Source organism: Hippoglossus stenolepis, chromosome 11 (genome assembly GCF_022539355.2).
Source record: "Hippoglossus stenolepis isolate QCI-W04-F060 chromosome 11, HSTE1.2, whole genome shotgun sequence".
NCBI lineage: Eukaryota > Metazoa > Chordata > Actinopteri > Pleuronectiformes > Pleuronectidae > Hippoglossus > Hippoglossus stenolepis.
Window position 1 is genome coordinate 18,022,193 of NC_061493.1, and position 109,861 is coordinate 18,132,053.

General features: G+C 41.8%; 3 protein-coding genes across 5 annotated transcripts; 1 reads left to right on the plus strand and 2 right to left on the minus strand.

Moving 5' to 3' along the window:
* Window positions 1–66,098: 66,098 nt before the first annotated feature.
* Window positions 66,099–72,455, minus strand: adcyap1b (adenylate cyclase activating polypeptide 1b). Of its 2 annotated transcripts, XM_035169304.2 has the most exons (5): window positions 72,125–72,455; window positions 71,610–71,714; window positions 70,516–70,650; window positions 70,032–70,136; window positions 66,099–69,312 (listed from the first exon to the last, which is right to left on the minus strand). In XM_035169304.2, exons 2-5 carry the CDS (start codon window positions 71,711–71,713, stop codon window positions 69,129–69,131), a joined length of 528 nt encoding a protein of 175 aa, XP_035025195.1. In that variant the 5' UTR covers window position 71,714; window positions 72,125–72,455; the 3' UTR covers window positions 66,099–69,128. The 2 variants fall into 2 exon arrangements, with proteins under 2 accessions (XP_035025195.1, XP_035025196.1); XM_035169305.2 differs by lacking the exon at window positions 70,032–70,136 and having other exon boundaries at window positions 72,125–72,452.
* Window positions 72,456–76,879: 4,424 nt separating this feature from the next.
* Window positions 76,880–102,571, plus strand: yes1 (YES proto-oncogene 1, Src family tyrosine kinase). 2 transcript variants are annotated; one of them, XM_035170072.2, is made up of 12 exons: window positions 76,880–77,307; window positions 86,667–86,957; window positions 88,174–88,273; window positions 89,822–89,920; window positions 90,901–91,004; window positions 91,501–91,650; window positions 93,629–93,784; window positions 96,414–96,593; window positions 96,915–96,991; window positions 97,790–97,943; window positions 98,540–98,671; window positions 100,633–102,571. In XM_035170072.2, the coding sequence occupies exons 2-12, from the start codon at window positions 86,675–86,677 to the stop codon at window positions 100,839–100,841; spliced, it is 1,644 nt and encodes a 547-aa protein (XP_035025963.1). In that variant the 5' UTR covers window positions 76,880–77,307; window positions 86,667–86,674; the 3' UTR covers window positions 100,842–102,571. The 2 variants fall into 2 exon arrangements, with proteins under 2 accessions (XP_035025963.1, XP_035025964.1); XM_035170073.2 differs by having other exon boundaries at window positions 76,880–77,126.
* Window positions 102,572–102,683: 112 nt separating this feature from the next.
* clul1 (clusterin-like 1 (retinal)) lies at window positions 102,684–107,257 on the minus strand. Its single transcript, XM_035170711.1, has 9 exons — window positions 107,108–107,257; window positions 105,696–105,839; window positions 105,386–105,534; window positions 105,130–105,300; window positions 104,351–104,786; window positions 104,034–104,156; window positions 103,728–103,942; window positions 103,029–103,207; window positions 102,684–102,900 (listed from the first exon to the last, which is right to left on the minus strand). The coding sequence occupies exons 2-9, from the start codon at window positions 105,799–105,801 to the stop codon at window positions 102,885–102,887; spliced, it is 1,395 nt and encodes a 464-aa protein (XP_035026602.1). The 5' UTR covers window positions 105,802–105,839; window positions 107,108–107,257; the 3' UTR covers window positions 102,684–102,884.
* Between the last annotated feature and the right edge of the window lie 2,604 nt (window positions 107,258–109,861).

Below are 109,861 nucleotides of genomic sequence, written 5' to 3' on the forward strand. Positions count from 1 at the left end.
GCAAGATGCCAGAAGCAATCTAGCACAATGGGGGGTTGAGGGTTGAGGGTGGTGGGGTGTGGTGGGTTAAAATATGCAGACAGAGAGAGGTGTCACAGATACTACGCACTTCTGCTTTCTCCAACGTCACGACTATTTTGTGACTCACCTTTTGATTAGAGATGAAAAGCACATTGACACCAGCACACTCCTATCACCTTGAAATCCTCTCAGTGGGCCAGATCGTGATGAGTCCCACTGCCAGGATCAGTCCCTGTTTTAAAAAAATGTGGTTTCAGGTTGGTTCCTCAGAATCACAGTTGGGGTACGACACATTATTTTTGTAAAGCGGTATGTGGTGCGCTTACTGATTTTCCAGGATATTAAGTGAAAAATGCCCTAATTTTTAGGCCACAGCTGTGTTGTCTCAATTACTTTTCTGGACACAATATGTGAGAATTATGTATTCTCACAAATGCATTAAGCAGCCTGGATGAGATATCTAAAAATAGAATATAATATAAGTAAATTGGATGTGGGTTTTTTTTACCCATTAAATGATAAAATATTCACTTCTAGCTGAAGAAAGACGAGGACTTGTTGCACGTTGGAATTAATGTGAGTATATTTTGTGTCGTATCAGTTTATTTTTAAAGCAGTTTCTTTTTCAAATGAATGATGAATCCCACCATATGAATAACATGATTAAGAAAATCCTCCTCATCGGTCTGGTTTCGGCACAAGTTGAGACGACTGGACGAGTATGAGGTTTGAAAATGTCAAAGTTTATTGTGATGATTAAATCACGTTAAATTCATAACTTTACTGAGAAATGATTTCTAACACATTACTGCTTATGACAAACTAAAAAAGTCTTCATCAAAATGAAACATTATAAAAAGCATCAATCTTTTGGATATTGGGACTGATGGTGTCAGGGTACATTGCACAGTTTGAGCACTGGCTTTAAAATGGACCATATGCACAGTATATTACTACAGTGCAAGATCATCCGGATCTAGAAATCCTCCAGAAATATAGATTTAGTAAAAAATTTAGAGAAAATAACAGGTCACTCATTTGTATCAGCTATTCTTTCATTTTAGAAATTTTTAAAAATCCACCTGTTGTTTGGAACTGAAACGACATGCGTTGGTCAAAATTAATCAGTAAATATTATGATCATTAGTTTATCATTAAAAGGGAAAAATGCCAAACATTGCCAAAACCTAATTATCACCTTATCCAAAACATAATCAGTGGATTAATTGACAATGAAAATAACTGATAGTTGTAATCCTGTACTGCTGATAAAGTTGAATCTATCTATAATCTCCTACACTTAAATGTTGGTATATGGTGGCAAAGACATTTCAGTTAAATGAATGTCAGTATGGACACTGTGTGCTGTCTCCCTCTTGGTGGAGAACAGTCCCTCTGGTGTCTATGCTTTGCAAAACCATTAAAAGTGAATGTAAATTATTGTATTTTATTTTAATGGACACAATCAAACATGCCATTGTGGTTTTGTTTATTTGTGCACAGTGCATTGTTTGTTTTGTCTTTGTTCCACAGATCTTGGCATTTCTTCTCTTCTGATATGAGTCTGTATTATCAATGTGCTCTTATTAGCATATAAATTTACTTGTCTGTTGTTGCTTCAACAAAAGACCAGAGCTTCTTATTAAGCTCATAAATAAAGCAAGTTGTTTAGGGTTACTTTCCCGGGTAAAGGCATCTCCCCACACGGCAGCAGTGTTGATGCAGATGGAACAAGAGAAAAAATAAATACCAACTGAAACGTACACTCTGTTCGATTTGAGGCAATTCTGGACTTTTCTGAGATGCGTTTTTAGAGTCGGACTGAATTTCAGCTTCATCGTGTGTCGCGTGTCGTGGAGTGTTCAGCGGGTAGCGAGAAGCGATCAGGTGCTCCGGACCAGCCGTTGAATGATAGGATGAATATCTAACTTGGCAATAATTTTGGTCGGCTGCCTTAAACTGGCCATTAGTCGATCCCCAAAGCTCAGTACCTTTTTATTTTCTGCACCTGCTACAAATGGCAAAACACAGTGAAAATAAAGCCGGACATGATGACACAACCCATCACATGGAATCCAGGCTGGTCAAGCAGCTGCAACAACCACAAACCTGCATGATCAGTGTTTCCTCCTTCTTTTGTCAAGACAACATACCAGAGAGAAGCACTTCTTTTTCGACTTTTTGGCAGCATGTCATTGTGAAAGCAAACTAACTTTGACATTCGCCAGACTTGTCCACAGGGGCCGACAGGTGCTAACAGTGTGAGCAGCCAGGTCTTGGTTTCAATCCAAGAAACACCAAGTACTTCAATCTGTATGAATCTGATATGTTAGATAAACCCCATTACAAGGCAGATGTATGGATTAGCAGAGGGATGCCCTGAAATGTGATCTACTGTGGTGATGGACTTGTGGCTGGTCTCGGGTCTACCCTTCCCCTCCCATGCTGGGATCGCCTCCTGCCCCTTTTCTTCTCTAGATAAGTGGGCACAGAGAGTCAATGGAGGAATGGAGGGCTACGTCCTTCTAAAAATGTCATTAGTTTGCAGTTTTGTGTGTCGATTTCACATGAACACTGTAGAGGTCGAGTGTATTTTTGGGGGAAAACAGACGGCGGCATACAAGACCCCCTGTGATTCATAGAATAATAAAGGTAGTTTTAAGAGTGGGTTGGAAATCAATGGATAAACACTGGAAAAAGTTGAGAATGCTGAAACTTCCTGTAAAATTCCACCGCACAGCTTGTGTTTTGATCTCATTAAGTTCCAGTAACTGTAACTTTTTGTTTTGTTGTCTGCTATAGGCTCTATAGGAACTGATAGAAAATACACATATGGAATATTTTCTGTTTTCACAGCCTTTCCGGCTTATTATTTAGTCCATAACGTTCATTGCCATCAAGGTGATTCTTTTGAAGCCATGTTTACGCATTAATTGTCTGAATCAATCAAAACAAGACGTGGGTGAAGACTTAAATTCCTCTCTCAAAAGGTTTATAATCATCCCTGGCTGTGAATTTCAGTTAAAAGTCATTACAGTTTACGAAACTGCTGAAGGCCGCGGTACAGAAGAATGGGGCGTCCTTGGTGTTGCCTGACAACCGGAGCCGTTTTGTGCTAATTGAATTGCTTTTCATTGGTGAAGCTCGCAGCTTTTATGGCTCACTCAGCCAAAGGTGTCAAGGCATGCAGGTCTGACTGCGAAACTCTCAAAGCACACACTTTTGTTCAAAATACTTATTAAACTGATTTATTTATCTCTTTCAAGCTAATCATTTGTCAAGAGATGAGCACCCAAACCTGGTATTAAACGGACCCCGTGGCTTAATCATTCAAGAAAGTAACATTAATAAGTTCTGACGTTGTCACTTCTGCTCTTGGTACTGGAGAAATGTAAAGAACACTTTTACTATGTACTACTGTCACATTAAAGTATGCTGCAATGGTGGAGAACTAAAAATAAGCTCATAGGTCCAGTGTATAAGATTTAGGTGAAAAAAACTAACTACCCAAAGTCTTTTTTCCCTTCCCAAATTCAAATGTATACACAGATATATGAGCAATAAGTTCAGCAGTGAATGTCATAATGGAATGCTTCATATACTGTACAGTGCTGCTATTATCAGCAATCTGACCTGCCCCTATAAATACGTTTCTATTTCCATGCTTAGCCCACTCACAGTCTTGGCAACATACTGAAGCAGAGGCTATGAGATATCACATATCGCATCACTCCAGTCTGCTGTGACACCAACACACTGCTGCATCATTCAGAGGCGAACGCCGGACGGTTCCAGAATATTCTCACAGTGAGAGTGTGAGTCCTCACTGCCACAAATTGACCGGCAGAACTGGATTCAAATTACAACACATCCCAACCACAAACCACATTTATTTCCCCTTTTATACAGATCTGAAACATGAATCAGAACAAAATGTACAAGCAAAACCATGTTCGTGGCTTCCCCCCCCCGATCCTTTATCCTACTGACCTCCCTGTATAGGGATATTTGTCAAACATACAACAATCAGCAAAGATAACACATTTAAAAAGACTCACAAATATATAGCTTCCTGACATTGATATTGAAACTGATCCCTGGTGATTGACATTCCCGAGCGTGGCATCAACTCTGCGCTGTCTTTGAATAAATAAGAGAAAAGGACGTATGCACTGTAGCTGGTGATAAAACGAATGTGGTCTTCTCCTGCTTATGAGATCCGCCAGTGGCTCCCAGGAGGAATCTCACCTCGCCTGCTTGCAAAACGTCTAAACCCGGCTGGTATCTGCGTGTTCGTCACATGGATTTGTTTCCATGGCGTTCGATTGCCCCGTGTGGATGTGTTTCCATGGTTTTTGTTTTCCCAGTGTGAGTCTGCTGCTGTGGATCTCCACTAGTGTATTTTAACTTGTCCCCACCGGGCTCAGTAGCATCACATGGATTCCTAAGAAATGAAGCTTGAATAGTGGTTTCAGTATGGTGGATGATAGGTGACCATATAGTAGCAGGGGAGGATAGATTTATAGGTGTATTATATACATATAAAATGTTGATTAAAAATAAATCGTAGACTAAATGAATGATCCATCAATGGGTTGATTTATGGAGATCATCAATAATATCAGCATTATATTTCAGCCATATATGTATTGTACACTCATACGTATGCACAAGTTACACATATTGCCACCACTTAGTTAGTGTAAGTGCCAGTCTGTGTGTAGGAAATTACATATATGCATTATTTAATACGTATACATTCCTTACACATCCTGTCCTTTACCTGTCGGATGGGAGATCATAATATTGAATTTATAATCTGAACAACAGTAAAGTCCATATTATAAAATGTTTCGATGTGAGAGCAGAAGACAAGCTTCCTCTGATATTAAATATTTTTGGATAATACAAAAATCAAGCAGTGAAAGTCCATGTCTGTGTCCACATGTGTGAGTGCACCAGTAGTTGCATACTTCAGCACACAGTAATTGTCTTTGTGCTCTGGTTGTTTTTGTTCTTCAGTTACATAACTGGGGCAGCACCTTGCATTGTTAGTGCCACCCCAACTGTAACAACACCACACAGCCCAATTACACGGAAACTCTTTTTTGCTGCTAAATATGCTTCAAACCTCTGGCTCTGCTCCCAGGTTAATTCACTCTCATGTTTTATTAATAAGTTGTTGTTATTTTTTTCTCTCTCGCTGGTTCCCCCTACGTCTCTGGTGAGCATGACACACTCCCTCCGCAACAAACTCCAAACAAAACAACTGCTCCTGTACACAGAGGCCAGATGAGGGCAGACTGGAACGACAAAACCAAACAAATCGGAATGATTATTAATAGAATTGTCATTATTCTAAATAATTGATAAAACCTGTGTGGTTAGATAAGCTCTCCATACATTTTAGAAATTCCCAGTGGCTTAATGGGTTGTGCTCATCCTGGCTGACAATGGCAATGATGTCAAAGCCTGCACTGGAACGGAGGAGATACTGACACTATGTTGACCTCTGCCAAGGAAGTTATGTTTTCACCCCTGTCCATTTGTCAGTCTGTTGGTTTGTTTATGTGAAAGCAGGATTACGCAAAAACTACTGAAAGGATGTATATGAAACTTGAAGAATGGGACATGGGCCAAGAAAGAACCCATCAGATTTTGGCGCTGATCTCTGGTTCAGCATATTTAGGAGACTGATATCTAAGCATGTGTGGATCTGGTTTGGATCAAGATAGAAATCCAGATCTAGCTGATTGAAATGGAGCTTCATAGGGGGCCGGATGCAGGAATCCTTTGTCACTTTATCTAAAATTGCGAGAAATTGAAAACCTAAGATATAAATAAGATGATTTTAATCATTTTAAAGCTACAGAGAAACATTCGTGGTTTGTCACTAAAGGGTAGCATCCTAATACAAAAATCAGCGAAGACCGAGGAGAGGAGAAAGAAGATTGGACAAAGGCTCTTTGAAAGACAATCTGAAGATCATGGTGGTGATGGAGGTGGTGACAGTTGCTCAGCCTTTCAGCCTCAACGATAGACTGACGGATTACATAAGTGCTCTTTAAACATTAACGTCCAACAACCGATTTGTTTGTAGAGCGTGGGCAGATAGTTGATTGGGCAGATATGGTGACGTATGAAATTTGCGAATGCAAGGAGCTTTTAGTGTGGGGGAAAATGGGAAATGATTCTAAATTGAATTTGGTTGCAAATGGGCTGGAAATTGAATAAAGAGAGCGAGAGAAAGAGACGGCAAAGATTTAACTGCAGAAGACTGGAAGAGGAAATGAGAAAAATCCCGTCTTCCACACACTGAACTGTTACCAAACCTTTCATTATTAACACACTGTGATGAGGATTTTTTTTCTGGTTTTCTAAGGGGTTGATTTAGAGAAACAGCTGCTTCCCCAGAGCGACTTTTTTTTTCACAACTTCAGTCTGGTCCTTCTCACTGCTGGAGTTCCAATACACAGCACACTTCTCTCTTCACATTTTAGAGAAAGACGGAAAGAGATGTCAACTTGGCTTTTAGCGTCATGTTCAATTTCATGTTTTTCAGTTTGTTGATTGTCAAATAAATTCAATCAGGATGCGAGTCCCCTAATACACAGTTGCGTGATGTTGCAAAATCGCCCTAATCAATTAACATAAAAGTTCTATACAACCATTTTTAAAGAATGATTATCAGGCAAAAATATCAAACATTCAGCATCAGTTTCTTGTGGTTTAGTTGAAATTTACTTTTGAATGGTTTCCACAGGATCTTAAAAAGCCCAAAATTCAATCATTTTTATTGCATTTAAATTAAAAAGTCTCTTAAACTGTTGGTTGGACAAAACAAGCACAAGGCGTCACCTTAGGAGTCTAGAGAATTGTGTCGGCTATTTGTTTCTCTATTGTCTGACATTTTTTGGACTGAAAATAAATAAATAATTCAAAGAATTCTCAAAAGCGGCCCTACTTACTTTGCATAATGATTATGTTTACCAGTGACTGTTGAAGAAAATAGTCAGCCTTTTTTTTCTTGTTACTAGAGCATATGCATAATACATAATCTGATTCCCCTGAAACCACATGTTGTGTGTTTGGATTCCGTCTTGGTGGGTAACACATTATCCCTCAAGTGTCTATTCTGGTGCCTGGCTGGTAACATTCAACCTCTGTGTTACAGTAAGCTGAGCCAAGGTGTGACAGCAGAGTGACACGAGAAGTTAATTGGTCCAACTGATGTGTCAGTGTGGTGTTTGGCTCAGTTTCTACCTGCACTGCTGGACCAATAATGGGAACCACCATGACCAGGAGTCAAATGCAGTTCATTGACAAATTAGGGCGTATGTGGCACGGCAGTGGAGTATCTGGAAATTATGTCTATAGCTGCTGAGAGCTTATAGACGTATAAAAATGCACCTCAGGAGTCCTGGTTTCAGAACTTTTCTGTTTTGAAAAAGTTTGCAGAAAAGTCCTGCTTCACATTCTGCATGCGCCTGTGTTTCACTCTTGTTCTTGGCGATGGAAGAAAACACTGTGATGTCCAAAGGTCTGAGACGACTTATCCATGGGAAACTCACATCACAGAAACAAAGCTATTTCAAAGCAGTTCTAAACCCAAAAGCAGAACAGGGCCTTTTGACATTTTGACAATGGTCAATTAGAAAATTGTAAACTATGTAATTGTCCCAGTGGCTATAAAAGCCCAAGGTTCAGTGTGTGTTGTAATCTGGTAATTTGAATTATTGTAACATCATTACCTAACCATGTGACCCTGTCTTGAAGTGGGACACTAAATCAAACTTTAACACCTGAATACGTTTAGTTCACATTGTGCTTACATAGTTCCTATCTTGACAAATTACCACAAAAGAAATGAGGCCCTTTACTACGTGGTCCCTGGTTGAGGAAATAGCCGCTTTATTATAGTCCACTCACTCTGCCGTGTATTCTGTACCGAATAGCAATCTTAAGCGATGGGCTGTGAGCTTGATAACTGCAAAGAAAACACTGCGGGGTTTGGAAGTAAAAGCAGAAAAGAAATATTGACTTAATTTGTATATTGGTGTACACGGACACATCCCCCAAAAAAGTGATTATGAAACAGGTTTTAGTGCCGAACTAAACTTCAACGATTCATTAATTTTTTCATAAAGACTAATGATTGTATATAAAGATGGACAAAGCGTCTCCACTCCCTCCCACTGTACAATAATCAAAACATCAAATAACCAAATCAAAGTGGCCAAAAAAGAATACTTTGACTGTTTAATTTGGCCCATGTACCATTCACTAACATGGAGGAGGCAGGGGTTATGATCAAGATGTTTCGGCTTCACTTTTGGAGAGCAATCATGGCCGGTCCGTCTTTATGTACAATCTATGATTATTCAACTGACAGATTTTTTTAACAGGGTTCAGGGGCACGCTCAGCACAACAGCTAAATTCATGTAATAAAGTCAAGTTAGCTGTCTGAGGTAGTGCGTGCTACTTTTGCTAACAATAGATCTGAGATGTGCAGCATATGTTACTGACAGAGTGACAGGTACACAGGCACACACAGATGTGAGAGAAATAACTGCATGTCATGTCAGAACTGCAGCTGGAAACTGAGCTCTAAATCTCTCTGTAGCGCGACAGCTCAATCGCGCACGTGTTGTATAGTGCTGCATACACCAATTTGAGATTTCTTATGGTATTATGAGAGGTATAAAAAAACTGTGGAAGGACAAATTAGAATATGGCGGGCCGCCACACTCTAGATAATTAATGGGAAAAGCTATGTGAGCTGTAGAACCAGACAGCGGCCGCAGTCTCAGTCAGACTCACCCGGGGTTTGGGTCTGCAGCCGCCTGTGCCCTTTGCCGACTTCTTCACCAAGAGGACAGGACGATTTGAGGTAGTGGAATGATTTTTACTCCGCAGAGCTGCATGAAAGCAACAGCGTTTATTCTGCAGGTACAGCTGCGGGGGTCTGAGACTGATGATTCAAATCCTCGACTTTCAAGGAGCAGCCCCTACGTGTTTGACTGCTGCTGTTTGCCACTGAGCAGCAGCTGGAAGTTAAGTCTGGCTCAAGGACTTGAACAGCGAGTCAGAGGATTTGAACAGACACCAACCACTTCACAAGCCCTTTTCTCCAACCTTCACATGTAACCCAAAGTCTGGAGTTATGAATCACTGTGTACAAAGGAATGTTAAAGTTCTGTTAAAGTTTGTCGTAATTTGTGCTTACTCTAAATATCTCATATTCAAACCAGATTTCAGAGCATGTCTGATCTGCTGGATCAATTCAGACGAAGCCATGTCTCTCAAAAGATTCTATGTCTGTCATTATGCGCTCCGGAATCAGATTAACTTTGCTTCAGCCTTGAAGTTCCCTTTGTCTTACTAAAGTTTCCTTTTCTATGAATTTGTTGAATGATCTCAGGAGGCATGAATTTGAAGTGATGGATATTTTTCTCCTCGGACTCAACTGGATGTAATGATTCAGTCACAAGACAATACATATCTTCAAAGGGCATGAGAATGAAATGCAAATAGAGACATATCTTCCCCGCACTTCACACTTCCTCATACTAAACAGATGACCCTTAATTTTTCCAGCCTCCTCCACCACATATGTTTATTTATAACAACGCCTCTTTTGCAAACAAGCTTTTGGCGAGTCCAACGCTGAGTAGTTGAGAAGCACGTTCAGAGACTTTAGTCACAGCAAAGGCTGAGAAAAACAATACAGTTTGCCACAGCACGTTTGATCCCACCCAGCCACTGGAAGGCCTGGGTAATATAGCACTGCCCAGCGGAGGCCTCTGGGGATGGACAGATGTCTGTGTGACTCATCCTCCCAAGCTGATCTCTTCTGAACTATAGTCTCTAATAGCTTCACACACTCTACTCGGCCCAGAATGAAAAGCATCTATGCTTAAATGCTGTTCTCAAGCCCAGAGGCAGGAGAGAGAAGTCACCCTCTCTTTACAGCTTTATGCAAATTTCGAGAGCATTTATTATACATATACCATGCGCTGGTGTCAGAACTCATTGTCTCTCGCTGTCAGCTCAAGTTGTGAAACATGACAGATGTTCTGCATCAATAGCAAAATGGTTTTCATCAACAAAAATGATAAAATGCTTTGTGTTTTGGGGAAAATTACAGTATTTGCATGATACATAAGATGCAGTATCTGATACACATATTTTACAGGGCAGGACATAATATATAGAGTGGCTGATATGTGTCATAAATATGTATTCAACATTCTTGTAAAGCCTGGAAAAAAGCTACAGGGGTATGACAAGTAAAACCCTTTGTTAACATGGTAAGGTTTAAAGAAAAAGCCTCTTTGGATCATCATGAAATATCTGTTGTTTTTCTTTTTTTCTTGTCTTGGTAAGTAAGCATTGCTCTGCTGCCAATGTGAAACTGCAGGAAAGAAGGATTCCCACGTTCGGTGACGACGTTTGTGATGTCTATTCATGTCTTTGTGTGGGCAAAGTAGTTGTTTCCTGGTGTGGGGAAATGTGTTGGTGCTAATGAAATATTACCAGTGTTACAGTTTTCAATCCCATCGGACACACTTATGTAAGCTTTAGATGTTTGATTAAACTGAATGTGCACAGGGAGCTTTTGGCAGGTCTGGTCACAGAGAAAGTGAAAGGTTCAAAGATGTCAACACATTCTGGAAAGCCATGACTTTTCTCCTTAGATGCAAATATAGACATATTATTATTATTATTACGTTTAACTGGTTGAATTGGAAACCCTTGGTTGGCTGTGTTGCATGGTTTGATTTCCCACATGGCTGCTGTCAGATAATCCATCACAAACTGAAGTGAGCTTTTTTAACATAATTGATTTAGTACTTAACATACTGGTAGTTTTGACAAGGCGGAGCAGACAGACCACATTTTCAGCTTCTTCCAGCCGCTTGAGTCTTTCTTTCTTTTATTTCTACATACATACAGTAAAGAAAACCATAGTTTCAATCGAAGTGAAGACAGTCAATTAATTGCTAATAGGCCGTGCAGTGTTTTGAGTTGTGGTTTAATGTTTATTTCTGACCTTGTTGATAGCAAACTGTGAACTAGGTGGTGGCCGTCCCCTCATGCACAATAAGTCTAGATAATCCTGATCTGGTGAAAGATGACATGTATCTCTCTTTACACCCATAATGGAGTATGTTTACACTGTCAGTCTGCTCCTGTCGTGCCTCTAGTGTTACTTCAGGGCAGGTATCTAACAATTCTTGAGCTCTCTGTGAGGAGAGGCCCAGCAGGACTGTGAAGGAGATAAAATCCACTTCTGCAAAGGAAATCGCTGTCTCCAGCGGCTCAGTGACAAGACCAGAGCATGGACCTCATGAGGCTGTGTGCACGTGGAGGGGAACCTTTGCACACTCTTTTAGTTTCTTCCCTCAACTCGCTCTGCTGCTGGGGAATGACTAACAACATTTCTCAAAGTCCCAGTGGAGGCCACAACAACTAACAGGGAGGAAGATGCACTTTGTAAAAGCAAAGTCTGCCGAGGTCCCTTAAGTTCTCTAATATTTCTGTCAATACTGACCCTGTGAGAGAAGATGAAGCTTCGAAATGCTAATGACTGCTCAGTAAGCACAGCTTTGTGCAAATACATCTGGGCATGTCTGAATTGTTCTTTATTTGACGTGCTGTTATTGATTAAAGTGGCCTCTTGTGTGAGGAGGGCGTCGCGCCTCTGAGGATGAAAGCTGATTTTCCTGGAAGTTCATCTAGAGCTGGTTTCAACTTTTAATTTGATTTATTAGCATTAATTCAGAAGTCAATATGTTACACAGGTAGTTGCACATTACTCTCCATTATCTCACCTGGCTGATAGACACAGGGAAATATAGTGTTTGTCAGTCTAATATCATTCTCGCTACCTTGAGGGATCACAATTACAGGGTTGAAGTGTCAGGAAGAATAACAGACGAGATGTATCAAAGAAACATGAAAATCCGCATTAGTGAGGAGCACACCATCGGTCTCACTAATGAATTCCGTTCCCTGCTCGTAGATTGGTTTAATAGACACGTGTGTGTGTGTGTGTGTGTGGGGATGTGTGCGAATGCGTGGGCGGGTGTTTGTCGTGGATGGACTAGCAGCTGCCATGGTGTTTTCTCTTTGATGCCGGATAGTAAATGAGCTGCAGCAGATGATGCTGCCACAAGTCATCACAGCAGGGTCACCGGCAGGGACAATGTCCAGCAGAGGCCACGGCCTTGACTTGACACTTCGTATCCAAACAGCCCGGAAACACAGCACCAACGAGGAAGACTGTGGCATTCTGAGTACGAAGATTAGAATGGGTTTGTTACAGAATAAATTAAAGGCAGTAATTCGTTCAAAAAATCATTAGTTGTCTGGGAGGCCCCCATTTGCATCAAGGAAACCCCAACAGAGCTTTAGATCTCTCTGAGAGGAAGCCTACTTGCGTGTAACGGATTGTATGGAAGGAGGAATGTTTTCATCATGGTTCTTCAATGATTGCATCTGTCTAAAAACAGGAATAAACGCAGGGGCTAAAAATAGATACACTTTCACTTATGCTCTCTCCCTCACACGCCCGAATCCTCATTATCTAGTACGTACACATCCGCAGCTCGGGGGATCCAGACCCTTTTTCTCGGTTACTTCAGAAGTCGTTTGTATAGTCGGCAAAGCCCCGATGCACAAAAGATCTGCATTTCACATGAACACGCTTGAATGGCCTGACAAAATCCGCATGAACTGTTGATTTCCACAAGAGATGACTTGCAGTTAAAGATGGGGAATTCTAAGAAGTCTTTTGAGGAAATCTTTTGCATTTTGCAGTGTCCCCCCCATGAGAGAAAATTGCAGTGTCTCGCTCGAGCTGTATAGATTTGCATACATCAGTCTCCTCTGGTACAATAGTAAAAAAACGATTTCTTTCCTCCTGTACGGGTTGACAGCTGTTTCCTCGAGTCCCGTATACAAAAAAATCTTGCATTTCACTTTTACAAGAACTGAACCATAAGTGGTTAAATGACTCATTCACACAATCCACCAGCCAGCTGTCATTATGTTATGTTTTATATTCTCATATCTCGTCTTGCCACTGTAGATGACATTGAAATGATATTTCATATGCAGTTGTTTGATAAAGGGGACTGAAAGGTATAAACCCTTCGAAACTCAACAGTGTGATAGCATGTCGTAGCATCGTGGTGTAACTGTCAGTGAGACAAACAGCTGCTGGGTTTATTTTTGGAACAGAATAAAAAAAACGGTTACTAACAACTGGAAACAAAACTTTGGTTCTAATCAGGCAAAATGAAGAAAACAGGGGGAACATTTCTGGGTTTTATTAAAACATTTGGATCAGTAAAGAGATGAATGCTGAAGAACACGTTGGACTTGACTTCACATAAAACTACGTAAACAAAAATAACCAAAGAATAGGAAAGACGATGTGTGTGAGCGTGTGTCGCCTGAGCAGCGACAACCCGCCGACTTTACAACTCACTTTTGCAAAGTTAAAACAGACGATCTTCTCCGACCTCCACACTCATTGCTCTGAAGCTACTTGTCACTTCTGTTGTTGCAGCTTGTTGTGGTTGGGGAGCGAGACGAGTTGTGGCTCCGTCTTCACGTATCGCAAATTTGGATTGCACCGCGATTTCGGTTTTGGTTCGAGAATCGTTACACCCCCTGTACTTGTACCCTTTAATATATACCATGGTTTAAAGCAAGTTGCTGTGCGCATGCCTGTCACTCTACCCCGATGTTCTGCAGTAAAGCACAACAGAAACACTATAAATAGGTTTTCTGCTGCATGTCCTGCTCCTCCTATATACACCTTTTACACCACAGCATTTGTGTCAGGAAAAAAAGGCAATTAAATGACAGCTTCACTGGCAAGAAAAGACACGGCTGTGAGTTGGTTGTGTGGAACGGCAAACACAAAGGGAAAGTCAACTCGGAGAAAACATTTTATAAAAGCAAGTTTCACACAAGGAAGGGAAAACATTGGTGAGGAGAACCCGGAGTAATGAGCACCTATTAGCTCGTGGAGCGCGTCAGTGCTCCCTTGTCTGAAGATGGTGGTTATGTCCACTATTATATTATATAATATTACATAATCTCAACTCTGAAAAGAAATAGTATTAGATGATAGGATTGATTCAGTTACCGTCCTTCTCTTTTACTAAAAATGAGGAAGGCATAACTCAATTTCAGCTGCCATAGAATTGTCTTTATATTATTACCACAGACAAATGCCCGGTATCAAGCAGGAGGAAAATGTCGGCCAAAACTGAGAGACAATGTGATTATGGTGGAGTGATTGACCATTCAAAATAATGCTACTCTAGGTATGGCAAGTCTTGAAGGCTAAATGCACGGCTGTGACAGGAGATCCATATTACATCTTGCATCTGTGTAATGAAAATGTGAAATTGGAGACATAAAGCTCATGTAATTGACAGTTGTGTTTAATGAAATCACAGGAAACAATGCTGCCGCAACAAAGACATAACACAGCTCAGAGTAAAAACCATCATTTTCTCAGGGTAACATATTGTTGACGAGATTTCATTAGCTTTCGCACCTGCACACCAGCGGAACCGGCGACACGTTGACATTCATTAGTACAGAATGCTGCAGGAATTCATTAGTTGCCAGCTGACAAGACATAAACTGCACACATAGTCTAAATTACTACTTTTTAACAGTTTCAGCACAACTTTCATGACTCACCACGGCCGCCGCCCAAGTCCAAAGATTTCTGACTTATGAGGATTTCAATCCATGCTGACATTTTGCACCACTTTATGTTCACTGGAGGAATAACTGGAGGCGTCATTTGAATGTATAAGCAGCCGTCATGACTTCCCTAAATGAATTTATGCATGGTGAGTCAGTTAATACCTTTTACCCTCTGTGTAAAAAAAAAAAGAAAGAGAAAATCCATATAGGTATTGATCACCCTCATAAATGCGTCAGTCTGTGTTTAAGGCTGTCATCATTTTATGTCTAAATGATTTTTACCACACGAAAAGAAAGTATAGCAGGGTATTTAACGATTAATTTAATAATTATATACTAGCATTTAAAAACCCTTTAGTCGTGGCATCAGTTTGAAATCGATGCTCCAGTGAGTAGCAATACCACCAGTAAAGTCGGTTGAATGATCAAAAATCTGTTCTAATCCTCATTTTCCATTGCTCTAAAGATAATAAACCCGAGTTTGATGTTTTCTATATTAAGAATAAGAAGTTCTTGGATGCGACACAGCTGCTTGTTAGTGTTGCTTGTCAAGACAAAGTAAGCTGCGGAGGGGAAAATGGACAGAATATGAAGCTGCACTAATGAGCTTCATTATCAGTCAATGATTTTAAGAGGCTTTGTGAAGAGATCCACAAGGGAAAATGAATTTGCAAAAATTTAGATTAGGACACACTCGTGATTAATATCAAACACTCTTTGATGCCACAGATTATGTATCAGAAGAAACAAAGAAAGAGTGTGATGACTGAGGATAACACAGTAGGGAACAATATGGTAAATCATTTTCCTGAGCCGATAATAAAAAACTCATCCTCAGCCTCTCACACAAACATTTACATTAAAGCAGATCATTGTCTGTCAGTTTGAAAGTTAGTAAAAAATTATTCCATAATCTATTACCATCTGTTTTTTTAATTAAAGTTTTAATGGGAAGAGACAAAACTGATTTCAAAGTATTTAATCTTTTTAAAACAACTTGATGGGAATAACATTGAAAATACAGAACAAACAGATATTGCATTTATTAGAACCAAGAGAGAAAATATGAATAAACACTGAGCGTACGATCATTCAAAAGAAAATGTAAGATCTTTTTTTTACCTGCAGTGACCATGGGGGGCACTAAAACATCACAGCTAATGTGGGAACCAACCATTTGAAATCACTTAAATTTAACTCAACAGATCATATGGCCTCGCCTGAACCCAAACCTCATATATTCTGCTCATACTCACGGTTTCATAACTAATTTGGATTATGACTTTCTCTAATGTGCAGAAAAAGTATTACTTTCCTCAAACTGTCCATTGCTGTAGCTCCTCTTTTCAGGCTCTGTCTGAAATGCTTTGTTTTAGCTTTAAAGGGATAGTTCACCCAAAAATGAAAATCCCCCCATTATCTACTCACCACTATGCTGATGGAGGGGTGTGTGAAGTGTTTGAGTCCAAGAAACTGATTGAATGTAGGGGCACTTGGATCAGCTGCAGGAGCAGTATGGAGGCATTTTAGAAGCACTTTTTTTGTAGAAGTGAATTTACTTCAATTGTATTGGATTTGGCTGCAACGCTGTTTATCCCTGAAACAAAACTGTCTTGTGGAGACAAACCGCGCAAGTATTGGACAGATCGGTGTTGAGATGTTTTTTTTTTATATGCACAAAAAACCTCTATAACACTCGAGAGGAAAGAAAGAACTGGAAAAATGTCTTCTTTAAACTGGCTGCTTATATCACTCACAGGTATCTAGAGAGAATTGCTGATGAGACTATTGTTATTAGGTTTGTATCTTTGCGTCAGACACATATTTAGATTTGGTTTCGAAGGCTGAAAACACGCCCTGCTGCCACGTCGGAGCCTGCAGTTACCAGGTCCACTTCAGCAAGAGTTTTGATTTCTGCGAACATTTCTCTTCGTGAAACTTCGGACCCTCAACTTCCATGAAATTTTTATGAAAGCAAGGCTATGTAGCAATATAGCCTCACAATATGATAGCTATAGCCAGTGAGACCACAAGTTTGTGCATTTGAGGTCAATAAAGACATCGGCAATAGTCAACCAACATGCACTCAAGCCACTGACTGGACAGGAGCGTGTACTACAGGAGGTCTATGTGTAGCTATTGACATTACCTTACATTACGGTAGATCAGCCTCAGTGCTTCAATCTATCAGAAATGTTGTGAAGCCGGAAGGGGGCGGCCCCTCACGTCAACTAGCAACAGAAAACAGTTTCTGGAAGTGGCTGTGTTGATCAGTGAGTCATAGTCATGTTTCTGTGATCCTCCCCCCTCTACTGCCTCTGAGATTCCCTGGCTCTCCCTTCCCAGACACCCTTTCCCCCTCCCTCCGTTTCTCACCACCGCAGTAGGTAGGGAGAGCGTTGGATCCCCGCTGCATTACCAGAGCCTTCTGATCTAATTGTTTTGTAATGCAGGGATTCTGCTCGGGATGACTCATAACTTTGAGAAAAAAAAGTGCAGAAGTCACAAAAATTGGAATGAGTGCAAAATAGAAAGCCAACCAACTCAACATAAATTAGAATCCCCACTTCGTCGCTGTCTCTTCTAACTGATAGTCCTTTCTTCAATTTCCCTCTTTCCTCTGTGCTCTTGTCCCCTTTTCATCAGTATAATTTACTCCAGATTTAACGAGTTTATTTTGTTTTTAACTTTCTAACAGGCTGCTCAGCAAAATTGTCGTCGTTAATTCTAAGAGTCTTAAAATATGCAGTTCTAGTCCATCCAGTCATAGTTAATTAAACACCTTTATCCATGATAAAACATTCATTACGGCTCAGCAGACAAACACTGGTCAATTTATGTAACTGTTACAGAAAAAAACAGCTCAGGAGAAATGGCTGTGCCACTCAAATTGCCCAAAAAAACCCCACAGAAGTTATAATGGGTTTCTAAGTCGTTTAATTGGTCTTAATTCAGTTTTATGTTTTGCTGTTGCAGAGAAACAACTTTAGGAATTACAGGCAACATTAAAAGTGGTACAAAGTCAACACATTGTCTTAATTGGTTTCAACGGAAGCTAAAACAGAATCCACTGGACTAGAAGTGTCGGCAAAAAGAGCGGGGTCTTTACTTGAACGTCGTACAAGGCAGAGAATCCTTTACAAAGTGCAGGCAAATGCCCAGAAACAGGTAATCAAACAAACAACATTAGGAAAAACCAAAGAGTGCACGAACACGGAGGTATCAGTGATGTTGTGGCAAAGCAAAATAGTCTGGGCTCATGATATGAAGGGTCTAATGGTAGGAAACACAGGAAATGGGCCGGAACAGGTGAGCTGCAATTAAGCATGAATCCCAAGAACAGATTTCAAAATAAAAGAGCAAGTGCTGACTGCATGGGAATTAGACTGTTCAGGATACAAGAACCATTTGATAGTGTCTTCTTATCAAAACTACTCTGAAGATTTATTGTACATTTTGGTTATGTGGTGAATTCAGAACAACCAGTGCTGGGTGTGGTCAGTGGTGCAACATAAAAAACTGAAAGAGAGAACAGAGCAGCACTGTTTCAAATAAACCTTTATAGTTTTATAGTTTATAGATCATTATAGTGACGATGTTTGCGGGTGGGTGTGGTCAAAGTTTCAAGTGCCTTTTCTTTTCAACCAATAGAGGTCAGTGTCTCTCGATATCTGGCGTGGGGTTTGTCTTTAATAGTTTCATTTGGGCTTTGAGGTATTGAAAATATCCATTGGAGAATTAATCTAATAGTTTGTACTTGTTGTGAATGTAGGTCTGTTTTTCCGCAAGAAAATAAACTGAAGAGCTAAAAGAAGAAGCTGATCAGTGAATCAATCAATCAATAAATCAATAAATCAATCGATCAGTGATGGAACTTCTTGTGATAGTAGGGTAGATTAGGACAAGACATTTGCAGATATCATCGAAGACTCTGGGTAAGTGCTGTTGGTCTTTTCACTATTGTCTAACAATAAGTGACAGTTAATTAATTAACGGAAACTAATAAGCCAATAGTAAATTATTGAGAATATAATTTACAAGTTTTAGAGCTTAATCATTCAGCTTAACACAGCTATTAAGGATGCAAGGCTACAAGGAATTTAATACATGAATGCCTCTAATTTGGAGACTGCCAGACCTTATACATTACCCAATGCAATGATGTGTGAAATTAAATTATAATACAGACAAAATAAAATATTAAATATCTCTCTCTAATATTTGATATTTCCCGCTAATGATTACAGCCCTCATTCCCTTCCACAATAATATGATGACACACTCACGAGCTGACGTTCTCCCAACAATGAACCCTTTGTCTGAGCACTTCTCTTCCCCGGACATCTAATTATGCTAAATGGCTCTCTTAGTGTGTGAGTGGTCCTTTCACAGGCTCCTCTGCTAATCAGGATGTGGGCTGCTGGCTACTTGTTAGCTGACCTGCTCATTATTCCTTGGCGCTAACTTGTCTCATGTTGAGATGCGCCTAATTGTTTGCAGCTAGCTGGGGACCCGCCCACCATGCAAGTCCACGTTAACACGTCTCTTAATGGAGCATTCGCCTGTCAGGTTTTTATTTCAGGAATATTACACACAGATAAATTAAAATTAGTCTCATTAGGAAGTATTTCACTTTGAGTATCTGCACTGTTATCCGAGCTGTATAAAGTACATTCATTATGCTTTTGAAGGGTTTCATTTGGAAGACTTTTGTCTTATTGCCAATAAAACGGATCATGGATCAAATCCTGTCCGCAGAGCTCGCCAGTTCAATAAAAAAAGACTTAATCCTACCTGTTGATCATTTAAGCTCTTCAAGTAGATGAAAGAAGATTGAACATTTTTTTTTAATATCTCTGCATTCCACCACCTTCGACGGTGTCTGCGTGCGCGTCTGGGTGTTAGTTCAGTGCAGCTACTTCTCCTCTCCTTCCATTACATGACAAATGCCACAGTATACACCTGCATCCTGAACCAGAGATTAATCTTGCTTAGAACATTTCACTGAGTGACAAGCCAGATTGAGAAAAATGTCTGTAAGCAAGGAGGCACGCACACGACCGCAGCCCGGCTAAACGCCTTGCCTCCACCTCTCCGCCTGCCTCCTCACCCCCCATCCTCAGTTCGCCCCGTGGGCTTGTCGTATTCATCCTCAAGACCAGATCCTAGGGAAGACCATGATTTATAGGCCCACGCTCGGCTGTGAGGTATGTGGGTATTTGTGAGCATGATTGAGAAGAGGAGTTTTATTGGGTGTGCAGAGGGTGGAGGGATGGCTGTGTGCGTGTGCCGAGGGTCACACACAAGGAGATTGAAATGTGCGAGCTGTCTTAGCGAGTGTGTCATTGCTCCTGCCTCCAATTAAATAACTAGCCCGCACCTCATTTAGCTGTGTAAATGAAGGACTGCGTAGGTCCCAGCTGATGAAGCTGCATTGAGAGGATGAATGTGTGTTTGCAGCCAAACCCCTGGACAAAGAAATTGCGAGAGAAATGGATTTCCTGCAGCAAATTTCTCATAATAGTCTTTTTTGATCCAATTGTTTGGCATGTAGACAAACACAGCGGCATCTGATTATGTGCAAACATGGCCACAAATTTTGAATAATTCAAGTAGAATATGAATGTATGCGTACACAAACATTCACATGCATTTGTTCAGACAGAAATACAAATAACTACACACACATTACATTTAACACCCTGCTAATTTATGTTTACCAGCACTGTCTGGATTTCAAAGCCCCACAGATCTTTTATTCAGATTTGTCAAGTCAAAGTCACCACCCATGCATGCTCACTGATGACTAATTACACTACATATGAAAGGGAGCGGAGATGCTCTCTGACATCCACGCACCACAGAGCGACCAGCAGGAAACCGGAGCCTGTTAGTGAGTCCACGATTATCTCGGGTCTCGATCCGTGCAGCGTGCGTCGTACCTTTTCCGAGCTGAGAGATCCCACGGTTATGTCTCATGTTGTACTCACACTGTGTTCTCAGGTTTGTGAGGATGCAAAAGTAGCATCTGTCGGGCACAAACTGAAAAAGAATTAGGAACACATATACTAGTGTATGGATACGTGTGCATGTGTATATACGCTCACACACAAGCTTCGGGGTCTTTGATCAGCTTAACTTCAAACTTCAATAAAACTAGAGATCAAGTAGTTAGATCATGGTTTCAGTCTTACGCCCACGTCTCTTAGTTTTCCTTGGAATCTGTGATAGTGAAGACACAGGTGCCTTAATGGTTTCAGATTGTCATCAAAGGGACCCGTGTGATCTCAACCAGTTCCGTTATTCTGACAGTCGGGCTGCTGTAATGAATGTTTAAGGTATGTTCATTCCTTCACACTCACGACGAAAGAACCATCGCAAGTGCCATGAAGTGCTAAACACCGGGAGCACTCAGTTAAAATGTCACCACCGCAGACTTTGCACAACACACAAACATTGCATATTTCTAAAGTATTTATGGAAATTTCTCTCTTTGATGTAACAACATTCCCTTGTGATGCGGTGTCAAATCAAATTTCCCCTGCTTGGGATCGATAAAGACACATCTTATCTCTGGCTTGAAAAGGTTGTTGATAATAATAATATCAGAGCAGTCTATTATATGTTGTGGGGAGTTAAAAGTTTCTGTCTCTAAAAGTGGCAAATGTGGTCAGTATGTTCTACTGATCAGTTCAGTGCGTTCATCCATCTACTAATTCCAGAAATCTCTGTCTGTCTGTCTGTAGCTCGCATATTGAGAACCGTTCATCTCATCAGCTTCACACTTGGCATGTGTTTTGTTACCGCGCACTTGTCCACCATGTCAGTTCAACACAAAGAGGATAGCTCTAACAATTAATCAGAAAAATGCCCCTTTAGCTTCAGCTGTACTTTGAGATCAATAAGGACACTGCAGGCTAAGCAACATGCAGACACAGGTCTTTGGTGAACCAGTCCCAGCGCCTGCAAGACACCATCACAGCACATGGCAGATCCCTGGGTGTCAGACCCATTTACCCACAGTGTCTGAAGCAGAGATATCACAGGTCTTCTCCTCCGTCAGACTAAACAACCAGTTCTGCTCCCATTCGACCCTATGCACCAGATATCTGAGAATAGTGCTCCTACTTCACTCAGATGTGATTTCATTTAAACTGGGCAATACAAATTTGTACAATTTTAATACCTGTAATCCGGTTCACTTGATATTTTTTAAGGGCTATTTTTAAATTTTTTCTCATATATTTCTCTTTTGTTGTCCCTATTATTCAATTTATATTGCTCCTATAATATTTTACATTTCCTTATGTTTAAATACGTGTACATGTAGTTAATAAATACATTTGTACTTATTAACTATGTTTCTTATTTTGATCTCCTCTGCTGCTGGAACATGGTATATTTCCCTGTTGTGGAATTAATAAAGGATTATGTTATCTAATCTAAATGTTAAACCAGAAAGAGTAACAAAGGGGGTTAAAATTCATTAAATTAACATCTAGCTCATTAACCAGAGGACCAAATCCCCTGTATTAATGACTCTTGGTGTTTTCCTTAGCCCCTTATTCAGTATTTTCAGCTATTTAATGTTGTTCTTCTACCAGCAATTATATTTATTTGACCTTTTCTGGCTTAATTAATCATGTTGTTCTATGAGTTAAGCTTAAAACCAGCTTTTATTATGAAAACAGGCTCTGAGCCTCTGGTCTGGACGGACTTGTTCTTATTAGAGCTCCAGAAAGAAGTGGGAAAGAGAAGAAAGCGACATTGAGATTGTTTTTAATACTTAAAACCCCAAATTCCTCTTCCAACAGAATAGTGAGAGCTTTGGGAAACTCCCATGCAAGCACTTTTACCATAAATAAACAGACCTCTAATTGGAAAAGTCCTGTCTCTCTCCTTTTGGCTCCTGCATCATTTGGCTGCAGTGATCTGCAGCCACTGCTGGTTTCTGGACCAGGTGGGACTAGCTGGGATGTAGGGCCAGTGACCGAGACAAGGTCGGCCAGAACATTACGTAACCGCGCCAAAATCAGGCCAAAGCTCTGCCCACACGAGTTATTAACACTGATTGTAGAGCTACATTGACTGCAGCTCGGGTTATGCAGTGTAAAAGTAATCAGAAGCCCAGAGCCTAACGCCTGGTGATTAATTGGAAAGCTTAATTAGATTTGGAGATTTGTAACAGAATCCTCAGTAGAACATATCTAATAAGAATTTGAAATTGACTAATGCTTTGTTGATATGAATATCTGAGCTGAATGCACACAAGAGCAGCCTAGTGAAGCCGTGGCTTTTAAGCTGTTGCTTTATGATTCAAATGTGTGTTCATTCCAAAACACTTGAGGAACTCGGTTGGAAAACACACGCCGACACTGCATAATAACATCTTTCACATTCATGCTGGCTCTCTCCTGGACCCCTGACATTTCTCTTTCTTCTGTCTCAAACAGACAGCCGCAAGCCAGACACGCAGGCATACATGCACATCAGGAAGGCCAACATCCGTAATGTGACCGCAGACCTTGAAACGGAAGAAGAAACATCATTCAAGAAAGATGACAAATTACACCTGAAGAACACAAGTGTAATCCAGAGGAAACCGAGGGTCGGCAGGTCAGCTTGTTTCTGTTTCAGTGAGTAAATACAGATGAGTAACAAGGGTGAAAAACTAAGTGTTAAACTTTCAGTGAAGCCCCTCAAGCCCAAACTGAATTGTGAGCAAGGTTAACTGAAAGTGAGAGTAGAACTGATGATGAGGATGGGAATTTTATTAGTTATATATTATATAAGTGTATTATGATCTGAACAGCATACAGAGTATTACATCTTCCTGGTGGAGAAACATAACAAAACATTATATAGTTGGGAACAGTGTATTCTGTGTACCGTATCTTTATGGCTAGACAGAAGTATGTTGTGTGTGTCTATCTTATCATTTCCACAAACCTATGCATTTTCCATTGGGTAGGATGACTCTGCTCCAGGATACATATAAAAAAGATCACTGTGATGTGAGGGCTGTTGGATCCATCACTGACTGAATCAGTATGGAGCACACTCCTCTGACCTTTTCATGTCTGATCCCGGCAACAGGGCCTATACATATCGATATCTCCTAACGGCTTCCTCCCAGGCGCAGTGCATTCTGCCGTGTGACACACACACACACACACAGCGACAGATCTTGGAAATAATCATGTGTGTGTGGTTCAGCATTAAGTACGGACAGAGTCCACGCCTTCCACAGACTTTAGCCCCTGAAGTTGTCCTGTTAGAGATTCTGGGAGCGCGCCGAGATGTTTGATGTGCAGGTTTCCAGCAAACACTACGCTGAGCTTAGAGCTGGTGACCTTCAGACTCAACCATGTACCTGCATGGCTGAGTTGTCATACATGAGTCGCTCGTATAGATTATAAATGGAAAGTGTTCATCATAAGAAAACCACACATTTCTATTTTCCGTCAAGTATAGGATAAAATAGCCTTTAATACTTCTTGTCCAAGGCAAGGATTTCATTCAAACTTTGCCCTGATAAAGGTCCAGTAACCTTCTTCTTCCTGTTCTTCTTCTTCTGCCTTCGTGTCCGCTCCGCCTACGCATCTGTCACAAAGAACATAAAGGTGTGCAAGAGAATTTTTAATGAAAAGTCTAGTGACCGAAAGCTCGGCTTCAATTTTATATATAGTTCTTGGATTGGAAAAAAAGAGAGCACAGCGCTTTGATTTCTCCATATTTGACTTTTTGACTTTCCTGTTTTTTGCTGTCGTATCATGACTGCATTTCATTTTAATAGAAGTGAGTACGCAGGGGAGACCACTGTACTGAAATACATTCCAGTGTTAGTCTTATCAGAGCCGGATTCTGATGCTGTCATAAGCAATGAGCTTACCGAAGACAATATATTTTCTTTAGAGAGAAACAACCTTGGTTATAGAAGAATTCATGAATATATGCGTTAGAATATGTTTATCATACGTATAAGGACTTGGGCTTGGGTCATACAGGAAAATAAGTTATTTGTGTGATGTGTTGTCTTGTCACACTGGTCTAAACGAACTGTTTATGGTTCTTCCATATGGGAGAAAAGCTGGCCACAAGACGCACTAGTCTCTCCTGGAAGCACTAGCTTGTAAAAGTGGAAAATGGCAGATTTTTAGGTAAAGAAGGATAACGAGAGCTGGAGAGAGAAATTAAAATCCTAGCACCTTCTCACCTCTGCATAGCCAAATCCAGCGTGAAGCAGGTGTGAATGTCGACTGTTGGATATCAGAAAGTTGACTTTGTTGGATGCACATTTTTATTTCAGCTAAAGGCAAAAGAAATCCAAGTGCGGTGTTAATATTAAACTCAACATTTATTACGTCCCATTTTTCCATTTAGCAAATGAGCAAAGTAATGAGGAAGCACATTAATTAGCTAATGGAAACCTGCCCTTTCTCATGTTTACTCTGGCATTAGTGCTGAATTATCATGTTCATTTGATTAGTGTAGCTGATGAGCTCGGTGGATTAGATTGGAGATGGTGTCTGCACGTGCAAAACATCAAGATGAAGAATGGATTCCACGATGGGCAGATGTACGTCCTCTACTGTTCTGAGGGCTCAGTCTGACGGCTGTCGGCTGCAGGTACAGCTATGAGTCACAGGCGCTCCTCTGCAGTGCACAATCACACAGCTTTGCAGCGCAGTCATCTCGGTGTGTGTTCAGCTCGTAGCAGACCACAGTCACATTAGCCAGTTTTATAAAAACACAGGACAAGTGACTTTAGGTCTCAGTCTTTCATTTATTTGCGGGAAATGTTCGTCAACTGTTAGAGAATAATATAAAAATCTGATTTACATTTTATAACACTGGATCATTTTCAATTAAAACAAAAAAGACATAATTCAATGTAAGTAAAAAAAAAAATTATTGAGTTCTTTTACAAAACAAGACCTTGCATGTAGGTCTGTTATTTTCCTCACATTTCTACCATTAATGTTCCAGCCAGGAGTTCATTTCTTTTTACTCTGGAGGTTGCTGTGACATATACGACCCACTGGCACTAGCTCAGACACTCACTCTACACATACTGTATATAACACTTTCCCAGGCCGATTGCCTACTGAGAAATGATAAATTCAGTCTAATAACTTCAACATACAGCTGAAAATTGGCACTCTGGAAATTCAATTCTGCTCCCACGAAACAAAAGGACTCTGCTTTTTCTTCCTCTGCACCTTTCAGACGTCTCACTCATGAGAGATGGAAGTTAATGTGTTAAATCGAGGGACTTCCTTCACATTTTTCTTTAATTGAATTATTGCCTCTCTGGTTTCTACAACAGTTCAGTCTACATACAGCACGAGGGCTGTAACTAATAATAATTATTCTCATCAATGATTCATCTGCTGCTTGATCATATAAATAATTTAATAAATAGAAAAGCATCAAATCTTCATCATTTTGAGAGGCTGGAATCTGAACATTTGGAAATATAATCATTAATAGAATATCAAAATAGTCGCATGTGAATTAATTAAAGATCAGAAAAGAGTTTTGATTTACGCTTCATTAATGTGCATGTTACTGAAACCTAAGAGGCAGAAACTGATAAAGAGCTATGAAGGAAATTACAATGTATATATACCTTAGGCCATTTCCTCATTAAAACTTCATTGATATCTGGATTATGTATTCTTCATACATTGCAGATAGACCTGATGTCACCCATGAATTCCAGCTTAGGCGTAACTCTAAATGAGTCATAGCTCTGTGCTGTGATAAGAACGGCAGGGTTACACTACTACAGTCACTATTCTCTATATATATCTCACATGCTTTAATGCACAAATCATGTATATAGTTATAAAGGTAAGTAAATATGAAAGAAAAAAAGCATACAGCAGTGTTATATACACTCTGACCACTGTTTAGCCACGCCTATATAAAATAATGCAGTTCAAAACTACAGATCCATCACAAATTCTTCTTTTATGAAGATTATAATGCTCCTTTAATTGTTAGAACTTCCCATGAGACGGGCCATTCAGTTTTTTTATTTGTTTGTCATGTATATATTTATTACAGAGGTTGCATTTAACGGTGGTGTTGAACTGGACTGCATTGTACTGAAATGTGCTTACAATATTGTTTCGCAAATGGAGTCAATAAAATATTAGTAACCACTCAATATACTTCGATATAATACACTCCAGTTCAACACCCCTGCAAATTACAACCTCGATAAACACACACTCAAATCAATACCTAAATCAAAACTGACCATTATTGTGTTTGTTTAGGCAGAGTTTAGAGAGCTGGTATTTGATTGCTTTAGATTTTACAGGTACCTAATAAAGGGATCTCTGGTTATTGGTTATTTGATTACATGATTCATAATTCCAGCCCAGTAAGTTACACAATTTGCACAAACACACATTATGTTTATTGCTTGAGACAATATTGCTGGCATATTTAATATACACTACAATGAACAGATGTTTCTACAGAAGCGCACATCAGACTGTCGTGTGAAAGAGCTAAAGCACCTGCTCAAATCTGTCACAGTGAGACAATGAAGCAGAAGCTGCTGCTCTCAGGGGCCGATGGGAAATGGGAAAAGCCCTCCATCATGTCATCAGCACAGTTAGAGGGAACGCACAGCCCACAGTCATGATTCCACCGGCCGTGAGACCTGCAACAAGACTTCCCTTTTACCAGCTCCTCCCAGGAGGGAGGCAGCCACCGTGACCTTTTCCCAGCACCAGTTCAGGTCGGCTCTTCCAGACACAATCAGTGCTTGAGACAACCTTTCAATGAAGACAGGTCTGTCTTCCTGTCTCACTGTACACAAAATTGTCCATTGTGTCCCCCCCCTCTTTTATGTTTCAATATTGCCATTCTCTCAAAACAGGTTAGCTTCTATCAAAGACTATGCACTTTGATTGCCTGTGGGCGATTGGTTGAAAATGTACCAGGAGATGGAGTGCTGTGTGAGAGAGTGTGCTGTGTGTAGTTGTTCATATTAGGGTGCCCTTCATCAATTTTTCAAAGCAGGTGCATATCACCTCCTCTGTCTCACCTCGGTTTGACCCCCTGTTCACATCTGAATAACAATAGGCGGAAGGGACTTTATCACATGCTAATGTAAACTGAGGTAATCTCATACTTCCGCAGCTTTGCAGGTGTTGCCTCTAAAAACTGTTGGAAAGACTTTAGATTTAACTGCAAACAAAGCTGTGACATCGCTAACGATAGAACTCTCTCACATTTTATCACCACTGAATGAGTCTGTGTGCTGAAACAAAAGAAATGAGAACTGTGTATACATCATTTCCATTTTAATGGTGCCAGTTGACAGTTTTTTTTAATGCTCTATACAACAAAGTAACGATGTATCCGCAATGGCTGTGCAGCGCTGTGATCAACGTCAGTGACTCAGTAAGTGTTTACTGGTTGTAATACGTAGTTTTGCCTTTATTTGCTTTTAGGTTTTGGACGTTGTTTAATTGTTGGTTTTCCCAGAATGTGTTTCTGACACGTGAGGCATCATGACGTTTGAAAAACACTCCAGTCCAACGCTGTTTTCAGTTCTGTGCACAAGTAACTGATGACTCCATCTTGTTGATGTCATTTTCATTTCAGCACCAAAAATGGCTCGGAGTAACCAGAAGCAGTAAAGGTACCCTGTGGGCCTTTTTTCATTTTTTTTTTTCAACCAATGACCATATAATAAAGATGAATGACATGGCAGCCCCACAAAGGTGAAGCTCTAACATCTCCATGGCCCCTAATAGCTAATAAACCCTGCTCCCTCCATAAGTACTATAAGAACATATCAAATAGACTTTCCCAAATATGGTTTTGGTCATTTTAGGTTCTTCTTTCACACCAATATTTGTGTTCCTTTTTAGTAGGTTTTAATTTATCATTTAATGCCATAAATTAACGTGGTGAAACATCGTGATTGATAACTCATCAGCTCATGGTTTATCGGATACTGTGGCTCCACTCAATACTGTCCTCACTGTTACAGTGGGAGGAAGTGGAGATAAGATGTTGGTGCAATGGAACAATGTTTTCATGAGTGTTAGAGCGGGACTGTGCCCCAGCAGCAAGGTTGATGGTTAAATCCAGTGTGGCCCTGACAGCTCCAACAGTAATCTCTATAAAATACTTAATCTGTGCCCACTGGTCTTATGTCGTCTTGTAAATTGTGTTGTGTACTTGAAAAGATAAATATCCACAATATGAAATATAAAAAATGTTTTCTCTGTCCTGCATTGCTCATCTCCAATAAATATTTTTTTAAAGAGGGAGAACTTTTCAGTTCTTGTGTGTCACTGGAGGGGTTTTGTGAGGGCAGCGCCAGTTTCAACTGAACCCGTCAAAACAGCCGAGGCTGCCAATGCCTGTGCTTTCCCTCCTGTAACATGTTGAGATGTGACAAAGACCAGTTGTATTCTGTACGCCACACGTTCTTGTCAAAAAATCTGCTGCCTACATAAACCACAATGCAACTGCCCGCCAGCAGTTCAATCAGAACTGGGATTTGAGTGTGTTATAGTAGCCGCTCCCCTCGAGCAGAGACGAGTTAAGGTCTGGTAAACTCTCTTCTTTTTAACTCCACAGCGCAGTAGCACACCACGAGGACCTGTGGTCAGACTTTGATATTTAAAATCTGAGCAGTTCTCCCTTTAATGCATAATGATCTAAGAAATATTCCCATATGAGATGTGTAATCACACAACACACTCAGCCATGTCAATGTTATTCATGCCATTTTCCTGTAGCTGTTTTTGGTATCATATGATAATATCCTCATTCTTCATCCCACCAGCAAAGCTCTGATTTGATAATTTTTTGTTTCCGATGAGAAAGTTCTGGGGAAAGGTCAGGTGACCTGCACAAAACAGACAAGGTTATTAAAACTAACAGTGCAGGTTAATCTTATCTTAATCTATATTATGTAATAATCGTATAATTATTACTTTTTCCCCCTTTGGGAATCTTGATATTTACACCTTGAGAAACACCTGGAGAAAAATTAGAACATCCGTGTATAGTACATTCTTCCTGCTCGTTTACACAAGGTGGGGCTGGGATGTGTACGTTCATATTTGTGACGGGTAGAAAGCCGGAGACGTGTCACTGTCGGGCAACGGCTGTCATCCATTGATTAGTCACTGTGTGAAGCGACATGCTGCTCAGATTAGATGCTTTGTCCGTGTCAGCTCAGCTCATGGGCGAGGGAGCAGTAGCACGTATGACCTTTGGACACGCCATCACTATTGCTCCTTCATATTAAATCTCACAACATCTTGGCGAGATGTTACACGCTGGTCCTCTGCTTAGATGTCACTCCACGCTTGTGAATTTTCTGGGGGTTTTCTTGGAAAAGCCGGCATCCAGTTCCTCGGGTTGATGTGTCAGTCTGCCGCCAAGACACGCACTCAAACACTGAAGTGGTGTCATTAAGACATAAGTTTGCAGAATGCGCAAACAATTCAGAAACCTTGTGATCCTCACATCCGGCTCCATATGCCTCTGCCGCAACCAGTCCAGAGGAACAGCTGGTGAATGAGTGGGATGACACCTGGGTCCTCATCTGTCCCTGCTGTTTGGCTGGGACTTTATGCACCACTCTACAAAGTGATTCTCTCTCTTTAATATTTAGTACGCTCATTTTCAAACCCTTGCTGCGGCACGTAGTGACCCCGAGTAACCACACCATGAAACACAAAGATGTCAGCATAATTTACACCTGTGCTGTTTTTTACAAATAAAGAATATGTAAATGTGAGGTGTGACTTATACAGTATCCCCAAGTTGCAGAATTTCTCAAAATCCACGCCCTTTCCCAGAGAGGTCACCCGTTACAAGGCTCTCATGTATTTTTCATGTCCACCATTGCTTGATTCATCGCACCACAAGCCTGGCATCAAACACGATCACAGCACTGAGGCTTCTGGGGATATAACAAATTCATGTGCCCTGTTGACTTTGGTCGCTACACAGAGCAACCACCTGCAGACACAGCAGCGCGGCGAGTTCACAAGCTCAACTCCATTAATGAGACAATGGGGAGTTTTGGCACTTTGGCTCACACAGTGCGGACGATGATGACGACGACAGTGGCGGTTAATGGCTGCGATGTCAGAATGTCATGAGAAATAATAAGCACCTTCATTACCTGCAAAAAATATGGGGGCTTTCTCTGGAAAAGGCAAATGCCAAGAAATGCATATGTGAGAGTTTGCTGATAATTACAAGTGGGTGTATGGGGCAATGTGTGGGACTGAATGCTTGTGTACAAGTATATGTGTGAGTTCATGTGGCATCCCTGTCTCCTAGAAAACACTTTTGTATACAGCTTATTTGTTTTGCCATATAAGTTTTGTTGGAAACATAACTTCTGCATTGATTATGTTCACTGGCAGCCTCGTCTGTGTCCTCAGCACTTTAAGTCCTGTATGTGCACAGACTGCCGGCCACTGTGGTGGTCTGTGCAACAAGATTAGTGTAGTGTTCGTTTATGCAAAGCAGAAGGGCTTTGCACTGTGTGGAAATATTAGATATCTAGATATAAATATTGGTTTTTGCACTGGGTAAATATTTTATTATTTGGGCCATAAAAAAGACAAATGTGGGATTGTCAAACCACTTTTATAGATATAATGTTCTTCTGAATAATGTAGAACGAATTATGATCATGCTTTTCTTGCTGCAAACAGATATTATATTGCAAGAATACATTTTGGAAGTAAAACGAATTGAATATATTTCCTGTATCAACATTTTACAACTTGAGTGGCACCCGGTGAAGTGCATAGCTCCATTAAGGCAAAACTCTCAAAACTTTGGCTGCCAAAACAATAACAAAAGACTTGGACGATGATGTTGCGAAGCAGCGCGGGATCATGGGAGTTGTTGTCTTCATCACCTTCACGCAGCAAATGGCAATGAAAAATCATGATCCGTTGAGAGTGACCAATACAAACAGCTGAAGGAAAAACAGTCGACCAATATTGAAGCTGATAAGAAGGCGACTAAAATGAATCAATAAAATTGGGGATTTCTCTGGGTTTGAACAATGTTGGAAACATTTTGGACAATGCAAGCACACAAGTCAACAAACTATATAGGTCTAATTGCTTTTAGACATTTTAATCAAGAATTGTTGCATATTATACGTTGAAATTCAATCAAGCCCCCCCAAATTGCACTTACAAATATCAGTCCTCTATTATGCCTGAATATCATCACGATTCATGTATTATTCCCTGGGAAATTGGTGGAAATGTCAAATAATGTTTTACCTCACAATGTTGAAGAAAGTGATTGTAAACCATTTTCTCTCTCTTTTTCTTTAAATCTCTTTCAATCTTTGGCCCACGTCGAAATCCATCAAGTTGTTGTTGGAAATGACAAACTTGCATCATACTTTAGCTTATTTGCTCATAAATATCATTTCTCGAAGAAAAGGTTCCTGGAGATCCACATCCATGATTAGGACTGTGATATTATTGGTATGATTCATCGTCCGTTGAAGCAGCTCTGCATAGTCACGCTCAAGACAGAATTTTCCATGTAATCAATAGAACATGGGAATCCATTATACAAAAAAACCAAAGTCTACCATCTCCTCTGCTGATTAAAATGCCAGAGTGTCTCCAGCTAGAGCCATCTGATAGACATAACCTTTAAGTGGGCCATTAGGAATATATTAAAAAAGACTAATTTCCTGGGGACATGTCACTGATGAATTATTAAAACAGCTAAAACAGGGCAAACCATTCCCCTCCTTCTCCCTAAAAAAAGATCACCATTGATGAGGAGTTAACCCTTTAAACGACACACGCAAATGAAATAAAACCCACATTTCCACTTGTAGGATACGGACACACCCAGGAGCCTGCCCACAAATCACCAGGCAGGACCTCTGATATCATTTTCGTATCGATTCAGGGTCCAGGCCCTGCAGACTTTGCCGGAGTGAACCTCTGCCCCTGCCAATCAGTATGCATTTAAAATCAATGGGCTGAGCAAACAGGCAAGGGCAAAGCCGAACCTTTTACAGTGCAACTGCAGAAGACACTCGGGTTAGGAAGGTTAAGAAGGAATCAAATGCTGCTGCCTGATTCAAATTTAAGTCAACAAGAAATCCATTTTTTGCATCTGTGAAAAGTAACTCAGAAATGAAAACTTGACAGTGAATTACAAGGTGAAATAAAATGTAAATACGCAGTGAGTTATAAGTCATGACAGTCAACAGGCGTGAGGTCCCATGTAGGAAAGGAAACATTATGCAGACGAAATGCAATGTCACTGTCAGGTTTGATGATTCATCGCGGCTCCATAATTTGCCTTTTCTGACTCTAGCTCCAGTAAGAATACGGAAAACTTTGTCCCTGTTTAACTGAATTAAACTAATAACAAAGTTTGAATGGAAATGCATCTGTATGACTTTCTGCTGCCCTGAGGAGATACAAAAATTAATACAACTTTCAAAAAATGTGACTGGACATTTTAAACAGTTTTTAAAATGCTGACCTTACTCATTTACTCACTTACTCATCGCCAACATAATCACACTGTGTGTGATTATGTTGGCGATGGATAAGATTTCCGAGCTGGAAGCCTTCTGGTTTCCTGTTAAAATTTGACCAGTCCCGTTTGACCAGGCTTTTTGTTCCAACAGTCCGTTGGCCCAGATATCCACTGTCTACACTGGGAGGCCCAAGATATTGGCCGTTACTCCCAGAGGCTAATTCATTGTCAGACGGTTGCCAGTGGGCTCCGAGACTGTCACTGTACAAACTATGAAATGGAGACTTTGTCAATCACAAGACAGATCTTTGTCATTTCTTTGTTGCAAAACTATAGTTCGTTAAACACATAAACATCCATACAGATACAGATATATCTGTAAAAAGCTAAAATGGGCCACAATATGGTCTCTGTTTTATATTCTATTTGGTTTGCACATGTGAAGCTAACAAAGTGATTTATGGTCGACTACAATTGCAACTTGCTTTTTAAAAGATGCCGGTCCAGGCTTATTTTTAGCCCCTATGAATACACAACCTTATGCAATGCCGCAGTATGTTCACATTACATAGCGTGATAGGTGCAGAGCTCTTTTTCTCAATTACCAGCTTGTAGCAGAAGGCCATATTCTCAGCACACACTGCTTTTATTCCCTTCACCTCCCATTTCACACTGTCATTCACATGCTCTGAGGTGCACAGAGTCAGATCGGTGCGTGTTGTTCTCCAAATGTTTGCGCTGCTGGAGCTGGGTCCGTGTGGGCTCGCCATGGCGTTAACTCATGTCTGTCCATAGCTGGGTTTCTGGGACGCAGGCATGCAGGGAGTCAGGCAAACAGGCGGAGAGGGGTAGAACTCCAGAGAGAGAGAGAGGGGAAGACGGCTGCCCGACTGAGCTGGCAGGGGAAGGATCATGACCGGCGGATCGTGCCTGAGCAGCTCGGGCTGAGGGAGCGTGAGAGAGGCCAGCCGTTGGCCCAAGGGGGCCACAGATGGAGCCTCTGGATGGGGAGTGGAGAAACGTGGTCAGGCATTTCAGATGGACATGTGGATGACTCATGAGCCCTCAGTATCCCATACACCTACTCAGACACATGAGGTCGACCGTTTCTGTCCTTGTGGTTCTGTTACTGATGCAGGAAACCGAGAAACTGAAGTCATATTATCAAAGGCTGACAGATGGCTGCTTTGTCAGAGTATCAATCAACAGTCTCTCCTTGTATCAAAAATATTTTTCATTTCTTTTCCAAAAATCTGATAATTACATTCTTAATATTTATCCAAGTGATAAAAAGAAGTCAACCATGGAGTGCACATGTATGAAAAACAGACACAGACTGCTTGAGAGGCCCAAGTGTGACAAAAACACTGGGAATATTAATACACGCTGTAGGTGGGTGTGAACTAACTGCACACAGAAAGGAGTTATTATCGCTGAGAAAGTGAGAAAAGCTTTAGAGCGAGTGGAAATCTGGGAGATGTTGGATTGATTTTAGCATCACGAGTGGTGGTAAGTGGTCATCGCTGGGCCGTTTTTGCACCACACTGGGAGCACATCACCTAGCAAACCATTGTGACCTATGCTGTGAAAGGTAAAACGAGGGTAAACCACAGTGGAGTTGTCTGTTTTTTCTAATACTAAAAGCTGTAGCTGTTGGTTTTTATCCTTTTTCTTTGTCTTTTTAGCTATTTTTTTATATTAATGCATATTGTTTATTGTGCTAACAAGCCCATTTTCATTCTTGTATTAATCATTTTGCTTCTGGGACAGCTTTTAAATTAAAAATGCATAACTTCCCGTGTGGCAGATATTTCACCTTGTTTTATAAAACACTGGCTAATAAAAGAGTCACGGGAGTAATGTTGTTTATTACAGACAGGAAAACTCTCAAATAGCATGACAACTTCTCTCTAATGGTTTGGGGAAATAACCTATAAAGCTGAAATAACTTCATAGGCTGCTTTTATGTGCTACATTTGTTTTTCGCTACATTATGAGATTTTAAAACATTGCTTTGCCCTTTTAAAAGCCATGTTAGGAAAGTAATCAAACTAACATAAATATTGTTTCTGGAATAGTGTCACGGCAGAAAAAACTGTTTTGGGGAGAAATACATTTCATTGCACCACCAGGGAACAGCAACAGCAGAAATGAAAAGTAGGTATAGGCTCAATCAGTATTGTTTTATTAATTTGTGGGTTATATCATGTATACTACACTGAAAAGAAAAAGAAAAAACTTCTACATCCTAAGTATTCTATTTGTAAAGTATGATAATGCATCAAGAAGAAAAATAAATAATCTCATAAACGCCTCTTCTTTGGAGTGAGTGATAATACTCAGAGGTGCACCGTGCTCTGCCCCCTTTTATAGAATTTAGTTTGCCACTGCATTAAAATACCCACATCTCAGAAAATACTCGAATCCCCACAGATAGTCCTCCCACTCTGTGCTGAACCTCCCAACATCATGTGCCTGCGTCTCCCAGCTGGTTCACCTCAGGTTTCGTGTGCAGCTCCCAAGGTTTCAGAACATCATGTCTGCAGCATTAGCACCATCAGCACCCACGTGTCACGCAAGCCAAAAAAACGCTTCCTCCAGAAATAAGCTAAGACCCTGACACACAGACCTCACTCTTCTCCTGTGCTATTTGTGTGTCTTCTTGCCCATAGTGGCACCTGACTCTGCCACTCAAACATATGGGAGGAAACATTGAATCCTTTATAGATACATCATGTATATTTGAAGACAGAGCATTTGGCCCATAAATAGCGCTGGGGCTAAATAATTGATGAAGCATTGGCTGAAAATATATGAATAAAGATGTGCATTCAGCGTCGCGGCCAGATGTCTCCTGTTCAGGATTTGGTGCATGTGGTGTGGCTGGACATGATGTACAAGCATTTATGCAGATGTTTGTGTCTGGGTCTCAGTCTGAAATTATGTTGTATTGGTTTCATAAACACAGCAGCTCTGACATTATACTGGAGCAAATGGGAATATTTATGTGCTCACAAATTACCTTTGCTGTGACATGATGCAGCAAAGAAGCAGGAAAAAAAAAAACTCTGGACATAAGATGCTGAATTTAGTCTTGAGTCTTTGTTGACACGTTTGTGAACAAAGACTCAAGACTTCTATCAATGGGCATCTCATAAAAGATGCCCATTGATAGAGTATCAACAGGAGGATTATAATTGAACATTTTCATAAAATAAATTGAAATTGAATCGATCAAATATTAAATAAATTGGACAATAATATTGGTAATCAAGTAATTGGATAAAGTATGTCTCCTGATTGTGATTATGATGACATGAAGCCGTTCTACTCATTTATTCTCCCCAATAGAACCACTGGTAGAATTCTACAGCGTTAATATCCTCATCCTGCCTCTATTGTCTCCTGTTTAAATATTTATCCAGCATATTCAGTATTAGGTATTTATGTTTAATAATTTAGAATAGGTTTTATGGGTTTACACAATCTCAGGAGTTTCCACAGTATCATATACTGCAGCGTTGACACACAGCACTAAAGCACATCCGAGTTTCTTGCCACCAAGAGTTGACAGATGTGTTTGTTCGCTAAACCAATTCAGTCAGTTTGTCACTTCAAGGGACCAAATCACATTATCAAGTGTTTAGATCAAAATACTGAATAATGCAGCTTTAATATTTCAATAAGGCAACATTTGTGGTTGAAGCAATTTGACATAAAGTGAATTGTTAGCAGGTCATAGTTTGACACAGTTACATTAATGTAGCAAATAATCTAGTCACCAGACATCAGGCAATGCCACCTTGTAAAATAACTTTCTCAAGAACACAAGGGAGGTAATAAGTGAGAAATGAAAAGCACTAACCCTCCCACTGCGTGAAGGATTCAAACTAGCACATTCTGGTCAAATACTCGCTTCTCTAAACCTTGAAGCAGCAGCCAGCCCGGTGTGCGATTTGACATTTTCTATTCCCACCCCCCTCAGCCAGTCGTTTGAAATCCTGAGGAAGACGGAACATGTTCACGGTGGAAAGCAGAGTGCTGTTGCAGAGGGCATGGTTTTCTAGCAGCGTGTTTCAAGACACAGGGTCCAGATGAGGTCCAAGTTTTCTTCTCATACATGGAGGGGAAAAAATCCAACAGTGCAAGGATTTTATTTTAACCACAAATGCATGGCCGAGAATGGAAATACAACCTTCATGTACTCTCACCTTTCAATTTCCCACATTTTCTTTCATTCCTAGTTTGCCACACAAACACACAAACATTCTGCATCTGCACACAGCGGTTTACACACATGCAAGCAAAGATGCACACATATGGATTCAGCTGACAGCACTGAATAATTGAGAGGTTGCAATAAAACGAACGGCGCACATTAGAGTGAGAGATGGTGGTGGAAATGGAGGGGAGGCTCAGGGATTGCCTGCAGGTGAGCGTTAACATGTGAATCATCTTGTATGGATGTAAGGAGGGGAACGGCACACATTAGCGGTCTCATGTGACAGCTGGATTCATGATTGTCTTTTCTTCTTTTTCTCCCTCCATTTCTTTACGACTCTTTGGCGCACGCACGCACACTCTCACCAGAGTTCAGTGTGCAGCGAGCAAGTCGAGTGAACTGGAACAAATTTAACTTGAGGGCCTTTTTTCGCTGCATCCAAGATTACGATGTTATAAAATATGGATATGCAAATATTGAATTAAAATGTAACCCACAATATCATATGGTGGAAATGATTCTGAGATTATGCAACAAAGGTAATAGGATCATGAAGTGTTGACATGTCACTGAAGTGGAGCGTGTTGTTGACCGTGTTTAAAACAGGTCAATATATTTATTCTCTTTATACATGGGTGTGTGTTACACTGTAATCCATATCAGGCTGTGTTAGTTTACACTGTATCACACAAAACACTGCCAGACTGTTTTTAAATAGCCAGTTTTTTGCTATCAACTTCTATATCCTAAAAAAACAGCAGTGACTCTCGTTGCTGCAGCCCTCTGTGAAATATCAGGAATATCCTCTTTTTTTATAGTTCAGCAGGTCAGTCATGTCCCCCACAGTTTGGTCACTGTGGAGGCCAAAGTTACCTGAAGGCCATGCTCACAACAACAGTAATGGTTCTACACCAGAGACAGCAGCCTCCTCTTTCGCTTCAGTAAGACCAATGTCACGGCACCTCACACCTGGGATCCCTAATTTGAGGAGGCTGGCAACAAAACACACCAGCAATAACAAGATCAACCTGCCTCAATGCACCAACCTAAGCTGAAGGGTCAGCTATCAGCCACGTGTCACTGATCTGTATTAAAGGAGGTGTTATACTCTTTTAAGATGAAGCCCAGTCTGCTCTGATTGGCCAGAAGGCTCCACACTCTGTAATTGGTCAACCGCTTCCAGCACATGTAGGAAATGTCGGCCTCGGCTCTCGCCTTACGTAGCTTTAATAAACTAGATGCTAGGTGTGTATTAGTATCAGCAGGACTACTAATGATTAATATTGTTAGTTACCAGTAACAGTACCATTTGTGGTTAGTGAACATTAATACATATGGACTGATTTAGTTTTTCTACAAGTGTCTTTTTTGTTCAGGCACATTTTTTTTAACAGGTGAGGTTTCGCTTATGGGCGAAAAGGAGAGACAGTCATGCACATGTGAAGTGTTTGGATGGAGACCTGCAGAAACATGTAATGAAGCTGAACAACACCTTTCGCCTCAGGTGTGGACACACAGGTTAGCAGGTCCGGCACCGGCTCTGATCACAGCAGCTCCGTGTTATTTGTTAGATGTGATTCTCCTCACAACACCAGCAACAGAAGAGGAAAAGTCTGATCAGTGAATGAGTGAATGAAACGTCCACTAGCAGCACTCTGCACTTGCCGATCATACACATGCAAGTACACGCTACTGGTTGTAATATGACTTTGGCTGTTTACCTTCCACTCATAAAGCCATAGAACACAATGGTTGCTGATAGAATACATTTCCAGAGTTGTGAAATCTTGTCTCATTGTAATTAACAGTTCTGAAGTGTTTCTGCTGTTTATAGATCGACTGTATCTCTCCAACATCAGCGCAGCCCTTTAGATGTTTCCCACACCACGCTGAACATGTCCTAAATGTTAACACACTGTCTGTATCCATTTATCGGCTAACTTTTATTTTCTCTCACCCCTCAGAGTGATACTAGATTGAACACACACCTCATGCTATACATCGCAGGTGTTATATGGTTGTTGTGCCTCTGGTACGCTGGAGCAACCTGCGTCATAACCAGGATTCTATACACAGAGGTGGAAAAAGAAACTCCCTGCATGTATTGGAATTCAATTCAAACGGAGAGCCAAGTGAGAGCAGAACGGGCCCTAAAGTAATCTGAAGGTTGATGTTTGCACTAATTATTTCCCCGTAGAGGTTTTCAGCTGGGGGGGGGGGGCACGCTCCAACTCAAACCTCCCCACATCTTGTTTATTCAATCAGATAAATGATCATCTTCATAAAGAGGAAGCAAATAACACATTAATGATAAACTCTGGAATGTCAGGAAAAGAAACGGCTAATTAAAAGTTTTTTCAAAAGTTGAATTATGATTTATTAGCCCATATAGGAATACATCTTTCAGGTTGTGCATCATTATCTAGTCACATAGTTATGAAGCAAGAATCGCCATGGCAATGTAAGATACTTTATTATCAACTTTACCAGCTTGCCACATTTGATCCTTGCTGCCATGACAATAGGTTGTGATGTTCAGCTATTTATAAGCAGCCGTATCTGTGAATAATGAATAGGACCAGAATAGGACTGCAGCGTGGGTCACCTTGGTGCTCGTTTGGTCAAGATCTACAGGATTTCAATTAAAGTCTGCAGAAGGTATTTCCGTCAAGGGAAGATCAGTGAAATGTGGATTTGTGACACTTGGGCTGACCTTTGAGTAAAGTGGCTTTCACTGCACATCCATCTGATGCACGACAAATGTCTCGTGTTAATCAAAAGAGTCAAAAACTCAGCATGATGTCAGAAAAACTTTATAGGCATTTTAAAGGGAAGAAGAGGCGAGTGGCTGAAAACAACAAATGGACACAACATAATCATACTTTGTGAAAGAGGATTTGTGGTTTCAACTTAAACATCTTAGTGCAGACTGGCCGGTGTTATCTTTGCCAAGGTGGTTCTCTTCACCCCTGTCTCCCTGTGTTTGTTTGTTTAGTTGCTTTGTGTAATCACGCTGACAAATAGAAAGATTTCTGGGGAACTTGGTGGAGGGATGCGGAAGAAGGTCAGAGAAGAAGGTAGATCCAGCGTTTTTTCATTCCAACATTTTTATAGTTTTCACTGGGAAATTGTGCATTTCTTTTACATCTTCACCAATTTCCCAGGGAATAATAATTGGATATCGATGCAACTTGCTTGAATTTAATGGGACTGTTAGGTCTAGACAGAGGTATACGCTCTGCTGAGTGCTATTGTAGTTTTCAAATGTTGGTTATATTGTATGGATGTGGCTAGAAAGTAAAATAAGCCATGTTTCAGGTGCATAGATTGAAGGGATAGTTCACCAAAAAATGAAAATTCACTCATTAATTACTCACCACGATGCAGATGGAGGGGTGAGTGAAGTGCTTGAGTCCACAAAACACTTTTGGAGTCTCAGGGGTAAACAGCGTTGCAGCCAAATCCAATACAATTGAAGTAAATGGGTCCCCGGATCAATGTTGATCGTGAAAATAAAGCTAAATTACGTGGTAATTTGATCAGTTAGATGAGTTTCTGTAAATTGCTCTTTAAAGAGAGCATTTAAAATCATGTGTCATGAAACTTATCACCTAATTAATGCTTTCCTCTGCGTTTTATTCGTCACGGATGATTTAGGCTTCACTGGACTGAGGATTTTCAACACGTTCCAATTACCTAATGAACTCCTGCACTTGAAATAGTGTTCCCCCACTGGTTTCTCTGGGAGTGTGACACATGTGAAACCTGCACAAATGCACAAATTCTCTCTCGCCAGTTCTGTAACACCCTTCTTACTGACAAAGCTGCAGGTCATGTGTTATGAGCTGCGCTGTCAATGCACCGGTTTAACGTTCCTCACTGTCTCCATCGCTGACAATAATGTGACCAACAGACTGAAAAATTTATGCCATTGAAAATGAGTCGCGCTAAAGTGAGTACAATGTGCTCCTGGCGTTCACACAGTATCTGTTACCTACTTCGCCTGGTTGCCTCTGAGAAAGTGTGATTAGCGGCAAGTTGTGCTTTCACATCCTTAAAGCGCGAAGCTTGACAAGGTTGAGGGGGAAATGTCTCTCCTGTTTGAAGAGAGTAATGTCATTATACCTGGAGGCGAGAGTGATGAAAAACATTAATTAGAGCTCTGATAGATTTTCTTCCCCAAGAGCTTCGGGTCTTCAGTTAAGTACTTGGACATGACTGGTGAAAAAACATAGGTGTGTACCTGAAGAAAATAATAAAACTCAAACTCACCCCTGAATGTTAAAAACAATCCTGCATCGGGAGAAATGTGCTCGATCACAAAAGGATTAAAAAGTTGATAACGAGTAACATTTTAATGACATGAATCTAACAGAGTGTTGATGCGTCACGCGTTTGCCGTTCCTAAAAAATGTGCAACGTTAATGAAGGCGTGGGACATGGTGCATGTCAAATGAAACAAGAGCTGATGAAAGTGGTGCACAAACGAGGAGCAAACCGAGCCTCAGTGGTTTCAGGAGAAGCCTTGGTTACAAGGTTGCAGGCGCATGAAGCACACGTGCATTGGTTCTATTTAGAGAGAGAGAGAGAGAGAGAGAGAGAGATACTTAAACTTTCTTTTGAGTTCTTCTTGCAGTTTAATTAATTTCTTATAGACTAAATGCCAAAAGGTATAAAGCGATGCAACCCGTGATTGATACAAATGATTAGTTGCCTCCACCAGAAAAAAATTGTAGAGGGGTGGTGCATGACTCGAGAAACGACCAATTAAATTTTGGTGTGGATCAGGATAAATTTCTTTAATATTGCGAGCTGGGGCTTTTCTTTAAATCATTTTTTCAAACAGGGGACTGTTGAGCCTTTGTGGAGGTTTGGATTCTAAATTTGAATAAATCCAGAAATAAGAACAGGATTGATATGAAACAGAACGTTGGTTGCCTGGTTGCACAGATTCGTGAAGATGTCTGTTGCATACTTGCATCTGTTTAATAACTCTTTAATAACACTAACTGAGCTGTTGTGGTGTCTCTGCTCCTCATTGGCTGATAAAAACAGCGGCAGCCTCTTTGTCCCCATCGTGAGGAGAACCACTCCCAAACTCTTTGTTCCTGAATACGATGCCACTGGGGCACCACACCCGCCTCTGGCATGTGCACACACACCCTGCAGATCACTCCAGGTGTGTGCATTGGCACAGAGGTGGAGAACAGTGCCAGCACAGGAACACATAAGCAACCCCCCCCCTTAAACCTATAGACCAGGTACAAAGACAAACTCATAAATACTTTCCATACATCTCTCACACTCTAAATATAGGAAGCCACTGGGACTGTGAAAGCGCTTATATTTAGCTGCCACACTCCTTTTTTGGCGTCGTGACGTCTCTCACGGCCTCCCCCAGCTGTTTTTATCAAGTCATTCTGTCAGGCAGGCAACCCCGCACTACTGCATTATTCATACCCTGCTATGGAGACGGGGGAATCGGAAGTTCCGACCACCACTTTGATGACATGCAAAGAAGGGAGGAAAGACTTTCTGCACCGCTTACATCTGCTGTCGCCGGTGCTTCCCCAGCTGCTGTGATGATCAGGGCGAACGCAGGAATCATGAATCGAGAATGTACAAGTGTGTGTGAGGGGCTGTTGTGCCCCGGTGGTGAGATTTGTGTGGGTAAACTTGTATTTTGTGTGCAAAAAAAAATCATGCATGTGCATCATGTGCGTGGTAAATATTCTGTTCACATGCGCATGTGTGTCTGTGTGTGTGGATGATCAAATTTAGCTCAATGTTATTTTCACCCAGTCTTCCCTGCGGTATTGCATTTATGCAATGTGTTCATTAAAGCCATTCATCATCCTCATAGCTTTGGGTTTCCCTCGTACAGGCAACAAAAAAAAACACAACTCCCCTCTGTACTATAAATATCTTTCATGGTGAAACACCCTCCTAAGGCTTTGTCAGGGACAAATCTAACCACCAGCTTGGATAAAACATGTCTGGTGCATCATTGGGTAATTACATAATCTGAACATTCTGACAAGGTAACGGATGTGATGGAAAAATGGAAAACGTGTGTCCCTCATACATCACAGCTCTCAGAGTCTGGGGCGCCGCTTAGGATTGATAGAGATTGTGGCTGTAAGGAATATGGCCGATCTTCCATCATAGAGATTTTGCCTGTCAGTCTAACGTCATAATAAAAATACACCGAAGCCAGATGGAATCCCAGTCACACACATACACAACAGAGGTATGAAGGCGTGCACGGAGCCCTGATGCAAAAAGTAGGCAGGTAACACACAGCGTGACTGCGTATGCTGATGTTTGCAGATTTGCGGCTGTTTACATAAATGGCTGCGGCTGATTGACAGCGTGAGTTCCTCTGTTGACTCAGTGTGATTGAGTTGGAGATGTGAGTGCACTCTGCTGGCAGCATTCTTCATTTGTCACCTTCTTGAGCCGGCAGGCACCCATCGGACCAGAAAGCTCCTGTCTGCCTCCCCGTAATCCCGCTCTTAGCATGTACAGGCACGTCCACGGCCCCCAAGAACACCCATCTCATGGAAACTAATCCATTGATCCCCCTCCGTGTGTCAGTCACAGAAGCAGTTAGCGCTATGAGCTGCGGAGCGATGCTATGTCAAGTGTGGCCCTCAAACCTCAGGAATCAATAGTGTGAAAGTAATTTGGGATGCAAATGGTCAAATGATGGCTTTGTGTATGTGGAGCGCAGAGGCTGTGCACCTTTCTCATTTAAAATGTAACTATTTTCACCCACTTTGTAAAAAAACATACGAGTCACGACTGCGGCACATTTCTGTTAATAATATTTGTCCATTACAAAAGATGAGAAATCCATGAAATACCTCCTGGAAGCACCTTTCATCACCCTCATTATGTTTCTCCCATCTCTTAGTACAGTATGGATTGTGTCTAGGAATAAAACCCAAATCTAAAACGATATATAAAATGATTTATGAAAGAGGCTCATTGCAGAGCAGGGCAACGAAAATGCCATCTGCCTGAAAATCTAATAAGCATCCTCCCTGAATCAGCGAATGAGGCGGTAGCATGTACAGGAAGCCTTTCACAGGGTGATCATGTATTAAACAGCCTCCCCCTCCTCAAATATTCATGGCCAGAGATTTACTCATTAATCTTTCATTATCTTCTATCTCTGTATTTTGCATACATCAGAAGCTTGGAGTTGTTATTGGTTACAATCACCTTCATTTCACATTTTCCTGCGCGAGGCTCCTCGCAGTGTCGGGCTGATTATTTTCCCGACGTGCGACAGATAATGAGTCGACTCTGTATTTGAGTTTGTTATTTCCGCCGCCACTTTTCCCGTCTGTGTTGGAAGTCAGATTTTACGTTTTCTTTTGCCTGATCCAAGTGTCAGAAACAGTGAGCTCTCTGGATTTCTAGCTCAAAAGCTTAAAGCGAGAGAAGAGTGAGAGGAATTTGAGCGACCACACATCACCGGGCTTAGAAGTTTGAATCGCAGAAACGGACACATTTCCACTTGCCAATACGGCTGCAGATGCACAAACAAATTTGAACAAACAGACAGTGGTGGAAGAAGTACTCGGATCGTTTACTTAGGTAAAAGTGCCAGCTCCACACTGTGAATATAGTCAATAGAAAATCATCCATTTCAAATATTATCATCTTAAGAAGTAGATGCTAAATGTACTTAAAATAAAGTAGGACTGCTCCCTCTGACTGATATATTACTTGACAGTATAACTTTATAAGCTTTTTAATACTGATGCATCAGGGTATAAGTACATAAGTTTAAATTAAATTATTTACTGTCGTCCACAGTTTCCAACCTATAATATTGTTTCCTCCAAAAGATCATGAGATGACTAATGGGAAAGAGAGAAACTTTCTTCAAAAATGTGGATTCACTTTTTGGAATATCCTCTTTTTTTTTATCGAATATTTTATTTTCCGTGAAACATTGACACTTATCTAAACTAGAGAGGTGCTGGAAGAGTGCATACCTCCTCCAAGGTAACTGGATCTGCCAGTTTATCTGGATCCACTCCAACAATTTAATGGGTTCTTCCTAAATTTCATGATAATCGATTCAGTGGTTTTTTGAGAATCCTCTGCTGACGGAGAAGCAGACAAATGAGAACATAACCTCCTTGGTGGAGGTAGTTGATCCATGTGAGAAGTTTAGAGGGTAAACTGTCGCTCTGGTCTAACTCCTGAAATGTGACAAGGAGCCTAACGGAACTGGATTTTGAAAGAGGTCACAAACCAAAAAGAATCAGGAAAAGAAGAAATATCCAAACATTTTACTACCAAATTACCTTCCATCACCTCCAAACAAATCAAACAAATAAAATGCTGACCTGAAAAGTAATTAGTAATTCTCAGATGGCAGTTAAATGTAAACAAGTAACAAAGAACAGTATTTTCCATTGAAGTTTAATTAAAATATAACGTCACTGAAAATAGAGGTGGTGAAATACAACCTTGAAAAGCACTTAAAATACTAAATGTATTTCCAGGGCAAACGGGCACATTGTACAATTAAAGCCTTCAGCCGTATCATGAAAAGGGAATAAAAGAACAGGATTTGTGTTCGCTTTAAAGTTTCTCTTATAGGATTCACTTTCACATCAGCAGCCGGTTCTTTGAAATGCACTCATGTCTGTGCTGCTGTGACGTGAGCGATGTGTTCCAAATAAGACTTTTAGGGCAGAAAAAGTACAAACTGCGAGATGAAAGAAGTTGGTAGTCCGCAGAGGTCAGCGGTTCACTGGCTGCGTGCTCGTCTTCCCAGAACCACCCCCAGCATGATTAAGGATGTGCTGTGATGTGATCCCAGTGATTACCATAGATGACTATAGGAAGGCAAAGCTGGGAGATGGTGTGTAGGACTTCAGGGGGACACTGGTGGGCAGCGGCTTTATCGACCTGCTCCCTTGGATTCCTGTTAATAATATACAGGGACTTAACACGCCTACACATGTGGACAGTGTGCAGACGGAAATGCACAGACACAAGCCGAGGTGGTAGATGAACAAACAAGGCGTTGTGCTATAAATATCACACATGCACAATCAAACAGAGACATTCACATGAACCTCAGTAACGTTCACTGATCAGCACAGAAATACAGTTTCCTGCATGTGACGGAAAAAAGCACTTTTAAATGAGGCAGAATTTAAATGTTGCTGCTGATAACGACCGCTCTCACTGCCGTTCATCCCCAGCCATCGTCATCACCAGGCTCCTCAGTGCAGACCTTGTTATCCTGTCCACTCGCTCCCTTCATGCTCGGACTTACTGATAACAATGCAATTAATCAGAAACTCTAGGTAGACCAACTTTCTGGCAGAACAGAAAATCTTCCACAGAGAAGTTATAGATAATACCTTAACTACAGCACCAGGGGTGGGGGGGATATGCTTGTGCCTTTTTCGAAGTCTGACAGATGCTGCTCAACAATATTTGGAGCCTTTTTGTGATTCTTCCAGTCCACTGATATGACTAATGTAAGAGTGAATCAGTGTTGTGCAGAACCCAGTGAGGCACACGCTGTTCCCACTGGTCACCCGGCTTTGAAGAGGTATGCATGTCGGCCATCTGTTGTTATTCGGACACCTGCTGGCACCATAAAGGATTCCGTGATTCATATCTATTGACAGGTTGTTAGACTTTTTATTCAGCCCGGCCGCCTCAAGTCAAAAAAACAAATGAGCAAAACCAAAATAAATACTTTAATGAACAAACAGAGCTGGACGAGGGGAGGAGGATGTTGTATCTTCAGGCTACAAATTGGTTATTTTTAGAATGCTTCTAAACTTAACCATTAAGTGTAGAGTCTGACAAATATCCACCAATATTACTGTCGCTTATCCTTATAAATGGAATATAAAGAAGGACGACGTATCTCCACTTCCTCCCACTATCCAGAAATGAAGCCAAAATACCCTGAATACGAACGCTGTCTTCTTCCACATTTGGAGTCAGATAGTGCACAGTAGTGATTGGAGGATGGCGCCGTCGTGGCGAGGTGGCTCTGAAATACATGCTTGATCAATCGTGAGTCAGTCTGAGCTGTCAATCGTGAGGTCCCCCCCCCCTGTTTTTATAGCATCATATAACGAAATAAAACTTTTTAGAAACATGAACACTTGAACAAACATCAGATTGATGTGAAATGACAGAAATCAACTTGGACAAATTACTTGGTGTTTTATGTGTACTTTTTTGTTTGGCCCATGTCCCATCTACTAACATTGAGGAGGCAGAATTTAGGACCTGTACTGCAGCCAGCCACCAAGTGCTGATCAATACGCTTGGGCTTCACTTTTAGGGAGCTGTTATGTTGTTCATCTTTATATACCGTCTATGCGTATCACAGACATATCGTTATTACCTTTGCAAAGGAGTTTAAGTTTGAGATTTTCTTTTTTATAATTTTAAATATTTCTAGGCTTACATGTTAATTGATTAATTCAGGAAATGATCTGAAGAGATGAATAAATAATGTAAATAACTGGCAGTTTAAGCTGTTTATTTATCAGCTGTTTTCAATATTTAATATCCTACATATTGATTTTGGTGTTGGCCTCAAATATGTCCATCGATATGTGCATCGATATGTGCATCGATTGGGATCTAATAAATACAAGAACAGGAAACACGCAAGAATAAAGAATAAGTCCAGTGTAGATTGCAGAGTGGCGGGGGTGGGGTGTGTTTATGTCATGTGAAACACAGGATATAGTAATAAAACATGTGTCTTTGACCTGAGTTCAACTCCCAGTGGCCCTTGAAACCAGAATTGCACCATGTCATTTTTGATCACATCTGACACACCCCTCATTGTGCCTCCCCACCCCACTCCAGTGCCGTTCACAGTGAATCTGCAAAAAAAAATCTTTGTGTGCAATGAAAATATCAATTCACCGCCACTAATCCCCGTGCGGCATTCACGCCATATGCTGTCACGCAACCGTGGCCTCACTTCTCCCCACGGCGTTTAATCATCAATGACCTGTTCGATGTGGCGCTGAGTCGCTGAAGTATTTCTTCAAAGACAGAATGACAGAGGACACACAGAGATCCTACAGGTTTGATTTGCCAGTGCCGGCCGGATGCATTCAGGCGATCCTTGGAAATAATGACAAGTCCCAGGATTCATAGAGAGAACAATGAATGTGATTGGAACAGCACTACACGGCGCTGTGAGTAGTTCAGTGCCAGCTGAGACAGATGGGCACATGAAACAGCTGTGGGTGTAAATGAACAGGGTGTGCAGCATCAAGCTTACAGCATCGTCCCAGTGTTTTAGTTACTGATAAATCCTTTAATCAGATTACAAACATTTTTGGGGAGTGATTTTGTATTAATCAAAACCACGTAAAGAGAAAAATCAGGAAGGTAACATTTATGTTTCATGGTTTTTCCCATTGACAGTGATACAGTCTGCTCAGTGGTGTGTTTAAGAGCCGTTCACCTGTCTGTACATTTCTTCTTCTTCTTAGTACTAGACACTTTCCTACAATCGTTTCAATTGATTTGTCATCTGTCCCATGTATCATATCGTCGGTTTCACTTCTCCTAATTTAAAGTGATTTCCCTAATGACAGTTTGTGCACGTGTGTGTGTGTGTGTGTGTGTGTGTGTATAGACACTTTTAAAGACAAATAGGAAGTAGTGTTACAAAACCTGTCTCTATAAATCGGGAGACCAATTTAACAAACTTGTCCTGACTGAAATGAGCAGCACAGAAAAGAAACAATCCTCTCCAGCAAAATAACTAATCTTTTGGGAAAGACCTGTCAATTTATATTTGCACTCCACAAGCAAATTAGTGGAGAAGAAGAAGCTCCTGAGAGAACGTTACAGGTTGCAACAGCAAGTCGGATGGTTTAGACTGACTTGGCCCACCACTTATACAGCAAAGCTACGAATATCTCACATGATAATTGAATACTGGTGCTGGCAGGGATCTGGACAAAGTGGCGGATGTGGGATCTTTTCTTTTATTCCATTCTTTAGCATTGCGAACTGATATCTATGAGTATGTGCAATTTAACGACCATAACAAACGTTGCCCTTTTACAATACCCTTCATCTCACGGCATCATCTTTTCTAATAAAGGTTGTATACTTATAATGATATAAAATCACGTGGGTAATGCTGCATTTATACATTTCTTTCCTGTCCGTCAGTATCATCTCAGACTGCTTTGTACCTGCCGCCATGCAATGCCTGCAGCTGTGTGACCTTCCTCCCTTCTCGTCTCGCCTGTTTTTCTTTCCTGTAGGACCGCAGACGCTCTGTGAGATTCACAAACCCGGCATTATTTTATAACATCCCTTTTTTTTTCCAAGCTTGTATGATGTGAGATTTATAAACGGCATCTTTGAAAAGAGACTCTGGAGAAAGAGAGTTTGTCCTTTATTTTGCATTGAGGCTATCGGCTGTTTCATCTCTAGGACGAGTTTTATCGCAAAGTTTTCAGTGGGGTTTTGAAACTCTGCCTCATGGATTACTGGTCCATGAACGGGGAGGATGGGGACAGGATGTGTCACCAGGTTGATGACGTGTTGCCACTGGGAAATGTCTCTGAAGACATCTGACATGTGGCTTTGATACTGTCTAATGGTTTTTGATGAGACTGAAATCATCCTGAGACAAAACTTTTCAAGTCTATTCTTAGGAGAGAGGAATTAAAAACAAAAAATCTAGTCTTTTAAGCTTCAGCTCTTCAAACGAAATTATCAAACAAGAAATGATTAGAGAAAATATGAGTTGATTTTCTTATCAGCGAAAAGCCGATCTTAAATATGCTTGAGTCACTTTAATTAGTAATCTATAGACTACAAATTCTCCCAATAGCAAAGCATAGCATGTAGTCTGTATATAATTAGCTCCACCCCTGTACACGACTAAAGTTTTTTCATCCTTGCAAAGGTAGAAACACAGAAGTGTCCGATCTGTAGGTCATCTGGAATGGACTCTGATGTCCAGACTCAACATGCCCTAAAGGTCACCCCTGCGAAACACAAGAATGCAGTTTGCTTTGACAGTTATATCCTATTAAAGCCTGGAAAATCATGTAGATCTGAGCTGTATCTGCCAAACGGACTCCTCCCTACAGGAAGGGATTCAGGCTTTTGAGGAGCGTCACATGTTTACCTTAAATGAGGTTGTTTCAAACTCTTTCTCTTTTAATGTAGACAAATCTCTGGTGTATTCAAACCTATTAGAGGTTTTACTTTCTCCACTCACTCTGGCTCCCATTCAGTTTTATTTTAGTCATTTCTCGTTTCACTGTGAGCTCCAGCTGCTCTGACAGACTTACACTTAACACTAGACTGTTTCCAGTCAATAATCCCTCCGCTCAGTATTTCACTGAGGCCTACATCGCGTTGTGTGTTTGTTTTCTGGATGCTGAATCTGAGGCAATTTTGTTGCAGTGGAGACAAATATGAATTTCTCCAGTTCTGTGCCTTCTCCACGTGTGGCATTGTTATAGAGACTGTGTCCATGTGTGGGCATGTGCAAATAGACAGGTATTTGCATATTCACATATACCTCCTCTCCTCCCAAATGATTCATCGGTCTGCCATACTTGCAGGAAATAAAAAGAGAACTGAGGAATCCCACCCTGTGTTTATTTTTAGATGAAAGAGAAAATAACACAATAATAAATGGGTCTTTTTGAAAACTCAGCATCAACACCAGCAATCAGCGGCTATATTCTTCCTCTAGGTTTGTCTGTCTCCTGTTTGGATCTATTTATGAACCCACCAGGGAAATGATATATCAGCTCTGATCTGTCCCACTAACTGAGAGAACCTGCTGCAGAGCTGCAGCATCACAGGAGGCTCGAATGTTCCTGCACCAGCTTCGGCCAAATCAACAAATCTGCTCTTTGATAGAAACTCTGGTTGCAAAACAGTCAATCTGGGGAACCGCTGTGCCTGCCAATATAATTATGTATTCACTCGTTCTGTCATGTTGTTGAGCTCCTGAAAAGGTTAAAGTCGCTCAACACTTGATATCTAAAAGGCTGTTTATTTTTACAGTTCCATTTCTGCACTAGAAAAAAGATGAATCCATTTACAATCTATATCCATTGAGGGTCACAGGGGGGAGCTAGAGCCAATCCAAACTGACATTGGGTGAGAAGCGGGGGGTAAACCCTGGACAGGTTGCTTTCGTATCACAGGGCAGACATATAGAGACAAGCTTCTATTCACACTCACATTCTCACCTACAGTAGATTTAGAGTCTCCAATTAACCTAACCCCAATCTGCATGAAGCCTGAGTACCCAGCAAAAACCCACACAAACACGCGGAGAACATGCAAACTTCACATACTGTTTTTAAAGCTTTTGTATTTCCTTATTTAGTCAATACTTACTATACTGTTTCGACAAATTTTTCCAAGATTACCTTGATCAAAATATTGTATTATATTCTGGTTGGGAGGAGCCAGTCACTAGTGGCCAAGAGATGTACTGCAGCACATTTGAGCATTTGCTAAGCTAGCTTGTCAACCGAGTGTGAATTCAATTTAACTTTCATTTTCTATGCTATTTATTTAAAGTCTGTGCTTCATAAGTAATGAATTCAAAGTTAAAAAACAACAACCATCGAAATCAAGCCTTTTGCTCAGTGATGAATTTCTAAGACTTAAAGGCATCAACAATATGAGGAACGTTGTAAATTCCACCTTCAAAGTAAAGACTTGTATATAGTTTGTTTTAGGCTATGAGCTGATAGGCGTGAATGCAACAAAGGTAATCCCAGAATCCACAACATATAAGCTACACATGCACATACGCATGCGCAGAATGTAAATTAATAAGGAAATGGGGTAGCCCACAAACCACCATCACCATAGGTTTGAATTTAGCAGCATATATATAGATAGATATATTTTCATTTACCAGTCAATCATTAGCATTCACAGCCTTGTGCACAGACAGCCGCAGCCTGTTCAGTGCACAGTGCTAAGTCATACCCAACACCGAGGGCAATCAAATATTTACCAACCCAAATAAAGAGGAGAAATCAGACATCTTGCCATCTGAATAACAAAAGACTTCACCCTGCTTTTAATAAACCTCAGATTCCCAAATCAATCTGAATTAAAGTATTTGATTACCAGTTTCCTAGCAACCCGAGACCAAGGCCATCTGTTGCTTCTGCAGACAGACGAGTCGGCCTGTGCTGCAGCCAGCAGGGAGGAATTCCACCACGCTCTCCATCTCTCAAGCTCATGCTAGGTCTTTCTAACACACAAAAAAAAGAGACCCAAAAGGAAAGAAATTGCAGTTTCTACTGAGCACCTCACAATTACCGTTTCCCAGAGTGCATTCTGTTCAATAATTTAGCACTGGACTGAAGGAAAAAATGTAATATTCATACAGACAAATGTCCCACTCTATTCCATTCAAGCCCTCGGAGGACGGAGAGGATGTCACAAACTTCCTCTGACACAGCGGACACAGTGGGAGGCTTAAACGTGGATACACTAAGACAGGGTATCAGATAGAGTTCAGCCAGTGACCACAGACCACCAGGGGGAAAAGGTAAACTCACACCCAGCATTTTTGAAGGGGTTCATTCAAACTCTTAGTCGTGAGTATCGGCTTTTAAAGGTCTCTCCAAGACCAACATAGATGTAAGAAATATCCTAAAATATAAGGAAATTATCTTAAATCCCCTTGGCCACCTTAATTCAAATAAATATGTCTTTACATTTCGGTTCTCCATCAAAATGTTGAAATTAGATGAATTTGGATAATGTTTTTATCAGTCAGGGGAATGGAGGATTGTGATTGGATAGTTTATAGTTGGAAGTTAATGAGCAGACAAATGAACAAAGTGATGAGCAAAGACAAAATGCAAAAAGACCATGATACAAACAAAAGACATTTCATGTAAAATAGAGATTATTGTTGCAATTTTCTCTCTTGTTTGTTGTGTTCCTGTTTTTTATTTACCTTAAGGCAATAGCTTGTATCCCCCTTTTGTTGTTGTTGCCTTACTGAGCTATGTAAAAATTAATAAATCTAGTGGTTAGACAGAAAGGAACGTTTTTAAAACCTTATTGCAGTAATGTAGTAATTTAATTCCAAGAGTTGAAGGACATGTGAGAGACAGATTAAAAGAAATGACATAATTAAGGCAGCAAAGGTCAAGATGATCTGGATTTCCCTTCCGAGCATCCGTCTGAGACTCAAATCCCTCTAATCCTACATTTCTCATAATCCCTGTAATATTTTTCATTAAACCAATCCTGCCTGGTAAACACCCCCGAGTTTGTGACTCGGGCTTACTGCTATAAATTTATCGTCTTCGAGCCCAAGTTTATGTAACCTAACTGGCATCACTCTGACTGGGTTATGTTCGGATACTTGACTTGACTTCCAGAGCCACAATTGTCATCATATAACTTTTCACTGGGCCATTAAAGCACAGTTTAAAACCTGAGACAGCCTGGATGACTTTTCCAGTGGAGATGAGGCCCAATCACCCATTTACTGCAACCTTGAGTCTGACAAATCCTCTTCTGTTGTTTGCTAAAACAACGAAGGCTGTCACTGGGTAGAAAGATCTCTTCTTGAATGATGGATGGAAAGAGGAGTTTCAATAATAGGAACTCCTGTAACAGAATTGAAAATAAGAAAACTTTCCTGAAACTCACCAATAAATGAATAAAAGCAAAATATCAGAGCAAAAAAATAGTTGTTATTACTTCCACCACAGTTTCATATTTATTGACAAGTGAAAACAAATGTAGACTGAGTTAATTTGCAGATATGTAAGAGAGAGAAAACACTGAAAATGAGACATGTCTGTCCAGGGTGCTATTAGTGAGAGACGTATATAAGGGCCTGTGTCCACAGGAAGCAGTTTTTATGCTCCGCGCATTTCTTTTCTGTACAAATCAGGTTTGACAGCTCTCAACGTTCTCTGTTTAGAAATGCAGTTTTTCCCCCCAGAGGCACTCACAGTGCTTTCAGTTGAAAATAGTTCAACAGTTGGAACACCGCCGCACTCTGGGACTGTCACTGTCTTTTTAGTTTTGGTGACCAATCAGAACCAGTTAGGGGCGGGCTTACCATACGAACAATGTCGGCAACAGCCCTAGGGAAACTGATCTGACTTATTTGAAATCAAGTAGGGATGTCAGGTGAGACTCGACGTTCACGACAAACAAATGGAGATGGTTTTTGTAACCCAGCAACGATAGGCACTTAAGAGAAGTGCTCTGAAAATCAGGTCAATGACACTTTGGAGTGCAAAAACATCTGCCTGTGGACACACTTGGATCAATTCCTACACTGGAGGTATCAACGCTTTGCCTCTGGTACGCTGTGACTCACTGGAACAGATCTGGCTTATCTCCTAATACATCTTAGGCATTCATATTTATCCATAAACAATGATGAACAGATTTTTTTTTTGTGTGTGTAAGTCAGAGGCTTTAAATATGAAAACACCTGAAGTGTATAAAAAACGATGGCCTTTGGAAAAAGATAAGCTCCTGAACCTGCATAAACAGTTTTACGTTTGCGATGGGGGGAATGTCAACTTCACATCACGTATGCGTACAACAGTCTGTGCTCATTTGACATAAAAAAGAAAAACTCCATCAGCTGTTGGCAGCGTCTCAGTATTGAACTTCATTCGTCCCAGATGGAGCAGCCAGCATAGAAAGTTATTCAGTGCAGCTTTTATTTGTTTCCCTTATGTTCTTCTGAGACAGTTTATGGTTGTTTAATTTTGGCATCGTGACTTTTTTTTTACCCGAATTGTAAAAATACCCTTTTCTGACTAAGAGTTAGTTGCAGTCGATTTGGCACGGGGACACCTTAGCTGTTTAAAAGCTCGTCCTCGTCCTCTCTAGCACTCTATCTTCCCCTCCGTCTCTTCCTCTGCCTCACAGACGAGGTGATTCGACTCCGGGCTTTGTTTCCTATATACACTGAAGCATCACCGAGACATTCAATAATGTTTTTCTATAATTAGAAACTGGAGTAGCGCATTCATTTCCCCTCTCTACTCTCTGGCTGTAGTTGTCTCTGGCTTGATGATGGGAGCTATATTTTACCACCATATGGATACCTGAGCTATAAGTAAACTCTTTAATATCCCTTGTTTTATCACAGCGTCGTTTCCCTCCTGATTTACTGAGATAAAACCCAGAGGTGAATAGTAACTCATGTTCACAACTTCATAAGTGGCTTTGTTTTGGTTACTTCCACAGTGTCGCCTTTCAAGAAGTCAAAAGAAAAACCACTGAAACATCCACCCAGAAAATCTTTGTTTGCATTCGCTGTTGTTGGTTTATTCATAGGAGCCTCCCCCTTTCCCTCCCGTGGCCACCGCTTGCATCATTACACCACTCTGGCCCTGTGCTGGTGTTAAGGGGGTAAACCAACCCCTTTGGAATCTTTCAATGGCCATTATTAGTATTCTGTGGGGAAATAAAAGGACCCATCTGTGGAGGTGGTGATGAGGGGGTGACAGGAGGACAGGGGGAGGCGGAGGGGAGGGCGTCCCCTGAGAGACCAAGGGATTAACCACTGACACATGGAGCCTGCTAATAAGGCGGCTTGGAGAACCCCATCTATAGGATCAGTACATGCATGTGTATATCACGCCAGGCACACACACACACACACACACACACACACACACACACACACACACACACACACACACACACACACACACACACACACACACACACACACACACACACACATGCAGAGACACTCGTATAGTTTCATATATGCATACTACATTAACAGTGTTTCTTAAAGCCTCTGTCACTGTCTACAAGTCTGTCACACACACACACACACACACACACACACACACACATAGGCAAACACCCACAGTTGCATCTCCACGTCTTTATTAAATTTGTAGTAGGGCCACATCTGGTCACATACACCCAGAGAACAAAAGGGAGAAGCAGAGGGGGTGAGGAAAGCCCGGTGTCAGATATGGAGATTTCATTCCATGCGGCAGAGTATTAATGTGCGTGTGCACGCGCCAAGCATCTGTTACATATAATTGGAGGGTGTCAGGTGCGGACACTGGGCCAGATTCAGTCCACCCACAACATGAATTGTCTGCTCCCGTGACTGGTTGAATCTGTATGTCAACATCTATATTTATTACGGGGCTGACCCAGAGGTTTGGGAACGACGACTGCCTGATGGGGGATGAATGACTCTCGAGATTGTCATGAATCATGCCGCATCAGCCCGCGGACCACGAGCGTCTCATTTGCAGCGGCCTCCTTGCTGCAGTTGTCGATTTAATCAGAATTCATTGATCGTTCTGCGCGTTTTCTCCAGAGAGGAGTTTTTGTTGGCTTGAGTAAAATCATTCCCCTCAATGTTGAAGGTAGATCCGTGTACACTTGAGTTAATAGATGATCTTTGTTAAAGGAGTAAAGCAGGATGTGTTTGTTTCGCTGTCCGAATTAAATTGAGCAGCACACACACACACACACAAAGACACACACAGGATCCAAGTCCATGAACATGAGACCTTTCCTCTCATGAGACTTACCTGTCACTGCCACTGCTCACTAACCCCCAAGAGTCTCCGAGCCTGCTTGACGGGAGAAACCACTGAAGCACCAGCTTTGGGCGGAAGGCTCTGACACTTCCCTTGCAGTCGTTTTGTTTGTGACGGCGGTTTCTGCTTTATCGGAACGCTCATGGATGTCTGCTGACATGAGGAAAAGTATTGCTCATTACCTTCAGGTTTCATTCACGCTGGGTAGGTAATGTGTCACATGGGTTGATGAGACTGCTTGTGGGGGGAATTTACCCAAGAGGCGAGGTAATTAACTGGCATAGCAGCCTCCACAACAATATAAATGGGAGGTGGGAGAGTTGGGGGGTGTTGCTTCTATCAGTCTCTCAATCTAACCTAAATTTAACTTAAATGACAACATGGTTTGGATTGCTGGGATAGAAATAGATCACTGGGACCAGATGGGAGACAAGGTAATGTAATGTCATTCACTGCAAATCAGGTCCCGTTGGCTTCCTGAGATACGGTGCATCCAGAAATAGAATTTTGCTGACAGAGGAAGTTGTTGCGACCAAAGATCGATACACTCTCACTCGCCCCGTGCTTTGAACCAAAGGCGTTTTCTAAGCTCTGCATTTTGCTTTTCCTGTTCCAGTCTAGCCGTGCCCTGACGCTGGGTTTGAGTCCAACAAAGTTTACTCCTGAAAGACTGAAGTGGCCGCAGAGTCCGCTTACTTTGGAAATGTGCCGACTGCGTCTGCAGTTACTTAGGACACAGTTATTTTTACACATTAAGGGCTGCTAATAATGACTGTTTTTCATTTAAGATCAGTCTGACAAGGAAATATCTAACAACAGGGGAAAATTACACTCATAAAGTCTCAGAGATAAAGGGGACTTCTTCGAATTAGCTTTTGTTGCCCAATTAAAAGTCCAAAACCCAAAGATATGCAATTTACTATCATAATCGACAAAAAAAGCAGCGAAATCCACACATTTGAGAAGTTGAAACGAGCAAAACTTTGGTAATTTTCTTGAAAAAAATACATTCATACCTTGCAGACCACCATTATAAAAGAAACATCTGTGAAACAGTTGATGGAACACCTTGTACTCAGGGGTAAGTTGCCTCTGCAGTAGCTACTGAAGATGAAGGTCTTAAGTGAACAGATAAATGGCATCTGTCTGACAGAGGGCAGATTTTTACACTCGCGTTTAATCACGCTGATGATTTTGCCTGGTGCCAACGTGCGGCAGTCAATCTTTCTCCATATGGCTTTGAACATGCTCACAAGCTGCTGTCAGTCAGTGACTAGATACCTCCCACACCAAACAGTGGAAGTGATACGGGCCTGCGCTGCACGTTCAGCAAAACAGCAGCAGATGGTGAATATTCTGGATCCATGAGCCATGATGGACACGTCTGAGACTCACTGAGTGACAGCTGCTTCTCCGTACGTGCACGCAGTTAGGGAACAGGGATCTGACCTGGAGGGTGGATTGGTTTCTCCAAGAGAAGCTTAATCACAGGTGTGATGCACCTTGAGGTGTGTCATTAACTGAACAGATGTGGTCAGAGTCAGCCAGGACTAAAAAACTGGAGAATGTGTCATTCATTAAAGGGTATGTATGTGTAGATATGATTTTATTTGTCATTCCACATCACACCTTGCAGACTGATCAAATTGGCTCGTCGTGTCAGTGTCTGAGCCTCCTGTGTGAGACACTGGGCAGTAAATGTGTCTTAAAGGTCTGCACTGTCTCAACAAGTATGCTGCTAGCTGCTAGCTAGCATGACTGCCATTGTTAGCATAGCAGTGTGATCACGCATTTAGCCGCAGTGTTTCTGGTTGAACAGCAGGTGACAGGTGTAATGTTTATATTACTGCCAATCGGAGGTGGCGATTTTGGTATGTGTCCTTTCACTAGTTCCAAAACAAATGCACATGATGTCTGGACCCAGGTTTTCACTACAGGTGACATTGGCAACACTACTGCTTTCCTCCACAGAGGCGCCAAAATCAACGAAAATGAACAGTTCCTCGTAGGAGCTTTAAAAATAGACCAATTCATATTCAAAGCACAGTCATTAAAAATAAACTCATTAATGTTTCTGTGGCCGACTTTCATTATTGTTTCTCAAAACAAGGTAGAATCACAGTTTGTAGTTACAGCTACAAAGGCGAGGTATCTCATAGGATTTCAAATTGTATTGATGGGACTTTGTTTGGTGCATAATGATTTTCACAAAAGGTTTCTCATCAATTCACGTGCACATAGATGAGATAAAATCATATTCTTTTAGTTACAAATGCACTTATAACATTTGAGAAAGCCCTATTAAAGTACAAGAGTTCTCTTAAACCCTTGTTTGACTATTGCTTAGTAAAATGTGATAATCCACTCAAAGATTATGCAGGGTTGACGGGGCTGTGGCCTTGTCTTATGGTTATAAACCCAAGTTTAATCCATGTTTCATCAGAAATTATATATAGCTCAGGAAAAGAGCTTTGAATAAGATCCACTAAAGGGATGTTCAGGTACTTCATCTTTGTTACTGAGCTTAAGCTAACTACTGAGCCTAATCAGCTTTGAGTGATAATTATGAGTGTGTTTGTTTTTATTTAGAGACATCTTTGGTGATTAGCATTTTCTTCACTGCGTTTCTCAGTAGTAAATGTGCCAGAATAGTGATGTCACTGGACTGTCAGCAGCTGCCAAACCCCAAAACAAACAGGCATGAGCTGTTCTAACGAGACTACAAATAACAGAATGGCAGAAATTAACACTGAGCCTCGATGACCATTTCTGAAGAAACAAGAAAATCTGTTGCATTTTCAAGCTCTTTTTTGAGATATGATGAGACAGAGATGTTGATTCTTAAATCTGTTTATTATAAATTATACAAGCAAACAAATTAAGAATTAATGAAAAGGATCACTTTATTTTCCTCACAGATTTTCAGTTAATCTTGCAAAGTAGACAGAAATAAACAAGTTTCAATTACAGTGGAATCTTATTTGTAAAGTTACGAGCTAGACGTCTTGAAACAGCTTTTTCCTGCAATAAGATGAAATTAGGCCTAATGCCTCTCAGATCATGGTCAGGGTGAATCTGAACAAAAGTAATAGAAACGTTTGCAAGAATGTGGTGGCAGTGATGAAAGAGGTCAATCTCAAGCGTCAAGTCCAGTTGCATTGAAAAAAGCACTTGGATGAGGTGAATGCACTTCGAGTTCGGGTGTCCAACTACCAGCTTTCAGGTGAGAAAATGTTATGAAGGCAAGGTTGGCCGTGAGTGAGCTGATAGCTAAGAAGCGGAAACCTGAGTCAAGTAAAAGAAAAAGTAAAGTTGTTCCAAAATGTCAGTTTGTCTCGAAAAAACATCACAGAGATGATTCTGATGGGGCGCTGAAGCCTATGATGAAACAACAACGAGTCATTTGACTACATGTGATAACATTCATGTTTGATATGAGGGAGGAGTTATGTCTTTTCAAGCCAGGCATGTTATTACCAAAGACGAGGATTCGTTTCATCAAGTTGTTTTTGCTAAAATCAGCTGTATGCCTTATCATCAATACCATCTGACATCAGACGTCTCGTCGAAGAGACATTTCAGCCATTGTATGACAGAGGTTAGTGGGATATACTCTATTTCTTTAATGGTTTAGAAATAGAGTATATCCAGATGACAGATGGAATATGTGTTTTCTACACAAAAGCTGGATAATTCAAACTTGCAACTCTGCTATTGAATGCATCACAAAGACAATTTGAATATTCCCCGAAAATTAATTGTCTCACAAAAGGTCAACTTTCAGTTGAGAGAAATGCACGGATACAATTTTGGACCTCACCAAGTTTGCTTCAGCAAGTGCATTTTATAGTAGAGTGTAGTTTGAATCTCCATAGCGTTAAGCGAGTCAGTTCAGGAGCAATATTGTTTCGGCAACCTGTCAATCAATTTAACAAAGGATCCATGATGGGGAGAATCATGTAGGAGGGGAGCCCTCCACCGCTGGGGAGGAGAGAAAAAAGGGGAAATTGGCGGGGAGACACAGACAGCGCCTGCTTGTCTGGCTCAGCGATCCGGATGCTGTACCGCAGGGAGCACAGGATGTCGCTCACAGGTGTGAATGAAAAGCCTGGCTGGTTGCCTCGCCTCCTTGTGTTTCCCAGTCACACCTCTCTCTTTATCACACAGCTTCACTTTTTAAAGACTTGCCACAGACAATTCCCGAAGAGTTGCGTGTTGCTCGGTGCCGGCAGTACCTTTTGATTTATGTGTGTATGAAAAGACGGGGAAGTCTCACGTCTGCTTTGTGGCGCCTGCCTCTCAAAGCGAATGCTTACCTTGTTGTTGAGCGTGTGAGGTTTGGGATAAAGCGATCTCTAGGATCTCTGTATGTGAAAACTAGTGTGAGAAGTTTATGAGAACGGAGATAATGCATTTTAGAAATGGTGATAGAAGAATCTTAAAACAAGAAACAGATTTCATTATGAACATTGTGGTGTGAATTATTTTGAAATTGGCAAACCTAAGAGAAGTGTCTTTGCAGTTTCTCCCAACAACTTTTTCTCCAGACACTTGTCCTCTTGCGTGTCATCGTCCACAGAACTTATTATGTCTGGAGCTGCGCCCTTAGAAGCAGCACTATTACATCTCCCTTTATTATTCTGTCTTTGCCAATATTTTGTCAGCATATTAAACCCTTCCCCACCACACATGCACCCACACACACACTCACACACGTTCATTAAAAGGGAAGATAACCACAAGCTGTGTCAGCGCATGAATTTGACTCACGTGTGCATCACCCATGAATCCTGTACCTGAGAAAGTGTCTGTATCTACTCTTGACTGTCTTCCATTCATTAACCACCATCTCATTCAGGAAATCTGTCACAGCTGTAGAGACGTGAGGGTGAATGATGGGGAAAGAGATGCAATGGAGGATTTCTGCGTGGGGAAGGAGTGATAGGCTGTCTCTCTCCATCATTGGGAGGCAGGTGAGTGAGAAAGGAAGCGGAATAAAAAAAGAGCAAGAACATGTTTCTTCTCACTCTTGAGTTTTCACACCAAACTGCTCCAGCAGTGATACATTATTCAGTGTTCGCACAGCCTCGCCTGATCCAGAATGGGCTCCAGGAGTGTACGAGCTACTCGCAAAATAATAGGAGAAGTGAAGCTGTAAGGTGTTCGTCTGTTCGTCTCTTACTGAACTAGGGAGGCCAGCATGCGTGCCGTCTGGGCCCTGTAGTCCACGACCTGCTTTTTTTTTTTAAAAACAACAATGTAGTGAAGGGGAGACAACTTTTGAGAGAGGTACAACAACATAGCTTAACTTCCTAGTGGTATCAAGTCACAACGCTCCAGTAAGTTCAAAAGCCAGCAAGCCCGCCTGCTGCTGCACCACCCCCACTGCCACTGTTATCGACAGAAATTTTCAGAAGCACGCGGGACACAGCGGTTCTCTGTTCGTGTCTTTTTGGAGAACCGCGGTTGGGAGAAGACAGCTCTAAAGACGTGTGTTTGATGTTAAACAACACAGTCACGAGCTTCGGGGGATTTTTCTCCCTGTTAAAAGTGCCCCTGACTGCAGGGAATGGGAGCTCTGAGGATAAGCCAGTTAAAAATATGTGTTCACAAATTAGGGTTTGCACTCTCATCCTCAGTCATAATGGACTGAGATCGGAGGGAAATGGTGCAAATACTATTAAACTCTGGGTCATATTTGCAAACTATCCTTAGTGCTCATGTTTGAGTTTGTACTGAGATCAGATTTGACGACACAGGACAAGTCAGTCGGTGTCAGTGAAGTTGTGGCATTTGGATTATTTTCTGTGGGCATCAACTAAACCTGCACCTCTGTAAATTATATAAAAAATGAGAGTTGAAGAATCTAGGGAAGACTTTGACTGATAGTGCTATTTGTTTCTTGCACAAAATTTATTAAAGCTGCTCAAGTCATTTCTTTGCAATTTACTGCATGTGATGTAAAATAGGTTATTTCTGGGTTTGTTTTAGACCCTTTCAGCCCATTGTTCTGGTTGTACAGCCCATAACTTCAATGTATTGTTTCTATCTTATCTTTACCTTTCTTGTCTTGTCTTGTCTTGTCACTGTAGTATATGAAACAATAACCATTTACTTTGTTAATTGTTGAAATCAACACTACCCTTGATATTTTAAGAATCTTTAGAAAGGGTGTTGTTTATTTTAGGGTGTTGTTATTTTGCATCATATTTAAACTTGGAGAAACACATACAGAAGCTCGTAGGTGGTTATTTTCCTGCCTGGCCGTTTAGCCTCATAAAGAATGATGGATAGTTCTGGTTACCCATGACTACTCAAGCAGCACAGGTAAAGTGTTTCCCTCTAAGCCACAAGCAACTCTTGATCAGTGGTCCATGTCTGCAAAAACCCCTCGCCCACGTCTCCTTTTTCCTCCTCCCTGTCTCCTCTGTCTCTCTCCCCCTCTCGCTGCTCCCACGGGGACCGCTGTTCACCGCAGAGTGCCTCCCGCTTAATGCTAGATGTGACAGAGCCCACCAAAGGATGGAATTTAAGGGAGAGGGGAGAGGGGGACCAGAGGGGCTGCAGGGCTGCCACAGTCAGGGGTTTCATTGCAGGCATCATCAGACACCCCCCCACCCACTACCCTCCCCTCCTCAAAACTTGACCAGTGAATGATTCATGAGGTGAAGGGATAGGGGGTGAGGTGTGCATGATTGCATCATAGCCGTGTCTGGGCCTCCCTTGTCAGCGCTGTATTCTTAACCCCCCGACACACAAGAGAAATGACGGGGGAGAGGAAGGGGGCAGTGTTTGTTTTGGAGGTAAATAGATGCGCACACACACACACACACACACACACACACACACACACACACACACACACACACACACACACACACACACACACACAACAGGAAAGGCATGAATATTAATCATACAAGCGATAAATCTGTATTATACATGCATACACACTTCTGGCTTCACACGCTCATCAGACCCATGGTGACAAAGAGAACTGGGCGTGGCTGTGGCGCTGTGGGAGGCAGTGTGGGTATCCCCGCTGGAAAAGCCCTGAACACAACCCCCCCATTCCCCCCTCCGACACCTTATACATGATTAAGATGTGTCTGGAGGAATACTAGGGCAGAGGCGCGATGATCAAAAGCGCTGTTAATTCTGTTTAGTGAGAGCCAGGCTGTTTTTGCAGCTCTAAATTTAGGAGGTCTTCCAATTTTCCCTCGAAGAAACCGCCAGCAGAGGAAGCCAGGCACCGACTCTCTCCAAAAATCCAGGATCAATTGTGAAACAGCTCGAAGATGCTAATGGAGAGATAAGAAGTGGAATGATGCTTGCCACAGAGGAGCAATGATGCGGTGCTGCGAGGAAGGAGGAGCATTGTTTTATTGATTCAGGCATTAATGTACATTATGTACAAATTGGTTCGGGGTGGCCCCTCATGTGCAGCCTACTGCTGCGCAAACAAATTGGAGCATTTGTCTCAATATCGACTTGTGTGCATATCAGGGTGTGAATATCACATGTAATTTATTCATGAATACATTTTTTTTTTTTTTCATTTCACCTGACTTGCTCGCTCCATGCATCTTTTGTAAAAACCAAAAAACCGTCACAGGAGAAATCTCAGGATCTTTACCTGTCAAGTGGACTAAGCCAGCTTTCCGTCTTGACAGCTGAAGGGAAGGAAAACCTGGGGGAGGGGAGGGAGGGACACATGAAGGATGGAGACGCCACATATATCACTCAGGTTGCTGGAACACGGCCCACTGACAAACTGTCAGTCCCAAGAATCACTGGAACAAAGGTGTGCGTGTGGCAGTTTCCTGTGGCTCATTCACTTTGTTTACTTTCATTAGTCGTATGTTCCAGTGATCGCTGGCGTTAATACATTGTCTGTGAGAGACATAAACTGAGTGTCTAGCACTTCTTCTACTTTACAGGCAGCATGTGTGTACACATATATAATGTAGAACCTCTTCACAATGCAGAGCCAGCTCAAGGTCTGCCTGTGTGGAGCACACAAATAGCCAAAGACACAGACACACACATCCACACACACACACACACACCCACACACAATCTCTCTATCTCACTCCCTTTCCACACATACAAACACACTTGACACATGCGTATACATAACCGTGTCCCTTTGGACCGTTGCCATGCAACATTTTTCTGATTGGGTTAGTTGAGCTCTGGTGCATGTGCACTCACTCACTCACACACACACACACACACACACACTCACTCCTTTGCCACACCCATCCTCCTCTCCCACGGTACACAGCTGCACTTCCAAGGCCAAGGATGGAGTGAGGGGAGAGACTGCACGGCTGCTCCAGGAGGAGGGAGTATCTCCCCCCCAGCTCCGCTGCTCACTCCAGCGTCGTAGCTTTTGTTGACGAGCTCCTTGGAGATGCTGGATGGTTCTTCGGGTTTGAATTAGAGGTGCTTTTATTCTGTCGTGTTTACTCCATTTTCATTTTGAGAAACTGCGCGTTGAAATTCTGAAACCAGCGGGAAATGTCTTATATATGAAGAGGATTGATCAATAAAAAGACACCAAACACACCTCACTTTGCTTTTTGTTTATGGTGCAATAAAAAAGTCTCTTGCTGACAGGTTAGACCGATTCGTCACAGCTCCCAGGGCTGCGAGCTGCTCATATTTGCTTTTTCATGTTGGTTGATTTGGCTTTGGAAAGATATATTTAACTTGATAGGACTTCAGGTTGACATACCCCACCAGAGAACAGCAGCAGCGTAGAGGCTGTGGTTGCTGTAGGATGTTTCACTTTATTTTCTGTAATATGACCTGAGTTGTGTGTTTGTTTCAGGGGAAACTGCTCCGACAAATACGTGTTGATCGTTTGGTCTCAACTTTTGAGGGAAGATCTGAGCTGGATTCTAACATAAGGTGCCAACAGAAGACTGTAGTCACGATGTGTGACGTAGCTCACGTGTATCAAAGATTAGACATTGATTAGAAAATGTTGTTGTTTACAAAAATTTATTCATACAAATCTTACAACACTTTCATAACATTGAGAAACGTAAAACCCCATATAAGGACTCCTGTGTGTATAATGATGTCACTTGCACTAATGTTCACTTTTAAAACACATTATTTTCAGATAGATAAGAGATTAAACATTGAAGTAAGGCGTTTGGCGCTTTCAGAAATATCAACAACAGACATTTTCTATGAGCTGAACATAATCTCTTTTACTTGCTCTGAACCCCTTTTTGATTCTAGATAGTGATGCACACAGTAAATAATATGTTGGTGCTCTTCTCTGGTTAATAAATTACCGACCAATATCAAAATAACCCAACAACACCTCATTATCAATAGTAACAAACACTGGTCATTGTTCACAACTCTCACAGACACTGAACACCCCAAACCCATGCACACACACACACAAAAACACACACACATTGCCTGCTCCACCAACATAAACATTCTTTTCTTTTTTTATGTCGATAAATCATTGGCCATGCTTTAAAAAGAAAAACCTAATTCTACTACTTTCGGGGTAGACTAAGCCGAGCGATTAAACAGAGTAAAAGGAAGTTTCAATGTAAGCTAATGGACTGCAGCATTGTAGGGCCACTTAAATTGCCATCTGTCACTTGTGGCGAATTTTAATTTTTTTGGGTTTTATTTTTTTTTCTCACGTCGAAGCAAGGCACCAAAGCCAAAAGCTGTTTCCACCTCCACACACACACACGCTCAGTCACTCATTCACACAAACATTACATACACACACACACACACATTCTCTCTCTCTCTCTCTCTCAAACAAAAACACACAAATGCTCACCAGTATGCAAACAACTACATCCACACACACACACACACACACACACACACACACACACACACACACACACACACACACACACACACACTCACATAGCCTGTAGGATAAAGCCAAATTGAAGAAAGGGTGTATTGATAGTTTCTATGGGGGGACACAGGCCACTGATTGGATTGCAGGGGTGCATAAAGCTGTATTTGCATAATATTGAATAAATACATAAGATATCTCTCTAATAAAAGTCAGTGGGAAGATCCCTCTGCTGGAGGGCGGAATTTTTCATTCATCTCCTCTCCAGTGCGCGAGGGAGACTCTGAGTGGCCTCGTCCAGCTTCACTCACACCTTGTTAATGCCTCAGCTGAGACCAAAGTGAAGGGAATTCAACATCTGACATTTTCTATCAGACTCATTGACCCTGATCTCACTTTGGCAGGTGAGGTGAGTCGAGGCAGTGGTGGCGCCTCCTCTTTGTTTCAGGTGCGACCACCTCTCTCTGGCTCACGGGTGCTGTAACCTGTCTCTTATGTAACAGCCTACTTTTCTTTCTCTCTCACACACTCACACACATATATATATATATATATGCACTGTCTCTCTCTTGTCTTCTCCATGCACACCTCTGCCTGACACTCTCCTCATGTCTTTATCACATCCTCACTGCACATATATCCAGCACACATCTAACACAGATCAGCCTCGTCTTAGCGACTGAACCACAGCACTGTCAAACCAGCGATTTAGCACGGCGATCAACAAGAATCTTTATAAAACCACTACCAGGACAAAGGCTAACAGCGAGGAGCGAGGCCCAGTACGTCGCCTTATGATATCCACAATGCAAGAAGTATGGGAGGTCAAAATCCAACAAGTCAGTGCAGTACCAGTTTCCACCACCGCTAGCCCTCCTTGATCACATTTCCAACACATCTGAGGGGGGGGTGGGGGGTGGGGGAGTGGTGCTGAAATGGGCTTAGCACAGCCCACCTCCCAAATAGAACAATCCAACAAAGCATGATGGCATGCAGTTTCTAAGCAAACACATGCACCATCAAATAAGAAATGAGTTAAATATTCCGAACTGTAACTCAGATGCTACCTTTTCCTCTCCGCCTGTGCTCAAACACATGTTACATCTCCTGCTTCATACATGTTCTGGGTCCTTTCTCTAAATGTGAAGTGCCGTCCAAATACAATCAACAGGTGAAGCACATTCCTCCGAAAAAGTTCTGTTGACTGAACACGGACAACGATGAGATGAATGTGCACTGTTTAGATTCTATACTGTACATAATACACACACATGGAACATTCTTTAAACAGTCCGGTCGAGCAGGATTTATCCCCCTACACTGCACGACTTTGAGGCAAGTGAGCAAGCAGTGATTGCTGCATACTGTGAACAACCTTCGGGGCTTCCTCTACGTTTGCTGAAGGCAATTTAATGCCCCTCGCAAAAGGCCTGCGATGAAATTTCTGTTCTAAAGAGGGGTCGGATTTTGCCACCAGTTACACGAAGGACCATGTAAGTCAGTCGGTTTCTCCATCAAATGAGAGGCTGTTCAACAAAAGCCATCTGAATTCCCCTGGAGGGGCAGCAAGCTGTACAACCCCACAGAGCTCCCATTAAGGGAGCAAGGAGGAGGGTAGACAAGGGCAACATCTATCATTTAGGATAAGCCGGATATGCCTCACATAGCATGCTCACTGCTTCTTTGGGCCTATTTGGAAAAGAAACAAACAAACAACACTAAAAAAATAGAACGTCGCTTACAAAAATAAGTATAACATTCAATACTTTGATTGTCTTTTTAAAATCTATTTATTTTCTGCATATGTAGATGACCTTTAAAGATTTCAAGCGCATAACGTTGAAGGTGCACAATTATCTTTTCTTTTTCTAATGTCTTTTTTTTTCTTTCTTTTTTTTTTCGGGCATTTTGTTTTGTTTTCAACATCTCAACATGAAAATAAAATATTGGTCCACAGGGCATAACTGTGCGGTATCAAGTGCTTTTGTACAAAAAGAAAAAAAACGATATTATTATTAAAATATTCATTTTAATGGCTTTACTTCATACATAAATACATGTTGAAAGAACACAGGCGCAATCCACTGGTTGGTCAGATATATCTGAATGACTTTGATTTAACGACTGGATGTATATACACAGGAGGGCAGCTGGGGCGCTTTAGCAACGCTACAAATAGGCAAGTCGGCGTCCTTTGTTCCTAACTCTCTGTCTGTACCTTCTTCCCAGAACCGCTGCCAGGTACTTCTGCACGGCCATCTGCTTTCTATAGCGACTGTAGCTGTCGGTGAAGATCCCATCCGAGTGTCTTTTGGACAAGGGCTCTGACTCGTCCTCCATGCTGTTGTCATCACTGGGAATTCAAAAAAAAGAAATGCATACACGTAAATAAATGAACAAGGAAAGTCAAATAAATGTAGATAAACTTCTTCTCCCCTCTCTGCACATTCCTGCCCCTTTCTTATTTTTTAAAACCAGCTTTGATCGTCCAGTTGCCAACAAATCATTAAAATTCATTTATGGGCCTTTTGTCCTATTTCTTTTTTTTTTCTTTTTCGTTTGGGTTTTAAACAACGGGGGGAAACAAGCAAACAGGCAGAGTGTTGTAGGAGAAACTGTGATTTAAGTGTTTTTAGAAAAGTGAAGGAATTATTCATGAGGAGACATCGCTTATTCTGACGCATGATTTTTTTTACATCGTGCTGTTTTGGGGGGGTGGGGGTGTGGGGAGGGAGAATCAATTTATAGATTAATCACATGTAACTCGCAGTTGTATTTTTGGTTTTCAGAAAAAACTGACCCCGCTCATTCACAAGGGGGGGATTCATGAGCGCTGTGCCACAACAACAACAAAAACAACAACAACAAAAACACACAACAAAATGAATGGCATCAAATTGATTTTATGTAAAGAGAGATTTAAATAATAAATGGATAAAATCACGCACATTAAAATGGGAGACAGTGGTGCAGCAGCCTGAACTTGTGCAGCGGAGAAACATTATATAAAAATAAAAAGAAGAGAAATTAAAAAGATGACTGCAGGTGAACGCTTATAAGAAATGCCCTTACCCTGCACGAATTGTCATCAGAGAATGCAGATAATGCCTCGCTGTTAACTGACCCAGGATCTCCCTCAAGGCTCTATCTAATTCTTCCTCAGCATGCCTTTCTGCTCTGAGATGATAAAACGCCAAAACACATAGATCATCAGTGACTTAAAATAAAAGCGCAGACAAAATGATCAGAAGTAGCCTAAAATGTCCCCACCCCCCCTCCCTCAGGTCCAATATCACACCAGGCAAGGTGCAATTAATCCCGAGCCACATGGTCATTTTTACGCACCAGGCTTTTTTATCCTTCCTCATTTACCCGCCACCTTTTTTTTTTTTTTGAAACAGTTTTTGGAATCCACATTTTAGGCTACTCGGAGTGAAAATAACACTGAACAGATAACATGAGGAACTCTGGGGAAAACGCAAACAGCAAAAGAGTCGTTAACACTGAATATCCAGCAGCTCAGGGCTCCCTGGCTGCGGTGTGAAGGCGCATTTACCTCTTCTCTGGCGGGTAGTATAGCGTGTACGCGTCGTCGTTTAGGGATGGTGGGCTTCGTATAGCAATCTGATCGCCATCAAAGCCCATGTCGGATAATGAATTCCCGTCCTCATCGAAGGCGTCGTTTTCAAGTCTGCAAATAAATAATATAAAGAAAAGAGCAGAGCACCCGTCACAAATCTGATCCGTGCACAAGTGGGACGCGGCAGAGGAGGGATGCCAAAATGTCTGCATCTGCTTCTAAAATCAGTGGGAGGTTTAAAATGCATTAGAGACACAGCAAAGACAACGAAAAAATTTAAAAATAAAAAAATAAGAACCTGTGGGTGTTTTTAAATAAACCCAGAAAACGAATAATCTAAATTCATCCCAAAGAGATTTAAAATGTGTTGAATCTGTGCATCTTAATTTTTTCAATCTTTAAATGGATTATTTAATCGGGAGAATCTGTTTTTAATTCCAACTTGGTGCTTCAGCGCCGAACACGGGGCTACAGGACTCATTAATTATTTACTAATCGAAACAATGGATGTGAAAATGATCACGTTTAGCGTAGGCGTGGAGCCAAGATTTTTATTAAAAGAATGCTGCAGAGAAAGAAAAAAATGAATTGGAGTCAATAACAACCACGCCCAAATTATGGATTATGCTTTTCCCAGAAAAAGGAGAATAAATCTCGCCGCTCTCCTCTTCGTTTTGCCTCGCCTCTCCTTGGTGACGCCAGTCCACCGTCATCCCCAGGGCTATCCAGCGCATTGACTGCACTCTCATTTTTAATAAGGGGAGTTCTGTGAACCGTCCCACCGGACAGATACTTCTACGCAATTTCCATAATCATTTTCCACACACGACTTGCATTTTGTGCGTGTGTGGAAACTGCCGCATTCGCCTTCTGTTGCCCCTCGCAATCCACAATTAAAAGAAACTGCGCGCATTGCCCCTGTGCGTAATTACGCACACTTATTTGGAATAAAGTGCACAATTCCCACCATCTCACGCTTAAATCACAATGCATTGAAGAAAACAGTTTTCAGCTGCATTTAAAAAGTGTCAATGTATAATAATAATAATCAGATTGAAAAGCTCACCTACCTGATTTTAGGGTAACTTAGTCCGATAGGTGTGCAGAAGACACTGTAGTGCATTAAGATTCCGTAGATGAGCAAGATTAAAGTCGCTTTACTCGATGTGGCCATGCTGTTAGAAAATGAAAAAAACAGTAACATGAGACAGGTTAGTCACTCATCATGCTCTTTCTTTGTTCTGTCAAATTCACATGCAGTGCTACTTCTCTTAATACTAACTAAAAAAAAATGGATGGAACATAAACCTCTTTAAATTTAAGCAGCGTCCGTTTACTCAAAACAAAACAAAAAAAGGTTTCTGCCTCTTTTATTCCTCCAATATCGTAAAAGTTTAACTGTGATATTGTCACTAAATCCCTTGCATGCAGCGCCAAAGTCATTCACAAAAGCAGCAGATCTCCATGCAACGCAGAGGAGGAAAACCCTGAATATTTTCCATTACTTTATCTCGCTCTCCATCAATGAATCCCCCCCCGAGTTTGTTTGTTTTTTAAAAAGACGATCCGCAGATAAGGCACATACCTATAGCAGGAGAGCAGGGAGAGCGCTTTGCTGCGGGTTGTGATCCGGGTGCGGCTGCGGTGCTGGAGTGTGTGTGAGCGAGAGAGAGACCGTGTCTTTCTCACGGCACTTCTTTCCCTGGCTGAAGCGCCACCCGTCGTCTCCTTATGTTTCCCCTCGGCGCCGCCTCGCTCACCTTTACGCACAATGAACGGGACTCGCTCAGACCGATGTGGCTCGGGCAAACAAAAAAACTCGGTGGTAAAGTGCGCCGAGTGCCCGTCTTCATATCGCTGCTCCAAACTTTTTGTCCTGTGCTGTGATTGCCTTGGATATTTATCCGTGCATCGTAAGCCTCCCCCTCCACTCCGCTCCGCTCCCCCCCCCCCTCCCTCCCTCCAATAAGTCACATTAAGGATGCTATAGACGTCATCAAGTCTTCCTCCCGGAATATAATAGTACAGTTCCTTCCCCATCGATGCATCTGTCAGACTCACCCCCACCACACACAAACACACGCACACGCACACGCACACACCTCCCTCCTAAGATGGAAGTTTACTTCCAAACTTTCGTCTTTTTTTAGAAGCAGAAATGGTTGTGAATGCATATAGCTGCTACATGAACTTCACACATGCAGGACGGTGTGATGACCAATACAAATCGATTTGTCCCACCGCCACTGCTTTTTTGCCCCCAGTGTCACCCCCCACCCCGCACGTCATTGATAAGTCCAATTAAGCTATTTGTGATCATGACTGAGCTGGGGAGTGGTCGTGTCGGTTTCATGTGACTGGATGGTTTTGATAGAGGAGGAAGAGGAGGAAGAAGAGGGAGGGGAGGGGGGGGGGATTAGACTTCCGCCCACCAAGTTCAAGCCACAGCACCCTGGTGAGTCAGGAGCTGTCCGGTGCTGAAATGAATCCTCTCAAATGGCGGTTTTCTGACTTCACGGTCACTTTTCCTAATGGTTTTTAATTATTGCTCAGTGGATATGAAGATGGGGAAGTGATGGTGCTGGTGGTGACTTCAATGGCGGTGCAATGACAGCGTTAAAAGGCCCAGGGCCTGTCCGTCGGATTGTGGAAATGAACGAGGTGCGTAATCTGATTTGAACGCAGGCTGGTGACGCAAGATGCCGGATCAGAGCGCCATCAGCCTACGTGGCTTCAGAAACGATTCAGCCACTCAAACCACATAGTTCTGACATTTAAAATAAAGAAAGGTAGAAGTGAGAGTCAGAGAAATGGCCTTGATGCTTTGGGGGTTTGTGACAAAGAGTCTGAGGCTTTTTCTACGATTTGCTATCAGTGAAACAAAACCAAGTGTGAACTCTATATGAATATTCATGACGTATAAAGGTGTTGGTCTGCAGCAGGGTGAGTCACATGGGATTTATAGGAGACTTCACTTGGAGAAGGGACGCCATGAGATTTAAGTTTGGTGTCGTGTTGGCCTGTGCGGGGCCTCGACGGGATCACGCACCTTTTCCTTGTGAATCACACCTATAGCTGCAGCAGCCAATTGAAGGAGTTGGCCGAAGAGGAGGAAGATTCACGTCAGCGTTTTGTTTACTCTGACGCGACGTGACGAACAGAGCCCGTCACTGTGGGGAGGGGTGTGTGCTGGGAGGGGGGGATGTATCCTCAACTTGTGTGTGTTTTAGCTCTGAGGATCTTAACTTAAACCCCCATATGTTTAAACTGGAGCAGACTACTAATATCAAGCCTGGTGGTCTGAGTGAACGGCGCCATCATGAGGAGAGGAGAGGAACATGCGAGCTGCTCGGAGGTTCATTCATCAGCATCCTGCAGTCCTCACACGAGGGAGAGGAGTAAATCCCCTCCCCTTCATCATCATGTGAACGTATCACATAACACTGCTGTGCTTTTAAAGCAAATCAACTTGCTCATCTTTATCAAAACTCGACTTTAAGAAAAATCATATATGATCATAGCTTTTCAATAACCTGAAGGTATTCATCTTTTTTATATTGTTTTGGGTTGTTAAGGGAAACAAAGAGGGGGGAAGTCTGCTATCACATAGCATCGTGGGCTTAACATATGCTTGTAAGTCAGTGGCTCCAACTCTTTTTGATCATTCGCCTATTAACAACCATCATACTGGTCACAGGTTGAATTTATTGCATCTATGAGTAGTGAGCTGCTTCACTAAGTGATGATTTTCCACATCTAAACTGCTAATTTGCTTCATTTAAGCGACATAAAGAGATAAACTATTAAAATCAAGATTTCACAAGAAAAAAGGATAATTTTTGAGAAAATTCTGACAAATTTTTTTTTTTAAATATTTTTTGCGATATTTTGTTTTAAAATTAAAACAAATCAAAAAATCAAGTGAAATGTATTATAATATGTATTTCCTCTTAAATGTAATGTAATTTTTAGACCTCTTTTTTAATATTAATTTATGTAAACTGTTCCCCTCAGAAGAATGGCAGCATCTTAGTGTTATAACATCATTAAACAGATTTATTTGAACAGTGATTTTGAAAGACAGAGACAAATGATGTCCTCCTGCTGATAGAGGCTTCAGACCAGTAAACACTTTCATTCATCTTTTTAAAAGACGTAGACAAATGACACATTCTCTCATGTAATTTGGAAAAGTTGTTTGGATTAGATCACGATGAATAAATAGATATGAATGAAAACATGAAACAAATAACAAATGCCTCACTCAAGGAGGTCACGTTTTCACCCTCATCTGATTTTTTGTTTACAGAAAAAGTTCGGAGCCAATTTGTACCAAACTTGGTGAAGGGATTTGACAGCTTCCAGGAAAGAGCCTTCGGTTTTTTGGTCGATATCCGGTGGGCAGATGTATAAATTATAAAACTATTGGTTTCCTTATTGAGAAATTGGGCATTTGTCCACATTTGAGTCAATTTCTCGGGGGGAAATGTTTGGATCATGACGTAAGAGACATATTTCTAAGGCAGATAAAGGGTTGTTTGGTCTTGGAGGAGTCTAATGAGTGTCATTCTATTTGATTTGTTTTTATTTATTTAAAATCTTCCACCGTCTTGCAACCTGACAGATTTATCTTGGAGAGGTCTAAACTTTTAGATTAAGAACGACTGACACATAACACCTACACAACTCAGCCACTAAGTCTAAATATCCTACCAGAACTTTCAATTATCTTATTAAAGTGGATGTCTGTGTGTGTGTGTGTGTGTGTGTGTGTGTGTGTGTGTGTGTGTGTGTGTGTGTGTGTGTGTGTGTGTGTGTGTGTGTGTGTGTGTGTCAGGGCAAGCTTGCAGTGCTGCACTCAGTGTCAATAGGGGTCAGCAAATCACTTCTGAAAAACGGTCTCATTCATACTGAGCCTGCAGTGGTTTAGCTGTTGTCATTGTTTCTGCTGATGTAAGTGGTTTTAGATGTAATCTCAGTATTAACTTCCTCCATCAAAGGAAGTTACCAACATTTTATTATCATTCAACCACCCACATCAATAAAACAGACCCGTAGTTCCGCTTTGAGTCATTCAGGAAATGTAAGCCTGTTGAACAACATGCCTGCCTTTAAGCTGCCTTTACTTCAACAAACTTATTCTCAGTTTATAACAACCCACGTAAACCCACACTCAGCACTTTATAAAAGCTAGGGGGCGCCAGATTCCTGCGCATTGTCAAAAGATTCACTCAAACAGCTCCATGCACTTTTTACATTTTTAGGTCTGAACTGAAAAAACTTATGTGTTTATTTTTTTTTATTTGCTTTTGTGCAGAATTAAGTTTAAAACGTTTAAAAGTTGTATATGTTTAAAACGAAACCAGATGGAGGATATTCCCTGCAATCACAGACTGGGATGTCGGCCATATTGGGCACACGGGGAAAACCTTTCAATGGGAGATGATGCGACGTTCAGGTGTTATCGGAAATAATATTGGTATGACTTCAGGGAAACGAAACAAACTAGAAATAAGACATTCGAATTTTCTCAGTCATTCACTTCTCAGAGTGTTGTTAAAGACTTTTTATTTAAATATTTTGTGCTCATTCATTTTTTCAAAACATCAGCTAAGAGGCAATGGGTCTAGGTTTTCTTTAAATTTATAGCAGAGCTGAAATGGTGAGTTGACCAATCACTCAGCCGATTCAACAGAAGACAATTGCTTACCAATTTTAAATATTTTTAAGAAATAATGTCAATGATCTAATAAAGGGTTAAACTATTGCTGATACTAATTACAAAGTCATACTTTTGTCAATTACATATACTTTGATATTTCCCCCCTGTCGACCAGCTGCAGCAACGTGCTCTTATCTCGCTTCAGTGATGCATGGTGACACTATATACTACATGATGCTATGTTGTATCTTTAGGTTTTTGACCCCTAGTCTCAGAAAGTTTCATCAGGAGATGGACAATGAAAACAAAAGTTAGTTGCAGCACTAATTTTGTGGTTCTCAAACTGGAGATCGGGAGCCATACTTAGGGTTAGAGGTTGAATCTTGGGAGTGGTATGTTATTAACTGAAGGAACAATGCATTGTAATTATTTGATTTAATAACATGCATTGGCAAAGAGAGACGTACATGTGGAGCATAAAAACAAAAATAAAAGTTGCTTTTCCATGTTTAGTTCAGAAAGCAGACTTGTCCCAGATGACATGAAGGACCTTGGTGCTTCATTAACATCAATAGAGAAAGAAAAACCAATCAAAAGAAAAAACTCAAAAACTTTTGTATATCTGTAGTAATTGGCGCTTGAAAAGCCGAGAATCCGAGCTTCATTCGAGTGCCTGAACGCACCGTGATTCCTCCTTTGGCCTCGTCGGCTCCTCGGTGCTCGTCCGGCTATTGTTGTGCGTCTTTCGGGGGAAACCTCGACCCACGAGCAGGCGCCGATTTCTGGATATTCTCACAGTTTTGACTTCGCTCCGAGCTCCGCCACACAAAGCGGTGGTTGTCGGGCCGGCGACCTGCGTCCTGCTGCGGAAGGAACATCCAGGATCCCGGCAGGCGGAGGAGGAGGAGGACTTTGGGCTGGAGAAGTGAGTTAATCGGTATGGGACAGACCGAGAGTCCACGTTAGAGACAGAAGGATCGTGCCCGTGCGTGTGTCGGCGGTTTTTCACTTTTCTCTGGATTGTGAAAAGGAGACTAAACCCCGTGCGTAAAAGCACCAGAGGACGCATGTAGCCGAGGGACACCGCTGCTGAGGTCGCGTTCAAGGTAAGAGGAGCGTGGGAGAAGTGCTGGGGTTTGTCCCGGGACTGCGGGGAGCTGGGCCTCGTAGCGCGGTGACACTTGGGAGAAAGTTGGGGACGCGGTTCAGGAGAAGTTTCCCAGGTTTGGTTAAAACACTGGATCGTGGCTGTGGCTGATCCAGGAGCAGATCTGTGCGCGTCTTTGCTGTGGAGAAGGACGAGAATAGAGAAAAAAGAAAACTCCCTAAACCTGGAGACTGGACCGGTGCTCTGGTCGGTTTTTTACTCATGAAATCAACAATACAAGGAATCATATACAACACTTTCTCTGTAGGTTGCACACGTTCATTTAAAGTTTGTTCGAATCTCTTTCACATAAGTTCAATACACTTGTATTTCTCTTGTCTGCCTCACCCACTCTCTCCACACACACACACACACACACACACACACACACACACACACACACACACACACACACACACACAATCAGCTGCTGCAGGCCTCAGCTGTACTGGGCCTTTACTGCAGGACATATTGTATTACAGCACTTTCCAAAATGACCAAACTCCTGGGAGCCTATTCCTGTGCTTTCCTACATGTTCCTCTCAAACTGCTCCAAATCTGTAGTTTGTGTGTGTGTACGGTGGTTTTAAAACACAGTGTAGTGTAGTAGTACTGTTGTGTTGTGTTGCAGTGTGTGTACATGTTCATATATTCAGCGTTTCTGTGTGAACGGGTCTGATGGTGTGCTTATATACTCTGGTGCCCCAGTAATCCTGCTCCATGGTAATCCCTGTGTTAGTACAGCCCCAGTGGACTGGACAGTCGTGTCTCCCTCACACACACACACACACACACACACACACACACACACACACACACACACACACACACACACAGCTGGGATGGAGAGGGCTGTTGGCAGAGGAGTGAGGAGCACTAACAGGTGGTGTTGGCTGCGGTTCAGCGACTTGAGTTTTAACTGGAGACATGAAGGATCGTCGGGTTCTCGTCGAGAGTCCTCTCAGCATTAAAAAGACTCACACTATCATTACAGTAGACTCATGAGACACTGAGTAAATGTCAAAGTCTGACTGCGACACACTTACGTGTTAGGAAACGGAACAAATGTATGAATATTGCGATTCTCAGATTTCGTGAATCCACAGTGAGCGACGTGGGCACAGAGACCAAGAAGAGCTCCTCTGTTTTTTATAGCTTGAAGATGGCTTTTATTCCACCCCAGCCTCGCTCTGGACCCGTTGACAGGCACAGCAGGTGGCCCCAACGGCATGAATGGATGCGGAAGGAAGTTCCTCTTTCTCCTCTTCCCCCTCCGCCGGGCCCCCCCTCCACTCACTGTGATTGGCAGAGATGGCAGGCTGCCCTGAAGATAAGGCCGAGCTGCGCCTCAGCGAGTGTGCCAGGGCAATTACTGTATTAGGCATCAGTAACGGTTCACAGCCCCATGTAGTGTCCCATCTCGCTGTGATTTACGCTGCAAGTCTGTCAACTCAGTTCTGGGTTTCATACACTGGATTTATGCTTCAGACTATGGGCAGTTTGGTTGTAGACTTCATGTGCTGATGTTTGCACAAGTCATGGAAACACTGATGCAGATACTTATCTCCCTGACTGTTTGTTGTAGAGCTGAAAGGATCAATGAAAAACAAATCAACAACATTATAGTGTTCGATTCGACTGTTGTGTGGACAAAACAGGCAATTTGATCATATCAACTTGCACGGGGGTAAATTGAGATTTACACTTTACATCCTAAATGGTGACTCAATCTGTTTTAGTGCCTTAAGCCCAATTCATGCTTCTGCGTAGAAGCTACGCCACAGCTGGAGAAAGTCCAGAACCAATTGGCCGGACATTTCCTGTGGTTCAAGTCTGAAAACTACTTCACAAACAAATAACAAAGGGTTAAACTATTGCTGATACTAATTACAAAGTCATACTTTTGTCAATAACCAATATTCTGTCGACCAGCTGCAGCAGCGTGCTCTTATCTCGCTTCAGTGATGCACTGTGACACTATAGCACTACGTTACATCACAGCTGGGAGCGGCCACAGTGCAAAGACCCGACCACACCTTGCTGCGATGTTGAATGTCGTCAGTGGGCGCTCAGAAAAAAAGTTTTCCTTTAAAAAAAAAAATACAATGGGTGTGTAGCTGAGACAAATGAATTAGGGCTGTACCTTTCAAACATTTTCATTATTGAGTAATCGGCTGGTTATTAGTTGACTGGTTATTGAATGTCTAAAAATAGAGACCAAGGTGAAGCCAGCCATCAAAACCTCAAATATAATAAGTTTACAATGAGATGGAGCTGAGAACCAACAAGTCATTTCATTTAAGAGGCTGGAACAAGAGAATATTTGACCTTTTTTTGTATTTACTGTTACAAATTGTTAAAATAGTTGCCCGGCTATTTTTGTGTCAGTTGATTTAATGTTTTAGCCCCAGATGAAGTTTTTCATTTTTAAATGTTTTAATAATGAAAGCCAATTAGTGTGGAAGTTGCTTGTCTCCCTCATCAAGTTGCTTAAACGTAACTTTGCTTAAATATTTGTGTCTAAACTTGAAATTCTCATTAAAACCTCTATTCATTTTTACTCAAAGTTCAATTACTTCCTGTAGCAGCACAGTTTGCCTCAGTTTTGTTCGGAGTGACTTCACAGATTACACAAGGCAGCAGCTCAAAGGTCGAAGGGCCTCTCCCAGATCGTATCATCTTATCTGAGTGGTCACGAGAGCTGCGCCTCACTTCCTGTTACTGAATGTGAAATCACACTGACTTCACTGCAGTCATTCGTTCTGTATTATCAGGACCGCTCTGAGGAAATTCTGGAATTTCCATGATAAAAATAACCTCAAATAATAACACAACAGCTTGGACAACATCAGAGCTAAATATAGAGGGACCAAAAGATTTAGTTTGTTGTTTTGTACCCATGTTATATTAATCAATAGCAATATAATAGAAGTTCAACATATATCGCATTGTGCACGTACACGTAATTGTTTTTTATGTCGTACCACTGTTTAATACTCAGTTTTGTTAATGTTTGTCATTCTCTGCCCATTAAGAATAGTTTTCTATCCCCAACCTTCACTTAGTCTGTAAACTACAAAGAAATAATAACGTGACATTTATGGTGATACTTATCTTTATCGACTGATATGAGTAATTTAAAATCTTGATATACTTTTTGGCCAATCGTCCATTCCCTCTGGATTAATCAGATTTTCCTGCTTTTCTTTCTCCTGAGAAAACACTTGCCTGTATAACCGGGTTATGAACATAACCGGAGTCTGGTCTCTCTGTATAAATGGAGTCAACCGTTTGGCCTGATAACTTGTAGTGTTGGGATGTTTTTTTCTCTTCCTGAACGTCGCCTGCATGCCAGCTACAGCCAGAGCGTCCCTCCTGCGGCTCTCTGGCATTGTTTGTATTCGACCCTGTGGGAAGCGGCAGCCTGTGTCTCCTCAATCTGACACGGCATCGCTGGCAGTTTGTCACACAGCCTCGCATGTCACATGTCCTTGGATGGGCTCTGCTTCCAGCATTTGTTGGAGCACATACCACTCCCCTGTGTGTGTGTTCTTGTACAGTATGGCAGGGAGTAAACTAATTCACAAATATGTGTAGGAGCATATATGGATTTATTTTTTTCCATTTCTATGCCAGATTTCCAGGCTGGTTTAAAACCTAATTATGTCTTTTGCATGGTCATATAACTTTTGCTCTCGGACCAAAAGGGATTTAATAAGAGTTTGGGGGTTGTAGTTATGTGAAGTTTGTCAAAAATGTTCCACTAACTTTTGTTTTTAAGCCAATGGGCTCGTAGTTGTGTTTACTGTGTTGATGTGGAGCCACCGAAGGAATGACACACTTCTTCCAGATAATCTCACTGTGGACATAACAGCTTCATTTAGAAAACCATCTGTGAGAGAATATTCACTAATCTGCCTGCAAATTGATTTTCTTTGAAGTCGATTTGAGACGTCAATAGTTTTGGTAAATTTGTCAAAAGAGGAAAAAAAGCACTGAGGGTAATCATTGTCTTGGCCACAAATATTCTCCAACTTGTTTCTCAGTTTAATGTATTTTCCTAGAAGATTTTTCTTTTCGGGACTTAAACTTCTGCAGCAAATGTGTCCTAGACGCTCTGTGGAGTGTTTTGGATAAAGTCATCCATGAAATAGAATTTGTCGTTTACTGCCATGATTTTATTACATTTTCTGTAGTGATAAAACTGTCCACTCACACCAGCTGTGGTTGCAAATCTGCCCCAGCGTGTGGAAGCATCTGCTTGTTTTGAATATTGAATTGGAGCACTTGGTTTGATTGATTGCCGGGGGTTTTCGGCTCCACTGTAACGATGGCGTGTCTGTGCCCTTATTAGCATTTGCGCTGCTCAGTGTTAGCATGTGTATGGGATTGTGAGTCTGTGGGGGGAGCACCACAAGGTACTTTCTCTTTGTCCATAACAAAAGGTAGATGGGGCCGAATAAAGAGCCTTTCTCTCGGTCCTGAACGGGCAGAGGTGAGGTTTTCTCCTTGGGTGGTTTCAAAGCTGCGTAGTGGATTCCTTATCTAAAATGTTTTGTTATTTAAACCAAAAGGTATTCATTTCAAAGACCACTTTCTAAATGGAGGTTAACTACAACCCTGATCAATACTTTGGTGATTTGGGGATGGAATATCACAGCTCGACATTTTAGAGACAGATTTGTGCAAACAATAAAATCTGTTAAGTAGCATGTGTGCTATTAAAGTTCAGCCCAAGCAGCCTCTATTTAGCACTACATTTAGATCTAGAAGGGTGTGAGGAGGGTGAATACCTCCAGCAAGGCTAACACCCTATCTCGCCTATTTCAAAGTTCCGTGGTACCCTGTTTGTCCGAATCTGCACCAAACTCGTGTATTTGTAGCCTCGGAATAATGAAATCATTTTTCTTGTAGCCCTGGATTTGACATGTTTTCATTGAGTTACTGAAATTCTTTATGTGCCACATTTTTACCCAGTAGCTCTTTTGGGGGGGAATAAGAGAGCGTCAGGGCCTGAGTACAAACAGCAGCGAAATGTTCTTCCTCTTAATGGACTCTGGCTTTCTCTAAAGAAGAGCTGTTAAGTCTCTGTAGCAGCCAGAAAAGTGAACCTATCATTAAAAACAAGACCTTCTTATTCCTTCTGTATTAATGTTATCCTTATTGAGTTATTGATAAGTGACATTTACTATAAATACAATATCCCCGGTTTCATTCTGGATTTCACCGAAGGCCACGTCCTGTCTTTTTTGCCAAAGAGGAAAGGTTTGACATGCCGGATCATGTGCCAACCCTGTGGGCTCGCTCAGGCTTGTGATCTTTTCATGGCCATTTTACAAGCAAATCCTCTGGGTGCATTATACAGAAAATGGGAAAAGGTTGCCAATTATTAAAGAGAGGGGAGGTTGTAACATAGTTCTCAGCCTGTAATTACATGACAGAATTGAGGAACATTAATCAGAGGAGTCGTTTAAAGAAAGGGAAACCGCTGTAGGAGTCATGAAGTCATCCAGAAATATTGATGGAAGCTAAATGAGCGTTTTTAATCTGCAGGAAAGGAATGGCTCCCTGTCTATCGAGTTATTTACCAGGGTGATTTGCTTTACATTAAAGCAGTTAATGTTGTGCTCATTTGGAAGAACAGAATCTGTTGCAGGCATCGCAATCACCATGAATCTGGTTTCATCAGAGACCCAATTCAGATCTGATTTCGTCTGGACGAACCCAAGTACATCCTGAGATTCAGACTCCTCTATATATTCACTCTCGGTAAAAACAACATAATTTGATCTTCGAGAACACAAACGAATGAGGTATGTGATTGTTTGCATTTGGAGTGGGGAAGTAAGATCTGGTCACAAGTGGTCACAGGAGACACATTCAGGACGCACTTTAAAACCCCACGTGTACTTAACTCCGTCCACTTGTGATCAGACGTCTCAGGTCAGCTGTTAGTACCAGGTCTAAAGGACCAGTTACCTCCAGTCTGGAGCTTTTACTTCCAGGTCACCGCAGAGGATTTCCAACATTCTTCCCCTCTTTAAACTACACTTACCCTCTTTCAACATGTTTTCTCTCAGGTCGGTCGTTACTTTGCAGTAGCATCAGCTTCAGGGTCAGGCACTAAGGGTTTAGGACATTTGGAAGCAGGCAGTAGTTGACACGTGGGACAGGAGGAGGTCAAAGGTGACGGTCAGGGTTATGTTGACCTCTGCTCTGTGGTCAGTGGCTTCTGTTGTGATGTTGTGATATAGCAGAGGTCAAATGTTTCTTTTTATGGCTTAGTTTATAACAGCGAGGATCTGGAAGTTCAGATTACTTGAGTTAAGCCCAAACAAAACAGGCATTTTCTTCACTACTTGACCTAATAATTGTTTACGTGATAAATCATTGGCTCTGTCCAAAATCTCATAATTGTAACTGAGCGACTGGAACGAGGGTGTGTTGTTGTTTCTGTTTGAAAGGTGACACACTTTCAAAATAGTGCAGTTAATTTTATGGTACCCAAGTAGTTAACTCATCATTTTAGCTCTACTCAAGATAGAAAATATTACAATTTGGGCTTTTTGTGAAGCTTTATCCAGAAAATCCTAGTCACCTGACAAAAACTAGCATTGCATGTGACACGTGCCCACTAAATCTCTTGTGCCTCTGTTTCCTGACACGCGTTTGGACATCTGCACAAAGCAACTGTGCATGTTCACTCATTCAACTGCAAATGTGTGTTTCAGACTTTACTGACACACAAACACCTGCTTTAGAAATTGTATTCAACTATATTATTGTCTTTTTACACCAACTCCATTGCTCTGAGCAGTTGTCTTGCAGAACCACACATGCTGTAATTGGTTGTTGTTCACAATGCTGGACTCAGCACTAGTAGATGGATGATATTGTTCATCCTTAGAGGGAAAACATTTTTAAATTGAGCTGAGATGACTGTTCATTTTTCTCTCTTGACTTGTGCAGCGTCACTTTACCTCTCAGACCATCCTCGCTGCTCTTCAGCCTCATAAGAATTCCTCCTCCATTCATCCTGCTCCCTCCATCATTCATCTCACTGTCGGTGTTTCTGCTGCTTCAGCTTTAACTTTCAATCGATACTGTTTGTTCATGTGAGGACGTCGATGCACCGTCCATCTGAAACCAGCAGATCCATAGATTGATTGCTGAGCCTCATTAGCTTTAGCTGTAGCTCTGCCCTTCGCGAGCCAAGGCCAGCAGAGACTTAATGAATTGTTTCCTTAACCAGAGTTTATTAGTTTGATGGATGAAAGTGCTGCTAAATTAAGACCACCATTAATCTGCAGAGCTAAGAAACAATCTGTATTCAGCATTTCACCTCTTTGGATTATTTGTTGTCCATAATCATATTTCACTTGTGGAAGAGTCACAGAAGAAGAACTATCTTCACTCCAACACGGCCGGGTTTTCATAGTAAAACAGTAGGAAAAAGAAACTTAAACCTGGAGCACAGGAGTTTAATATATACATGAATAAATAAATGATCTCCTATATTAAATCCTCTGAGAAACAAGCTCACATAATGATTTTTCTGCCAATCAGTGCCAGTGTTGTCATGACACCAAATGTATAACTTCAACATGCTTCCTGCCTTAATATCTTAGAATCAATACTGAAACAATGGCAGGAGGAGTCTATTCTAGTCTAATTTGAAAGTCTAAATAAAAGAATAGAGAATGTAGTGTGTGGAAAGCAGACCTCTCTGAGTGAGTGCATGGAGTCATCTGTGTTCACTACTATAGCGTGCAGGATAATAATCCTGTGTTTGAGCTATTAATCCTGTGCTTGAGCCTCATCACTCTCAATGCCAGACTTATTTTGTTACTCAATAAAATTGTAGTTTATGCCTATTTTGTTTTATATATAGTTTTTTATACATATAGATGTAATTTGTATATTTATAACAATAATTATTGGATTTCTAAATCATCAGATCAATTCCAGTGTTATTTAAGCGTTTACATTGTATGCAATAATCTAACGTCCCCTTTACCCGTTCATGTGATTTCTTCTAGATGTTGCATAATGAACAGGGTTTAATCAGACTTAATACACCTCCGTGGCGGAGGTCTGAGCTCCACCCTGTCCTTGACAGATATTTTAATCTTTGCTGTAACATGTAACTACACAAGTCAGAACGTGTATCATTGACCGTGGATCAGTCCTGGAGCCGAGTCATCATCTGGGGCAGCTTGTTTTCATGTGTACTGTTGACGGAGCCGACTCTGTAGATGACGCTTCATTCTCATGATAAGACACACGCATACAAACACTTGAGCAATAACTGATATACAGTATTTATTCCCTGGGAAGACAAACCAACAGAGACAAACAAAATACTGAGGAAGAGTTTGTTTTATCTTTTGTTTCGCATGACGAATTTTGATAGTTGTCTTTGAAGAATAGCAAACTCACACACTCACAGGTCTTCATATATCAGTTAGCTCAGGAGGGGAGGGCACCAACTCTAAAGACCTCTGAAAGCTGTGTCAGTGATGGAATGATCTCAGGGGGGAAATGGCCCTGGGCCGTAATACGATCTAGTCTCTACCTCGGCTTGTTGAGCTTTTGTTGGAACTTGTGAAGTTTTGTGAGGTCACTCGTTGGCCTTCAGTCTTTGTTTTTCTCTGGGGTAGTAATGTTAAGACCCTCCAAAGAGCTTCAGGCTAGTATGAAGAATATCACAAATGTGTCTCACTTTCTCACCCTCATGACAAAACCTAAATCAGGCATTGTTACTTGTCACTGATTTATGAAGTGTCCAGTCTAATTCCTGTCCATGTTAGAATAGTTAAAAATTCTTATGTTAACCAAGGAGTGACAGTTGTTCATTCATATGGTTTAAAACATCTTCATATGCACGTTTTTACCAAAAGTCCCAGGAACTTTTAATACAAGGGACTTTTTTCAAGGAAGTGAAAGGTTCCCGCAGACTCTTGTTCGCCTGCTGTCATGTGAACAACCAAGTGCTATGTAAACCGTGCAACATGACAACAACATGGTGGAGATTTAAAGTTTGCTGCTGTTGATGGTGAATTACAGCTTTGAAAATAGGATTATTGAGTCAACGCTGAGAAAGAGACCAGCACTAGTCACAAGGTGCATTCTTAATTTAGACCCTGGTCCCTGGTGGAAACACACATAGTTCCTACAAAGGTTCCTAGTTCCCGCGGTGGAAACGCAGCTTTAGCAGCAGGAATCTAACGTGTGTGACGCTGCTGCTTATGACCTAGTCAATAAAAATGCAACCAAACAGTTAAAGTAAATTGAACTTGTCCCTCTTCTTTCTTGCAGGCTTGACGATGGGTTGCGTGAGGAGTAAAGAGGACAAGGGCCCGGCACTGAAGTACCGACCCGATAACTCAAATGCAACGCCAGTAAACTCCCACCTGGGCCACTACGGGCCCGACCCCACCCTGATGGGTCACTCGCCTGCCATGAAGCCACACAACAACAGCTACAACAGTCACGCCGCCTCCCTCACACCCTTTGGCGGGGCCTCCTCGGTCATGACGCCCTTCGGCGGCGCCTCCTCCTCCTTCACCTCGGTGGCCGTGAGCAGCCCCTTCCCAGGCGTCATCCCAGGTCAGTCTGATGAGAGGATTTAAGGTTTCAGAGGGGAACACGGGAGAATCTGGCTTAAAAAGTTTCTAGACATGATTGAATTAGTTATTATCATGTTATCATTGAAATAATTTCATAAAAGATTGGGTTCCTAATCCCTACAGAGAATATAACTGAAGCTTAATGTTCTGCTTTGTAATAGAACCCAAACGGAAGTAGATACATTTCCTCAACTGAATGTTCTTTCTCAAATCGAATGTTATTTTCCCTTACCCGTTTAAAACTTTTCCGTGTCATCATTATGCGAACGTCAGTGTACAACTTTAGATAAAAAACCCGGCTGAACATTTGCTATGCACAGGATGTTAGGAGCAGCAGATGTTATGCAAATTAAAACATTTGAAACAAGTCGGCCAAAACATCAAGGCCGAACAGAAACCCAAAATAAGTCTGTAATATGGGAAGCACTGCAGCAGGCGTGGCCCCTCCTGAGCCAAAGGAAACAATCGCATGCTCTGAATCCAATGACTTCAGTTAAAAGTTTTTATTCCCAGCAAGACTTTGACTCGGTGAGACTTTTTGATTAAGGCTTTGTTGGGGGTGGAAATGACGCTCTGTGACATCAAGCGTAATCTCCTGCTATTCTGGGTGGTTAATGCATCTTAGATTGGATGGGTGAATTATGCAGTAAACGTACACAACACAGAAGAATGATGCGTCCTCTCAAAGTGCAGCACGCACGCACACACACACACGCACACACACTCACGCACGCACTCAGTCCCTGTCCCGCTCTTTAAAGCAGGATAATCTGGCCTGAGGAGCTGCTGTGCATCTAATCTCGCCTGTTCTGTTTCCTCCCCGAGATAAACATATCAGCTGTTTCGTCCCTCTGCTCCGTGTCTTCAGACCACGGACAAACCAACTCTTTTCATTATAAACCAAAGATGAAATCATCTGTTTGATTCACTGACCTGAAGTGATGTCAGTGAGGAAGTGGGACACGGTTCTACTCTGTGTTACAGTTGGAGTTATATTAGAATAACAGTTTCATTATCGAATGTGAAATAAGATGAGACTCGATGAGAAATTGAATCAAGTGTTAAACATAAAAATAAAGCGGGATAATAAGAGTCAATCAAAGGCTATATTAAAGGAAGCAGCTATCTGAGGCACTGTGTGAATAACTAGTTGTCGTATATGTTCACCTCTAACGCTCAGATTCTCTTGATTCCAGGCGGTGTAACTTTTTTCGTAGCCCTGTACGACTACGAGGCGAGGACGTCAGATGATCTGTCTTTTAAAAAAGGGGATCGCTTCCAGATCATCAACAACACGTGAGCACGTTTGCTTTTTTTCACACCAACAGACTCCTGCTTATCCGACGTGTGTGTGTGTGTGTGTGTGTGTGTGTGTGGTCCTGCTTGCATCTGTGCAGTGGCCACGTGTGTGTTAGTTAAATCCCTCATTGTATTCAGGTCTGATATTAAGGCTGAAATCTGTCTGGGTTAATGGATTCCTCTAATGGGCCATCTGTTTAGTCCCCATTGCTTTTCTCCCGCCACAGTTTTCTTCTCTGCTTTATATTTGGATACTGTCGGCTGTAACATATATGGCTGCTGCAGCATTTAGCAGAAGCAAATAGAATATATATTTAAAAACATCTGAAAAAAGTCATCAGAATATTTTACTCTATCAATCATTTTCTTCAGTTTCCCTCTTTAAGGGAATAATGAGAAGAAGAATTTATTTATGCAATTGATATTTATACAATGCTGTTGTTTGTCATTCGACGTCTGTTTTGTTGTAGTTATTTTCTCACAATCTAAAAGAAAACCACAGCAGATTATGAATACATATTTTTCTCTTCTCGTTCCGTCCATAACGCCGACTGCCAGAACATAATTTATTTCCCAGGTGTGCGCAGGTGTGAAAATGGGCTTAGCTCCAGGTGCTCCACATTCTATTCTCCTCATCCATCATATACGGACTGAAACCGCTGTCTGTGTTCATGTTGCATTCACAGCGATGAATCTGCTGTCTGCTCTCAGAGAAGAGGTGGAGAGCAGGACAGATTTCTCTGTTTCTCCTCCTTCATATTTAAACCCACACATTTGCTGTAAAACACGCCAGGAAAGAAATCAGATTTTCGCATATTTTAACGTCCGTCTGTGGCCATTATCCAGAAGCATTTACCACCTTTTATTCATTCAATTACAATTTCTTGACTAATTAGATTAATAGTTTCCATAAAAAGCAATAAGATTAGGTTCAAACCATAGATTGTAAATATAAATGTACAACACTATCAGTTTTTTCCCTTTGTACAATAATAAAGCGAAAATATTCCAGAATCTGGTGTCACCATCTCGCTCTTTGAAATAATTTAGAGCAATTCTGCACGCTCGGCTCTGCCAATATGCACCCTCAGCCAATCGTGGGCCTGTCTTCGTCCATCATTACGCTTCAACCTGTTTTTATTGCATCAAATAACTAATTTGATGCATTACAGGAAACATTAAAACTTAAACATGCATAACGTCTCCCTAAAATGAAAGAAACAACCTTTGAGAAAAAAACTTATTTCTCAAAAAGCAAAACTTAGAGAGGCTCTGATTCATCAGCATCCACACGTTAATAATGTAACATATAGGAACACGTCAGTCGAGGGACGTCTGATTATTGATGCATTTTGTGGATTAATTGAATTGGCAGATGAACTCCTCCCCCAACACGATGACTCAGATACCTGACGTGGTTGAATGACGCGTAATATGACCTTGTTCTTTATTTATCTTTCTATATGTGTGTACCATCAATCTTTTTTAGCTTTTAGAGCAGGTTCATTTTTCATTCATGCTTTTGTGCCTGACTGTTCTCTCCAGGGAGGGCGACTGGTGGGAGGCTCGCTCCATCAACACCGGACAGAAAGGTTACATCCCCAGTAACTACGTGGCTCCAGCCGACTCCATACAGGCTGAAGAGTAAGAGCTCAACGTCATGATTCTAACTCCATGTCTGTGTCCTTCTCTTTAACACTTCAATTATTCTCTTTTATTCTCTCCTCCTCATTCCATTCCTGTTTCTCACCCAGCTCAGTCAGGTCTTCTCTGTGTAAGACACATTATGCAGCTGGGTAGTGACATATTGTGACTAACCCATCACACACACACACACACACACGGGAGGGAGGGAGTGTAAAAACAATGGAGCCCTGTATTAACAGTGAGAGCCCGTAGCGTTCACAATGCTGTTGAACCGGTGTAACAGAAACATTAAGGGAATGTGCAGCTTTAAGACAGTGTTGGTCTGGTCTATAAGTGGCTGATGGCAATTTTTCTAATACAAGCTATTAAAAAGATACAGTAAACTTTGCCTTTAGTCCAAAAAAGTGACAAAAATCTCAGTTTCATTTGAAAATCTCGTCTGAAAAACAAAATATGCCTGTGAGCTGAGACTCTGCTCTTTTCAAACGTCACAGGGTTTGTAGGGTTTCCTTTAAATAGAAAGTGAAGTCTCTCTTTAAAGGACGGCAGCCCCGATGTTTTATTCATTTATTCATCACGGTAATGAAGGTTTTTATGGATTTCTCAAATGTAATAGAAAAAGTTGCTGCCTGGAGCAAAGTTACTAATCAGCTTTGATGACAGTCGCATGGTCTAAATTATATATTTAAACTACACTGAATGGGATTTCGAGCTCGGGCCACATGAAATACCTTGATGTTTAATGTCAGGTAATATCAACTACATTTAATTTGTATTGTTTATGTTCAAGTTTGCCAGTTTTATGCCACGATTTCATAGAAAAGTTAAAACTGTATTGATCCACACACTGGGGAAATTCAGTACATATCACCAACACTGTGTTTTCACGACTTGAATTAGAAAGTCCTCCTGCTCGTACAGTATCAGACTGAGGGCTCCTCCTGGGACTGACCGCGGGACTTTGTCTCTCTTGACAGGTGGTACTTTGGTAAAATGGGCCGCAAAGACGCGGAGCGCTTGTTGTTGCTTCCAGGGAACCAGCGGGGCACTTTCCTGGCCCGAGAGAGTGAGACGACTAAAGGTACGAGAATTCTTTCTTTTTGAAGCAGGACTGTGATTTATAATGCTGCAGTTTCAATACGACACAATGATGCCAGTTGTATTTTTGTCAGTGTGCGATTGAGAGCCGTCCAGTTACTCCACTTAAAATGCGTCTCCTGTGCAGATTGTATATAGATATGAACTTAACCTAATCACATTGACAGCAGTGCACTGCGTAACGTGTTGTTATAGTGGCTGCTCGCTGCCAAGCTGCTACTTAGCTGGTTTGGAAAAGTCGCATGTGATCGCACATTTCCTGAGGTCGATGCCAAAGTGTCCTTGGGTAATTGGGCAAGATATACCCCAATGACTTTACGTGGCACAGTCAGATTTATTTATATAGCACATTAAAAACAACAGGATCTGAGCCAAAGTGCTTCGCGATCAAAGGAAAGTAATGACATGTACTTAATGTAGGTTAGAAGTCAAGTTACATGTGTTTGTCTTATAATTCAGAGCGTCTGTATATTTTGCAGGTGCCTACTCTCTGTCTATCCGGGACTGGGATGAGGTGAAGGGAGACAACGTTAAACACTACAAGATCCGCAAGTTGGACAACGGTGGTTATTACATCACCACCCGGGCCCAGTTTGATATGCTACAGAAGCTGGTGAAACATTACACAGGTATGCAGCTCGTCCACAGTATCCACACACACATCTTACTCTCATGCAGGTAGGTAGCATTTAGACAAAGTGTTGTTTACAACGGCGACAGATGCTCCGGCTCCAGGAGCAAGTTGGTTATTTGTCCTTTCGAACTCATGTTTTTTTAACCTGCGGTGTGATTTAGGCAAAGAAGTTATTTAGATAGTTTGGGGTTTGTTGTCTTTTTGAAGGTTCTCTAAAATATAAGTCGTCCTTGTTTCCTGCTCTTGTTTAATTTGATATTTCAGTCAACAAATGCAGGGCTGGCAGAGGAAAATGTATTATTCAGCTGCAGATCTGCTGCTGGGGAAGGTTATAGAATATTGTTTTGCTGAAGCTTTTTTTCTTCTGTTCATCTGTTGCATGAAATATCTTCACTGAGACTATCACAGCTCATGACTGTGGGGGACAAATCCCCAAAAAGCAACTCCATGTGAGGCTACATCCACACGACTTCATTTTCATTTGGAAACCTATCAACTCTGCTATGGATCCGACTGGCATCTACACTGCTGCAGAGTTTAGTGCCACTAAAACAAAAACGTTTGGCAACACAGCTGGCCCCGTTTTATTTTGAAGACTCAAGGGAAGCATTTTAGTCTGGGTGGTCAAAAAGGGAGCTGTTTGGAAACTATGACAAAGAAACTTACAACTGCTTGCTGATTGGGTCTTTTCATTCAGGACGTAGCCTTCGCTGAATCATCACACTCCTATGACGTGACCCCCTTCAACCTGCATTAGGTTCGGCTCCCAGTGTAGAACGCCACATGGATAATTACAAGCGTTACTGGCCCTGTTGTCTTTGCTAACAGCCTTTGTGCAGTTAGATTCTGCATTTAACAGCTATACAACTGCGTAGGAGATTATTTGAGCAATCTGTGACAGTTCCGTGTCTGTTTACGTTGCCATTCGCGGTGAGTGGTGACGAGATGAGCATCTTCAGGCGTTAGTGTGGACGGGGACAGATACGGAGCCAAACCTTTCATTTGGACAGAGATCGAAATCATAGTAGTATGGATGTAGCCTTAAGCTAAAAAGAGACATGAATACAAAACATGTTTTAGTATAAACTGCTGCACGATACTATTAAGCAGGCCGCTGTCCTCAAAAGTCCCCCAGAGGTCTTTCACAAGAAAGTGTCTGGATGTAGAAAAATCTGTTTATCGTTGCAAGAATAACAGTCCAACTCAGAGAAGCAGATTCCAATAAACACAAGGACTTTTGTTATGCGGCTCGTTCAACAATTCCTGGTCTTTGCATTGTTTACCCTGCCCTGCTCGTCTCCACATAATTCACGTCATTGACTCCCTGACTGCGACGCTCATTATAACTGACGACTGGTACATTCAAAGCTCGGCGCCGCCTCATGTCCCTGGAAATTCGGCCTCTGAAGTCCATCAGACGTGAGCAGGAGCTGAGAAGAATGGATGTCACCTGTGGAGTGGTTGAATATAACAGACTGGCTTTTCATTCTTTCTCTCCCTGTGCAGAATAAAAACGGGACATTTCACAAGAAGCTCTGTGCTGTCGCTCTCAGCTGTAGTCTCTGTATCTGAAAAGGCTTCTGCACCAAAAACAGCACATTTTATCTCTTTTTTGTTTGTTTAATAATGAAATCGGGTTCAACGCGGTTCACAACGTTATGGTGAAATAACCGGAAAATTGTATCATGTCTACAGGGGAACATAAAAATGAATGAAATGCTTATTCTGTGAGGAATGACCGTAAAAGCAGGGGCTCGGCAGCTCTGTGAATTTGCTTCATTGTACTTTGATTGTTGTCCACGACAGTTATAAGTGTAATATTTAATTCATCATGTCTGCAGTCCTTTTACTGTAGTATGCATTTAACTCTACTCAGTGGTTGTGTACTTGTTTCACAGCCTGATCAATGACAAGCTCCAAACCTAACCTTTTTGTTTTTGCCCTGTGTGTCTCTACCTGTCCGTCCCTCTCAGAACATTCGGATGGTCTGTGCTACAGATTGACGACTGTGTGCCCGACAGTGAAGCCTCAGACTCAGGGACTAGCCAAGGACGCCTGGGAAATCCCTCGAGATTCCCTCCGACTGGAGATCAAACTGGGACAGGGCTGCTTTGGAGAGGTCTGGATGGGTAAGAGACCGATGCCGTACTCCACCACACAGTGTATCGCGTGTTTCACAAACACACAGACTCACATCTGCTATGCATACTGTCTTGTAATGTGGTCTTTGCATGAATCTGACCAAAAAGAAAACACTGCTCGTAAAATCTTTGACTATTATTATGGCTGTGTAGGAATTTTATTTTAGTGAAGACCACTTGTGCTCTCATACACTGACTGGATGACGTAAGTGCAGTTTACTTTTGGGAATGTGGAATAGACTTACCACTTAGGCCTGTTAACTGGCTGGCTGCATATTTTCTGTGGAGCCATTTATACTCCATTAGAAGAAGGTTGGATTAGAATTACATGGAAGGACACAGCTAATATCATATTTATACAATTCCCTCAAAGGTCAGCACTGAATGTCACATGCGTTAAGTTGACAGTTTTATTGCCTTACAGCAACAACTTAGGAATAAATAAAACAACAAAATGAGCGTAACCTCCAAGTTAACATGAATGAGATCCAATAGTTCAGTCTTTGTCCTTGTGAATGTGTATCAAAGGTTCTTTTACTTACTACTTTTACTTTCTACCAGCGAGGCCTTATCTCATTACCTTAGTTCTTCAATGTCTTAAACATGTTATAATACACAGAATCACCATATGATACAAGGAAACATGCACCATTGAAAACATTAGACAACATTCTCATTTACCCTGATTGGTTTTTATGAAAAGTATCTGACTTAACCAGCAGGTTTAGTGAATTCACTCTCCTCACTGTGACTAGCAACAAGCTAGCAGAGACTTGAGCTTCAACACTAATAACTTTTAAAAGGATGTCTATAAAAGACATCACATGACAAGAGATGCATAAACACGGACGTGATCCATATTTTACCATACAATCTGTATGATAATACTAAGGGTCACAAAATGATGAAATTATCATACAAATACTAAAATTATCGTAATTCTGGCAACACGGAAGACCCTTTAGTTCTGACACTGTAAAAACCTACATGAAGAGAATACGGCTCAAATTATATCGGTGAGAAATCTGTCAACAACCTACATGGAAGTGAGATGTGTCTGACCCAGTGGTGCTCTGTGTGCCAAGATACACAGGAAGTAGTCTGTGGCCTCCAACACACATTTTACATCCATACATTAAATCCTATATCCACAACAAACATTCCTACACTCTGTTATATCGATTTTTTTTTACACAAACACGTATCATGAATTAGTAAAGAGTAAAAACAAGCGTGTACATACAATATGCTTACACGGCCATTAGTGCTTACATCCAGAAACACAGTATCCGCCGTGCATTATTTATGACTGATGTAAATTTAATGTTAAACAATCCAGAAGTATTAAACGCATGTGAGCCGTGTTCATAGAATGATTCATGAAATGGAGTGGAAGGGACCTCGGCCCGGAGCTCGCCTTGCTGCCACACTGACCCACATACTGACGCAAACGCTGATTACTGATTGCTGTTGGTTTGTCACGCACACAGACACACACACAGATCTTGGTGATCACAGGTCACCTCCTACACTTCCCCGAGCTGTGTGTGAGACGAGCGGCCTTTCAGCGAACGCCGCTCTCCTCATTCATCACTCACTCTTTCATTAAGCCTGGCCTGGAGCAAGCCTCGACCTGCAAGCCTCCACCGAGCCATCCCAGGAATCCCTCTGTGTCGCTCCCTGCACTGTTTGTTCTCGATGGGTTTTCTGCTCTGCCCAGTGCAAATCCCTCCTCTGCTCATGCGTGATTCTGCTTTCTAAATACACCATGTGTGCTCGTGGCTTTGGCTCCCACTGCTCTCCTGTCTCCGCCTCATATTATTACCAATAATCATTGCCCTACTTTGTCCTTCAGCGTGTGTGTGTGCGTCTGTGTGTGTGTTTGTGTGCAGCTTGTTCAATATGATTCATTCATGAAGGTCAGCCTTATGACGGAAGCAGTAGATCTCCCGGCTCAGCTCTTTGTATGTAAGCAGGGCGTGAGTAAGTGGCTCTCAACCAGGAAGTGGCTGATTATTTAAACTGTCGTGTCCCTTTGCTCCCCGGTGGCTCTTTGCACATGGGAACGCTGCCAGAGATCAGTGGCATCGCAGTGGATTTTAGGATTGGCTTTTTCATCACTTACAAAAGGAGGGAGAAAAAGTCTTTTTTAGTAGAGTCAGTGCTTTAGTGTCACAGTGAAAAGTTGCTGTCAGACGTGCACTAAACTCTGGACTTTTTCCAGAAATTCTCTGGAGGGGTTGTTTGTGAGAATGCAAATGTCGCATTTTCCAGAACTGTCCCTGCCGCCCCCCTTAGTAAAATGTCCTGAAAATGTGAGAATACAGAGGGAAGATGTCCAGCCAGCAAGTGGGCGTGTTGATGACGTTTCCAGCACACGACGGATGCAAAACTTCAAACAAAATCAAAAAGAATACAAATATCTCACGATGGACAAGAGGTAGAAGCTGCAGACAAAGATGTCCACTTGGAAAGACAACGAGATTGTAGAGCTTTTGGTGATAATGGCCAACGCAGGGTCTCATGTCCCTGTGCTTATGTCCCCTAACTAAATGAATGACGTGCCTTTATTTTTAGGTGTACATCAAAAATGAGTGACTGTTTTGTTTTTATTCAGGCACATGGAACGGCACCACCAAGGTGGCGATCAAGACCCTGAAGCCCGGCACCATGTCCCCGGAGGCCTTCCTGCAGGAGGCTCAGATCATGAAGAAGCTTCGACACGACAAGCTGGTGCCTCTGTACGCTGTGGTGTCCGAGGAGCCCATCTACATCGTCACCGAGTACATGGGCAAAGGTAAGAACAGGATAACACGCAGAGGGAAACACTTGGAGATGATTGGGAAACAAGTGACAGAGATGGATACGAAGGAGAGAAAGTTCATTATACAAAGCGCTACAATAAAACATAACAAAGCTTCAATATCGATCAATGTAAGCTCATGTGCTGTGCTTATATAACACTTGTTTATTTCATTTTTAATATTTTACCTCAGATTTGCAAAATGTTTTATTGTTTATCAAGTGTTCGTCTCTACTGAGTTTATTCTTGTACTTTGTCCGTACACACACCGACGCTCTGACCCTGCTTGACGGTCGTCTCCTTGACTCTCGACAGGTAGCCTGCTGGACTTCCTGAAGGAGGGCGATGGTGGATATCTGAAGCTGCCGCAGCTGGTGGACATGGCTTCACAGGTAGGAACAAAATGCAGCCTCTGAATATTAACACAGACGCAGCAGCTCCCTGCTCCGGCCCGGCTGCTGTTCTCACTCAGCCTGAGGGAAGGATGATTATGCATCAGCAGCAAAACAAAGAGACTTTCATGTGGACGAATGTGTGTATGTGTGTTTGTGTGTGTGTGTGTGTGCGAGTCAACTATTCAGTCCCTGTGAGTAAGGGTTTCTGTTTGTTCTCCATCTGGCTGTCATATTTATTTAATATCCAACCTGACATCTCTACCCTCCTCTCCCTCACCGCTGCATGAGCCTCCCCTCGTTCTCCTCCACTTAACTGCCTGTAGCACTTAAACACTGCTCATCAGAGGCCACTTAAGCTCACTGGTTCAGTCGCCCACTGTGATCTGCTCTTAATTCACCTCTCCACGCTCTGCAGGACCCCCTCTCCTCACTCAGCCGAGTGGAAAAGTGTTTGAGATTTAGAACGAGGCTGAATCCCTGAGACGCCTCGGAGGGAGTTGACAGCCAGTGTGAGGAGGTCGGAGAGATGGGTTCAATTGTTCTTCTTGTCACATGTGCTGATATCCCTGTTTATACTCTGCATTCAAATCTGGGTCAGATCAACATGAATGAAGAGTATTTTTCCTAAAATGACAACTCACTGTAACCAGTCTTTAGTTTATGTTTAGATGAGTTTTTTTTAATTCTATTAAAGCTATAAATGAGCTTACAATGACGGCTTCATTTATTTGCATCCTGAACTCGTTCTCTGCTGATTCTCTGTCTGACTCTCGGCTCTGTCTAATCTGTTGGCAGATCGCAGACGGCATGGCCTTCATCGAGAGGATGAACTACATCCACAGGGACCTGAGAGCTGCCAATATTTTGGTGGCTGACAACCTGGTGTGCAAGATCGCCGACTTCGGCCTGGCTCGGCTCATCGAGGACAACGAGTACACAGCCAGACAAGGTGTGTGTGTGTGTGTTTGTGTGTTTGTGTTCGTGTGTGTTGCACATAGATTCGAGAATTTGAACAAACAGACATTACATTTGTTCTGAAGGCTTAAAATCTGACCACGTACCTTCAATTCATGTCTTATCATTAGAGCCTCAGACTGGTTTTAAAACAAAAGATCGGATGGTTGATTGTCTTTAATATCTTATGTGATCATGAACTGAATATAAGATCTTGGTTGTCTTGCTCTCTGAAGATGTGACATTGGACTTGTGATTGTGAGGAATTACATTTTCTTGACTAAAAGATAAAATAATGACAGTAAACAATCAGCAGGATGATTATTTACAGCCTTTTTGTAATCACCACTTACCACAACACCAACACATTTCTTTCCTCATATGTTGTGTCTAATTAAGGCCTTAATTTTATTTCTAGCCAAAGTAATTAGCAACAAATTCTCTGATAAGATATTCACACCATTTTCCGACATTTTAAAAAGTGCTATATTTAATTAATTGAGGAAATATTCAGCTAATGAATCCACGATAAACCAAAGTGGTTGTTGAGATCTATTCCACCTCCTTGACTCTTCCTTCTCTCCGCACCAGGAGCTAAATTCCCCATCAAGTGGACGGCTCCTGAAGCTGCTCTTTACGGCCGCTTCACCATCAAATCAGACGTCTGGTCGTTTGGTATACTACTGACTGAACTGGTGACCAAAGGCAGAGTACCATACCCAGGTGAGGATACGAGTTGACCTTCACCTTCTTTGTTGAATTTCAATTTTTAGTTCCCCACCATCTAAGACATTGCTCCTGAAGAACATGAACGTAGAACATCAGAGTTTCCCTCATGGGAAACGGGAATAATTCACTTTGTCTTCAACGTGCTGATCTGATTCAGAGGCTTTTAATAGTGTTTTCTCACACGCGCAGATCAGAATAGAACAGAACTGCTTATAGATGATATGAGTCAACGCAGATGTCCAATGATGTATCAGTACATGGGAAAGTACCCCTTACTCTCCCTGCTTCCCTGCCGCCTCATTTCTGCCCCCTGCTGTTTGGGAGCGGCACTGCAGCCTGTCTGGTGTGGACAGGGTTTGACTGGCACTGATTACAGGCTGTGCCATATGGCAGACTTAACCACCATCTCTTGCGGAGAGCCATCTGGCTCCTCTGGCCTCCTCGGTCTCAGTGCAAACCGTTCAGTTTAATGAATTCACCACAGAGAGTTCTGAGGGATGAACCCCCTCGTTCCCTCGTCTCAAAATGCTTCTATGACTCACGGGGGCATTTGCGGCTCTCGTCCTGACGTGCTGCGGTATTTTTGGGGAGTTCTATTTTGGTTCCCCGGGTAGAGCAGAAGGCAGGTATACCAAGCGTCTGCATGGGAACACATCATCTTTATCTATTTTGGTCCGGCGGTATATATATATACCTATATACACTCTCACGTATATGACAAGCGGAGGATTTCAGACATAAATCACCATAACAACCCTCAGCATCCGACACCGCCATATCCTGGCCAGTAGTTGCTGCTGCGGGCTTTTCCTCTCTCTGAGTGTGAGATAATCTGATCCCCACTCTCCCACAGTGAGATGCGGGGGGGGGGTGGAGGAGGGGGAGATGCGACCATGACCATGACCACTGACTCAGTGTCATAACCTCTTTTAGCCGCAGTTAAGCTCCCCGTGGAGCCGTCTCTGTGTCACAGGGTTCAGATCACTGTCTTCTCGTCCTGGGAAGGAATCCTCCACTCTGGGGCTCTCGCAGGGCAGGAAGGAGCAGGACATGTGCTGTTTGGTATTTGTTTGAAATTGCTGCAGCTGCAAAGTTAGACACTGGTAATGTTTTATTAGATATTTGAACACTGAGATAGACATTTAATCTTATCTACTAATTCCAGAAATCTCGGACTGTATGTATATAGCTCCCATATCTTGAGAACTGTTAATCTTATCGGCTTCACACTTGGCTTGTGTGTTGTTAAGGGCCCAAGGAAGTGCAGCGTCAAATTTTGTGAGATTCGTTCAAACGATTCCTTCAATATTTATAAACATTGCTGGGGAAGGCCCACTGGTCTGCGACTGGGACTCGTCAAAAAATTAGTGAGGTTGTCGATCTCGACAATAACGTGGTCACGACAACTGATTCTCCAGCTCCAGGTTCTGTGTACTGAGTCGAGCTTCACTGAACCTTTTATAAACCGGTGAACAGCTCTTTGTGCAGCAGCTGTAGCTCCAGGGTTCTGTGGACTGAGTCCAGCAGCAGGTCTTTACGCACTGCGGCTCAATAACTGCAGGTCACAGTTTCAGTTAGAAAACGTCAACCCTCATTACCAGTGACCAAGAAACAGCCCATTCCATTGTTTTAACCTTCAAATTGACTTCAAATATTCCAGGAAATAATGACCCAACTTCCACAAAGTGTTTTCTTCTTTAACACAGTGGTTGCGTGGGCTTGTTCTCCCACTGTCAGCTGCAGGAAGCCAACATCTTCTGATGCCTGCAGCTGCATACTGGGTTGTTTCCAAATTAAATTTGTTCGCCAGTAAAACTTTAGCAAAATCAATTTCCTTAGTTTCACTCAAATAACCCAGAATGATCTGTGGGGCAAGTTTTCATTAAAGTTTCATTTTGTTAACTTCAGAAATCCCTGCTGTCCATTTACATCCTATTTCTTGTTCTTTTTTCCAGGTATGGTGAATCGAGAGGTACTCGAGCAGGTAGAGAGAGGGTACCGCATGCCCTGCCCCCAGGGCTGCCCCGAGTCTCTCCATGAGTTGATGCGGCACTGCTGGAAGAAGGAGCCGGATGAGAGACCCACATTCGAGTACATCCAGTCCTTCTTGGAAGACTACTTCACAGCCACAGAGCCACAGTACCAGCCAGGGGACAACCTCTAGTCTGATTTCAGGACAAAGTCTTTGTCGCTGCAGAGAAGAGCATCGCAGAGCTCGAAGCATCGGACAACAGAAGAGTTCTACAAGGCTGCGGATGCTTGGCTGAAGCTGCAGAGAAAGAGATTTTACAAACTAGTCCACAACCACACTGGCTCACTTGCAGGTGCAAGGAAAAAATAAAGCATTTTCTGAAGTAGAGGTTTGTCCCTTGCGTTCCTGGGGACCAAATATTTGAGGAGGTGTCCAAGCGTGCAGATTGGTGCTGGTACGTTAAGCTCTGGGAACCCTGCTAATCAGAGTAATCCACAGGGACTGGCCACAACACTGTGATCCAACAGAGAGGGATTGTCTCCTGATTTCAAATCTACTTGCAGATGCACAGTTAGTTTTTTACTTTTTATAAATGATAGATTTCCCTCATCTGCTCCGATTCTCCCCCTTTTTATTTTGTTTTATTTGACAAACACGATGCTTTGATATTGGAGTCGAAATCTTTTTATATGTACGAACATGAGTTTGGTTTGCTGGTCGATGAGTGTGTTGGTTTTAAGTGACCAACAGCTGTGGTTGAGTTGTGAAGTATGTGCTGTGACTGTAAAGCGTCGTTAGAGAACGGTGGGGTGAAGTAAATGGGGGGGGGTAGAGATGGATGTAAGAATGTACTGAGATCAGATGTTCACACAGGACGTGCAGGCAGTGTGTGTTTCAGCAGGTATCAGACGGACGAATGAGAAGATGAAAGTGATTTGAATGATTCTTTTTAACACTTGAGCAGAGAATCACGTCTGTTTATTATGTTTCTACATTTGTCATTTAATAAACCGGGGAACTTAAAATCATTAAGATGTATTTTGATGTTTCACAGATGCAAAAAAAAAAAGGAGATTTCTTGTTTAGCATTTTATAAATGTTTTGAAATGGACACTTCAGCTGTGAAATGTAAGTCGGATGGAATTTTTTTTTCTTTTCCGTGCACGACTCTGTAAACAGACTCTAACCCAGTTCTCCTCACGTTGCACACGTCTACACAGTTTAATGATGCAGTAGATGAGTCAGTGATCGACGGACGAGGGGACTGTTAGATGTGTTAACTTCATGTCGTTGTGTCGCGCAGAAATGCAGCTGTTGTATTTCCTCCTGTCGGTAAAATCCCACCAACCTCTGACTCTTAACACGTCAGGTTCTGTGTCTGCTGGTGGGAAACTTGCACCCAAATCCAATTCCGCATTAAAACAAATCTCTTAATTTGTGAATGCAACTATGCAAAAAAAACATCCAGCGATGTTTACCTAGAATATGTGTTTCTCCATTTTTATCCTATGGTTTTTTTCCAAACTCTTATTCCCCCCCAGCGGTGAACGTGATGGATCACTTCTGGAACCAGAAATAAATGGAGGCAGACGAAACACCTTGCACACGCTCGGCCCCAGATGGGGCTTCAGAGCTTTATAGAGATTGGGAATATAAAGTGTTTAGAGGTACTTCCACTGTGTGATGAGAGATTTGAGATGATGTAATTCAGCAAGAAAGCTCAAGAATTGGACAAAGATGTGAACAGTTTCCTTTTTTTGTTGTTATTATTATTATTTCTTTCTGTGCGTCGCTCACCAGAACCTAATATGTGATCGCTCCTAAAGGTGGGGACTTGAACTAGTGGAGAGATAATAATGAAAATACTGAGAATGCTAACTAATATGATTTTTGTACAGAAAAAATAAAAAGTTTTACTCAAAGTTCTCACTCAGGTTTTTTTCCTCCTCAGACGGTTTTAGCATTTATGAATCATTCAAGACTCATATTGTTGAACATGTTTCCGTTTCATTCTTTGAACTGAGTCACACTTTCTTTAGTTTTAATCAGGTTTTTATTTATTTACACCATTTGACAACAGGTGAGAAGTACATCTTCTTTTTACATTCAACACACGGCCGTAAGTGACATATATCAGATGAATTTACATTTCAACAGGATTATTTCTACTCCACAGGAACACAGTCTAGTTCTGTTCATAAAGAAAGTGCAGGTAAAAGTAGCTGTGCTGTGGATTTATTCATCCTCATCACTGTGAAGACAAAATATATTTATGTCAGAATTTTGAGTTTATTCACAGTTAATTTCAATTAAGATTCAGAATAGAAACATAATAATTTATTCAGACAGGAAAGTCTCGGGGGTCATTAAACGTCTCACCTGACCATCTCCTTGTATTTGTCCAGAGCCTCCTGGGCCACGTACTGGATGAAGGCCGGGTCCTGCAGCTCCAGCTCCCCGGGGACAGAGAGGATGAGCGGGGGGGAGTTCAGGATGTTCACCTCCACCTTGGTCCCAGTGACAGACACGTTCTCCTCATCCTGGCTCTTTGGTGCCACCTGGAGAGGGAAAGAAGTATTGTCAAGATTTTATGATAGCTCACTGTCTTGGCTCTTGTTGGATGATGACTGGCTGATGTTGTGTTTAGTTTTTCATTTTAAGAATTAATTTTTATTTCAAGTATTCATTAAAGCCAAAGTAAGAAGGGAGGTTGTTTCTTATGAGACATGAAGCTGTGTTTGTTTTTATCTGAGCTCGTCTGTTTTAGTAGATTTATAAAGAAAAATATACAAACAAAAAAAGGAATAACAGTATAAGAATAAACAATAAATTAGATAAAGATACGGTTGAATAGGTGAACTCAGGTTATAAATTTACCAAGAGGTAGCCTGTTAAATCTGAATCAGATTCTAAAGGCAGTTGCCAGGTAACTGTCCATCACATCTTATCTTTGATTTTTCTCCTGAGTATTTAAAGTTATAGATTAGTTTTTGGTTTTCATCATAAACATGATTAATTCTAGTGTAAAGCTCCTACAGAGAGTTTCTACTCTGTGTGTTTCTCTCTCCTCCTGCTCACCATGGAGATGCTGAAGATGTTCCCAGGGGCGCTGCTGTTGCTCAGGGCCTGGGACACCCAGCTGAACTCAGCAGCCATGTCACTGAGCCAGTTCAGCGTCTCGTCGGTGTGACGCTGGACGATGGACAGGATCTCGTCGTACTGCTCTTTGGACACGTCCACCAGCTGGGACACCTCGTCCAGCTCCACGTGCAGCTCGCGCACACTGGGGCACTCTTGAGAACAGGAGGAGGATTGGTCAGATGAGATGGGTGAGGGGGGGTTTCAGCTGAAGTAATAACAGGTGGGGGGGTGGGGGTGCTTCACCTGTGAGCAGGGCTCCCTGACAGACCTCACACTGGCTCTGGAGCTGCCAGCACTCCGAGGTCTGTTTGCGAAGGTCTCTGCACAACTTCTGGTTCCGCAGGAAACGGGGGAAGAATTTCCTCTCTGCAGCAAAGAGAAAAATGTATGAAAAGTTGTGGTGAACATATTTTTTTCCAGTTTTAACTCCAACCCACTAGTTTTCCACCATGTGCCACTAGCACCAGAATTTCCAGACTTTTACTCCAACCAATCATGGAAACTGCTGAGATGGAAACTGCTGAGATCCTAAATTCACAGTAAGTGTTGGGCCCCTCTACCTCTCTTCTCTTTCTCCACTGCCCCATGGAGGTCATCGAACACCTGGGTCACCACGGCTCCGAATTCCTCCACCACACTCTTGCCAAAGTCATAGAAGGAGTCCAGCACCTCCTCCAGGCCCACGCCCTGCAGGAAGCCAGAGTCTCGTCCTGGGTAGTAGGGGTCGGTGGTGCTCTCCTCCGTCAGCACGTTGCTGTTGTTCAGGAAGGTTTTCCGGAGGACTCGGTCCAGCCTGCTGCTCATCCTGGTCACCAGAGCGACGCTGTGGTTCACCACCACGTCCACCTTGGTGATCAGGCGGTTGAAGGAGTCCTCGATGTTGTCCACATCCGTGTCTGCGTTTTCGGGGCCCTGGTTGACCAGGATGTCCCCTGCATCCAGGCGAGGTTCACGGGAGCCAAAGCGACTGGAAACCCTGTGGAAGAAATTCTCCACCTACAATATGATAGTAACTTTAGTAACTAAGATCTCAAAATGACACATAGCTTCATATTAAGAGGCCACCTGCAACAAAAAAACTAAGTTGAGAAGTAGTGATGTGAAGAAAATACAAAGAATAACAGAAGAAGCTTTGATTGTGGCACATTTTGTAGAATAGATGGATAAAGATGTTGAGAAGATGTAAGATGATGGAGAGAAGATGGATGAAGAAGTAGAGAAGATGGATAAAGATGACAGTGACTAAGTGAAGGGGATTTGATTCCATCCAAATGCAAGGTTTCTTATTTTCCGCAGCTTTGTGAAAAGAGTCTGAAGTTCAGAGTTGTCGTTTTCATACCTTGGCTTTGAAAGTAGAAAACCCCCTGCGGCAGGTGGAGGTGTAGAAGGTCTTACAGGCATCCTCCAGACAGGGCCTGCACTCCTCCCACTCAGCCTGCAGGGAGTCTCTGCACTGCTCCTCTGCCTCCTGCAGCTTCTCGGTCACCTCCTTAGCCAGCTGGGCTGCCCCCTGGTGGCAGACAGAAGGAGCACTCAGTATAGTTTCCCTCACAGTTATTATCTGTCTCTGTGTTGAAGGTGAATGTAACTCTCACCCTCTTCTTGTCGCTGCTGTGTCTCAGCGACTTCATGAGGTGCTCGTGTTTCTGCTCGTTCCTCCACATCACCTCCTTCATCTGCTTCACTCCATACAGAGCTCGCTTCACCTCCTCGTCCACCAGTTTCCCTCCATCCTCAGTCAACTCTGCGGGAGAGAAGAGCAACAAGACCTGAGTACAGCATCAAATCTATATATTGAATTATTAACAACATATACATGAGAATAAACTGTGTCTAGTGTTTGCAGTGTGTTGATATTGACTGTATAAGATGCAGATTAATCCAGATTCCTCTGTTCAGACTCACGTTTTAAAGTTTCCTCTGAGACGTCGGTGGGTTGATCCTCAGGAGCAGAGTTGAGGACGCCCAGTGTCACCAGCACCACGACCAAGCCGAGCAGGAACTTCATCATTAGGTCACAGTGTGAGATGATGATGAAGGAAACAAACTCTGAAAGCACATGACAGGTGTGTCACCGGGGTTGTGTGTGGACTCACATTCACACACAGATTAATACAAGTCTCTTTTACATATGGACACATGTTTGGATCAGGTGTCGTCTGATCTGATCCAGAAATCGAACAGGATCTGATGGAAACATCCTCACGTGGTCATAAGTAGGTCAGCCACACGGTGGTGCTGCACATCTGCCTGAGAAAACTACAACCATCAGATGTCAGACAACATCTGGAGCAGAGAGTTAGTTTGAAGGCAGGTTCGACAGAAGTGTATTTCAGAAAAACAGATTGTGGAATAATCCCAGTAGGGGTCATCTGGAGGTGAATATTTCGAAAGTTATAGAGCATTTACTTACTAATTACTTTTATTTCATGTATGACAAAGTTCCGCTTATTGTCTGTTTGTGGTGTGAACTACTTTAATAGGGTCAATGATGAAATTTCATGAAATGATTTCTTGAAGCATATAATGTCTCCAAGGAATTTGTGGATGATGTGAATACCCTAAAATAATAAATTTCTTTAAAAAGAGATGATTATGTAATATGTTGAATCACTGTATTGTTTTCTGACCCTCACATAATAAAATAAGTAAATAAATGTCCCTGCTGCTTCATTTAAAAGCCATGAACACGGTAAAAAACATATTTCTCTCTTTCTGTGAACCTGTTGTTTTACTTCAAACACCAATAGGAGATGAACAGTAGGAGGCGATACAGTAGAGTCTTCACCAATCAAACTCCGCTCACCAGAAACCAAAAGTATTTGCCCATCATGTATTTAAAGTAAAACTCCCCTGACTCGCTCCACAGGGGGCGCTGCCCCAGTTCAGGCACACTAAGTTACACAAGTTGGCATCCAGCAGGGATTTACAGTAAATGAGGATGTACTCATGTGACCTATTTAATTATGGGTTTAAGTTGCTGAGATAATCAGCTTGATCACATACTCACAACATATTGAACATGGATTTATAACTTGTCTGAATGTGTTTGACCTATACACACTTTTTCATCCATGAACATCATTTCAAAGATGCCAGATCAGGTATCGTCTAATAAAACAAGTGCAGAGAAACAAGTACCTTTAATTCACATGTTTGAAAATAGTTTGGAACATTATGTTTTCTGTTTCCCTGAGGGATACATATTCATTAAAAGCAAATCACCATATCAGGAAATATCAAATTAAACACATTGATTGTGACAGATATCTAATAAACAGTGCCTAACAGTAACCATGACAACAGATAAAACTCACCAGCAGATGACAGAAGCTGCTTCTCGTCCTGCAGGTATAAACAAAGTGCTCCGTGTTGACAGTCTGAAGGTGTCCTGACCGGGACTGGTCTATTTGTGCTCTTTCCCCTCCAGGTTCATCCTATTACTGTCTTTACTTCATGTTGATGCTTGTTAATCCAGCACTGGACACGTTGCTGCTGCTGCTGCCGGAGTGTTTTGCATGAGAAGATGCTTCGTCATGTCAGACACTGTGTTTACATCCTGGAAACATGCATTTGGTTGATATGTGGCAGGGGAAGCAGCTTGTGTCACACAAGACTAGTCCAGAAGCCAAATGTCTCTTTGTGCACAGTTGAGATCAAACTCATAATCATTAGATAAGGACAATAAATAGGTTAAACTGCAAATTACAATAGCTTTGTATCCAAATGTGTTTTTTCACACACAGATAAGTATTCTTGTACATTTCTGGGAGAAAAAACACTAAATGAAACAGATAATTTTTTATTTTGTACAAATATTGAAAATATTGCAAACCTGTTAAAACATCAGTGTGTTTTGTTGTCCCCTCAAATGTTGATGAATGTTAAATTAATACATCCATACACCGTGGTGGGTTGTATAATGTGTCACGTCTTAAATCATCCCCCAGTGGGAAATATTCAATGCGACACACCCACACAGAGCTGAACCCTAACGTGCACAGAAGCTGTGTCGTCACAGTGAACGGATTATTAACTCATATTGTTTCTGGGGTTTGATGGATTGTGGTTTGTTTGTCAGTGTGGGATCTTTATTCAGAGGCAGTAACTCAACACAGGGATCACGTGATGAGAGAAGACGGTTCTGGGCCTGAGCCTCGTGCTGATCTCATAAGAGCACGGACACTTTGAGCTGCTGTGACTGTGCAACCAAAACAGAGTCATGTAAAAACAACTTCTGTGTAAATTATAGAGGATTGATAGAATCACGGCCCCAGGGCAGGTTCCCTCCTCTTTGCCAGATCTGGACCACAAGTCAGCCATAACACATCAGGTCAACCAGAGGTGGCTTGAATTTGTTTTGTGCTATTTGGGTCACGTTCACTATTTACCACAAGGGCCACTTTAGATTCACATCTAGATTACACCTTTTCTCTAGCACCGCATGTTTGCCCAAAGAGGTCCACGTTTGTTTGGGGATATTTAGGCCACATTTGCTATTTTACAATTTAAAAGTTTAGTCCACAAGAAGACCAGACGTGCTGCATCATGGCCTGAAGTGGCCCACATCTGTACTCTATCAGGATGGAGCATTTTTCAATATATTCATTGATTTCTCAGACTAACTCATGGACCTTCATCAAAAACAGGCATATGAAGTGTTTTTTACGAGTGTGTGCAGTTTGAGGCAGATCCAAATAAAAATCTGGATCTAGTGAATTTAAACAAGGCCATTGTAGTTGAAAGTTGTATTGAAAAGGTCTTAAAAAGTCTTGTGTATATCTGTCAACACATTTTGAAACATCCTCTCAGGAAGCAGGAAGCCGTTTGGTGTCTCCGCTCACGATGGAATTTGAGGGACTCGGGGGGAAAGGGCTCCTCTTTCCTCGTCTCCCTCAGAGAAATGTGCCCTCTCTTACTCTCTGTGACCCAGAAAACAGGATCCTCAGTGGATATTAACCAAAACCAGCCAGTGTGCATCCTCTCTGACACCTTCGACACCTTCGACACCTGGTTCCTATAACACTGGGGAGAAGCGTTCTCCCACGGCTGACACGGCCGACACGGCTGAATCTAAACGTGAAACAGTTGACGGTAAAAAAAAAGGTTCTGAGGCTCCACGCTGACACGCGATGACTCATTAATGTTGATCACAAAAACACCAGCTGACATTCAGCTGAAGTTGAGTTTGTGTCACTGTGATGCTGAAACTTCTTTGGGTTTTATGAAGCCTGTTGAAGGTTCTGCAGCAGAGAACCAGCTGCTGGTGATGTGGTTCTGTTGTGTGATCAAAGTGTGGAGGCCTGAAGAGATAAACAGGTGCAGAGGATAAACTGTTCCACGCAGGAGGGAGAATAACAGATGAAACAGTTCAACTCTGCAGAGTGAACATGATGTGTTATTGTCCCTCAATCAACAAAAGAAGCTCACCGGAGAATATGAGGCTCATCATCACAGCGTGTGAGAAATAAAACAAGTTACAGGACAGATAAGTTCATCTGAGAATCACATCATAGTTGTTTTTTTCTTTCTGTAAATTTCAGTGTTTAAAGATGGCAGATATTACAAATAAATATAAATGTTCTCTCATTCTTCTCTATGTGCATGTGCATGATTTCTTTCTCTTTTATGAACTGGGTGATCACTGAGTCTATTGGTTTAACACTTTCATGCTTCAGCTTCAGTTTGATTCACTTCAGCACAAAACTTTCCTGGAACATTTCAGTTCAGATTCTGAATCCTCCAAACTCAGCCAGTGTTTTCAAAGTAAAAAGTGACCGGGCCTTTTCTGTTGGGACGTCCTCTCTCTGGAACAAACTCCTTCTCCTCTTTTAAATCACACACTTTTTTAAAATGTGTTCATAGTCTGAACTTACTTGTATCTGTTATCTTATAACGTCTATTTTCATACAATGTCATTCCTGTGACCCCTTGAATATTTCAATTATCTTCAAATTTTCTTTCTTTCTTTTATTTGACTCCTTTAGATTAAAGGTAGTTTGACATTTAATTGTCAAGTTAAAGTTTGTACTTCTTCTCTAAGTTTGTACTTCTTCTCACTCCTTTCCGAA

What these genes read in the sequence shown, in the direction of transcription:
- adcyap1b (XM_035169304.2), bottom strand. Translation starts at nt 71,713, where the DNA reads ATGGCCACATCGAGTAAAGCGACTTTAATCTTGCTCATCTACGGAATC. An exon ending in CTAAGTTACCCTAAAATCAG is followed by an intron (nt 70,651 to 71,609) that starts GTAGGTGAGCTT and finishes ATTTATTTGCAG; the next exon opens with ACTTGAAAACGACGCCTTCG. An exon ending in TACTACCCGCCAGAGAAGAG is followed by an intron (nt 70,137 to 70,515) that starts GTAAATGCGCCT and finishes TTATCATCTCAG; the next exon opens with AGCAGAAAGGCATGCTGAGG.
- yes1 (XM_035170072.2), top strand. Translation starts at nt 86,675, where the DNA reads ATGGGTTGCGTGAGGAGTAAAGAGGACAAGGGCCCGGCACTGAAGTAC. An exon ending in AGAGAGTGAGACGACTAAAG is followed by an intron (nt 91,005 to 91,500) that starts GTACGAGAATTC and finishes TATATTTTGCAG; the next exon opens with GTGCCTACTCTCTGTCTATC. An exon ending in GCTGGTGAAACATTACACAG is followed by an intron (nt 91,651 to 93,628) that starts GTATGCAGCTCG and finishes CGTCCCTCTCAG; the next exon opens with AACATTCGGATGGTCTGTGC.
- clul1 (XM_035170711.1), bottom strand. Translation starts at nt 105,801, where the DNA reads ATGATGAAGTTCCTGCTCGGCTTGGTCGTGGTGCTGGTGACACTGGGC. An exon ending in TTTCTACTTTCAAAGCCAAG is followed by an intron (nt 104,787 to 105,129) that starts GTATGAAAACGA and finishes ATCATATTGTAG; the next exon opens with GTGGAGAATTTCTTCCACAG. An exon ending in TCAGGGAGCCCTGCTCACAG is followed by an intron (nt 103,943 to 104,033) that starts GTGAAGCACCCC and finishes CCTGTTCTCAAG; the next exon opens with AGTGCCCCAGTGTGCGCGAG.